Source organism: Daphnia magna, linkage group LG1 (assembly GCF_020631705.1).
Source record: "Daphnia magna isolate NIES linkage group LG1, ASM2063170v1.1, whole genome shotgun sequence".
Classification (NCBI taxonomy): domain Eukaryota; kingdom Metazoa; phylum Arthropoda; class Branchiopoda; order Diplostraca; family Daphniidae; genus Daphnia; species Daphnia magna.
In genome coordinates, this window is record NC_059182.1 from 16146074 (window position 1) to 16282513 (window position 136440).

At 40.4% G+C, this 136440-nt stretch overlaps 17 protein-coding genes and 3 long non-coding RNA genes across 47 annotated transcripts in view; 10 read left to right on the plus strand and 10 right to left on the minus strand.

The window, feature by feature from the left end:
- The first annotated feature begins 1611 nt into the window (after positions 1-1611).
- On the plus strand, positions 1612-15217 carry LOC116931715 (leucine zipper putative tumor suppressor 2 homolog). The gene is made up of 7 exons (XM_032939350.2): positions 1612-1963; positions 11341-11589; positions 11730-12435; positions 12605-12803; positions 12893-13628; positions 13700-14149; positions 14236-15217. Exons 2-7 carry the CDS (start codon positions 11506-11508, stop codon positions 14488-14490), a joined length of 2430 nt encoding a protein of 809 aa, XP_032795241.2. The 5' UTR covers positions 1612-1963; positions 11341-11505; the 3' UTR covers positions 14491-15217.
- A 2984-nt stretch (positions 15218-18201) lies between these two features.
- LOC116931726 (protein regulator of cytokinesis 1) lies at positions 18202-21607 on the plus strand. Of its 2 annotated transcripts, XM_032939362.2 has the most exons (12): positions 18202-18363; positions 18444-18585; positions 18651-19015; positions 19091-19238; positions 19305-19469; positions 19529-19768; positions 19831-19962; positions 20038-20196; positions 20263-20409; positions 20473-20598; positions 20703-20783; positions 20992-21134. In XM_032939362.2, the coding sequence occupies exons 1-11, from the start codon at positions 18350-18352 to the stop codon at positions 20754-20756; spliced, it is 1692 nt and encodes a 563-aa protein (XP_032795253.2). In that variant the 5' UTR covers positions 18202-18349; the 3' UTR covers positions 20757-20783; positions 20992-21134. The 2 variants fall into 2 exon arrangements, with proteins under 2 accessions (XP_032795253.2, XP_032795248.2); XM_032939357.2 differs by lacking the exon at positions 20703-20783 and having other exon boundaries at positions 20992-21607.
- LOC123469436 lies at positions 21528-23054 on the minus strand. Its single transcript, XR_006642707.1, has 2 exons — positions 21721-23054; positions 21528-21650 (listed from the first exon to the last, which is right to left on the minus strand). It is a non-coding gene; the product is annotated as an uncharacterized LOC123469436 (long non-coding RNA).
- Positions 23054-23500, minus strand: LOC116931736 (proline-rich nuclear receptor coactivator 2). Its single transcript, XM_032939376.2, has one exon. It carries the CDS (start codon positions 23498-23500, stop codon positions 23054-23056), a length of 447 nt encoding a protein of 148 aa, XP_032795267.2.
- Positions 23501-24709: 1209 nt separating this feature from the next.
- LOC116926822 (protein pygopus) lies at positions 24710-33758 on the plus strand. Its single transcript, XM_032933751.2, has 9 exons — positions 24710-25367; positions 26261-26396; positions 27818-27897; positions 28562-28824; positions 28942-29254; positions 31480-32831; positions 32921-33021; positions 33129-33334; positions 33450-33758. The coding sequence occupies exons 2-9, from the start codon at positions 26309-26311 to the stop codon at positions 33510-33512; spliced, it is 2466 nt and encodes an 821-aa protein (XP_032789642.2). The 5' UTR covers positions 24710-25367; positions 26261-26308; the 3' UTR covers positions 33513-33758.
- LOC116926901 lies at positions 28515-31046 on the minus strand. The gene is made up of 2 exons (XR_006650673.1): positions 29563-31046; positions 28515-29496 (listed from the first exon to the last, which is right to left on the minus strand). It is a non-coding gene; the product is annotated as an uncharacterized LOC116926901 (long non-coding RNA).
- A 602-nt stretch (positions 33759-34360) lies between the features above and the next one.
- On the minus strand, positions 34361-38581 carry LOC116926859 (condensin complex subunit 2). The gene is made up of 11 exons (XM_032933794.2): positions 38206-38581; positions 37952-38134; positions 37778-37870; positions 37531-37719; positions 37306-37464; positions 37119-37215; positions 36614-37057; positions 36346-36544; positions 36003-36273; positions 35855-35944; positions 34361-35781 (listed from the first exon to the last, which is right to left on the minus strand). The coding sequence occupies exons 1-11, from the start codon at positions 38413-38415 to the stop codon at positions 35563-35565; spliced, it is 2154 nt and encodes a 717-aa protein (XP_032789685.2). The 5' UTR covers positions 38416-38581; the 3' UTR covers positions 34361-35562.
- Positions 37798-44827, plus strand: LOC116926839 (X-ray repair cross-complementing protein 5). Of its 4 annotated transcripts, none has more exons than XM_045178235.1 (14): positions 37798-37839; positions 37963-38058; positions 39028-39184; positions 40696-40833; positions 40890-40986; positions 41056-41169; positions 41227-41667; positions 41726-41866; positions 41939-42101; positions 42172-42317; positions 42423-42560; positions 42619-43007; positions 43069-43603; positions 44347-44827. In XM_045178235.1, the coding sequence occupies exons 5-14, from the start codon at positions 40915-40917 to the stop codon at positions 44362-44364; spliced, it is 2157 nt and encodes a 718-aa protein (XP_045034170.1). In that variant the 5' UTR covers positions 37798-37839; positions 37963-38058; positions 39028-39184; positions 40696-40833; positions 40890-40914; the 3' UTR covers positions 44365-44827. The 4 variants fall into 4 exon arrangements, with proteins under 4 accessions (XP_045034170.1, XP_045034173.1, XP_045034164.1 ...); XM_045178238.1 differs by having other exon boundaries at positions 40696-40825; XM_045178229.1 differs by having other exon boundaries at positions 39028-39159; positions 40696-40986.
- A 142-nt stretch (positions 44828-44969) lies between these two features.
- On the plus strand, positions 44970-50006 carry LOC116926869 (angiotensin-converting enzyme). The gene is made up of 12 exons (XM_032933798.2): positions 44970-45148; positions 45227-45364; positions 46413-46571; positions 46642-46774; positions 46839-46982; positions 47194-47724; positions 47807-47857; positions 47925-48100; positions 48167-48333; positions 48422-48544; positions 48616-48776; positions 48846-50006. The coding sequence occupies exons 1-12, from the start codon at positions 45065-45067 to the stop codon at positions 48932-48934; spliced, it is 1956 nt and encodes a 651-aa protein (XP_032789689.1). The 5' UTR covers positions 44970-45064; the 3' UTR covers positions 48935-50006.
- Positions 49867-58252, plus strand: LOC116926781 (phosphatidate phosphatase LPIN3). Of its 5 annotated transcripts, XM_045178217.1 has the most exons (14): positions 49867-50006; positions 53290-53470; positions 53548-53827; positions 53895-54208; positions 54273-54494; positions 54562-54823; positions 54888-55086; positions 55398-56235; positions 56297-56445; positions 56509-56748; positions 56821-56935; positions 56999-57102; positions 57399-57509; positions 57827-58031. In XM_045178217.1, the coding sequence occupies exons 2-13, from the start codon at positions 53294-53296 to the stop codon at positions 57505-57507; spliced, it is 3009 nt and encodes a 1002-aa protein (XP_045034152.1). In that variant the 5' UTR covers positions 49867-50006; positions 53290-53293; the 3' UTR covers positions 57508-57509; positions 57827-58031. The 5 variants fall into 5 exon arrangements, with proteins under 5 accessions (XP_045034152.1, XP_045034125.1, XP_045034148.1 ...); XM_045178190.1 differs by lacking the exon at positions 57399-57509 and having other exon boundaries at positions 57827-58252; XM_045178213.1 differs by lacking the exon at positions 57399-57509 and having other exon boundaries at positions 55449-56235; positions 57827-58252.
- A 637-nt stretch (positions 58253-58889) lies between these two features.
- Positions 58890-60326, minus strand: LOC116926887. The gene is made up of 3 exons (XM_032933808.2): positions 60200-60326; positions 59933-60103; positions 58890-59819 (listed from the first exon to the last, which is right to left on the minus strand). The coding sequence occupies exons 2-3, from the start codon at positions 60081-60083 to the stop codon at positions 59086-59088; spliced, it is 885 nt and encodes a 294-aa protein (XP_032789699.2). The 5' UTR covers positions 60084-60103; positions 60200-60326; the 3' UTR covers positions 58890-59085.
- Positions 60327-62168: 1842 nt separating this feature from the next.
- On the minus strand, positions 62169-63644 carry LOC116926878. 2 transcript variants are annotated; one of them, XM_032933803.2, is made up of 3 exons: positions 63484-63644; positions 63192-63346; positions 62169-63101 (listed from the first exon to the last, which is right to left on the minus strand). In XM_032933803.2, the coding sequence occupies exons 2-3, from the start codon at positions 63343-63345 to the stop codon at positions 62299-62301; spliced, it is 957 nt and encodes a 318-aa protein (XP_032789694.2). In that variant the 5' UTR covers position 63346; positions 63484-63644; the 3' UTR covers positions 62169-62298. The 2 variants fall into 2 exon arrangements, with proteins under 2 accessions (XP_032789694.2, XP_045034189.1); XM_045178254.1 differs by having other exon boundaries at positions 63418-63578.
- A 1607-nt stretch (positions 63645-65251) lies between these two features.
- LOC116926829 lies at positions 65252-69524 on the minus strand. Its single transcript, XM_032933763.2, has 2 exons — positions 67934-69524; positions 65252-67797 (listed from the first exon to the last, which is right to left on the minus strand). The coding sequence occupies exons 1-2, from the start codon at positions 68070-68072 to the stop codon at positions 65741-65743; spliced, it is 2196 nt and encodes a 731-aa protein (XP_032789654.1). The 5' UTR covers positions 68073-69524; the 3' UTR covers positions 65252-65740.
- Positions 69525-74028: 4504 nt separating this feature from the next.
- LOC116926918 (origin recognition complex subunit 4) lies at positions 74029-76047 on the plus strand. 2 transcript variants are annotated; one of them, XM_032933847.2, is made up of 8 exons: positions 74029-74302; positions 74371-74496; positions 74564-74612; positions 74685-74836; positions 74923-75222; positions 75316-75450; positions 75537-75686; positions 75756-76047. In XM_032933847.2, exons 1-8 carry the CDS (start codon positions 74108-74110, stop codon positions 75918-75920), a joined length of 1272 nt encoding a protein of 423 aa, XP_032789738.2. In that variant the 5' UTR covers positions 74029-74107; the 3' UTR covers positions 75921-76047. The 2 variants fall into 2 exon arrangements, with proteins under 2 accessions (XP_032789738.2, XP_045034209.1); XM_045178274.1 differs by having other exon boundaries at positions 74107-74302; positions 74382-74496.
- On the minus strand, positions 76048-87922 carry LOC116926909. The gene is made up of 9 exons (XM_045178265.1): positions 86887-87922; positions 84226-84401; positions 84047-84109; positions 81696-81942; positions 80911-81058; positions 80142-80309; positions 77666-77896; positions 76992-77572; positions 76048-76849 (listed from the first exon to the last, which is right to left on the minus strand). The coding sequence occupies exons 1-9, from the start codon at positions 87023-87025 to the stop codon at positions 76161-76163; spliced, it is 2442 nt and encodes an 813-aa protein (XP_045034200.1). The 5' UTR covers positions 87026-87922; the 3' UTR covers positions 76048-76160.
- A 15165-nt stretch (positions 87923-103087) lies between these two features.
- LOC116931753 (phospholipase DDHD2) lies at positions 103088-109615 on the minus strand. 2 transcript variants are annotated; one of them, XM_032939408.2, is made up of 13 exons: positions 109433-109615; positions 106139-106372; positions 105843-106074; positions 105655-105769; positions 105421-105534; positions 105049-105330; positions 104777-104962; positions 104488-104718; positions 104199-104334; positions 103894-104088; positions 103666-103811; positions 103403-103587; positions 103088-103306 (listed from the first exon to the last, which is right to left on the minus strand). In XM_032939408.2, the coding sequence occupies exons 1-13, from the start codon at positions 109446-109448 to the stop codon at positions 103234-103236; spliced, it is 2145 nt and encodes a 714-aa protein (XP_032795299.2). In that variant the 5' UTR covers positions 109449-109615; the 3' UTR covers positions 103088-103233. The 2 variants fall into 2 exon arrangements, with proteins under 2 accessions (XP_032795299.2, XP_032795291.2); XM_032939400.2 differs by having other exon boundaries at positions 103403-103590.
- On the plus strand, positions 106750-109671 carry LOC116931772. Of its 3 annotated transcripts, none has more exons than XM_032939423.2 (7): positions 106750-107165; positions 107230-107308; positions 107381-107663; positions 107915-108071; positions 108159-108285; positions 108410-108580; positions 108650-109671. In XM_032939423.2, the coding sequence occupies exons 1-7, from the start codon at positions 107097-107099 to the stop codon at positions 108820-108822; spliced, it is 1059 nt and encodes a 352-aa protein (XP_032795314.1). In that variant the 5' UTR covers positions 106750-107096; the 3' UTR covers positions 108823-109671. The 3 variants fall into 3 exon arrangements, with proteins under 3 accessions (XP_032795314.1, XP_032795309.2, XP_032795320.1); XM_032939418.2 differs by having other exon boundaries at positions 106750-106945; positions 107023-107165; positions 107230-107663; positions 108653-109671; XM_032939429.2 differs by lacking the exon at positions 108650-109671 and having other exon boundaries at positions 106849-107165; positions 108410-108588.
- A 147-nt stretch (positions 109672-109818) lies between these two features.
- On the plus strand, positions 109819-120465 carry LOC116931745 (huntingtin). The gene is made up of 40 exons (XM_032939388.2): positions 109819-110162; positions 110234-110358; positions 110412-110707; positions 110772-110971; positions 111033-111213; positions 111281-111552; positions 111618-111834; positions 111900-112337; positions 112407-112729; positions 112790-112985; positions 113060-113457; positions 113520-113705; positions 113765-113946; positions 114018-114144; positions 114210-114370; positions 114440-114588; positions 114662-114795; positions 114887-115150; positions 115225-115406; positions 115475-115638; positions 115702-115943; positions 116011-116178; positions 116243-116466; positions 116525-116629; positions 116687-116879; positions 116953-117271; positions 117329-117449; positions 117535-117720; positions 117803-117926; positions 117987-118108; positions 118173-118410; positions 118483-118680; positions 118747-118934; positions 119010-119196; positions 119265-119412; positions 119478-119562; positions 119622-119784; positions 119843-120009; positions 120083-120170; positions 120257-120465. The coding sequence occupies exons 1-40, from the start codon at positions 109899-109901 to the stop codon at positions 120356-120358; spliced, it is 7827 nt and encodes a 2608-aa protein (XP_032795279.2). The 5' UTR covers positions 109819-109898; the 3' UTR covers positions 120359-120465.
- Positions 120466-124067: 3602 nt separating this feature from the next.
- Positions 124068-127025, minus strand: LOC116921907. 8 transcript variants are annotated; one of them, XR_006647096.1, is made up of 9 exons: positions 126370-127025; positions 125977-126069; positions 125561-125795; positions 125357-125435; positions 125063-125244; positions 124857-124977; positions 124610-124785; positions 124323-124537; positions 124068-124239 (listed from the first exon to the last, which is right to left on the minus strand). It is a non-coding gene; the product is annotated as an uncharacterized LOC116921907 (long non-coding RNA). The 8 variants fall into 8 exon arrangements; XR_004393753.2 differs by having other exon boundaries at positions 125063-125182; positions 126370-127021; XR_006647094.1 differs by having other exon boundaries at positions 124610-124788; positions 125710-125795; positions 126370-127019.
- Positions 127026-133136: 6111 nt separating this feature from the next.
- LOC116935961 overlaps positions 133137-136440 on the plus strand; it is a 10847-nt gene continuing 7543 nt past the window's right edge. For 2 of the 8 annotated variants that reach the window (XM_032943212.2, XM_032943218.2), the window contains exon 1: positions 133146-133418. The gene's annotated coding sequence lies outside the window, so the exon portion shown is untranslated. Of the gene's footprint in view, positions 133419-133739; positions 133937-135747; positions 136023-136440 lie in introns of those variants that run through there. The other 6 variants (XM_032943180.2, XM_045178329.1, XM_032943190.2 and 3 more) reach the window with 6 other exon arrangements.

The window sequence follows — 136440 nt, forward strand, 5'->3', positions numbered from 1 at the left end:
TTCGTTGTATTTTCTTGTTGTTGTGCGGAATTTCTGAGTGATGTTCTTCTTCCCCCCATCCGGGTAATTCCATTCAATTGTAGGTCAAATACGTAGCGTAATTTTTAGCGCAGCCTTAAGGCTACGTGCATGAATGGGATGAAATAACGCATACATACATATATATTTGTAGCATAGTCCGCTATAGTATATACAACAATACATAAACACGTTTTTAATTCCTCTGAATTGAGCGTATCAAAAATTATATAGACCGATACATGCGTATGCGATAAGTAGGCTAACTGTGTGACTATGCATCTATACACGCTCGTCTATTGTTTCGTGTGACGCTGCCAGTATATATTTTCTTATATTGTTGCTGCTTCACCTGGAGATGATGCATCTGCTACGCCCCTGGGCTATTCTCATCAGCAACTGGGGGTCTCCTTCATCAGGAAAAATATTTTTAGACAAAATATATATATATATAAAATATTGTAGGTGTGGCCGAGGCCAGCCAGGCCGGCAGGCACACGGTCATCAGCAGTTTGGAGAAGTCGAAAGATTTAAAAAAAAAAAAGGGCCTGTGTCCAACATTTAGATTTTCTCCATCCACAACTGACCGTCACAAAAAAGGGTCTAATGACCTCAGCTATCTCTCCTTATAGGTCTGTTGAAATCTAAAGGGATTCAAAAAATCGGATATCTATATACGTAATAACGAGAAGCTTAAAGGGCAAACTATAAAACAGCGCACTTCAAAAGCCAAAATAACGGAATAAGAAAAAAAGGGGAACATGTAGAATGACAACCGGAAACGGCATTCAGTGACAGCGGATGAAAAATGTTTTTAAATGGACAACATCAAACACACAAGAGAGACGGAGAGAGAGACAAGGAACGGAAGAAGAAAATTATAAGAAACAACATGCAAAGCAAAGGAAGACCGGACACGGTCATCGTCTATATTTCCTTCAGTTTTGTGTCTATACATTTGATTTTTATCTGCCCGTTTTGCCAATCATCGTGGCGATAGCGGAGTTGGCAATCAAGTTTTTACGAGTTCCTATGTATATTTTGTTTTCCGGCTAGAATGACGTACGTTTTTTTCTTAAAACTCAGGTGAGATTGTGTTACGTTATTATAGACATTGAAAAATTGTTCCAAGTCATCATCATCAGGCCTCCGGTTAAACGTTGAACTCCATTTTCTTTTTCTTTTTTTTCGAGAAAGCAAAAATGAAAAATGAAACGGAAGTCGGTCGTTCGTTTAAAATGAACACAAAATAAAACTTAAGAACGTACAATTTCCAAACAATTTCTTCGTTTCAAATATTTCAAAATTGAAGAGGAAAGCATCGACTCGCTGCAATCATCTACATCACATCTGCCTAATTTAAAGTTCATTTATTTCTACAAACACATCCGAAGGTGTCAAAAAAGAGAGGAGGTTCCGGCAGAAGCGAAACGGCAGCTGCAACGCCAACGTGTCCTCAACATTTGAGGCGTTGGAAACTGGAGAAAGAACGGGGGGGCTAAAAAAGAAGGGAAAAGAAAAACGAAAGAGAATGAAAAGAGGAGGGCTGTATAGTTGGAAGAAAGAGGAACACATCGCAAACGTGAACAACGGACCTTCAGTTGCCTCTCGGCTACGATCGACGACGGACGTGCAGTTGTTGAGCTGCGGCCTTTCATTCGAATTTAGCGCGTCATTTTCAAACGCCAAGTTTTATCGCATCATCGAACAAACTTCTTTTTTTTTTTCTTTTTTTTTTTTTTAAATTTTGCGGTCAAGTGAATAAAATAAAAGACAGAAGAGAACAACAACAAAAAAAAATTCTGCTATCGTGATCGTATACTTAACGGATTAACCATCATCTTTGGCGGACTCGGAGCAGCAGGTGGAACAAAACGAAAATTCTCATCGGATTTGTTCAGCTTGGACGTCTGTGGAATCATTAAGAACGTCATCCGGCTCGAAGGTATGTTGAAATTATGAGTCATACTTATTGCCCAATGCGATAGAAAACCGATTCACGATCTAACACGACACAACGACAAAGAAGTGGCCAATTAAACGAAACAATTCAAACATTTCTTGTTGGAGTTCGACGTCATTTTTTGGGGGGGGGAGGGTGATCTAAAGAGAACGTGACGCCTCAAAAAATTAAAAAAATTCTATGGACTCGTACGCACACACACATATACGGCCGAACAACAACAACAAATTCGAGTCGGCTCGAGGCGCTTCGAGTCGGTCGTGAATCGCCTCGTGTCTTTTTTGTTCTTTTCTCGTTCGCTTTTGTGCACATCCTGGAAATATCTTGGTCGACCTTTTTGTCTGGCCACCTTTGCGTCTTCTTATATAGCGTTTATGCTGTACGTACAGCGGCCGCAAAATAATGATAATAAGGAAGAGAACGAACAAAAAATACCCAAAAAGATTTGATTTCTTCCTCTTTTTTTAAAACTTCGACGCGCTATAGGCGAAAAAGCCAGAGGCAACCTTGACGTCGCGTCGTGCAGAAATGCCACGAAATATAAAAAATAATAAGAGAATGAAAGGAGAAAAAAGAAATGGCTACGCGTGGGCTAATGTCGTGATGCCGCGTTCAACATTTAAAAAAATGATACAAAATAAATCTGGCAAGATCATTTTTGTGATGATACGTTCACTTGATCGCACCGCAAGTTCTACTCTTAATGTACTCGAATGAATATTATATAAGCGAGCTGCCCATTATTTGCCTTGTTTTCCCTTCTTTTCTTTTTTCTTCTTTATTTTCTCTGTTGTTCATCATCAAAATGTATAAAATTAACAACGCAACCAAGACCTCCCGCCGCGTCACGCGCGCGCGCTCTTTTCAGGCTATTTTTACAATCCACCTTCTTCATTTCACCGTCCATTTCAAAAGCAAAAAAAAAAAAAAGAAACAAAGAAAAGAATATAATATTTTTTTTCTTTTTCTTTTTCTTCTGCCTTGATGAGAGCGTTAAGAGCCATACACTTCAAGCAATTACTCTCGTACACAGCCAAATACAATACACGTCGGGCGGATCTCTTGCCCACCGTCCCCGGGTTAAACGCCGTCGTGGCTCGTTCAACGAAAATACCGGGATCGTTAATTCCCCCCCTCCTTTTTTAAATATTTTATTTTATACATTTATCTCTTCCCTCCCGTTTCTTTTGTTTTTCTTTCCTCTTCCATTTTTTCCTTTATTTTTTTATAGAACGCGAGGATATTAAAGACGATGGCACATCAATATTTATCTGTGTGTATACACACACACACACACACAGACGTTGAATTTTTGTTTTTTTTCGTTCCACCTGTTGACGAGCGGCTTTTATTTTTTAAAATATTAAAAAAAATAAAAGTTACATTTTTATTTTGGCCTCGTTTTTATAGTTTTTACCTTAAGGGCTCGTCTTAATCAATCGATCAGAGAGAGTCAAGGTGGAGAGCGGCAGCATCTTTTCATGTCTTCCCCCTGTGACGAACTATACGTGATGTGTTGAGTTTCTTCTTCTTTTGTTTCTTTTTTTTTTTTTTTACATCGCGGGCGGTCACAGAATTTTGATTTTTCATTGAACAAAACAGTATAAAGAAGAAAACTTTTAGCATTGAATCTCCCATTCAAAAGGTGTCTATAAAACTGGCAACATCCCTCTTCTTATCGATGTGTTCTTAAAAGAAAAAAAAAGCCTCGTATAATGTGTGAAAAACGGACCCCCTCGTTCTTCGAATCAATCAATCTTTGCTTGTTTTTCTTCAAGGAAACCTTTTATTTTTTCTTCTTCTCCTCAAATAAGCAAATACCTGAAGAATGCGCATTTTTTTTCGGGGGGCGAAAGTTCAGGGCCTGTCCGTCACACGTACGTTCAAATAAGAAACTTTGTATGCACAGATTTCTGTTGTGCAGATGTGTGTATGTTTTTCTAGTTACACCAGACCCCCTGCTGATTATATAGTCTCTGTTCTATGCGAGGAAAACCGGGAAATGCGCAGCGCATTTCTCGTCAGAAAGGTCTATACCTTTATTTTGTTTTCCTCTAGTCGACTGCGTGCGACAACCCCGAAGAAGCCCAAGCACTTTGTTGTACAAACACACATTTGAAGAGGGACATGTGATAGAAGAAAGTCAGCAGAAACCCTTTGTATTTGTTCACTTGATTTCATTTTTTGTATTGGAAATGTATATGAAACCGATCGTCACACATTTGGTTGGACTCGATGAACATTGTGTGTCGACGAGAGGCGAAAAGAAAGAGACTTTGGGCTCCAGCACAACAAGGAATTCGAAAATGCGTGTCGTACTAAAAATAGAAACGTGCAATGGCGTGAAATGTTGAACGATCTTGAAACACGACATTTTTCTGTGCATTCATCGCGACTTGAGAAAGCTCTTTTTTGTCCTTCGTCTTCACGTGTCGCAGTCTAACGAAAAAGAATGTCGTTCTCTTTCTTTCTTTTTTTTTTTTTTGGTGCTGTTTAATGTCAACAAAAAATGGTGATTGTAAATGAAGCGGTCCAGCTGCTTCACGAACATATTCCATCATCGAAATCTGCCCTTTTTCTTTTGTGTGTCTTTTCTCATATTTTGCATCGAATAGAAAAAAACAAAACAAAAGAGGAGAACGTCCTTGGCATTTCCTGATGATATGCAAAATAATGAATGCAGATAGCGACTTAATCAATACTCGAATCACACATTTCTGTTGAAACTTCTGCGTGGGTGTTTTGCGTGACATTTGAAACTGTCAATCAACTGGGCTGTCCTAGCGGCCATCTGCAATTTTCAATTGAACGCAGCGCTCGGGCGTGAAATCGTTGCTTACAGCTCTCGCGTTCCCCTTTCACTGTATTATTTTTTTCCTTTTTTTTTCCTTTTTACTTCAATAGAATTATGAATATTAAATATAGAAGGTTAATATTATTGCGAGAATATATATACGATGGGTGGGGGAGTCTTTGTAACGTTCTTCAAGGTGACGTCATTCGGCGTAGCGTAGCGTAAACGTACCGTGAAATGAGGAAAAGTTCTTTCTTTTTTATTTCGTTGAATAGCTAAAAGAGTAGAGGAAAAAAGGAAAAAAAAATGAGTTTGTTATCGGCACTTTCACGACGTTTACCCTTGGCTGAATCTTTTTTCAATGAAAATTTTTGTGACGTCACGTCTGCACGTTAGACGTCCCAGTATTCAAGGTCAGTAATAACACCATCCATGGCGCCATGTTTGAAAAAACAAAAACAAACAACAATTATTTATTATGATTTCGAAAGAAGAAAAAGAGTCACGAAATATGTGAAAGAAAAGATTCTGGTTATTGCGCAAGAGCCTCATATAGGCACAGCACAGCGCAGAGTTCAGTAGCGCAAACCCGCCGCAAGGAGATTTCCCTTCAAAACCGATTGTTTTCTCGTGATTCTTCCAACCAAACAATCCCATAATAAGTAAGCCAGTTTGGCCCTAATGTAATAATGTTCAGATGTCGCTTCTCTTTCCCCAACTTTTCTGTATATAGGGTGAGATTCATCAGTCAGCTGCCGGTTTTTAATTTCAATATTATTTATCACCAAACGTCATTGTTTCTGTCCGCATTTCTTCTTCTTGCCATCAAAAAGTTTTATTTTATTCCAGCCAAAAAATGAACAAAACAAAACAAAAAAAGAAGGACAAACAAAATGTGCATCCGGGCGGTTCCTATGTCGTGGTTTCGTAGCGCGTTTATGTACCTGTCGGCCATGAATAATCTAGAAGAAACAAAAGAATAATCCGAATGAACCGGATAACCCCCTGGAAAACAAAAAAAAACAAAACAAAACCTGTTTTCCTTCTTGAAATGCACTCTCCACCCACCATATTTCTCCATCCTTGTCTCAATGGCGTGTGACGGAGTGTGAGGGTTAGATGGACAGGACCGACATGAAAATTTGTTTCGGACACACTCTCCCCTCCCCATTTATTTTTTTTGTTCCAAAGTCACTCAAAAGTTGAAGAGCAAAAGATATATAACCCGAATGTCCGGTTGAAATCAACGTTTTCAAAAATGACCGACTTCCGTTTTGGCTTGCGGACAAACTGCTGCGCAATTTTTGCGGCCGGTGTATGTGTGTATAGTTGATTATATATAGTATAGACTACACACACACAAAAACCTTGGAACCAATTTATTTTATTTGAATAGAGACACACAAAGGCGTACTTCCTTTCTCTTTCGGCCCCCCTCGATGGCTAAAAAAGAAAGAAAAAAAGGGAAATGAAATTGTAGGAAAAGAGACAAGGCCACTTTTGGGCATTTAATTGCTGGGTTTTCTTATATTGCATCCCGCCCATCAGCGTATTTATTTATTTTTCTAAAAACAACAAACCCAAACCCAAGCCAAGAAAAAATGTTCTGAATGGTTTTATTGTTTCCTCCCTTTCTTTTTCTTCGTTTCTTGTATGTTAAAAAGAATTTGCAAGGGAATTTTTAACAAGATTGCAATCAACCACAGCAAAAACATCGTTTTTTGGTGCAGAACTGGCGTAGTACATAGTTCATTGAACGAATTCAATTCACCTCAACTCTCTTGCACGACACAAACAGTGGGATCTGCTAACGGGTAAAAAGCCATCATGAATTCGTGATTATTAACTTGTGATAATCACTGAGAAGATTGGACTATACGTGTTAACTCTATATTTAAAAGAAAAATGGTGGGAAAACGTGTCGAACAATTCGAAAGAAATTTTTGTTTTTTTTTTGTTTTTTAGTTTTAAAAAAGAAACGCAGAAAAAATTAAAATGGTGATTAGAGCCGTGCAGTGTGTGTTGGGTTTCGTTCAACGCGTCACGAATATTCGTTTGGACACGCTTCGCCCGTTGCGTTCGTCGCCATCACATCATCACGATCAATCAATTAAACTTTTTTTTTTTTTTCTTTTCACGAAAAGTCCTTTCTTTCTTTTTCTTTTTAGAAATAGGGAGAATGAAATTCTATTCGGGATCGTGAGTAAGCGTGCCATTTATATCGTTCCTTGTTCTTCTTGAAAAAAGAAAAAAAATGCCACAAAGATTTTATTATTAGAAAAAGCTGTTGACCTTCTTTGACACAAGCGAAATGACTACGTCCTTTTTGTTATAAAGAAAAATTAAAAATAAACATTTAGGATTTTAAAAAATGATAAATAAAAAAAGGGACGTGGAAATATTTATTCGTTTTTGTTGGTTCAACGGTACATCTCAGGTGATGTACCATCGTGGCTGTTGGCCGTTTCCGTGTCACGAGGGCGAGCGGGACACTCGATGCGCATCATCATATTCATGAGAGAGATGCACGTTTTTATGGTGACCAATCGCCTCTATTTCGGTACGAATGTAAACCGGTACTCGCCATTAGACAGTAGTTAAATAAATACGACCATTTTGACTGTGAGAAAACAAAAGAAATTTTTAAAGTTAAGGTTCATATCCATCTCTCTCACACTCACCTGTTGGCCGTGTGCGACTTGAGCCGGCTCACTAACTCCGCCCTTCAACCGTGATCTTGTGTGTAAACATCGCGGTGCGCTCCTGCTGATAGTCCTATATGCACAGGCAAAGGCAACCCGGAAGAAAAATAAAATAATAAAATAGATTCAACACTCGGGGCATACACGTCCCAAAATGAGAAAACTCTTCAAATACAAGTTCATTATTCTTCTTTTCTCTCCTTTTTTTTTTTTGTATTAGAAATATTCGCTAGATTTATTCAACATCTTCTCGTATAAATAGACATCTTCTCCTATTTTGGGATTGACTTTCACAACCGAGCAGCGGTAGCTTTTAATGATGAAATCTCAACATTTTTGTTTTCCTTTTTCCCTTTTTTTTTATTTTGATTTCTTCTTCTCGCGCGCTTCTTTTTCAGCCTCCCGCTATACTATCACGCTGCGTGTTGGTTTTCACGAGTCTACCGAACGGAGCTACTTCAACCTCCTTTTGAAAATAAATGCAGCCCTGCCTTTCGCCTGCCATTTTCTTTTTCTTTAACAATTTCATTTCATTTGAAAAGGTTTTTTTTTTATTTATTTATTTTTATTAAATTCTATTCTCTCGGCTATATATATTCGATACGCGTCCGAATAGAGAGAATCACCTCCCCCCCTCATTTCACGTTCTGACGCATCACATTTTACCGGGGCTTTCGTGAGGCGGCATTCACCCGTGATGTTCTTCTGGTCATCGTTCGATCGGCCAAGCTTGAAAATGCACACGCATTTTCCCTGCGTTTTGGCCCGACCTATAAATAAAAGCCGCTCCTTCGTTTTCTCTTTGATTGTTAACAAATCAATGTATGGACGACGAGGGACGCCTCTGATCGTGTCCAACGACTTTGGATCGTTTTTAAAGAAAGAAAAAAAGGTCGTGGAGGACAAGACAAGAATAACTTTGGTGTCTGATGGTCAAAGCGTGCCGTTCACACACTTTGAAGTTTCTGTAACAAAAACGTTTGAAATTGCGCTGCGGTTCGCCGGGTGACCACAGTGTATGTAGAATGTTCCAGCGCATTTCGACATTTTTCCGTGGCTTGTAAAAAAATGTAGATTTTTACTCAACGATTTGAACAGTTTTGTGTGTTTTTAAGGAAAGGCAGCAGAGATGCTGGAACTATTTTGTGCAGTCGGTTCACGTCACGGGATGAATATACTCCACGTCATATAGAGGAAACCTTGTAGGGTGTATAACGCTGGGCATCACCAGAAAAAGAAACGTGACTTAACTTGCTGAAGAACTTTTCTTTTTTCTTCTTCTTCTTCTTCTTTTGTTTTTCTTTTTTGTGAAATTTTTGAATTTTTTCTTGGGACGGTTGTAACATGCGATATAATGCACGCTGTTTTCTTCTTCTTCTCCCTTTTGTTTCGTTGTTCCATGCCCGGCCTAATCGTCCCGGCAGTCCTCATTTGGGTTTGCAGTTATAATGTACATCCACTATATACCAACTCGCCTTAATTACTCGTAGAAAGACAAACGCGCAACGGCCAAAAAACGCACGATTTTTTCTTTCCCGTTGCGTCGGAGATATTCAAAAATGGAAAAGATTTCGAATAATAATTTTATTTTTTGTGCTCCCCCTATTTTTATTTTATTTTATTTTATTTTTTTCGAGGAAGCTCACGATTCTTCACTTTGCTTCTCTTTTGTTTTATTCCTTAGAGTTTCACCGACAAGAGTTTTCTTCTCCTTTCGGGGGCGCTTCAATCCGTGTCGTGTCAAACCCCAAAAAGAAAGAACACGCCAAAGTTCATCATCATTATATACATCGTCCATTAAAAATGTCGATGTGGGTCATTCTTTCCAGGCAGAGAAAATTCAAAAACAAGAAAATAGAAAGAAAAAGGCCCGAGCTGATGCAAATGAATAATTATACATTGACATGTGTTGGGTATACGATTTCGTGAGCCCAGATATATTCCACGTTCATCCGATAGCTGAATAGTATATAGCTACACATAGTAGCATCTTCTTTAACTTGATTTTTCCAAATTCAAACGATAAATTGAAGAAAGAGCAGCATTTATTCCGTTCTTTCTAGACATTCCATAAAGAGCCGATGTTTGAATTGACTGTGGCCCATGAAAACGTTGCCGTCGCCGCTTCGTCTGGAACTTTTTTACAGCAACAAAACAACAAAAAGAAAGACGGATGGTGGTGATGACTCATGTGGCTTGGCAGAGAGCCACACTATTTCGTCTATATGGTCATGTGTCTGCGTGTGTGTGCAAGTTGATGGGTTTCTTTCCTTTTCTTTTTCCAAATGCACCGGCATTTGCATCGACCGCTACATTTCCCCCGCTCGCCTCATCTGACTATTTTCGTTCAGCTCTGCTGTGTGTTTGCCTCAACTAACGAAACAAAACATACCCGCAGAGGACAAATAGAACAAAACACGAAATATTAAAAGAATTTAAATTTAAAACAAAAAAAAAAAATGGATAAAAACGGGAAAGAGACTGCGGTTATAGGTTACAATGATCGGCAGCGGTGGCGCACGCGCCCGAGTTCTTTTCTCCCTCATTTTGAAAAAAAAAAGAAGGAAAATATAGCGGCTTACATAAATTTCGTGCTATGAGATATATAGGCGTGTCTGTTATTATCCAACCCACCGGTGGTGGCCTGAAACGAACAAAAAAAAAACCCCCCAAAACCCAAAACCAACCCCCCCTCCAGATAGAAGTAACTGTATGGTATACATTTAGAACCATGCGAGATGATGAAACACCGCTGCCAGGTATTCTTGCAGCAGCCCCCCCACCAGGTGAAGCCAAGAGATCGTGTGACGCAGTGGCCCGCAAAAATAAAAAAAAACAAAAAAAACACCATCATCAGCTGTTGACCTTCTTTTGCTGCCTTTTTCTGTTACACATGCATATTATGTATACAACTTGAATTCATGATTCTTTTTCTTCTTCTTTGCTATCATCTCGACGCCAATTCGGGGAAGTCGACTTGTTATACGCTTTTATGCTAATCAGAGTTCGTCTTTTTTTATTATTTGATTTTTTGATTTTTTGAAGTGTTTATTCAAAGTTTTTCCAGGTTATTTCGTCCAGTCTTTTAGTTTTGGCCATAAGAGTACCGCAATGGTTATTAGAGGACTGCTGCTGTTATAGCCTTTATTCGTTTTTGCCTCTTTTGTTTTTTTTTTAAAGAAAATGTTTAATTTATTTTAGTTTTTTTTAGTTTTTCGTGTGCGCACGAAGAAAAATTAAACATTCTCTTTCGTTTGAACGGCCTTTAGTTGTTCAAGAAAGAAAAAAAAAACAGTTTCATCGCCTCGGCATATCCGCCCTTTTTAAATAAAATTTTTTCTTCAAAAAAAAACAAAAACGAAAAGCTATTAAAATGGCCAACCACTTTCTTTTGGCGTGTCTTGTTGAACACAAGCTCGCCATTTTCAAAAAATTTCCATCCGCTCGACAGACCGTTTTAACAAACAAAACAAACCAAATTTTGATTTGAAAAAAAAAACAAAAAACGAAAGGAAAAAATCACGTTTTGTTTTACAAGCGTGAGAACGTCTTTTCTTTTTTTCATCTTCCTCTATATGAGTTACACAGTTTTCGACTGTCCCTCTCATCGGGCATTATTCATAAATCAAAATCAAAACAAAACTGAGAAGAAGAAGAAGAAGAACTCTCATCTTTTGCTCAATCGTCGCTCTATCAAGTGCTTCTTCTTCCATTGTGACGTAACGTCATCACTTGAATTGCATATTTATACGTTTCTAATGCCCACTACAACTCTCGTATGCATAAATTATTTTTCAACAAAACGTTTGCGTCTGCACGCACTAATGACAGATTACACTCATTTTTGTACCGACTTTCTACAGGGCTTCCCGCATCTCTCTCCCCCCCGCACACTCGTTTTGTTGTTGGAAAAAACAATTGCACTCGGACAACCCCATTTCTTCTCTAGAAAATTCCTCTCGATTGCACACACACACAGCGATACAACACGTGGATTGACGTCGTCGATTCTGCTGTTGAACGCCGTCATGGAAACCGCCGCTAATGCTGGAGTTGGCGGTGCAGCTGTAGCTCCGCCTAGATTGGCGCCAGTCAGCGGCGTCCTCAGCCAGGTAAAAAAAAAACAAAAAAACAAAAAACAAAAAAACGAATTCAATATGTTGATTCAAGTGACTCTAGTGGTAAAATCCATCAACATCTTCTTGCATCCTGAAAAAGAAATAGTGTTAAATGCATTGGAAAAATATTTCAGGGTCAAGGTGTGATCAAACCGATCGCTTGTCGGCCAGTCGTCTCGTCGGCGAACACGACGCCCATCCTGGGCAACCGCTGTCTTAATAGCAGCAGCCAATCGGTTGGCCAGCAACAGCAAGCGATGACGTCATCGCCAGCCGGAGGTGCTGGCCTTAGTAATAACACGACGACGACAAACAATAACAACATCAACAACAACAACGGCGGTCGTCATTCTTGGGGTCTGTACAACAGCACGTCCGATTTGCGGTGCTCCGCCTTGTCGACCGGGCCAGCCCAGCAGCAGACGCCCACCTCCAGAGGGCAACCTCACTTGCAGCGTTTCTCTTGGAGTAAAGGACCGCACGTTGAACTGTCAGAAATGGGCACGCTGTGCGCCCGGCCGGCAGCAGCAGCAGCACAACAAACAGCAGCGCCACCTTCCGTCCAGCAACAGCGCAAGCTGGACACGTCCGTTAACGGACGCGCCTCCGATTTATCGCCCAGCATTCAACACCAAAATAAAGCGACAGCTGGCAGTATTACGAGCATCAACAGCATTAGCAGCACAGCAGCCGGCCAGCAGACACAGGCCGGTCGTGTGGCCGATCTGAGCCGTCGATTTGGTGGCTCCCTCTCCAGCGTCGCAGCTCCGCCCAATTCGCCCACGCAGATTCGTCAGCCGCCGGCGTACAGGCCACCGCCCTGTTCGTCACGCTCCTCCGGTAAGTTATTCCCCCCCCCCTCTTTTTTTTGGTTTTTTTTACCATACTAAATGATTGATAAAGTGTAGTTTTCCGTATTCAACGCACAATGTTTGATGACGTTCATTGATTTTTCAAAACTATTCTCCTCGCTGGACGTAATTGAAAAAAACCAAAATGGGGGGCGCAGTCAATAAAGGAAGCAGTGGCGTGTCAGGTGTGGCAAGTAACAATAGCGGAGGAGTCACCTACAGCAGTTCCGAATTGCATTTGGATCGAGTTTCATCGTTGCAGCCGTTCAATTGCGCGAGACCAGGTGTGCCCAATGGCACGTCCACGCCACAATGGGTCCTCGGCGGCTCTGAAATGAACCTCAGCAGTTTGGCCAGGTACAAAATATTCTCAATTTCACACCATTTCATTAGGTATATATTCACGAAATGATAATGAAAACCTATTTTTTTTTTGTGTGTTTCAGATCGACCTTGCCACGTCATTCACATCAACAACAACAAGACGTGGAGAATGGCGGACTGTTGGGCCTCAGCAAGAACAACAAAGGTGGACTTTTGCTCAGTGCCTACGACCCGCTTCATCATCACTCATCGGCCGGAATCCATCACCACGGCTCCATGATGAGCTGCAATGGCAGCCGGAGCAGCTGGGCCGGCTTGCCATCCGTTTCTAATAATAACAACAACAATAACAGTAGCAGTGGTAAAGGTTCGTCGCTAACGAACAGCACCATGAGCAGCAACGGGAGCAGCACGACGTTGCTGTCGACGTCGTTCGAGCGTCGCGGAGAAACGGATGGAGCCGTCACGCCTGTCGTCGAGCAAGGAAGAATTCGTTCCATCCTGGGATCGAATTGCGTCATCAGCAGCTACGGATTGCAAAGGATGCGGAAGCAATCGACGGGCTCCTCGCTGGACGAGGATTTCGATTGCTGCGACGGAGGCGATAACTCGCAAGCGGACGAAACTCCGTCGCCGTCCGATTCGGGCGTGGCCGAACTGGAAGTTTTACTCAAAGAGAAAGACTGTGAAATCGCGCTGCTCAGGGAGACGCTGGAACAGAACGAGGCTGTCATCTTCCAGGTGTACCAGGAAAAAGAAAAAAGTTGGGAGCGCGAGCTCAAGAAATTAAGGTCCGTCTACGAGGAACGCATGAGAGCTGCCCAACAGCAATCATCTCAAGCCGAACGTCAATTACAGGTAGGCCATTTTCTTTTCAAGCAATTGAATCATTTTTTTTTTTAATTTGATGCAATTGCGTTTGTGTATAGACTCAGACGCAGCAATGGCAATCGGATCGCAAACAGTTGAAACAGCAGGTGCAGCAACTGAAGAGCCAGTTGGAGCAAGTGCAGTCGAGGTTGGACGAGACGTCATGGACGCTTTGCCAGAAGAGCGGCGAGATGGCCTTGCTCAAATCTCAGCTGAAAGAATCGCAAAACGAGCAGAGTCAACGTTGCCAGGAAATGGCCAAAATGCGGGCCCAGTTGAAGGAGTCTCAAGAGCTGGCGCACAATACCAGACAAAGGCTGGAACAAGCCATGACTCACCAAAAGCCATTAGATAACAGACGTAGTATCACATCGCCAATCTTGTCCTCTCGCAAACTGATTGGCGAATCCGAACCGAATAGCACGTCCTCCACTTTGAGCATGGCCGAAGTCCAGCGACTCCAGCGGCGAATCATTGAGCAGCAACAGAGCATAGAAGCTGAACGACAGGTAAGTCGTAAATCATGATTTCAATGTCTGGCTATAAAAGTCATCTTCCTTTTTTCTTTTCATGTTTCTCTTTTGAAATCGTAAAGGTGTGGCACGAAGAGAAGGCCACAGTCTTGGTGTACCAACGCCATCTGCAACAACAATACGTCCAGGCTATGAAGAGGAACCAGCAGTTGGAAGACGCTCTCGGCCTGCTGGGCATCACGGGTGTTCCGTCCTCTATGGGCCAGCAGCACAAACATCCGCCCATGTCTTCTCCCAAATCCAATTGCAGCGATCCCATCACCATCGACCTGGACTCGTCCAGCAACAGCAGCAGCACTGGCGAAACGCATTGCTGAGCTAATTCCCCATTTTAAGTGCTTTAACCCCCAACCAATCAATATTAATCGAACATAGTAAATGAACACGTTATTTTCAAACAATAATTCCACCCACCATCCTCCAAAACCGAAAGCCAAGCTTAACTGTATAACCATTGATCGTTGAAGGTATACTGTATCATATAATACATAAGACATATCCTTATCCTTATACACAACTTTGTATTAACCATTTCGGGTCTATATGTATAATCAGTGGATAAACTAAAGTATTCAACAGCTCCTATTATATAGCACTCACTTTTTTCTTAAAAATAGAATTGTAAACGACCACTCACGCAAAGATGTTCTGTCGGATGCGTAATAAGTGAAGAGACGGTGATATTTAAAAATGTATACTTTGTACCCCCTCCCTACCCCTTTTGGCGGACGTCATTTTTACCGGAAGAACGGCCGATTATTATTCCGTTCTATTTCCTTTTTAAACTATTAGCCTGCATGTATGCCGACGAGTATACTGTTTCGATTCTACCTTTTACCGCTACCAAGTTTGTATTGCATTTTGTTTGACGACCCTATGTCATGTGTAAAATATATAGCGAACGTTAACCAGTTTATTTCCAAGAGAATAGATAGCAGATGAAAAACGTATATTTCAAAGGACATTGGAACAAACAAAAAAAAATGGACCTTGTATTTTGTGTTCCACCAGCTTTACGTGACAAATAAACGGATATGCGTGACACCCCCCTGTTTTTTTTGCAGAATGATGTGATATATCGCACCGCATTTAGATTCGCCCTTCTCAAAGTAAAATATTTGAATAGCCAATTTTGTCACGCGTTTTACCTTCCCCTCTTGAAAAGGAGGCGTGTGAAGACAATGACAGGTACCAAACAGAAAGTGTTGTGAAGAGGGACCTTTTCACCAGAGAACACGGGAAAGCTGAAGGCCATTACAGCCTGTGGGATTGGCTACTATACGTTTCGTTATCACCTTCTTATATTCTTCTCGAACTCCTGTTAATCCGATTGGGTTGCAGTAGGCGACAGGCTGTCATCACCGGAAACGAATCGAATCAATTTAATTTTGTAGACACACACAAAAATTGAATAGAAAAAAGCAGCTCTATTAGTTTTTGTCGCTATATATAATCCTCAGCTGAAAAGCTGAGCATTCTCAAGATTTGCGCATTAGAGAGCCCAGTCTTAATTGTGTATAGCGACTGCTGCCCATTCGTGGCTTGGGCCGGATGGACGGACATAGCTGGGCATTCGTGCCTCTCCAACGTATAAACAACAATCAGGAAGAAGATCAAGATTGAACGCATCTTGGGAATTTAGGACTTACAGGGACAACAGGGAATTTCAATAAATCACTGCTAGTTAGTTAGTGGTGATGTTGTGAGCCTCGGAGAACTGAACTTTTATTAAATCAAGGCTACCCTTTTGGGAGATGTAAAAGTTAACTACGCTATAGTTTATGCAAGGCCATGTATTGTTAACTCACTCCTCATCAACGGAAAGGTCAAATTCATGATTATAATTTTTTTCTTTTTGAATACGTAAATAGCATACCATTTAAAGTGAACCACGTGAAAACGAAAGTGGATAGCGTTCGTGGTTCGTAAAAGTGAAAAAATATTCCCGAAATCAAAAGCGGAGAAAACTCAGCCAGGTGTGGATAATTATCTTCTATGGAGTTTTCCATCCGACGACATTGCAATGTTGAATAGCCTGTTATAACCATTCATTACAACAACAACAAAATCCAGGTTTAATTAAACGATACTGTATAGCAATTTTTACAGGTAACCTACCCCCGGGCCACACTTTTCAGCGTTTTCACGACGGGCGCACCAGAAAGATGGTCCCCAAGTGCACGGCTCCTGCCCTACAGCATATTTCTCAGCCTCTAAGGTTATTACAAAAAAAAAAATCGATTGCATAATAAAACCCAATATTCCTTTTCTATACAGTAAAATGTGTTTACCAATGGAGGCGATAACGAGGACGAAGCAAAACAGGATCATCAACAGAGAGCGCATTTTTGTTTTCGTGACAGACGATTGTCAACTATGGACATTCACGAATGCCTTGTGTCCTATAAATACTGTTGTTGAAATATAGAACACATGCGTGCTGCACAGCCCTGGCACACCTGTTATTGCGATTGATATTCGACTGAGCGGGTGCCAGCACACGGAATTTTCTAGATTCCCTGGTTTATGTCATGACGCAGCACACAGAACATATGCCACATATTGGATATTAGATGATCATATAGCACAACTAAATATATGTTTATTATTTGAAGCAAAACAGCTTAATACAAATGAAAACTATGAATATATATTAGCTGCTCGTTCCCGCTGGTTAAGCAAACAATCCGTTTACGGACACAGAAGGGAACAATCGGCTGGTGGACGCTAAGAAGTGAGGGTTTTTTTTTTTTGCTCTGCCTGGGACGTTAAACAAATGCTGTGCTCATTTTTCTGAAGACAGGAAGTGCAACGAACAGTTCGGATGAAATCAGTAGTCTGTAAAACTTAATGACCAACATAAAGCACAGAAACAGAATGAAATAAACGACAAGGTGCGTGTAGCGCTTTTCCAGTTCAATATATAGGCAACATGTTTAGTTTCTCTAATGTTGGTGCAAAATTAATAATTGCCCACTATCCTTCAGCTAGGGACATAACAAATAAAGGCAACAGAAAGAATAATAAAACTCGTTTTCCTCTTCGGGGAAAGTATCGTCTTATTCGACACTCCAGTTGACGCTCTCGCAGTACTGGATGGCCTATTACACGTATCCCAGATGAAAGAAAGAAAGAAAAAATACATTAAATTCTAATATCTACCGGAAATCTGCTGTAAAGTTATTATTTTACCTCTACTCCACATTCTTCTGCGTTTTCAAAACTATGACACCAGAAAGACGGACCCCAAGTGCATGGATTCCCACCCACAGTGACGATGTCTTCGGCCTCTACTTGAATAGTTTAGGAAATACCAAATGAATAGTAAAATTATACGAAACAAGAAGTGAATAAGTTACCAATAGAGGCGAAAACGAAAACCAAACAGATGAATATTAAGAAGTAACGCATTTTGTACGACTGATGGATGTGAACTGTGACAGCAGGATGATGACTTGATGTACACTACCCGTTTTATGGCCGTTAGTGACGCACGCCTCTATGAATCATCGTTTGAAACACCTGCACTTTTTAGTTTTTTTATTGCCTAGGATGACATTCACATAAACGAAAGCCGGTACAGACTTTCGTGGCTTTTTTAAAACGAAAAATGGTCATGCGTCATGCATGCCATACGGCGCAATTTAGACTAGATTTTTTTGCATTGATAAGCACTCCACAGCCTTACTATATGCACATTTTGAAATTTCATCATATTCACCGTACAAGTGCCGTTAAAAAATCTTTAAAATTTAATTTTCACTTACGTGTATGTTGAAGTGGAGCAGTACGTCACACATTTGATTTTTAAAAATTTCCCACCAAACAATTATTTTCCGTTAGTAAAAAGGTCCCCTAAAAGTGTAGATTACATACGTTAATAACCTTTAGCTTGTTAAAAAGATATGAAGGAAAAGAGATAAAGAAAAGAGTTAGCGGGATCTTCAAACTTAAGTAACAAGCGGCAACGGTGCACGTTCAAATTCACACCAATAGCAAGCAGCAAAGCGTTGAGCCAACCGTAGCACCCGACTCTACACGTTTTCAAATAGGCAACGACATAACTGAGTTCCAAGTCGGTGTGTGAGCATCAACGGTTTTGCTAGTGTTGCAGCTAGTGTTTTATTAAAAAACTAGCAATTTTATTAGTTTTCGCGTTACAGGATTTTAATCAAGATGTCTGTTGACAAGTAAGTTTTGTTACCCCATTTTTCTATTGTTATGGGTTCATTTATTGTTCTAGAACTAAAACTTGTTGTTCATCCCTAAGAGCGTTCGAGGAGGAATTTTTAAGAGAAGGTACAGAAGTATTAAAGCATGTGATTCCAAAAATGGTGCAAATATGGAAGCAACTGGGCTTCCCTACAGCTAAAATACAGGAAAGGTTTAGGACAGCAGTTTCCCATAACAAGGTAAATTTGGTGGTTGTTTGATCCTAATCAAGGATTACATCTCAAAAGTTATTTGTTGATTCCAGGAACTTTGGGATTCCATGCTTGAAGAAGAGCAAAATAATAAGAAAAAAATTGTCAGCACCATTGACCGTCTGGGAAGGCAACATCATCAGCTCTGCAAGGAATTGGGCACACATTATAGAGAATTTGGTGATGAAATCCCTCTTTTAGAGATGGAGAAATTGCTCCAAGAAACCCTAGCTGGACTCAATAAAGAAAAAGAAGAAAGAATGAAGTCTGTAAGAGCTTTGTTTCACGAAGAAGATAAGCTATCTGCAAGGCTGAATGTGGGTCCTTGTTCATTGAATCGAGATCGCATCCCTACATCTGATCAATTTAACATGTTACAGGAGTTAGTTAGCAAACTTAAGATGGAAGTTGTTACTAGGTAAATAATAACTTTTGGGTGCTTAATACCTGTACTTTACAATGAACAAATTTCAATCTAAAAACATTGATTTAGGCAAGTGCAGTTTGTTACGTTGAGGGACTCCATCAAAAATTCTATGGCAGAGTTGGAGATGTCGGCCCGTTCCTCATTTGAAATGGATCTCCTCGTAAGCGATCCCCAAAGCATTTCCTTGTCAGATGCTGACATGAACAAAATAAAGGTGTGAAAAGAAATTGTTATGATGTGATTCACCCAATCTTAAATCTTCAAATTCTATTTATTCTAGGAAATACAGCAGGGATTGGTTTCACGAATTGAAAAAAATAAGCGGAAAACGGCTGATCTTTGGTCTGTCATTGAAACTTTATGGGAACGGTTGAACATTGAAACAGACGTTCGGGAAATTTTTCACATGCAAAATCGAGGTTCTGCACCTTCGACTATTACCTCGGTATGTTGTATGAACGAAATAGATTTTGCAAAATACTAAAGTAAAGGATTCCTTTTCAGCTTGAGCGGGAATTGACCCGCCTGGAAGAGTTAAAACGACAGAACATTGAACGTTTTATTCACGCTGTCAGACAAGATTTGATTAGCTGGTGGGATCGGTGCTATGTCTCCGACGCTGAACGCCGTAACTTTACACCTTTTTATGCTGAAATTTACACGGAAGATCTGCTAGAGCTCCACGAAGCTCAAGTGGAAAAATACAAGGAGCTTCACACAACAAATAAAGACATTTTCCAAAAGGTAACATCACCTTTTTCGTTGAACATGTTATTCTGCGTATACTCATAGTCGTAATGCTTAAGGTGCTCCATCGTGAAAACCTATGGAAGAGGATGGAGGATATTGAAGCCCGGGGAAGGGATCCGTCTAGGCTGTTTGGCAATAGGGGCTGTGCCCTCCTCCAAGAAGAGAAAGAGCGCACAAAGATAATGAAGGTAGTGGGAATATTTCTTAATTTACGTGGCGCTTTAAATTGATTTCTCGAAACCGATTTTCTTTTTAATTAATAGGAACTTCCTCGTGTTGAGGCGCAGCTAACGGAATTATTGAATAACTATGAGCGGACTCATGGTCATGTGTTGCAAATTAACGGCCAGGACTACCGCCAAGTAGTTGTCAACCAGTGGGTTCTGTATGAAGAGCAGAAAGAAAATGAGAAGCTCCAGCGGGTAATTTGTATAGAAATAAATTTTTGCAGAATCATTTGTATAGTCTTACCTTGTTTGTTCATGCAGCAAAGAGAGCGTGCCGATAAATTGGTAGAAGAGGCAAAAGGTGGGGCCAAACCGAACACCCCAATGAAGCGCCGTTTGGGAACTACCGCCATTCGAACCCAAATGGAATCGCCCAAAGCGAAACAAAGGAAGCTGTTGATGCCATCGGTGAGATTTTCGTAATTTACGTTATATTCCTAGCTGGTCTGACGAAATGTTTCTTTGGAAAAGACGGCTCCTCAGCAACGTCTGGGACCAGGTCGACGTATCCTGACAGAAGCAATGGTTAATCAGCTTCCACAGGGAACACCGAGTGATCATGACGCCTCGGTCATGTCGACTTACTCGGTATTTACTGTAAGTTACCAAGCATGCTACGACGTTGACCTTGTCCATAATAATTATATGACAAATAACTTCTTCTCGTACTGTCCAACGCTTCCATTGCGTCATAAATGCAGGAAAACATTGCTGCTCGTATACAGGGTGCCAGCTCGCCAAACCAAAACTATTGAAGATATATCTATTTTTTTTTAAATCAAGTAAAAAGCTTTTTTCCCAGAATCTCACGTAGTGTGTTCATGTTGAATCCGTTGCACACCTCTCCCGTTTGAGCACTTGTAGTTTAGTCCTGCTAGTCGGTCATATTTCTTCCCTGTTTTTGCCTTCGTTAGGCAGTAGTTAAGTAGTTGGGATGGTTTACATTTATTGTGTGTTAGCACGTTATTTATCTTTATATTTCGTTTGTAGGAGACTTTACAAAAAGCCAGGCAGGCGAAATGCGTAAATTCGACAGTGCTGATGGAGAGCACGCCATCTTCTAGTCGAGGGAATGCTACGCCCATGACTGCTCCGCACCGTCGTAGTACACGTTTGGCTGCGGGGGCAACTCCGACATTGACCCCCCAATCTGTACGAACCCATCATCCAATGTTTCGTCGTTCGAAATCCCATTCTATCATGCCTGCTCCTCTCTCCACCAAGCTAACCCCTGCCAGATCCACCCCCAAACTTGCAATTCACAAGCGCCCATTCCTTTTGTAAGGGTCACTTGTTTTCAGTTCGGTTCTTTCAGTTTCGATTCTTTCAGTTTCGATTTTTTGAACCACTATATTTTTTTTTATTTTCAAATGGCATGCTTTGCCGAGATGGAAAAAATTTGTTTTCAAAGCTGGAGTCTATCCCATGATGTGTTGTACATAAATTTGCCTTCTTTCGCTGTTCCTTAATGTTAATTGATCCAACTAAGCTTTGCGCTGTGGTGTGCAGTTTGATTCACATTGAAATTCGTTTTTCAGTTTATTATCAAATATTTCGTGTATTGATTATTAAACAAGGTTATGGAATAAAATATTCGTAGTTTGCAGTTTATGTCCTGATTTTTGATCCATAAAGGCTGACGGGCACTCCTATGAAATAAGAAAAAAAATGTATACTATACATGTTCATTTCATTAAACCTTTTTAAAGTTAAGCAAACTGTTGCATTGGCGATGATTAAAATCCAGTTCGGAATTTGCAAGCCACTTTACTCGAGACTATTGGGAGTAAAATCCTACAAAATGTTAATCGCCTGTGAAAAAGAAAAATTATAAAACTTCTTTAAAATCTAAGAAACTTGTGTAACGGTTTGCGATTCTTTTCTCTTTAGCGAATTGTGGGTCCTATAAAGGACCCGTAAAAAAAAGAGGGATGACAGAGATGCATAGTCACATGGAAAGAGCGAATGACAAAAACATAGACATAACTGGAGCAATTTCAAGAGTTGTTTTTTTTTTGTTGTTTCATGAGGAAATAGAAAAGACAAAGTTATATATAAAAATTAAGAAAAAAAAGAAAAAAAAAAGAAAAAAAAAAGAAAAGTATGCTTTTTGGAAACAAATGAAAAGACGGACGAACAAAAAAAAAATACAAAATGATCACAAATAAAGTAAATAACATTCGATTGCAGCGAAATGATGAGGCTTAAAGGGTGGAGGGGCGAGAGACACGATCAATTGTTTGGAGGAGGAACTTGGGTTTTATCACAATCCTCTTGTAAACAAAATAGCGACTGGCAAGCGACCCACACGACGGCCATTAACCACCAAACTGACTTTGAGACATAAAACAATTAAGAGAAAAAAAAATGGCATTCACACCGATGCTGAAAGATGGGGGTGATTCTTACTAGATGAATAATGAGCATTCACACTCTTCATTACTTCGGACACATTGCTTTGTTTTTGTTTAAAAATAGAGGCTCGGACGCCCTAAATCTTCTGGTTTTTCAAATACACATATATGGTAGGGATGGGGTGATAAACACGCTTTGTACTCTACCGTTATTTACATTCTTAAGAAATTTCGACAGAGCGAGTGAGGATCATCCAGTTGACCATTTTCTTTAGCTTAATTTTCTTTCCAGCTGACAAAATTTCCCTGATGCCAGCAGCTTTGCGTTCTTGTCTCCTGTTCAAAGGTTCGTCGTTTTCAAATCTATGGCAAAATTTTCTCTGGGCTAGACTATAGAAATGTGGTCTCCGCTGCAAATTTTTACAAAGGTGACCCTCAATCGTTCAAACAAGGTGAGGAGGACTGGTGGAGGGGATACAAACAATTTGATACTTGAAACTGTAAATTGTCAGCCTTTGTTCCAAAATCCAATTTAAATTCGAAGGTCTTTAGCGAATGCACTGTCCCGTTTGTTTTCTTTTTTGTTAAAGAGAGCATCCGGTGAGGAAGGGGTTGGGGGCGAGATGGAGGTGATGACGACGTGTGCTATGTGAGAGTAGGGTATATAGGAATTTGATGATTGTGCATTTTTTTTTTTTTTAGGCCTTAATGTTGAGAAGCATCTTCAACTGATTGGATATTTCTTGGAACTGCTCTTTGTGGTATGTTGAATTTGTAGTGGTCCAGTGAGATGGAGGTTTAGGAAGACTGGCCGCCGCTGGAGCCTCACTGAACTTGGCGCCCGCATAGAAAAGCCCATTAGTAGATGGTGATGCTCGATTGGGGCTTGATTTGGAAGAGGCATAAGAGTGAGAACGGGGGCTACCAGACTGGACACTTCTTGGTGAACCATAGCGTCTTCTAGCACCTGAATCAGGAATGGCAATGGGCTGAGCAGGAGGTGTTCTGCTGGCCCTGTTGGGTGTTGTAGCCGTATTGGATTGGCTTGAAATGGCCATGTCCTCTATGGGATTGCCCGTAGAACTCGAGCAAGCACGGCCTCCCCGTCTAACTCCACCGTTAAGGCTACTCTTGGCAGTAACCATGATTCTCATCACTTCTATCTTGATTTTATTCAGCAAACAGCAAACAAGTATTTTTCTCTCTTGGTTCCGAATCGACCTCAACTAAATAAATGTTCCAAATTTCTATTAACAACTAAAAATAAACAATAAACATTACAAGAACGCTTACCTAGTGATGAGATCACACAAAAACAAAACGAAAAAGGCGTAAATGGATGATACTGCGCAGTACACACAAGTGGCCGTAAACATACAGGCTTGACGCCACCAAACAAAGGAGCAAGATGGCGGCGGGGACGCAACGGCGACCTGCTTGGGTTTTTCCACTACGCGATGTATACGACGGATATTGAATAGTAGATGGAGTTGATGTGCTTGGGAGGAGAGAAAGGCAACGTTTTCTCTTACCGACGACACACAAACGAGAAAGAACTTTCTTCTCTCGTTGTCTTCTTCCTTCGAAACAAAACTGTTCTTCGAAAACAAGTTTGGTTCTAATTGCGCAATATTGCCCAATAAATGACTCGCTGAAAAATCTCTCTTGCCCCCTTCTTGACAAATCGAATAGCAGTTAACCGTATTTCAAAAACGAATTTTACACAGGGGTTAAAAAAGAGAGGAACGAATCACAAAAGATTTTTTTATAAATTTCCTTGTCTTTTACAAAGGCTCTGACTTCGCGTCTAACGACTTAAACACTTCCCGGCTAACTGACTGAAGGTTGGCCAGCGGGCGCTTGGCTTGCGTCGATGGCCTACATGACGAGAAAAAAATTCCCCAAGGCCCGGATGTGCAGTTTTCATAAGAACAAGGGTTAGAGCTAATTTTTCCCTTATGACAGAGCCACCTGGTGATCTTTGATATTTCGTAATAAATTCCTATTTTTCAAGGCGAACACATAAATTTTTATATTTCTAGGCTGCTAAATAGAATTAGAACATTGTTTCAAAATAAACTTAGCGACAATAGTTTGTGGATTGTTGATGTATTATTATCTTTCTTTGTGCATTAACTAATATTTCTAGATGGCGCTAGTCGACATCAAGCTTTTTCTCTTTGTCCCTCAATAGCCAATGAGAATAAGGCTGGCTAGGATCACGTGATGTCTGACACACCAAGGAGAAAACAAGGACAACGTTGATTTTCTTGTTATTCAAAAACGTACAAACAGCGAAGGAAGAAAGTATCATAGCTTATTCGTCGGTACTGTATTTCGGCAAAGTAAATTCCCCGGTGATCTGATTCAACTACTTCCAAAAAGAGAATGAAATGAATACATGCTAAAGCCTAAAAAATGGTAGCTGTGCACACAAGCCATTGAATGTCGAAATATTTTCTCTCGTCATAGAAACAGGAGTGTGGGCTGATATTTCGAAAGCCCCTGGAGTCTCTCCTTTCCGTTCCCAACGTTGCCAAATGCTGCACCAAGATGGCGGTTGAAATGAGCTCCAGGCACCCTCCTCTGCCAGTACAGATAGCACGGACTCAGGGTTTGGTTTCTCCCTGCGACGAGCGCGCCAGTTCAGTCTTGGTCAGCAAGCTGCCGAAGGTAGTCGAAAGTGAGTTTTCGCGCGCTTGTGTGTAGTGTGTATGTGCATCGTGGGGGCTACGTCACGCAGCTGGACCATATCCAACTTGAATATATCAAATGATTGCATATACATAGTTTTTCTTTGATTCATGAAACTCTTTGGACATGAATTGGTGGATTGCGGATCGAATTGTTGAAGAATCATGATAAGTCGTTAGATCGACCGGACCGAAAAGTGCAGACTGTGCGAACCACGTTGTTGCCGCCATCGCCGCCAGTGTGTCGCTCGTCGAGTTTGGATATATATCTTTGTTTGCGCTGAACTTCGGTTTATAGGATAACATATTACTAATTGAGGTAAAGATAAAAAGAAAAACATAAAATGTGATTGTTGAATTCAAAGTCTGATGTGAGAGCTACGTTTTTGCAGCATGAAAATCGATTTCAGATGGGGGATTCCGGTCCTACGCTCCTTGCTTTGGGGGAAAAGGTTCCTACTACACACAACTTGGAAAGGGGAGGGAGAGAGAGAGAGAGTCTAGGAGGTGATGGCGGAAGGGTAGTACTAGAAGTAGTCATCGCAGATTGGGAATGCTAATCAAAATAAAGTTGTCTACGTTTCTTTCAAGTGGAAGTAGTCCTTTTTGGGTTTACTAAAATGTTGTGTTGTAAGATATAGAAAAAAGAAAAACTGGAAAATGTGAAAAGGAGCACGCGGATGAAAGCGCCTTTTTCCACTCTCGCTTAGGCAACTTTCCCACTTGTATATCCAGCCATCCGCTTTTACTCCGCCCACCTCTCCCCTCCTTTTCTCTTTCTCTCTCTCTCTCTCTTCCTCTCTTTCTATTCCGTCTTTCTCTTCTCCTCATATTCCGTCTATCTTCTTCTCTCTCTCTTCCTTCGTTTCTAGGTTCCACCCTCAGGCTATCTGGCTTCCAGCAGTGCAGGTGCAGGGCCCTAGCAATTTGGCTCTAGCAGTTGTGTTGACCAGAAAACCCTCTTTCGCCTTACTACTCCCCCTCCACCAAGAAAATAATAAAAAAAAAAAGACCCGAGGGTGTAGGGTGAACAAGTGGTGGTTGATGGTAGAGAGAAGGTCTTTAAAAAGAAGAAAATTACAAGACAGAAACCCCCCAAAATAAATTTAATTTTATCTCATCCGGTCTGGTTCTCTCTTGCGTTTCAAAAATAATATAAATATTAATCTCATTTTTTTTCTCTCTTTCAACCGTTCCATTTTTTTTTTTTAGTTGAGGCCAATCTTCAAGAAAACAACTCTTAAAGCAATACAAGGTTGAATGGAGTCTTCCCACGTCGGAGGGTCGTCTGCGACCAACAATAACAGCAATGCCCGGTCGTCTCCTCTCGGGCTTCGAACTCTGACTGGTAATCATTGCTCTCTTGACATTTAAATTACATATCTTTTGTGTACGCATATTCCCTTTAGGAAGCAAAACATTGCACCGTGTTCCAGGAAGAGATTACAAACTCTTTGTTTTTAATTTTTTTGTTTTCAAATATTTTAATCCCGAAAAAGATCCAGTCGTGGTCAGAAGGTCTAAAAATAGGGTTCCAAGATGTCGCTGGTTGTTGTTATCCCTTACCCGGGGGGTACTCTTGTGCCAAAAAGGGTGTACCCCAGACAAACTCAGACATAGTATAAAATGTTCCACGATTGAATTCCTGGATATTGTGTTAAGCCTGAAAAAGGTTTTTTTTTTTTTTCTTCTTCCCTTCGTGTGATATTCATCCCCACTGTGTCAAGAAGAAAAATTGGGGGTCTGCTGGGAAAATTACTGTTCGAAGATTTTTTCTTTTTTAAAGAGGGGGTAGAACCCTGAAGGGAGACTTAACCCTCGCCGCGCTCCTCCCACTCTTTGTTAAAAATGCTTCTTTTGTGAACCCGGAAAAGCTCTGTACTTTTTTCAGCCCTAACAGTACAAAAAGAAACTGTCAAAAAATCAGTTGGTAACTTAAACTTGAAGATATTAAAATTTATCATTCCAATAAAGTTGGACTATTTGATTGCCGAAACGCTTACCGTTGACGGTGAAACATTTTTGAAACGTAATAGTCCGGCAGGATCGTGCATACGGTAGCTAACGATAAATCAATTGATTGGATTAGATATGCCCTAGCAGGAAGTCTAAGCTTTATGCATATTAAATACAGCTTGAACAGTTGGGTTCAGTTTCTAAAATAAAAATTCGAATCTAAATTTATAGAAGAAGAAGAAGAAAAAAAAAGGGCTGTTGTCCGATAGGTTGTGTGAACCCTGACCTCAAGCCTCGTATTTCATGTCACCTGCAACCCCCTGCATCCCCCGTTTCCCTCCTGCTGAAATAATTCTTTTCTGGTTTCACAAAAAAAGAAAGAAAAAAAAATATATATAAAATAAAATAAAGCAAAAGACTCTTTTCAGTTTCTCCCAACCCCATCTCCTACGGAGGAGTCCCTCCGCCAACCTCCTTTCTTTTTCGTTCTTTTTTTTTTTCTTTTTTTTTTTCTTTTTGTATATCGACCCGCTCTCTCTCTTTCTCTCTCTCTCTCCCGACAATACGAAGATTGGGTACAAAAGGGGAGCTGATGAATAGAAGTGGGTAGAGAAAGAGAACCCTCCTCATCCTCCTCCGGGGAAAATGCAGCAGCGAGCGCACTAGGTACTTACTTACTACCCGGGGGAGGGCAGACACACATCACTTAAATGCGCTATGTATTATGTATAAACGCAATCATCTTTAAATACGATATTCTTTATGTATTTAGAAAGAAAAATATCTTATTCTTTAATTTCTGTTTTTCGGCAGATTTGATTCCAGCAGCTGGTAGGCTGAGTCCCGTCCCATTCTATCGCGTTGCCAATTCAAGATCTCAGCAAGAAACCAAGGTAATAGAAAATTCAATAAAATAACAATTGGGAATAGTAGTAGTAGTCGTCGTTGTTGTTGTTGCTGTAATAATAATAATAAATTCGGCACAGATCAAATCGTCGAAAAAAACTTTTTATTGGATGCATGACGAGACATAAAGCTCTTTCCGATGAACGTTTGTGAAGTTATTGACGGAGGACCCCCTCCTGTTTGAGCTAACAAGCGTTGCCAATGTGCGTACAACTAAAAAAAAAAAGAAAAAGGAAGACGTAGGACCTATATAGCACTAAAATGTTACTAAAAAAGAAGACGGCGGTACTCTTAGAAATCCCCCCTCTTCTTTGACGGAAAAAATCCCGCCTCTGATATATACGAATTTTTATTAGTAGAGTGTGACTAAATTTTGAGAGGCCTCTCGATTTCGGATTTATTTGTTCCTCTTGTCGATCGAGAAAAAAGGGGTCCGCCCTTCAATTCGTTTTCTCTTTACAACCGGCATTGTAGTAGTACGTTTTTTTTTATGATGATAACAACAAAAACGGTAAAGATTCGACCCAATTTCTAGTCATCCCTTATTCAATTCCAAGCTGTCCATAGAAAATCTTATAATTTGAAACCTAAAAAAAAAAAAACATTAAACTAAATTTTGTATTTTTCTTTCAAAATAATGACACGTAATAGGCGAGTACGAGTCCCAGTAGAAAAAGAGCTCGACTGGCCTCGGGAGGTGGAGGGGCGGTCGTGATGGGTAGCGGCGGTGGAGGGGGTGAGTCTCGCACTACGCCGTCCCCGCCACTCTTATCGGCGCCTCAGCCCGTTGTTGCACCATCGCCCCATCCCAGGGAGCGTGAGAATCACAATCCGCACGTTGGAGGTCCTGGCGTTCCTGGAGATCGCGAACGACGGAGGCATTCATCTAGAAGTTCTGCCCGTTGCGTCCCCAGGTGAGTAGTGGTTTTTTAATCTTAGCATTGATTAAAATTTGTAACGTCCATTAAATTTAAAACCGTCAAATTTAAAACTCAATTTTAACTCGATGAAATGGATATCTGAAATTCTAGTCCGCATTTGAGACGGTGCCGGTACCGTGATGGCAACGGTGGAACTAGCGCTTCTAGCGGCGGTCAGAGACCAGGAGCTGGCCCGTCTCAACACCATCACCAACAGCAACAACCACAACAACTCTCGCCCGGCAACAGCGGCTCCAACAACGTATCGGGTGGCAGCAATAACAACGGAGGCAGCGGCGGTAACGGCCAGCAGCTCGCAGCCCAATCGGTGGCGGTGGCAGCAGCGGCAGCGGCGGCCGCAGCCGCCCTTCATTCGGCTTCCTCCCATCACAACAACCCGGGAATGGTGCTCGACTTGAGCCAGGTAAATGCTCTTTCAGGCTCATTCGTTATTGTACAACACATACAAATGTGTGTCTGCAGTGGATGTGTCTGTGTTATTGTTGTTGTTGCTAACCGGTCGATCCCCTTTTGCGCGACCTCTTCGCCATCTACCGACTCGTTATTGAACATCAATCCTTGGAGCTCACCAGGGAAAATCCAACTTTTTTTCTTTTTCTTTTTCTTTTTCCTTATCAGTTTGGCTATCTTCTTCGTCATTGTGGCCTAGAAAAGGAGTGGGGTACCTTTAAAGTTAAAATCATTTCAAGTTTAGAAAACAACTTTCCGTACAGGCGGAGCAGCGGTGAAAACGCGCCAGAAGAAAAGGCACGAATCTTTTTTTTTTTTTCAAGTTAGATTGTTATTCTGCACGAATCGAAAAAAAAAAGAAAAGAAATGGAGGGGTGGAGCTTCAAAATGAAAACAATAATAGTACGTATACTACGGCCCCAGAGAGGAGGAGGTGCAAGAATGCGGCTCTTGGCTCCGTTTCAAGGACGGGCCAACCAAACACGAAAGAGAGCCAAAAGATAGAAAGGGAGAAATGGAGAGAGAGGTTGGATAACGGAGCTGTGTGGAAATCAGCTGACGAGGGGCGAAGTTTAAAGGAAAATAGAAGTAAATAGAAGAAGCAAAGAAGAAAACAAAAATACAAGTAGAAAGAGAGAAAGAGAGAGAGAACTGGATGTGCTTGTCTGTGTACTGCGCAGCTCCGGAGTTGTTGTCGATAGTCCCTTCTATATTTCTCCCTCTTCACTCAACTGCGCCGTCGCCGTCTCGTCCGTCGATCTGAAAGCGGAGCGGCCATTCCTCCAGCCCCTTCCATTCCACATAGATTTCGTATGTGTGTGTGTGTGTGTGTGCGTCTGTATATATACACACACACACAGCATGGTGGAGAAACGGATCGATGACGCCATCGCTGCACGTTTGCACGCTACACAAACTCTAGGACCAATAATAATCATCAGGTCATCTGGTTTCCGCCAAGTCAAGGCCAAAATTCAACTCAAATACTTTCAAATTTTTCACTCTTTATTTGCTTTCGTAGATTTTTTTTAAACAAATACATTTTATCGGAGACAATCTCGATAAGATAAAAACGAAAGAATCTCCCCCTGATGGAATCGAGGGAGTAACGAAAGGAAATCTGGTTAATTTGATGAGACGGGGTGGGCAGGATGTCACTGACGTAGTCGCTGCCAAAAAGGAAGTAGCACAGTGCTGCGCAGTAAGATATGAGCAGCAACATAAAAAAAAAAAAAAGAAAGAAAAGAGGCTACGTCAGTGAGAGGCAGCCGCACGGTAATGGCTTCAACTGTGGGTGTAGTTTGTGTCCGTAAGGTTCCCCCTTGTATTCAGAACCTTGGCCCAGGAGCGAAGAAGGAGCCACAATCGTGTGTTGGTGGCCGACTAGTCCGTTCGTTTTTGTTGTGAACATCTTTTTCGTGCAGGGGCCGCGATGTTAAATATAATGAGGGGTGAATGTTGTTGCAGTCGTTGGTGACCTGTGGTTGGTGAAAACAACAAGAAGAGATTGCGTCCTGACGGCAAAAAGGAGGACACTACCACACCGATAGGCGCAATACTTCATTTGTATTCGCCCTATCTTAAAGCGGGAATTTAATCGGAATGTCCTCTCCTGTTTTTATTTTAGCAGGATTGAATTAAGGAATTTCGATTTTTTTTATCCCCCGTTGTGTATGTGGTGTGTTCTCTCTTCATTCTACTACTACTCTCCCTCTTCAAGGACGTCATAGGCAAACCCGCCCTTCTCTCAGCCCACACCTCCCCCCACTAGCCTCCCCATCCGCCGCCACCCGAAAAGTGTGTCGTCGATCGATTCCGTTTTCTCTGCTTCTCCGTGTATGTTGTGTGTGCGCGCTCCGCCAGTGCCCACCGCCGCCATCAGTAAGGTTCCTTTCTCCTCTCCACTCCATCCCGATGATTGTCTCCGTGCGCGACCTCTGTAACAATATCATCGTCATACATAACTGGCTATGCTGATCTGCGCCATGCCCTACCGTCACGGTGTCGATACAGGGGCTGTGAGTGTCCTCTCTCTCATTACGGTAGGCCATTTCGGCCCCCCTCCCCCAAACCTCCTTTATTTTATTTTATTATTTTAATCCAGCCGCAATTTTTATTGTTTTTTTTTTCCCTCACTGCTACAACATCTTGATAATGAACGAATAATTATTTTTACAGGTTCCTGTTTCGATTCCGGTCAACTTACCACCTCAGTTGAATTCATTGTATTCGGCGGCAGCAGCGGCCGCAGCGGCAGCGGCTGTGGCGGCCCACGGACCCGGTAACCACGGCAATCACGGTCCGCTGCCTCCTCATTGCACGAGCGCCAGTAGTGGAGGTGGTAGTAGCGGCAACGGTGGTGGTGGCGGCGGCGGAGGAGGAGGAGGCCCGCATCATCACATGTCCCAGAATCCCAATTGCCATCAGCAAGTCCATCATCAAGCTCTGTACGGTTGCACTGGCGGCCACCAGCACCACCTGCCGGCCTCTACGCAACTCCACCAGCTGGCCTCATGCTTGCCTCCTCCTCCGCCTCCGCCTGCTCCGCACCAGCATCATCAACACCACCCGCACCATCACCCCTACACACCGATTTACCATCACCACCATCACCATCCGCACCACCACCATCACCACCACCATCAGCTGGCTGGCCATCCTTTGGCCGGTCCGTCACAGGGCCATCAGCCTTTACAAGTTACCTCGCTCGGCGTAGGTATCGGTGTTGGCGTCGGGGTGGGAGTCGGCGTCGGTATGGTCCAACCAGCTCACAACCAACCGCCCTTTGCTCACGTTCCCCCGCCAACTTTGCTCCAGCAGCGGACAGCAGAATCGGACTATCGACGAGCTGCCGCAGCCGCCATCGCTGCAGCCGTCGGTCCATCCCCCTACCCTCAACCTGGATCCTATAATGCCATGCCTCACAATCCTGCAGCTTCCTCTTCAACTTCCTCTTCTTCAACCTCCTACGGCCATGTACGCCAACAGCAACAACAGCAGCACCAGCACCAGCACCAACAGCTTTCCCTCCATCATCAACAATCTCTATCGTCTTTGGCCTCCAGCGGAGGAGGACGATTGTCGCTCAACAATCAAGGGGGGTACACCATTACCGGCCATTCGAATCCAGCTGCCAATCAGAACCATCCGGGTCTTAATCAATTGCAAGGCCATCCGTTCTTTGTCCACGATAGTCTCCTCCATCATCATCACCATCACCACCACCATCAGCAGCAGCAACAGCAACAACAACGTTTACGAAGGAGTCGCCAAAACAACAACAACAACAATAACAATAATAATAACAATGGAATGATGGCTGCTGGAAGCAGTAATTCCGGCTCGGCTGCAGGTTCGTCCTCATTAGGAGCTTCGTCTTCATCCAGCGCATCCATCGCGGCAGTAGCTGCCAATGCCGCCACGGTGGCATCCATGTCGGCTGCCGCCGCAGCTGCAGCTGCTAGAAGAGTATGGCGATCAGGGCCGACAACCGTCCCACCTCCGTATCCTGGATTCCTCCTCTCGTTCTTGTAAGACTTTTGATTTTTTTAAGTTTGTGAATTGGACGTTTAATCTATCGGATATATATTTAAAAAACAAACAAAACAAATAAAAATAGGGCAATGCTGTCTAATCCGCCGTTGAATTATGGACCGGATTTGGGGGCAGCGTCTGCTGATCCTGTCGAAACCGAAAACTACGAAGCTCTTCTAAATCTGGGTAAGGATACACAGTTGTTTTCGATAATATTTCCGGTCATGTGTTGGATGTTGTTGAATGGCTTCAAAATAAATAACATTTTCTTGCGTGGCGTTTTCTTTTTACAGCCGAACGGTTGGGTGAAGCCAAACCCCGAGGGTTGGCCCGCACGCAGATCGATCAACTACCGTCGTATCGATTTTCCGGCGAGATCGAAGAAGGTGGCCAGAGCACTTGCGTCATTTGCATGTGCGAATTCGAAACTCGTCAGACGCTTCGCGTTTTGCCGTGCAGCCACGAATATCACGCCAAATGCATCGACAAATGGCTTAAGGTAAATTGCATTGATCCACACGTCCACAGCTCGTGTGTCCCAGTTATTGATCGATGTCTCTACCCCTACCATTTGTTATGTAAGTTTAATATTAATTTCTATTTGGATTTGACAGTCGAATCGTACCTGCCCCATTTGTCGTGGCGATGCATCGGAGTTCTTTCACAGCCTGGAATAGAACGTAAAAGCAGCGTGTCTTCGAATAGGATGCTTCTAATGTTTTTCCTTTTATCAGCCTGAACGCCATTCACCTCTACCTTCTGCTCTGTGTACCACACAATCTTCACCACACACACACACACACACTTGGCTTTAGTGTTTCTGAAAGCAAAGCAAAACTTCCATAGTTTCCTCTTTTTATTTTATCCTTTGAAAATTGATATTTTTCGTCTCTTGTAATCGCACGGAATACTTCCCATATATAGAAAAAAAAAAATCTAAAAAAAAAAAAAAGAAAAGAAAATGATGTGTTTGTGGCGTGTATCCCGTCATCGGTCCTTTTTAGTTTGGGAGCTTTCTATCCTAAAACATTTAAAAAAAAAAAAAAGAAAAATTTTCTGCCGGATGTTGTTGTCCCTTGTAGGCGAGCTTGTTGATCTCAACGTTTCTCTCAATGAATCTGCTGCTCCAAATCCACCATTGAAATCCCAACCCGCCATATTGTTAACACTATATAGTAGAAGAGAACTACCACTTTGCTCCTCGTACGTAGGCATTCCGTCACCTACCCCTCGGATCCGTCTGGCTCCAGCACGCGCTATTTCGTTTGTTTTTTTTTCCATCCGTTTTCTTACCTTAATTTTTTATTTATTAATTTTTTTTTTCTCGTCCTATTTGTCAACATTCTTGAGAATTACCGGTCGCTGTGATAGATATTTGCCATCTAGCGTCTGGGCTTGCAGTTTACCTGGGGATTAAAACAACCAATTAACTTCTAATGATTCAAATTTAATTCATTATTAAATACGCCATTTGTTTATGTGTTTAAGGATTATAGTTATGGTTAGAAGGAAAACCACCTATTTAATCCAATTTTTTTGGGGGGGAGGGATTTTTTTCTTCTTCTTTCCGTTGGTTCCAGCGAATCAAGTTATTTTAAATTCCGTACAATCCACCCCATGTTTCAAAATAGACAAAATCGGGTACACATATTGGTTCGCTTGCTATACATATACCTCCTACCCCGAGTCCCTCTTTACTATCACTCATTTTTTTTTTATTGCCATCGTTTCTCTTCTCCTCCACCACAAAAAAAAAACGTCGAGTGCAAATGTTGTCTATAATATTATTGTTACACAAATTAAAAAAAAAAAAAATAACCCTACCTACCACTGGCCTAATGAATCACGCGTTGAATTTATTTTCTTCTTCCTCGATGGATTCTCACCCACTCTGAGATGATGTAATTATTTCGAATTTTGCCGTGGTGTCTCATCCATCCTCTTCTCTCTACTTTTCTTCAAATAATCTTGTGTGTGTTGTAACTGTTTCGTTCCTCAACCGTTCAGCTAATAATCCCTCTTATCATGAGAGAGGGTCAGTGCAGTATCCTCTACAAAACACACACTGCTCTCTCTTCTCTTTCTTTTCGTACACTTGTCTATTAAACAAACAATTGTAAATCCTTCTTGCTCGCCACATTGTTTTCGGTTCTTTTCTTGTGTGTGTTACTGAATTGATCGTTTTCCTCCTCTTCATCCCATCTTTGTTTGTCAATTCTTTTTTGTCTAATGTTTCGCTCCTGTCCCTCTCGAGAGCTCGAGAGAAGTTTTTACATATTGGAATATGTTTTGTTTGTTTGTTTGTTTGTTTGTTCGTTTTTCTTTTTTTCTATTTTCTGGTAATTCTTATTATTCAAGTACCGTTTCATTACAAAAAAGTAAGTATACAGCGTGCGTGTTGTAGTGATGTCCAAAAAACAACAGTGTGTTGCCTTGGTGGAACCCGAACTATAATGGGTTGCAGTTTTCTAAGTTTGTCCGATTGTTCCATGTTCGTCTCATCTTAACCCAATACATGCCTCGTTGATCAAACCGCAAAAAAAAAGTTGTTTCATTCACCGGTTTAAATTTGTAAATAAAGACGCATTTTTCTTTACCAGGCAACATAAAACAAAGTATAATGAGCGCACCAGAAATATTGTGAAAAGAATTTTTAAAAAAGGGGGTTCTCTTGTTGCAAAGTGTACACGAGTAAAAGGGTTACGGCGTCATGAATCCAAATTGTGTTTAATTGGGATGAACGATGACAAAGTCATCCAAGTTCCCGTAGGTCTGCTCAAGGCGAAGAGTGTTTTCGTTCGCCAGATGAAGCAGGGCTGCAAAGGCCAAGGCTACACTCAAGTTGTCAGCCATTTTCTGAGGCAGTAAACTCGGGATTCGATGATACGTCTCAGAAAATGGTTTTGGGTTTCCTACTTCAGCTTGCTTCGTAGTATTTGCGTTTGGCTGAAAAGATCAAAGTCAATGTGATAAACTAATCCATCAAAACAAAAAAAAGCTATCACAAATGGAGCAATACCTGATTCAGCATATTCCACATTGTCGATTTTAAACGCCTCATGTCCATCTTTTTGGCAACTTTGGCGTAATTGATCTGAATTTTAGCAACCTATCGCAAATGAGAAGAATTAGCACTTGAGATGAGGATTTTTTTTTTAATGTCATACCATGTTGGGAGCAGCAATTAGATTATCACCAGAAAATTGACCAAAAGTCTTTGTCCCATCACTCTGGGTAACAAAATCCATCGTGTGATCGTCAAACGTCATGCCAGGATCATGATGGTCATCATTGTCTGAGTCAGCGTTAGCAACAGGACAGAAATTATTAGCGTCTCTTTTATTTGAGTAGTCGTATGGCGAAAGGACGTCCTCTAAGTCATGCGAAGGCCCAGTGTTCTTGCTCGCCCTCACCGATAACATGGGTCGTGTGAAGGATCTGGACTCGAAATAGTAACACGTTTTAATTCAACCATTTTGGCATGGATTGGCCATTTAAAAAAAAAATTACTGTGTGAATTCCTTCAGACCATAATGTAAGTCTTCTGGAAGGGTTATCTTCTCCGGTAGCCATTGCAACAATGTAGCACTGGTCAGCTTTGAAGTATTTCTAGCAGGATTGAAATCGTTGCCAAAATTTGGAATTTCTTCGAAATTTAGGACGAATGCGTCCTTTCGTCTTTTCTTTTTTACTTCTCGATTAGGGTCAACTAAAAAATAGCATAGATATTAGTCTTCATCCATCGGACTAAGTACCTTAAAAAATTAAGTTATCTTACCTTTCTGCCCCTGTTTGTTAAGTCGCCAATGAAGCGGCCCTGCCCATGCTGAGCGAACGGCAGTGCTAAAGTAGGAGTAATCTTGTCGATTTAACTGATCTTTCAGTTCAATGATTCCTAGTTCCTTGCCGTTGCGGGCAAGGATCGGTACGGGGTTCAATTGACCCCCGCCATTCCGATGACGATCCATACCTTCTTCTTCATCAATATCTTCCATTCCAATATGGATTTCATTTTCAGAATCATTACCACCGAACGTGTCCGGAACGGCATCCATATCAAAAGCGTGATCTTCACTGGCGGCAGGTAACGACGGAGCTTGATATTCTTCATGTTTCCGTTTTGTAGGACTTTGAAGAACACCCATGAGATCGTCGTTGGTTGGATCCCAACTAGTGAAACTAAATCCTTTCAGAGTAGGGCAAATTTCAGCCGAATCCAATCCTGTGAACGAATTTGACCATTTAAATTAGTCTGTCGCATGGAAAGTGAACATGAAATTTACCATGAACAGTAGGACAGATGATTTGTGTTTGTTCTACGGCATGAGATACGGAATTGCACAACGAATCAGAATCCATAATTAACTGACATCCATCGTCCTAGTAAAGGATACAATAAAAGATTTTGTTTAAATATTTTATTAGCACGCAATTATTTTTCCACGTTTGATGTGGCTCATCAATTTTTACCTTCAAGATCAATGAAGTAAGAAAATTTACGCCTCCGTTACGGCCTTCGTCGAATCTAGCGGAATTCTTTTTGAACAACGGATCGACATCATACTCAAGATCAAATTTTGACATGTTGATATGATCAACGTTCGTTTCAATAGTTTTCTTGTTCTTTTTCTGTTAAGGAAAACCCCATTATAAAGTAGCTCTCTCATAAATATTAACACTATTATTGATGATTACTTTAGTTTTTTTCTTTGCTTTAGTTGCATCATCCTGCTGGCCTTCTGCCATCTGTGCATTCCCTTCTTGTTCTTGACCTTCACTACCAGTTCTTCCTAATCCTCCTGCCATTTTTATTGTATCAATATGAACACAATCGACCCTGTAAGCATAGATTTTGGTACTGGCATCCAAAGTGCAGCTTGCAGCCTACAAGCATTCATCAATAATGGTTGGTTGTTAAACATCATCCTGAATAAAAACTAACCTGAAAGTTGTTCATCTCTGGATCCTTTTTCCTCAACATCTCAGACATGCAGTCAATGAGTTGTAAGTTAAAGGCATTTTTCATGTTAATTTTCTGTGAAAAGATTAATTGTGAATTTGAAACCAACTACAAAGTTGTGATGTTCTTAGGTCAAAATGAGTGACATGTTCTTACATTTTCTGCAGAAAGTTTAATACAGTTGGAATAATGTTCAACTAAGGCTGCATTAGTCATGCCGGTAGCAGGTCCCATAGATTTCCTTCGATCAGCAGGTGTAGCAGGTGAGGCCAAATTTTGTTGTTGGAGTTCAGCTGCCCTCTGTTTTTGCCTCTCTCGTAACTCTTTTTCATCATTATTCTGCAAGTTAAATGTGTGATGAACTATCTTCAAATAGTAGAAAAGCAATATGTTTTAGAACTAGTACACACCGCTGCAGTTTTTGATAGGTCAAATTGAAGTCCAGCAGCAATTTCTCCTTGTAATGGTTCTAGCACAACAACTGGAGACATATTGATTCCCATTGATCTTCGGACTTTTGGGCTGTTGAAAAGCGATATACTTTTTCGCGAATTAGAAACAGATTTCGATGCCATTCTTTCTGGCATTGGCGTCTTGTTGACAGCCATCGCAACAGCCATTAAATTTCTTTATCGTAGATGACAGTAAACTTAACTACAGGGCGTGTCGAAATTGAAAATAGTGGAAGGCCATCAACTATTAACACCTGAATCTTACACAGCAGTGGTGTAAACAAACAAGCCTATTACTCGATATGCTAGGATCTGTCCGTTTCGAAACCAAGCGGGAAATCAAAGATGGAGGAAAATAGTTTACAGCTTTTTTAAACGAGGGTGCGTTCATAGACAGCGTCAGCCGTAGAGAGCTATATGCGCTTATGCGCTGTTCACTTGTTTTCTGCACTCCGATTTTGTGTGTGGTGGTCTGTGTCTGTCGTGTCGTGTCCTGGTATGAGGATGTGAAGCGAGGGAAATTTCATATTGGGTTTCTGTCTGTGGAACAAAAAGTATTACGAATTAAATTCATGCCTTTTTTCGAAATGATGTAACATTTGCCTTAGTGTTAATACTTTTTTGTTTGAAATTAAATCAAAAGAACGCTGGTCTCTAATGCAATTTACGTCTGAAACCGTGTCGTAGTAGAAACACGTATCTATTGTAATAATTCGTATGTTGTTTGACGGATATTCCTGTTCATGAAAAACTATTAATGTTTGATATTTATATTTTCAGGTTACATAATGGCTGGGGTTTTCTACGAAACTATCTACGTTTTGGTGCCATTAGTCGGTGGGTATGCTATCAAGAAAAATGGACTCTGTCAACAAAATTGGCGCCAGTCAGCAAATTGGCGCCAAAATGTGGGTGAGCTGTAACTTTGCTTTATATGGTAAACAGCAACTTTTTTTTCCTATTCATAATCGCCTTTTATATTGACATAACGTAATCGTCATCATGTACTGTTCGTTTTGAGGGATGTTTTGCGATTCAGTTTGCATTAACACATGCACGACTTCAGTTTCATTATCGCCATTAACGTATGGTCATTCGATAGAGAAATCTTCAATTAAGAATTACGAGCCATGGTTTGAAAGGGATGCATCATTGTCAAAGTTAGTGTCCGTATCATTTAACGTAATTTAAATGCCTCATACGAACTGGCAATCATAGAATAGGCATATGGTATCATATTTTTATCCTTTATTATTTATCGTAAAAGAATGTTGTTGATCCACGACAAAAAGCCTATCGACTTATCGCTGGTAAATTGAGTTGGTATTTAAGAACTAATATTTCCCTTGAAGCCCTCCTCCAAGGGTCAATAATTGTAATATGTGGGTAAATGCAAAATTTAATATTGCCACTCTCAGGTTAAGTTTTGTTTGCTGCCAAAACCCTTGTTTCAGCCATTTGCTAAATAAGTCATGGTATCACATTCCTAGTAAGTGCTTGTGGATTAAAAGGAAAATACCCTTAGGAGAGGCCTCTATCAATAAAATGAAATTCTACTTTGGGAAGACTGGTTATGTCGAAATGAAGACTAGTCATAATTGTACCATAATGATATCTCGGATGGAAGGTAATAATCGCTTCTCACCTGGAACGTCATTTATTCGGAATTTGGCTTCATTGGCTGATCTTGGGGATGATTGGACGTTGTATTTTCCTTTACTAGCACTGGCGATTTAAAATTTACTCGAAACTTTACTAATATTACCAGGGGTGATCAATTCAGTATATTCCTCACACACATCAGAAACAGAATGCTTAAATTTTACAGATATGGAGAAATGACGACAGGGATCGCAAAAAGTATTCCGAGATTCCATAAACTTAAATTGTGAGCAAACAACCTCTCGTCTATTATAGCAAGTTTAATGTCTACGAAACATTGCGCAATTATTGTGTTGATTCTTGCAGAAAGGTTGAAGTGTTATTGCAGTCTATTGCTGGAACCACTTGTCCGATGCGTTTTGGATAGATAGCCTCGATAAGTGCAAAATTTATTGCATGTCGTACTGCTCACAACAGGCTAAAATTGTAGAAAAATGCAACAAGGAAATGTTACTTCTTACAACAAAGTTGCTGAGGCAAACGCCGTGTATGCAAGGTGTTGCCATGGTCATAATTTGGCGATTCTTTTAAAGCAAAGAAATCAATTTCAGAGCTTAAGTTTTTATCGCGCAATTAAACTATAATATGATAATCCTTTAGCAAGCATCTCATTGAATTCAAATCTCACTTGAATAAAAATTGCTCTGGAAAATGGAGTATCCTTAATGGATATTGGGTTTCGTCTCATCATTAATACTGTCGACTAAGTATTTGTATGTAGAACTGTAGTAGTCATCTGGTTTTTTGCATGTCGATGGAAAATAAGCATTTCAAATTCTTTTCTAGGTCGGAAATTTTGAACTAGATATTCCCGCCACTTCCACGACATCTGTAGTCAATTATTCGCTGTGCAGACGACGTTGTCCCTTGAAATGTTCAAACTTCATATCAACTTTGTTATTTGGTTGAGTTTGAGGTTATTACGTACGTAGTTGTAATAAATGAAAGAAATTGCTGAGTTTTTGCACATGTTCTGTTAGGTTTTAAACATCATATCTAGCAAACATGTCGTATGCAAAAAAGTACAGTTCGAATCAGTCTGATCATCGTCCTAGAACTAAATCTTTAAAACAAAAAGTAAGTTTTCTTTTTCCTTGTTCATTTATCGACGTGCATTCTGTTAAATTAACAAACATCTTTTTATAGAATGGGTATGTATTAATAGCTGACATTGGATTACCTTCTTCAAGACTACTGCCAAATAAAAGAACATATGCTGAACAGGTTAAAGATTGCCTTATTATATTCATCCAACAAAAGGTATTTTTTGAATGATGTCTTTTTTTTTGAAAAATAATTATCTTGTTCCCACCTTAGATTTTCATAAACAATGCTTCTGACGATATTGCCATTATTTTATGTGGATCAGACACCACAAAAAATAGCCTTGGTTATCAGAATATTCAAGTTCTTTGGGACATGGAAAAAGTCAGCTGGGGGGCAGCTAAATGTGTAAATGAAGTTGTCAGAACAAAAAATTTTGAAGGAGACTGGATGGATGCCTTAGGTGTCGCACTGGACTTGGTTCACAGGAAAGTGAAAGCTGGAAATATTTATGAATCCATTCAGATAATTTTTTTCACTACATTTGAATCACCTTTCAAAACATCTGAAAGAACCCAGAAAGCCTACATATCTGCTCTTTTAGCTGAAAAAACCAGTTTGTTTATTGTGGGATCAAATTTAGATCAGGAATCTCTAGAAGATGAGAAAAAGATGAACAAAGGAGAATTAGTTGCTTATCAACTCATGCAAGAGGTGACATTATTGAAGGAGTTGCTAATAGCAATCAATTTTTTCACAATGTTTCATACAGGCTAGTGGTGCATTTTACAGCTTTGGAGATTTTTCTGCTAGTATGCTGCATTGTACGGAGCAACCGAAACTCGGAGCACCATGGAATGTAACCCTAGATATTGGATCCAAAATTCAAATCCCAATTTCAGCTTACATAAAAGTAATCCCAATACGTGTGTTTTCTTTGTGTATGGGAAGCAACGGCGGAATCATTTCAATATTTTAATTTTAGGTAAAAAAAAGTGAAAGCCTGAAATGGAGTGAAGAAACCAGTACTGAAGAAGCTCTTGTCGATAGAGAAAGAACCTATCAGAAGGAACAGTCAAATGCAATGATAGACAGAGAGGACGTTATTTCTGCCTACAAATATGGCTCCAAGCTCATCCCGGTTTCAAGTACTTATCGTTGATTTACACGGCCATGGCACTTTTTGTAACTGTTTCCATTGGCTTTGTTACAAATTAGTTGAAGAGGAGAAGCATTGGAGCTATAAATCTGGAAACAGATGTTTGTCCGTTTTGGCCTTCGTTGATCCCATTCCACAACAGTTTGGCTCGGGAACTGGGACAAAGTTTATTTTTCCTCACCGGAAAGCCGGGGTCGTGGATCGCGTAAGATCATTTTAGAAATAATATTTTCTCTTTTAGTAGCCTTGCAATATTCCATTTGTTCGCATCTAAAAATCAAAAATTGCTATTTTTTTCTTTGGTTCTTAGAGTGCACAAATTGCCCTTTCAGCTTTGATTAACGCAATGGCAGAAGCTGGCAAAGTTGCCATAGTCAGGCATGTTTATAATAACAATACCCGTCTTGCAATCGGAGTGCTGGCGCCTCGAATAAAATTCAAATATGAGGTTTGATGCCGGTTTAGTCAATGTTTTAAAGTGTTTCATTGCTTAAACTTATCGATAGTGTTTAGTATTCCACGAATTACCTTTCGCTGAAGACTGGCGCCAATATGAATTTTCACCGATCATTACTCCGAAAAGCAAACCTAGCGCTGAACAGGTGGAAGCAATCGACGAGTTAATTGACAAATTAGATTTGAGCGGCGCTGAAGAATTTGACTCAACCAAAATGTCTGATCCCTACGAAGAATACATCCGCAACGTAATCGGCTTCAAAGTGTTGAACCCCGACGACCCGCTACCTGACATTCCACCCCACATCAAAATGAACCTGCAACCAGCGCCGTCGCTTATGGAAGGAGCCAAAGATGTTTTGAATCGTGTACAACAATTATTTCCATTGCAAGTGACAGACAATCTCAAAGCAAAGAATTTTGAAACGTCAAAACGATGGTATTTCCAATCTCAAATAACAAAAAAATACCTTTTGCGATAACAACGTGTGCTTTATCAGGGCCATTCCAGCCGCTGAGGAGGACGCCGAGATAGAGAAGGAGGCCAAGAAAACAAAACTTGATGAAACCGGTGAAGTCGATCTGGAGTCAATTTTCCGGACGAAAACTGTCATAGGAGTTGGTACAGCAAACCCGGTTAAAGATTTCTCTCATCTTCTTCAAATGGGAAAGAAACCAGTAGAAGAAGTCTATGAAGAGATGTCCAAAGTGATCGTTAAACTTCTAGAAGATGGTGGAGGCACCAATGCAGCCTTAATGGACAAAGCCAAGAGTTGCGTTCAAGCTTATCGGGAGCATGCCTTGTCACAGGGCCATGTGGTATATTTCAACCGCTGGATGGAGCAATTCAAGGAACATGTTGTCAGTAATTATTTCACCGACTTTTGGCAAAACTATGTGGCCAAATCCCGACTTGGATTAATCACAAAAGAAGAATCACCCTTGTCAGCTGTCGAGAAGCAAAAAGCCGAACAATTTCTCCGATTGTCTGAAAACGTGAACGAAATTGAGTCGGTGGACGAAGACGAAGAATTGGTAAATACTTCCTTTTGTTACTTTCTTTATTTCAGCCATGAACTTGACAAAAGTTTGCAACGGCTTCGTACCTACTGCGATTAAGCTATAACACATGCTGTTTTGAACCATATCGTTAAAGTGAGTGAGACTGTTTTGTCACAGACAGCATGTGAAATCACCTGCTGCGCTGGAGAACAAATCTGCCCTACATACTCAGCTTATTTGAGTCCTATTCCTCATATTACGGTGATTTCATGGATCCTTGTTAAGAATTATTGTCAGGACGTTTGCTCTTTTTTTTCCTCTGAAATTTTCAATATTCCGCCTGTTGGTCAATCTTAATACCAAAAAAAAAAAAAAATGTAGGTTTTAGCTCACACGCCGGTTTTTGGTAAACGACAGGGGCATTTGGTGGTGGGGGATAGGTATGCTACCGCCAGTTTCACATCGTTACAGGGAAAGGTGAACAACCTTAATATTTTCGTTTCGTTTGAAAATGAATTAAAGCTCAGCTGACGGTGTCTGTGGTTTCCAGTTGAATTTCTTCGATTTTAATATTAGCTTTTGGTGGCGATTTAGCAATAGTGATAATAGCGATGTACATCATTGGAACCATTTCGTTTTGTAGGTTTATTTCGAACTCTTACACGCTTTCGTACACAGAAGATATGGTATCAATATTTTGATTAAAATTACGTTTTAGGCTTGTTATTAAATTCCATTATTCACCTAATTAACATGTTTGGTTCTTTTTGTTTCAGCTTAATTTGATTGAATGAAGTCCAGGTGGCCAGCAGTTGGATGATGGGAGCAATGTACGATATGGCAAGTAATTGTCTAAGCTACTCTTGCCCTGAAACCTTTTCCCGTCTGTAAAACTGTGTTCTCTTCTTTCTTTTTGTAATCCCTGTATTATTCCAATGTCCCCTGGTCCCCGTTTTACGCACGACTTGCTATGCTGCGGACGGGGCGTTTCACCTTGTCGATTATTGCACGATTGAACTTGTTGAATTCATGTTTTAGTCAACGTTGATTGAAAAGTTCAATCCGTCGAATCAATTTATATTTTTGATCATAGGAGGTAAGTATATCCCAGAATCCCGTTTTCACTTCTATTGAAACCTGATAATAACGTACTCGGTGAAAAGAGTCTTGTGTTGATGCAGCCGCGTGTAGAATGTTTCGAGTCGGTGAATGTATGTCGCAAAAGATGGGCGAAAATAAATTGGATGGTCTGGCTGAGTTGTAATAACCGTCGTGGACAAGAATCAACACAGCAGCAGGCCGCTGCGCTTGCTGTTGAAAGACATGGGTGTAGCGGCTATGGCTGGCAGAGCGAATAACCCATAGCTAACGGGCCGCATAGCAGTGGATGGTTGTTGGCAGCTGGCAGTCCAGCACTTTTTGGATGAAGAGCAAAGTTAGCCCGTCTATTTCAACAGTCATTCTTCTGGTTCCGTGTAAGAAGCACCTTCCACCATGCGGTTCTTCATGCTTGCAATGGCGCTGTGTTACGCCTCTGCACGTAATATCACTTCGAATCCCAACACCAGATACATACAGGTAAAATTTTATTCGATTAGAATTTTTTTCTTTTTCTAATCATTAATTTGAAATTCCATATTTTCTCCATTTGCATAGGGAAATAATACTGATGAAAAAGAAGCTATTAGTTTCCTATTGGCGTACGACCGAGAAGCTAGTGCTATGTGTAATAACGTTATGAACACGCAGTGGGATTTCAACACCAACATTACCGAGGCTACGAAACAGCGGATGGTGAGTACACATTTTAAACACGACTTTTTCCAAGAGACGTGATAGTGCATTTAAGTTTAGTGACATGAGGTGTAAATTCCAATGGAATGAAGCTTCCGTCCAGGTTTCGCATCAAAAATTTATAGTTTTTTTTGGCGTGAATCGTCTGTTTGAAAAGCCCCTGAGCTCTAAAGAAATCTAGCAAGTAAAACATGGTCATTGTAGTGTGTGAAAGTACAGTTTGGACTATCTGGCGGGTCCGACATGTAATAATCTGTAAGACGACGGCAGATGGTCAACTGAGAGTTCTGCCTTACGGTTTTCTTTTCCCCCTTCTGTTCGTCTTTTAGCTCGCGGATGTGTTAGACAAAAATAACCAATGAAAAAAAAATATATATATAATGCTGAATGAGGAAGTGTTAGTCATAATCTGCCGCAAGTGGTTTACTTCCTGATCGGCAATTTAATTGCACCCAATCTAATCCCAGTCGCAAGTTTCCCTAGCATTCACCTGTTTTATACTCTTATACAGAAAGTTAAATCAATGAAATTTATCTGCCTCTGGGTGTTAACGCCCTCCTTAAAACCTGTTTAGCGATGCGATAACAACAAATTGCCGCGTTTTCTGCCGTATAAAATCGTTTGTTGCTACTCGCGGTATGTTGCCTATTTAACTACTTAACTATTTAATCACTTGAGCAAATTTTTTTTCTTAAATGTGAGAAGACCAAAGGCCGAATGCTTTCTTCTGTTTTTTAGAATGCCCCAAAGATGACGATTAACATAGTAGGTCGACGTGCTGTATCGACCCCAGCTCCAGAATAAGAAACGATACGGATGCTTTTGTCTTTTTTTTTTTTTTTCAACAACAGCTGTTGCTTTAACAATCATTTCCCAAGTTTCATTTTCGCCATGTAATCTAGCAGCTATTTTCTTTCTTCTTGTTTGCCTCGTGGAACGAGGGTCATCGACCCTCAAGTAGAGCCATCATGTTACAGTTTTTGGCACTCGGCGATTAGTCGATCTAACGGAAACAATGAAACTATCGATTTAAAATTACGTATTCTAGTTGGAAACGCAGTTGGAATACGCAAAATTCCAAAAGGATGTTTGGGCGACTGCTACGACATTCAAATGGAAAACATTCCGCGACCCGACCATCCGTCGCCAATTCAAGGTGCTCTCTGTTCTTGGAAGAGCCGCCCTTCCCGAAGAAAAACTGAAAGAGGTAAAAGAAAAAAGTATACTACCCCAGTATGTAGTTTCTTTGAATAATGTATGACTTTATTTGCTTCCAGATTCAACAGCTTTTGGCAGACATGCGGGATATTTACAGCCGGAATCGAGTTTGCCCTTACGTTAAACCACCCAAGAATACATCGCTCCCAATCCGCCCGGAATCCATTAAATGCAACCTTGCGCTAGATCCGGGTACTTTGTATTTTATAGCATTTAGTCAGTTAACTGAAAGCTCATTCGGAATGGTGGTCTTCAGATTTGACGCGTATAATGGCCAAATCAAAAGATACCAATGAATTAACTTACATGTGGCAACAATGGCATGAAGAAACTGGACGCCCACTCCGTTCCAAATTCATACGCTACGTCGAATTATCCAACGAAGCAGCTCGTCTCAACGGTAAGTAACGCAACAAAAACCACCTAGTTACTCCAGTTATTCTAGAAAAAGATCCAAATGTCGTATTCTGCTATGGTCGTCTATGGAAGAGTTCCCATTAACCAATTCCACTTATGTACTGTATCTTTCAAAGAAATAGGTTGAAATGTTAATGATGTTCTGGGAAATATTTTCCTCGGTAAAGAGCTTAATGACAAATGGCAATTTCCAGGTTTTAAAGACACTGGGGATCAATGGAGAGCTTCGTATGACATTGAAGACTTTAACTCTGAGCTCGAGGAATTATGGATGGGATTGCGGCCACTTTATCAGCAGCTGCATGCCTACGTCCGCCGAAGGTTACATTTTCAATACGGAAAAGCTGTACCTCTGGATGGACCGATCCCTGCACATCTATTGGGCAATATGTGGGCTCAATCATGGAGTAATCTATACGAGGCAACGGTTCCATTCCCAAACAAAAATAGCATGGACGTTACCCTGAGTCTGAAGCGTCAAGGCTATGATCCGGTGCGGATGTTCCAACTGGCTGATCAGTTCTTTGTCTCGCTGGGCATGAAATCCGTTCCAGACTCGTTCTGGACGGATTCTATGCTGGAGAAACCGCTAGATCGCGAAGTAGTCTGCCATGCGTCCGCTTGGGACTTTTGTAACGGGCGTGACTTCCGCATAAAACAATGCACAGAAATCACAATGGAAGATTTGACTACTGCCCATCATGAGCTCGGACACATCCAATATTGTAAGTGTCGTAAATATATGCAGATTGAAAACATGCCGGATCTTCATGGACATATTACTTATTTCATCCCTGTTCTTTTCAGACATGCAATACGTGAATCAACCGTTAGCCTTCAGGGAGGGAGCCAACCCAGGTAATCGGTGTTCATATGATCATGATTTTTGTAGAAGTTTACAACCCTTATTTCCGTGTAACATTAGGTTTCCACGAGGCAATCGGAGATGTCATCGCGTTGTCAGTCTCGACACCCAAACATATGCAACAAATAGGCTTGCTGGATAGTGCAACGGACGATCCAGAAGTCGATATCAACTATCTTTATTCGATGGCTCTGGACAAAATCGCCTTTCTGCCTTTTGGCTTTTTGTTGGATCAGGTAAGGTTAATTAAGCGCACTTGAGAATCTACGTTGTTTTCAATTAATTTCTCTTTGATGGTATAGTGGCGCTGGAAGGTGTTTAGCGGTGAAATTCCATTCGATCAAATGAATAAGGCGTGGTGGGATTTGCGGCTTCGTTATCAAGGCGTTGCTCCTCCGGTGAATCGTAGTGAGCACGATTTTGATGCGGGTGCTAAATATCACGTTCCAGCTAATACTCCTTATATCAGGTTAGTTCCTTCTACGTATGATAGAATCAGATTACTCTAAATTGATTGTAATGTGAAGTATATGAACATACCTGACTTCTTGTTGCAGATATTTCGTCAGTTTCGTGCTCCAGTTTCAGTTGCATAAGGTGCTATGCGAAGCATCCGGACATGTGGGTCCATTGCACAAATGCGATATTTATCAGTCACGAGAGGCCGGGAAATTGTTGGCGTAATGCATTCTTATTTGTTGAGCGTGGCAGCCGAGCGTGGTAGTAACCACTTTGTTTTTCCTGAATGCAGGGAATTGCTAAAGCTGGGTTCATCTAAACCATGGCCTGATGCTATCCGAATTCTTACTCGCGGTCGAACCAGCAGGATGGATCCAGGGGCAATCTTGGAATATTTTGAACCGTTGATTGAATGGCTGAAAAAACAGAATGTCGAGGAAAAGGCTGGGTGGAGTAAGTTATTGCGATTTCCAATTAGAGCTTTATTATTGATTTTTGATTCTACTTCCTTTATCATCGCAGGAGGCATGAATAGCGGAATCTTAATCAAAACCACCTGGATTGCTGTGCTACTACCGTCCATTACTTTGGTATTCGCAAGATTGTGGTAGTGGGTTGGTTTTCCTTCGTGGGTCTTTCAACGGTTGTGGTCATTAACTTTTCGTGCTAACCCAAAATTCTTCACCACATTCGAACCAAGTTTTTCTGATATTTTACGGTTCCCAGTGCGAACTGTTCCTGTACAGAATTCATTTATAATTTCTGAAATTAATTTAAATTCCTCACATTGAAATATTCCTGTTTATTGTTATGATCCCATCGTCCAGCGTATGAGCTACACCTAATATACCAGACCATTAGCTCGCTTGTGATTGCTTGGTTGTGTGGGATTTTGGGGGAAAGGAGCGAAAACAATTCTCAGCCCTGAGTGCACCTGGTAACCGTTAGATGGCGTTTGTTACTTAATAGGAAAAAGATATGGGGGAGGAGAACAACAAAGGACTATTTGCTTGTTTTCCCTCTAACTGTTCCAAAGCTTTCCTTTTGTGTTGTCGTTTTCCCAGTAAAACTAACCTATTTTTCAGGTAGCAGTTATAGTCGTAACGGTAGTAAGTAAGTAAACTTCAAGTAGACCACGAGAGGGAAAACGTCTAGGCTTTTGTTACGAATACATTTATCATTATCTTTGCTACAGAGGAGCCTCCCCTTACCAAGATTTCATTAAACAATATGGATTTCAACTTTTCAAGACCGTTAACAAGTGTTGCCAGCGACAATATTAACCGTTTGGTATTATAAACAATCTAAAAAAAAATGATACGCGTGCGATAAACTGCGGTAGGCATAGAAAGGGAGGATTGGAAAGCGACTACTTCGTGGGAACTTGAAAGTCGACTTGCTAGTTCTCAGCTGATGAAGCCGAACTAGCTCAATTGCACTTCATTCGTCGACGCGTTGTGACAGAAGCCTGACGGGGGGAAAAGTCTCTTGCAGGCATTAAAATAGATATATAGCACGTGATCGTCCAAGCAGTCGCATAATTAGTCCAATTGAAAGTTATCAGTACACGTGAAGCAGTGCCCGTTCGATGGCCAAGATTTTGTCAAGCAACACTGTGGCAAGTCATCGTTTCCCACTTGACTAGTTTTTCAACAAATATCGACCGCCGGGTTGCATCTAAGGGTGAGTCATCCATGTTTTTCTACTTTAATCGAAAGAAGTGATAAGCATACGATTATGCTGAGGTGTTGAAACGTCTTCATTTTTCACCTGTGACATCATTTTGATTGAGATATCGGTTAAATGTCACTTTCTCCCTATTGATAAAGTAGAAGAGGTTAAGGTTCGATATCTTGCCATCGAAATGCCATGTTGAAAAAATGATTGGCGTGACCAGTAACATTGAATTTGTTTTGACTAAAACCGTTGGTATTTAGCCATTTTGATGGGGAAACGGGTTGAAGGTCTTAGTTCAAGGAAGGTTACTTACGATGACCTTACGACATGTTGCTATTAACCTTTGCTTGACTTTGATAATGTGGCGATAGATAAAATTTTCACGCCAAGAATAAATTGAATCGATGCCAATTTTTTGCACCCGTTATTCGCCAAATAGTACAAAAGAGAACATGCGTGATTCATTTGCTATTTATATAATTAAGACCCTGGGTTCTTTGTCGTGAAACAACGAAAAAGGAGTAGGGGATAAAGGCTTTTGATGCAAGTAGAGAAAGAGAGTGGATTTTATTGCCCCTCCTATTTGAAACATCCCCGTGAGGAGAGTGGGAGGCGGGAAGGGATGCAAAAAAGAAAGTTTGCCAGCAGTCGTTGACCTCTTTGGCGTTTATTATTGCACGTTCCGAGATCGCTCTGCGTGAAAGTGTGTCGTTTTTTTTAGGTGACCTTGTGCAAAAACTTTTTGCGATTGACATGCAGAAGTCACGTGTTTAGCCAAAGTGCCACGTTCTCTTTTTGAATTTTGTTTGGTTTTAAGTGCCTGATTTGACATTCCATTTCAACAACTTGTGGTCAGACTTTATCTCGGCGTGAGCATAAACAAACGCCGGTTCGAACAGTCAGGAGTTGTTTTTTCGTTCAAGCTTTGGAAATAATATGTAACGCACTAGATAGCACATGGCAACGTAACGTGAAACGAGAAAAACATGCTATCTATCTATCAATCCAAACAGCTGGGATGAAATGAAAACATTTCTTTACAGATCCCGGCCGGTCGACACCCTCTTATTTTCCAGCCTCTTCCTCATTGGTCATTCTGTTGTGTTAAAAAAAAATCGAATTCTAATATTAATGCATTCCTAAACGAAAGGGAGGTCGTTTTGGAGAGAAAGCTTGACTTGGCCGCCGTCTAGTCCATTTAAGGACATACTAGCATGACTTTTCTGTTTATTCCTGTTGGTTGACATTGAAAGGTTTTTTAAAAATTTCACTGCGATAGACCGATGATTTTTATTCGAAAGGATGTGTGTACTACACTTAACTCTTCGTTTTTAGCTCTTAAAAATTTCGCACCGTCATGATGATTCAGACTTGCTAAAAGTTTAGAAAGTTTGTATAGGCAGAGCAAAATGTCGTCTGTGTTTTTAACAAATGCGCATTTGTCCAAGTTGGTATATCCCTCACAAATATCTGCGATGGCCGTCAGAGTACTCATGAAAAAAAATATATAAATAAATCGGAATCAGCGGCGATAAAACAGGATTGACTTCAAGGACTCTGGCAAACTGTTGTTGTTGTTGTTGTCGTAAAATGTTCAATGGACAGTCGGAGAAGGGGGCCAACCTCGTTCACGTTATAGGTGCGACGTAATACTTTCAAGGACAGAATAGCACAAATCTCATTTTACTCTTGAGAAATTCAAGTTTAATTTTCTGGCCTGTATAGCAAATGTTAAGTGGGTCGTAGAGGGGAATTTAAACGTGGAAAGGAGAATTCCTTCTTTTAAACAACGTGAAGGTGCTTTGTGTCTGGTGGTGTCTGTCGGCCAATCAGAGACCTGGAATGGATATCGTACGATTCATAGAACCATGTCTACAAGCCAGAGTGCATGGGAGACGACTTACGCTCAAGGCCCTACCGCTAGCTGGCAAGCACGTTGGAAGCCACACCATACAAAACAGTTGACAACAAGCATATCCCACTCGGAGGGAGCAAAATAACAAGTTCATGAAAATGCCTGTTGATGACCCCGGCTCAACATTTCCGCACATGTGCTGATCGCATTAGCACGTGAGTTCTATACGTGGCTCTAATAGCATAGAGAAATGTTCTTCTCCCTCAGTTGCCAAGGGTCATGCCATGAGAATGAGATTTTCAAACGATATTTTCTTTTTCGTTCGACCCACTTTCAAAAGAAATTCGCAGACGGCAACCGCCATGACGGAAATAGAATTCCCGGATGCGTACCCTTGGTATGCCTTTAAAACAATATTGCGTCTCGGGTTATATCATGCTGGTTTAGCCTTAAGATTTTGTTGGATGGGCGAATTGCCAAATTCAGCAAAGCCGTAGTAGTATTCGCATGAAAAATGTGGCGGGAAGTGTAAATCGAAGGTTGTCTGGAAAACAGCTTACTACGCATCGGAGGCCCAACAAGATATGCAGGTCCAACGCGTGACATCATCCATTGCGGGGTGGGGAGAGCGTTTAAGTCACGCCCCTTTAGTGGGGGGCTTGTTGGTCTTGGGTCTGCGGTATGACTTAATTTTCCATTAGTTGACTTGCAACACTCATTCTACCTATTCCTCGAGATTCGCGCGATTCCGATGTCAATTTTCAGTATCGCTTGCTTGCTTTGACGTAGTCTGAAATTTGGTACGAATATATTAACTGGTTTTTATCCTGTTAGCCCTATGTCGAAAACAGAAAGTTGCTGGAACGCTTATTGTAGCCTTAGTGGGAAAACTTGGTTTGTTGTTTCAACCTAGTTTTCTTATTGTGCGTAAGGGATGCGGATTAATTGTGTTAATCATTTTTTGTAGAAAATTTTGTGTCATTGTTCGTCTAAAAGTGGCATTCGGTGATTTTAGAAATGTCAATTGAATCCAATTGTAGAGATTCCTTGTAGCTATATTTCTGCCGAGACTGATCCCGCGGGAAGTAAATCCCTTAAATCTATGTAGCGTGCGTTCTGTATCAGCTCTACAGTGCGACATGTGACTGAAAGAAAATTGTTTCGATAATTTAGATCGTTACCATTTAAACTACTATCATACAGCAATTTAAACGTGAAACATCGTTAAGTATACCTGCCTTGAATTCTGGCCCTAATTAACCTGCTGTGTAATATTGGCAACGTTGTAGCTCAAGCAGACTACATTCATAGAATAAATGTTTTTCAGTTCAAGACAAAGTAGACGAAATGTAGATGTAAGGAGTAAAAAAAAAATATAATGATTGATGACTAATCCATTTATAGAGTATGCTAACGTAATATTCTTATTTTTAGAAAAATGGAATACTTATGGAGCATCACACGTAACGTTCGTGAGCTGTATAACGGCATTAATGGTGCTACTCTCACGGGCGCCATCGACATAGTCATTGTTCAACAGGAAGATGGTACTTTCCTATCATCACCTTTCCACGTCCGTTTTGGAAAACTTGGTGTACTCCGTAGCCGAGAAAAGGTAATTGATTGATTGTTGCCAAAAGTATTGACTTTCATCAAAATAATTCTTTTCGTGTAATGTTTCCATAAAAACAGGTGGTTGATATTGAAATTAATGGAAATCCTGTTGATATTCATATGAAATTGGGAGAGTCTGGTGAGGCCTTTTTTGTCAGTGAATCACCCATGGTCAGCTTAGATGGACAGGCCTTACCTCCTCATATGGCTACATCACCTATCCCACCATCATTAATAGAAGAAAACAAACTGAGAGGAAACAATCTTCCAGAAATAGTCCATGAACACACAGATGATACATTGATGGGAAAAAGAGATGAAGGAATGCTTGCCAAAACATCTGATGATATTATTTTAGGCAAGATTTTTTTAAACGCGTTCCTTATTTTGAATAATGGTTGTAACCACCGACATTTCTGCAACAGGAGAAGACAGTTCTCAAGGAAAGTTTGAAACTGTCGGAGTCGAAGCTGTGGAAAGGGCATTCAAGCCAATCGACCCTGACCAGGATACGGAAGCAGACAGTTTAATGCAGGACGAATTCGTAGAGATGACAGAAGAGGAGCGGAAGCGTTGGAAAAAGAAGAATCGCAGACGACGCTCGCAGTTACGAAAGAGAATGCAACGCGAGGCCACAAAAACGTCATCTGAATCCGGAACAGAACCCTATCCTTGTGAAATGGAGCCAGAACTGGAAATCCCACTTGCTGTTAGTTCTTCCTTGAAAGATAGGACACAGGTAAATTTCATGTAAATTTTTCCTTGATAACATGTTTCGACCAATGTGTCCTCCTTTAAACTAGGTGAAGCCAGGCCATCGAAAATCGCATAGTTTATCGGGAATCCAGTTCAAGGGTGATCTGGCGCCTCCCGTCGAAAATCCAGTTGACGACTGGGTTCGTGGCGGAACCATTTCCAGGTCGATTAGTCATGGATTTCACTTTTTTAGTGACACTGAAATGGAAATCAGGAGCCCCGATGGATCCCGTCCCCCTACACCCCTCCACTCCGACACGGAGTACGAGGTGAGTAATTTTTTCAAGTTAAAATCTTGGTGCAGATGTTAACGAAACGTAAAATTTATTCAAATAGGTCGGACATATGCGGCCTAAAGCCTCGGAATTGGACGATCCATCTAGAAATTGCCCTCAACAGTCATGGCGCTGGGGTGAATTGCCAAGCCCACCTGTTCATAATCGACCCTCACCACCTAAACCTGTTTCCAAGTCTCCACCTCATGATGTTTCTCCATCGAATCGAGACGGTGAAACTGGTGCGGTGGCCATGATCAATAATGAAGGGACTTCCGATGGCACAGATAACAAAGCCCGTCAGTCTCAGAGTACGGCAGAAGGTAGGGGAATGTAAAAATCGATTGCTTGTCTAAAACTCATGCCTATTCGTTCTTCTATAAATAGCGGAAGCCCAACGATCGATGTTGAGTCACATGTTCAGCTTCATGCGACAAACCAAGAAGATGCGACACCAAGGCATCGCAGCAGGAGGAGGAATTTACTTAGATGACTTGAACGTGGACGCTCTTGATCCGGAGTTGGCTGCTCTTTACATTACGCAGAATTCCTTCCGTCACGGACTCGCTGATTCAACAGTCTCTAGGTACTAAATGGGATAGGAAAACTATGCGACCTTCAGCCACTTGGATGTGTTTGTTTCTATGTGCATTCTCTGATTAGCGACCGACCTAGATTCCTTAACTTGTTTTCGCCAAACAACACACGAGGCACTAAATAGGGCAGTTGAAGGTTGACACCTTGAACTTTCTCCATTTCGATTGTTCTTGCTTGCACTTTTTTCTTGAATCCCTTGATATAACTATCCCAGATTTTCGAAAAAATGTTGAGGTGACCTAATGTGTTTGTGATCGGTTTGCTAATCTGCGCATATCTTGGGCTATATTTTCTATTCAGCGAGTATCAGAGCCGGATTTTCACTGACCCACATCATTCTTACGTTCGCAGATTGCGCGATGAAGATACTGAGTCGGGCAAAGGGGCATCGCTACCCCAATCACCGCACAGTTTGTCAACAGGTGCAGCTATACGCGGTTCCACCGGCCCAAGATCCGTAGACAGCGATTTTGAAGATTCCCGTCCAGACTATCGCTCTCTCCCTGACGTCGCCCTGTCGTTATGCGGTCATTTTGGCGACCAGATAGATCCCCCTGATGAACTGTTCCTTCAATCTCTAGTCACGTATGATGATTTTATCGAGAATCCTCGGTTGATTGAGAACCCTGACCTCCTTGTCAGAATTGGCAACAAATACTACACATGGCAAGCCGCATGCCCCATCGTCATGAGCTGGGTTCTTTACCAGCGGTTCCTACCTCAGTCGTCGGTTGATGCCATTGTTCACGAGTACATGCCTAAACGCAAAGAAAAGAAAACTGAACCTGAGGCCCCAGTCCGGAAATCTTCATGGTTTCCTTGGAGAAGAAGAACCGAGAAAAAGGAAGGTGATGAAACAGGGGTTAATACCGCCAGCACTGTGGCCCATTCAGACCCAGCGTCGTCCAGTTCCGGCAGCGCCCCAAAAACCACTGAATCGGTCAATAACAAACCAAAGAGCACCAATCTATCTGACCGCCAGCCACTGGCAGATTTGGCTACTGGAACCTCGTCTGACAATGAAAGCAACGATTCCAATCAGCCTGACAGTGGCAAGAAACTTCCAATGGAAAGACGACCTTATTACGAAAACACGGACATCTATTGTAAAACGTTGCGTCTTACGACTGAACAGATTGTAAGTTGAGCTTGGGTTGTTTGATAATGGCCTGTAATGAATTAATGCGTGTATATTGCAGAGACATCTAAACCTGCGGGAAGGGCCTAACGAGGCCGTGTTTAGCGTGACAACTGCCTATCAAGGCACGACTAGATGTAAATGCCATATCTATCTCTGGCGCTACGACGACAAAGTAGTCATCTCAGATATCGATGGAACTATCACCAAGTATACATAGATTTCTCTTTAATGTTGTTTTCTTTGCTTAACTAGTAAATGTATTGTCTTTAGGTCGGATGTGCTTGGCCATATTCTTCCGATTGTCGGTCAAGATTGGGCCCAAAGTGGCGTAGCTCAGCTGTTCACCAAGATTAAGAACAATGGCTACCGCATTTTGTATCTTTCAGCCCGCGCTATTGGCCAGGCGCACGTGACGCGCGAATACTTGCGATCGGTCAGACAAGGAGACCTTTCACTACCTGATGGACCTCTTTTACTCAATCCTACTAGTCTCTTGAGCGCCTTCCATCGGTAAGTATTTAAATGAAATTTCACAAAGTTGTTCTTTTTTATTTTTACATTTGTTTTGATTGACGTCGACAGTGAAGTCATTGAGAAGAAACCTGAAGAGTTCAAGATTTCCTGCTTGCGTGATATTCAAATGTTATTTCCGTCGCATTCTAATCCATTCTACGCTGGATACGGAAATCGAGTCAATGTATGTATTACGTTGTCTTCAAAGGTTTTTTCCCCCCTCTATGTAACTCGAATATGTTTGCAGGATGTGTGGGCGTACCGGGCCGTTGGCATTCCTACCTCAAGGATCTTCACAATTAATCCTCGTGGCGAGCTGAAACTGGAGCTGACTCAATCCTTCCAATCCTCGTAAGTTAATTTCATGTCATTAAATTCGCATGCTTCTGCCATTTTCATTTAGCTGCACAGTCCTTGTCATCGTAACTTCCAGTTTTTCTTCAAGTCATCTCCTGCTATGATGTGGACGCTTTTAATGTTACTATTTTCCATCGCTGAATGGTTCGTTTATTGTCAGGGGTTACATCAAAGTCATTGTTAGGATCAAGACGTGGTGTTTTTAAAAAATCTTCTATTATTCGTTTTTTTATTATTATTTTTTATTTTATATAAAAAATTCCACTTGTTTTCCTCTTTGACTTTGTTAGTTACTCTTCTCAATGCCAATTGGTGGATGAGCTATTCCCAGTTTCTAGCAAGCCGATAAAGCGGACTACACCGATCGCCATTCCTTCGCATTGGCTCAGACACTGTTGATTGTAAATAATTGAATTTTCCAGTTTCGTGTTTCACGCTTTATCAGCTGAGCCGATTACGTGCCTACTCCTAGCACAATTTGCATAATTTCCTGAGTTACCTCATAGCATGCAAAACCCTGTTTCAATTTATCGCACCTGCGTAGATCTCGATAGAATTAGTACCTCTGTCACTCACCAAGAGATAACACCAATTAGCTTTCTAACGAAATTTGGCGCTTGGGCTTTAGAATTGCAAAAAGCTTTCGCACAGTAGCCGCACAAATAATATTATCGTTTTATTGAAGTAACCGAACTATTCATTTTCAAATTTATTTCAGGTACTCGAAGCAGAGTTTCATCGTTGATCTAGTGTTCCCTCCATTTCTTCATGGTGCTCGTGAAGTTCTAGAAGGCTCCGAATTCAGCGAGTTCACCTACTGGCGCCAACCTGTTCCAGATACGCCCGACGAAACTGAAGCCGCCAAGTTTATCACAGCTTACTCTGATTCGAACAAACAGCGTCGTTTGGGGTTGACGAAAATTGAACACTAGCATTTTCTATCACCCCTCTCCCCCTCGTGTAATTTATGTATAAGTCCGTTTTGGTCCATGGTTATACCTACTTCCCTTCGTCTCGAGTCGTCCGTCTCCCGTTTTCTTTCCCCCTTTTTCAGCAAAAGTTTCGTTAATTGAATTGGGATTATGATTTTGAATGGTCGTTTTGATGGAGTTGGCGTCGAAATAAACGCAGCTGTGCTGTTCAATAGCTCGTGTCGACAGTGTGATACTACTACAAGAGTTGATATTCTGTTTGGATTTGTTGAAGACAACTTTTTCTGCTTAGACGTATTGAATGCTTATTGTATAACACTGGGCACACTATTTGTGTCAAACGTTATTCAATGGAATGCTCAGCAAAAAAGTTGTTTTATCTGTTTGAATCGTCCATTTCCCAATCCGGTTCCTTAACGTGCCCCCATTCGGACCAAATATAAGTGGATGACCTGTGTAAAAATAAAAATCAAACAAACAAAAAAAAAACATTAGCGCAAGTGCTTAGTCACTGGGAGGGGAGGTAGAGAATTGCTGAGCGAACCGTTGGATTCTTTCCTTTTTTCTTTATGTTAAATAGATAGCGGTACAAGACATAATGCAAAAATAATTGCTGCAGATCCCTCCGTCTCGGTAAAAAAAACGTCATAACGTGGAACATTCAACATAACATTCTTTGTAATCGCGTCTTGAGCATTGTGTTTCTGAAACTAAAAAGCCATAAACTGGGGTACGACCGTACGAATTTTAATGAGAAACAAAGCGTATTCTCTCATCACCTGTGCTGCGTTTTCGTTGCAAGGTTACATAAAAATTTACATACGTTAGCAATGATATCAACAAACAAGATTGAATGCAAAATAATTTATCACTGTATTGCGTAAATTATTGAATCGTGAGAGACAATTGTGAGATGCTTTGCTAGCTAGAACGTGAAGCATATCGTCAAACATCACGTTAAGTTACGTTATCCGCACTGACTTGATAACTGTGTAACGCGGCGATTTAAATACCTAAAATCCAACTAATCTTACGATATTTTCATTCAGTCGGGGATGACATTCTCGTTAAATGTTTGATTCGGTGGAACGTTAGAGTCAGCTCTTCCGCCGTCGTTATGCTCGTACCTAAAAGAAACCGCCTCTTCCGATGTGAAAGGCTCCACCGAGTTTTCCTCTTCGACCTCTTCCTCATATTCATTGTTGTTTTTGTCTTCCGTGCCATCGAAAGACGAAGAAATTTCCATTTTTCTCTTTGAAGCAGTTCGCTTTCCATCAACGCCGCTTCTTGCAATATCTTGACGGCGGATCAAATCGGCTAGGTTATCCTTCAATGAAGTCAGTTGCGTGTTGGCTTCCTGTAAAGCAGCTAATGTTTCCTCAATAGCGTTATTCGTTTCTTCCTGTGCTTCTTGAGCTTCAACATTGTCTTTTCTTTCAGCAATTCGATTTTCCCATGCACGGAAAATCATTGCCATTGCATCGTAAATTACCCAAAAGTTGGCTATCAGAAAATAATATTGATTTAATGAGCTGCCCCCGGTTGAGGCGAAAAGCGAATTAAACGATTTCATAAATCGATCAACTCCGTCTATATTAGTCCTGGCGTTTAACACATTGGCAACGGCTGTCATTACGTCGATGAGGCTTTTGAAACCGAGGCCAACGAATGATTCGATGATCCGCATCTCTTCTTGCGTTAGTTTGCGCTCTTGCAATCTTCGATCTAACATGTTTTCGTGATTCTCAATTCCTTTGTGCGTTGTACCCGTGACGAAATCTAAATACAAAATCAGGTAGGTTTAAAAATGTAAACAATTCTATTACTAAGCAATGGTAATTGATGCTTTGTCTTTACGACAGCAGACGTAGGAGAAAACGATTAATTTCTACCTTCGAGCACAGTTGAAGGCAGTTTTGAATGCCTGGAGCTCCTCCGTGTTGAATCAGAAGCAGCATGAGCTGGGTAGATGAAAGAAATCCAAGAGGTTAAAACGAGTACCGTTATAAAATAAAGTGGAGCACGAAACGTTGTCACGGTCATCGCGATGAGGTTGCGACTTGCTAATAAAAAAAAAAGTATGAAATTATTGACCAATCAACCAGCCAAGAGCCAACGCAACAACAAACACTGCCAATGGCGGTATTATTAATTCTTACAAGTTCGCCCTTGTTGCACGTGGCGTTGTTTCTCGGCACAAATGAGCAATGAAACTGAACATCCACGAAGCCTTTTCTGCGTTCTTATACCATCAAAGCATTTGGTTAGTTTTTTTTTTTTTCTTTTTCTTTTTTTTTGTCGCTTGCAGCTATGTACCCAACCTGACTGGGTTCGAATGCACCGCGTGTGTAAGGGACGGTTCGAATAAATTATTCATGAATTAAATGAAACGCCAAAAAAACTCGAAACTCTAGTTCAACAACTTTGTGAAGAAACCAGGAAGCAGTCGTCTGACGGTTAACCGGTTGGATGTTTTTTAAAATTTGGCCAAGCCTTATGGCCAATGATTGAGATGTAGTAAATTTAAATATGGTAGACTAAATATGCAGTTGTATCTTCCGTAGTTTACAATAGCATAATACATGGTTGTAACAATAGAACAACAGGTTATTAAAATTCACAACACTTTCCCGAAATTCGACACACATTGTACAGGGTGTTAGGATTTCGACAGATTTTATTTCATGGCCAAGTTCAATGGGTCAACAACAGGTAGTAGGTACAACAGTGTTTCTGTGGTCGCCAAAGGATTTTGATTATCGTACTATGTACACTAAAAAAGGTATTTTCCTCCTGAAAAGCTGTTATTTTTGAGTTTCTTGGCCCACTTTTCTTGAGGTCGGTACAGAAATAGATGGATAATTGTTTTTAGAAAGGACAAGAAACTAAACCGGAAACGAATTCAAGCCACACCGATGCTCGAAATCGGCTGATTAACATTCGACGTTTACATTGTTCCATTCATATATAGTCTAGTACATACCATGTATACACGAATCAAATACAATTTCAAATTTAGCAATTCTTCCAAACTCGAAACACCTTCCCTTTTTGATTGTTTTTATAATTCTATATCTATGAAAACGATGGTTCATGAATAGTGCTGTTGACGCATCATTTGCAGCTCAGTTACTCGATCTGACATGCTGGACCAGGAAGTGGGAGTTGTTTAAATATTAAAAAATGGTCGGTAAAAAAAACATTTGTGGATAAGATGGGATTGGAAACCTGAAGCGTGGGAAATCTCCACTGACTAGAAGCAGGAGTTTGTTTGCTTGCTGAATTCTCATTTGATTATTTTGTTTTCGATAGAACGTAAATAAGAAGGAGACGGAAAGTCGCACCGAATGATTGAGAGAATGAACATCGCAAGATTAGGAAATGCATCTTTAAAACTTCCCTCTCGTAATAAAAAATATTTTCATTTAAGGAAATGCAAACCAGCTTATAACGGCATATGGACGATTATTTAGGCTTCATTTTACACGCATTGAAAGATAACGACGAATTCACAAGTTGTGTTTAGCGTGAAAGTATACTGCAAACGTTATAAGCATTCTTAAGGTAATTGGCATTCAAAATGGAGTAGGCTACGTGATAACCTGGAGTTCACGCTCCATCAAAAGCTATTTTCGACGCGGCAATGGAAAATATTACAGGAGAAAAGACGACTACGTACCAGTAAGGCCAAGGCCAAACGGATACATTTTCCCATTTTTGTGTGGAATGGAAAAATGAGTTTTTAACCGTACAAGAGAGAAAGGACATCGTAACTAACATTCTTTATGCGAGACTACGCCCAAAGTCAGTAAGCCGCACTGATTCACGATTTCATGGCCGTCTTTCTTGAACGCACGACGTGTTCACCGGCTATGGCTTTAACGAGGCAATCAAAGTGAATAACAAGCAACGTATAAGATTATAGCCTTGCTTGTTGCTTAAAATTATATTTTTTTCTCTTCTGTCCTTATATTATTGATTGGGGGGTTGTACTCCAGTGGATATAGTCTACGTACGATGTTTAAATTTTGTTGAATTTTACAGTTTTTTTTGTTCTATCAAACTTCAATAATAGTTTCAGGAAACACCATGACTAAACAAATTCACTTGGCATCGGAAGTAACTCTCAACGTTTCGTTATTTATATTTAATAAAATCTTCACAATATATACATACTAGAACGAAAAACATCACAATTATCCGAGACTCATAAATACATGCATTTGTTTATTGTATTTGATTAGGAATTAAGTGCCTTTTAATCTTCCGTGTCCAAAGATGGATCAATGTCGTTAACTTCATCTTCAACATATTGGTTAGCAAATGCATGATCGCTGACCGTCACATCACGAGATGGAATTTCTTGCCCTAAAGAATTCATTTCCTCTGGTACGTCTAGTTCATCTTCCTCCTCGTCATGTATTTCATTGCTGTTTTGGTCCGCTATATGGAGTGAAGAAGACGGTTCATTCTGTGTCTCTTGGGCATCGTCATTTCGTGTGGCTGCTCCTATTCTTGCTATGCCCCGACGCCGGATCAAATTTTCTAAAGTGTTTTTGAAATCTTCGAGCTGTGCGTTTGCAGCTGTGAGGGACAACAACGTCTCCTCCACAACTTCGCTAGCTTCTTCTTCCGCTATTTCAGCTTGGATTTCTGCTCTCCTTACGACAACTCGATTTTCTATACCACGTACGAATTGCGAGATAGCATCGAAGTTAACCCAAAAATTGGCGAATAAAGTATAATAAGCGTTCACAGCATTCGATCCTCTCGAGAGGAATAGTTTGTTGAACATTGATATGGCATTGTCGATTTCGTCAATATCTGACCTTGCGTTAAGGAAATTTTCAACACCGATCATCAAATTAGTTGCTTTGTCCGCGCCAAAACCAAAAAGAGAAAAGACAGCTCTTGGGCTGATAATGTTTTTTAAATGAGATAGTTTGCCGCTAACTAAAGAATGATTCGCCTTTTTGGGCGCAGGTGTGGTACTCTCGTTTAAGTTGTTGACTACTGGTTCTTCCGTAATGTTTCTCGTGGGCACGGGATCCGTTTCTAAACCTATTTGAGCAAACAAAACAATTAACGCATACATTTTTATGCCAAAATCTAACGGAAAACTTTGCTTTCTTGTTGAAATTTTGTTCGTACCTTTAGGAACACTGGATAACATGACCAGCTGTCGGGGGCTTGTTGATGGGGCTAGATAGGGGGCAGCATAAATGGGATCGATGAAGGAGACCCAAGACGATAACACGAGTCCCGTTATAAAGTAAACTGGAACACGAAACGTTGTCACGGTCATTCTAATGAATAGAACAAACTTATTAGGTCTAGCAAAAAAATTGTATAGTTATTTGTATATGTTGTAAATTACTTAAGTAAATCTAATAACGTCAAGACTGAAGGTGAATAAAGGCGGTCACCAATAAATATCTCTTACGTGTTTGCCTTTATAGTGCCGTGGTGTTGCTTCCTGCCACAAACGCACTGTAATACTGAACAGGGCGGAAAGCTTACCCATCGTTCTTATACGATTGCTGCATCCGATGACTTTGCGTCGCTCGCAGCTATATGCACCAGACAGGCCTGGATTGGCTAGCTCTGTTTCTCAAGAATTATGCGTGAGAATCACGCTTACGAAAAAAAAAACCCGCTTGACGACTTGTGAAGGAATCAGGAAGCTCCCAACGCCTGTCGGGTCGGAAGATCGGGGCGTTGTTTTCTTTCTACATCGGTCGATTGTCATCTCCATCCACCATTTCGAATAATCTATTTTTTATGTTAATGTCTTTTCTTTTGAGGAAAAACAGTATAACCTATAATGATTGGATATAGTTTGGTATTAGTTATAAGGATAACTCAGAAAGCAACAACTAGTTCTACAAATAATCGTTTTTTTTTTTTTTCCGTTGCTGTTAGCTATTGCCCAGAACTGTGATGAGGCCAGTGGAACTCTTCGCTATGCGCAACGTTCCAAATATTATATCGTTTCCGGAGATATCACAGGCCCACCCGTTGATCGGCACTCGTCGGGATTGTTTTTATACGACCCTTTTTACAGAACTGCAGTTGAATTTAAAGTAGCTCTTGTTGATTTTCATCACGAAATTTTCATTCCAAAATTGGAGCATGATAGAGCAAACAGCTTTTTTTCCGTTTCTGAACGAACTATTCCGCAGTAGCAAAGGGCGGACTCGGCATACCTATATGTTTGCATCATACGCTCCTCCCTGTAGCCTTACAATCGACGACCACCGGTTATGTTGATTGCTATTTTTATTCTTAGCCCTCTTTTTGGGAAGGGCCACGATTCGTCTTACATTATTCTATTCCCTTATCTTCCTCTTATCGTACCATTCCGTACGTGGCACGAACTTGATTTTGAGTCACGGACTTTTTGCGTGTTTGCGTTCATACTCAGAAGTCGTATCTACTGTCGCTGGAAATCTTACGTGTTCAAGGTCGAGTAGGCCATAATAATTGGTGATTTAGTTAAAGGAACGTACCAACCACTACAACGCTTGAAGGGACAGGCGAGAAAAGAGAACTCTATATAGTTACTCGGTCATGATGAACAACATAATTGATCTACAGACTAGATGCCTCTTCATTCGTCTCGATGAAATTCAGAATTATTTCTCCTGTTGGTTCCGTTTATACCTAAAGGCACAAGAAAAAAAACGAAAGGCAGCAGATTGCTTGCCGTGTATCGAGTTCTAGTTGGTTGGCTGTATTAAACCTGTCTTGTCGAGTTTTTAACCAGAAGGGTCCGCACTAGCCAAGCCAATGAAGTAATACTAAAATCCCACGAAAATAGGAAAATCCCAGTCTTTTTATACAGTTAGAGTTTTCTAATCTTCTATATAGTCCGTTTCACGAAACAAATAACTTTTCGATTACGTCAGACAGAAAAGGATTTTTTTTTTTTTCAATGCAGACTGTTCTGATTTCAAACAAGTTTAAGCCATTCTATCATCAGCAACACCGCTAGTTCCTGCAATTTTTCTAGACCACTTTTCGTGACAGGCAGAACATAAAAGTGACCCAGATAGGTCGTTCACTTCGTGTAAATAACAGGTTTCGATTGACGAATGCATTGAAGGTCACCACAGCGAATACATATGTTTAATACAATGTTTTCTATAACTGGGTCGCTGGATCAATGCACTCAGACTGAAAATCGCTTCATGGTGGATAACTCTAAATGATTCCTTCTTTTTTTTATCATTTTGTTCTCGAAACATGATTTTGCTACAAATTTTCCCATGAACGGACATAAATAAAATAGAACCAGCCAAAAAGTAAGTTAGACATACTACAAAAAATATATAAATAAAGAAATTTCCAATTTCATATTAAATATGATCAAAGAAAATGATCACAACAAACAGATAATTCAAACAAAAACTACTATAAGTACACATTTTAAAATATTAAAATACACAACCAAGAAATTTCTATAGGGCACAAGTTTCAGTTTGGCGATTGAAACGATCAAGCACTATATGCAATAGGACTGCAAACATTATCAAACAGAATCACAATCAACTTCAATTTAGGAATCATCAAAGATAGGGAGACTTTTTGGAGCTACCGTGAGAAAGAGTCATCATCTTTTTCCCTTACTATAATGTATGTCCTTTTCATGCAATACTCAATGGGTATTAGCCTATACTAATCCCCTATCGTGAAATTCTTTAATTATTAGCCGACTGGAAAATGGCACTTGTTTTCCCATACCCCTGACTGACATTTGTATGATCACCAGTTCGACTACGGTAGTTGCTTGTGATGTAAATATGGCGATTAGCCGCGTGAGAAGATTGACGATTGCTGGAACCCCCTGGAGTCCCATTAGTACTGTAGTCCATAGGTTGACGACTTGCGGAATCGGAGTATTGATGGTCCATCCAGTGTACGGTGTCGGGACTGCTAATACCTCTGCCTACTGGATTGTAAAGTTGATTGACCGTAAAAAACGAATGAGGATTATGCTGACGACTGCTGAACTGGTTGTTGCTGTAATTAACTGGATAATAAAAATTTCTATTTGTTTCGACTGACGGTTGGGGACTCTCGGTAATGGGTATCCAACTGCCACTTGCAAAGTGGCTATGGGGCTTTGTAGCAACGGGTGAAAAGGTAACGCTTTCGGGAGTCATTGTGCTGAGATGGTTTTTATAGCTTTCTTGATTGCTGAGACTTGTCTGATGTGGTGATGGACTTGCGTGAACACGATGGTTATTGCCTACGTGGCTTGGATGACTGTGATGATTTTTCTTCTCGTGCTGCACGCCATGATCGCCAACACCCTTATCAGTTTTTGCATTCACGCTTTCAACTCTAGCAGCAGCACCGTTTTGCAAAGCACTGACGAGTTCTGCAACTTCAGCGAGGTTCGCATTCGTGTCGTCCAATTCCGCTTGCAAATCCCCGAGCGGGTCGGGTTGAGCTTCTGCTTGTTGCTGCTGGATTTGATCTCTAATACGGGCTTCGTTAAAGCGAAATACGTTCGCAACAGCATCAACAATGGTCCAAAAACTTGCCAATAAAGTATAAAACGTATTGAAAGCACTCAAACCATCCGAATCGAAAAGATCGTTAAACGCCCTCGTAAACCTGTTTAGTTGAACGTTGTTGGTATTTGAATTTAAGACGTTGTTGGCTTTGGCCATGAAGTAGATAAACTTATCCACGCCGAAGTTGAATCGCAAATTGGAGCGTTTGCTTCTAGTAGCGCTGCGTTCTACTTCCTTCTCAGTGCGATCCAATGCAATATTCATGGAACATTTGCTGGTCGCTTCAAATGCTGACTCACTGATTGGCGATTTCTGTTTGGATTTTCTTTTACGTGATTTTCTGTTCACGGCCAATGGCTTGGTTCGCCGACCACGCGTAACGGGATTCGAATAATCAATCGCATCGGCTAGTGAACTGCGATCTTTTTGGTTGTCGTCAGAATTACTCCTATACCCAGCTGGATAATAAAGGCGGCGATTTTTTTCGACGGCTACGCGTTGCGCTTTTGCTTGTCGACTGTTTTCACGTTGTTTCACTGGATACATTTTCTCTTCTTTTTCATATTCTTCGTGATCTTCAGGATTGCCTGTGCCATTACCTTCATCACCATTATCTTGTTTGTCTTGCGGCGCATCATGAATCAACCTTCGTTTAACCGTTCGCACCAACACCTGAGGTTGAAGATCGTCACCTTGTTGTTGATCGGCAGGGCCGTCTTCAAATTCGCCCATACGTGCCAACTGTTGAAAGAGATCAGACACTACGGCAATGTTGTTGTTGGCATCGTCTAATGATTGTTGTAAATCTTCCAAAGGACTTGGTGGCTGTGGCTGGTTTTCATCTATCGTATTCAATATACGGGTTTCGTACGCACGAAAAATGTTTGCCACCGCATCAACGACAGTCCAGACATTGACCCACATATTCCAAAAATTAGCGACGGCAGTCACGCCATCTGAATTGTAGAGACGGCTGAACGATTTCGTAAATTTGTCAAGTTTTGGGTATTTGGTATTCGAGTTCACGAGATTGTTGGAAGCTGTCATGAAAGTGATGAATTTGTCCATGGTAAATTCTGGGGACACTAAAGATTTCATGCTTCTTCTCCTAGACTGTGGCAGTGGGTCGATAATTCCACGATGCTGCTTTCTATCGGCACTGTTCGTAGTGTTGGTTTCGCTAGTCGAATTTTTTAGAAGAATTCCTTTACCGTCATCGCTTTCCGGTAAAAGTCCTGGAACAATAGATTCTTACTTGGATAATTTGTCATTTGAAAAGAAAACCCACAACGTGACACTCCGACCTTTTATTAGTCTTCTGTGGAAGGTAACAAGACGACATTTAAGACAGCATTGTTTCATGCAACTCACCTTTGATGGCCTTTATGCCAAAGTCCTTGGATTGCAGACTGGATGTTGAAGACGTGAAACTCGCGCAAGTGAAGGTTATCCGAGACACGCAAGTTAGTGCCGACAAGACACAAACTTTTAAGAGAAGCGATGTGGCCATCGAACGACTCAGTTTTCGTGGTGACCGAGAAAGCGTATATCTTTCAATCAATGCCTAAAGGCTCAAAACAAGTGAGCTTGAAGGGATGGCCAGGTGAATGGAACGAGACAACCACAGAAAACACCTATTTATAAATCACCGAGTCCTACATGAAACTGACCATCGTCAACGGCCTGGTTCACTGTTCTTGAGCGACTGTTGCGCTATTGAGCACTAGTGTCGTGAAATAAAGTATCAGAAAGACTGGCGAGGTACGCCCTTTACCACTTGTGCATGCACAAAACCTGTTCGGCAAGATTTCGTCGACACGAAAATCCTGCAAAACGACATGCAATGGGAGGTGGTAAACGAAGTGCTGTGTAGCTGCAGTCGGTGTTCTAGATACAGGTGAATACGAATTCGTCCCAACCCCGCCCATCGGTTTTCATTGGACCTTTTTTTTGTTTTGTTTGCCTCTGCAGAGGGACAATGAAAAACTGGAGGCCTTTCTTTTTCTTTTCTAGAGTTCACCTGATGAAAGAAAACAAAAACAAAATTCGAGCGAACAAGAGATGAAAAACCGGAATGCTAGTGGCTGGTTGAGGTCATACTTTTTTATCCCCCTTGCCTCGAAGTGATTCTTTCCACTTCATTCTTCTGCCCTTTTCGATGTTTTTTTTTGGGGGGGGAAAAAAAACTTTAGACGCATGAGCAGCCAGGAAATACCAAACACTTCATTTGCATTGTGGAAAAAAAGACTTTTTTGTGTGTCTCAAATACATATAAAGTAGCTCATAGCAAGGCAAAATGTATAAGTAACGTAGTCTAGTGATGTGTCATCCTGCAGAAGAGATTTTTTAAATAATAAATTTCCGAACGATTTATCTTGCTGCAAAAAATATCTTTCCCAATCATTTTCAAAGCGGAAAACGACAGAACGCACATCCGATGGAAGTGACCCATCGAAAATAATCGTTAAACTTTTGACCAGATAACTGCGTTCAACACAGACCACACGCCGTACCCTTGCACGTTTTTTTAAATGTAAAAATCTTGCCAAAAATAGTTAATTACCCATGGAAAATCGTGCTTTTGTAAAGTCTTAAAAAAAAGCGCCGTCAAACTCAAAAACACTTTTTTTTTTTCATATTAAGTTAATTAAAGTTGTGATAAAAAAAGAGAGAAGAGAACAGTCATTATTCTGTGGGAGCAGAGTACACGAGATTTCAAAATATTCAACTTGTTCAAATCATATCTTAAAAAACAAAATTACCTTCTGCAAGTATGAAAATGACTGGCATCTTGGCTTGTGTACGAGCTACAGCAAGTAAAAAACATCGAAACAACAAAAAAGCTTCTTTTTTTGTTTTATAGAAATGGGAGGAGATCCTCACGATTCCAGAATGCCGACACGATTCTAATTCCCTGAAGTAAAACCAGTTCCAGAGAGTTTAACGGGAATTGTAAGCCAATCAGAGAACTGGTCGTGCAAACTATAACAGGAAAAAAATAAAAATAAATAAAAATAGAGTTCTACCGGAAGCGCAGGCTATACAACCGAAATCAGGGGAAATTGATAGCCTTCATATACCCTAGTGCCACCTATTTTTGCGTCCACACGACTGATGTGGATTTCGTAAGACTATAACAAAGGGAAAACTAACAAATCTCGAAGGGAAAAACAAAGGTTTCTTAAAAGTTTTCTTCGATTGACTTCGTCGGGATCATGAAATTTATCATAATTACATAGGAAATTTGCATTAGATTTTCCTTCATCGACGATAGGGTCTCCAGTGTTATACCATCAGTATATAATCTATTGTATTTTGAAAATATTTCTCTCTTAAAGTTTCGAAAGTATTGTCAGTTTATCGGCGTTGTGGCATATACGAAGGAATGTTTGCATAAATATGTTAAGTTAAGTTTATTTTCCTCAAAATGACGATGCAACAAAGAAGAACTCCTTTCATCTGTCACTGCTATTTCATTCAACTGATCGAATCTTGTATGCTCACCGGTCAAATCCATTGTTACATGTGAAGAGGTTTCTTTTGACAAGAACATGGACGAAAAGGAATGCGCATTGATGCTTATCCGACATAAATTGAAAAATGAAAACGGCCTAATATGGACACAAGAATAGGGATGCCACACCTTCGACAAACATAATTGTCCCAAAAAGTCTTGCTTTCCTTTTGTAAAAGCATTGCAGATCAATGTCAACATGTTTTACCACTATTATAGGTTTTTATACGATCAGAACTTTGAGACGGAATATTCTTCACAGATCAGTCCAAACAAGAACATTTACCTTTGCCAAATTTGGCTCGTGACTAAATGTTTGAAAAATGCACTGCTTTTCGACATATGGTTTCGGTTAAACTTGTCATAAAATTACCTTTATTAACTATCCGTATATATGTGGTTGAGCATAAAGATCGTTACAGACCTATTGTTACGTTATAGTTGGTGCATCAGGGACGAGGCTCTATTGTAGAGTATGAATTTCCGTGTCAATGCCAATAAATGAGGATCACGGCACGACAATCTGGATTTGGTGATCGTATCGTATTTTGATTATCTTTTCCCGTAGACAATATTTCCATATGCAATTCTTCAACTTCTAGAAAATCATGCTCACTTTCACTTCACTCAGAGGTATGAAAATTGCCAAAGTTATTTATCTATATTTTCAACCTATCAGGAAGAGTACCACACCATCCTATGTTTCATAATTACTTCAAAAAATTCGATAATATTTCTTTGAAATTTAAACGAGAATCAACTCAACTCCTTCTCCAGTGGCTGGGGTTTCAAAAGGTTTGATTCGTGACCGCTAGGTGGCGCTATTGCTGCTTATTTTCAGCAAAGAAAAAAAATTGCCCTACCCGAGTTGCTTGAAAATTTAGGGGATCATTTGGCGTTCCGTAATATGGTAAGTGTAATCAGTTACACTCAACTACGGAACGCCGTTTGACCCACTTTTTTTTTGTCAACTCTTTTTCGATGGTTGTCCGTTTATTTTGCAAATAAATAGATAACTTGCATCAACATGGTCTCCACGTACGTACGGAGAGGCCCGTACCAGAAAACGGCACCATTTCCAGGGTTTTCATTGGCTCAGTGGGATGGTCACGTGACCATCCTTTCAAGCCACGCAGTGGTGGGTAGGCCCCTAGCCCCTACCCCCGAACCCCCTACCCCCTACCCCCGTTTACATACAAAAAACTTGCAAAAACATGAAATTTTTCTAAAAAAAACCCGCAAAACCTGCCAAAGAAAATTTAAGAACCAAAAATCCTAACTCATTGCTTGTTTTCTTTCTGCAATTTCGAGTTTAGTTGTTAATCAGCAAGAACGTGCGATTTTAGTTGATAGATGGCATCCGATAATTTCGGTTCAGTTGTCAATGAGCAAGAACTTGGGATTTTTGGTTGATAGATGGCATCTTGGCCCGCCCTTTTCCCCCTTCTTTCACAATTAAAATTCAAATATCTCCTTGAATTATACGTTTCATAAAGAAACAAATTATGTAGTTACAATCGCCTTTTAAAATTGCATTTAATGGATATATTTGTTATTTTTTTCGTGAAAAGAGCCCACCCGACAAGCTTTAACACGGCGAGATAGGGGAAGATTCCCGTCCCATAGTTATAGCATGGTATAGGAGTTATATGGTACGCGTACTCGAGAGGGCGAAAGTGGGACAAAAATTGGAATCGTCTATTTTGGCAACTCTGGCCGGGTGTGTAACTAGAGGGCCTACTTTAACGTAGGCTCTTATGGGACTACCCCTTTTGAACTAGGGGCCCTCACTCCGCTCAGGAAGTTCCCGATAGGGTACGGCCTGGTCGCCAATTCGCCATAATATCTCGGAAACCGTTTGCTCTTCCGGCAAAACAGACTCCGTATACATGTCCTATGAGGCGTGCGCTGATCATCAACGCCTTCATCCCGCCTTCCCACTTTTTTGCCAATTTCAAATTTGGCTTAAAATACATGATTTAGATTCAGAATTGAATGAAAATCACGGAAAGCAGGTTTATTTTTCTATTGGTCTTATAGTTTTTCATTTACATGTTAAAAACCATAAATGAAGTTGGTGCGCTAACAGAACTGTTTTCGCTAATTTTTTAAACGGCTAGTCTAAATAGAAAACCAATGACTAAATTGAAATCAGCGTTTAATTTCAATTATGCCGTCTGATTTTTGAAGAATTTCAAGAGATGTCGTTTTTGGCCCATTTTGACAAAAGTGGGAAGGCTATACCCTTCCCACTTTTTCATTTTTGGCCAAATTTTAAATTTGGCTTAAAATACATGATTTAGATTCAGAACTGAATGAAAATCACGGAAATCAGGTTTATTTTTCTATTGGTCTTATAGTTTTTCATTTACATGTTAAAAACCATAAATGAAGTTAATGCGCTAACAGAACTGTTTTTGTTAATTTTTTTAATGGCTAGTCTAAAGAGAAAACCAATGACTAAATCGAAATCAGCGTTCAATTTCGATTATGCCGTCTGATTTTTGGAGAATTTCAAGAGATGTGATTTTTGGCCGATTTTGAAAAAAGTGAAAAGGCTACCCTTCCCACTTTTTCATTTTTGGCCAAATTTCAAATTTGGCTTAAAATACATGATTTAGATTCAGAATTGAATGAAAATCACGGAAATCAGGTTTATTTTTCTATTGGTCTTATAGTTTTTCATTTACATGTTAAAAACCATAAATGAAGTTAATGCGCTAACAGAACTGTTTTCGTTAATTTTTTAAACGGCTAGTCTAAAGAGAAAAAAAATTACTAAATCGAAATCAGCGTTCAATTTCGATTATGCCGTCTGATTTTTGGAGAATTTCATGAGATGTCGTTTTTGGCCGATTTAGACAAAAGTGGGAAGGCGGGATGAAGGCGTTGATGATCAGCGCATGCCTCATAGGACATGTATACGGAGTCTGTTTTGCCGGAAGAGCAAACGGTTTCCGAGATATTATGGCGAATTGGCGACCAGGCCGTACCCTATCGGGAACTTCCTGAACGGAGTGAGGGCCCCTAGTAGACGACCATGATCGAAACAATGGAGCTCACACGGCCTGTGAAAAAACCTGTCCGTTGCCGGGCGACGCACAAAGCCTCGCCTTGAAAAATAACTTCGCGGCCTTATTTTTCTCTTTCTTCATGACCGACGCGCCATCTCTCTGAAAAAAATTCTCCAGAAATGTCGAGTCGCTATTAGATTGCTCCGCATTCCTTTATTGTTGAGCCGATAATTGACAGGACCCCTTCGTTAATCTCCGCGTTATATCCTCTACAACACGACGTCAAGTTTTGCGACGCAGCATCTAAAATAAGAAAACGTATAAAGGATACGTACGAGACCCTGAAATCGACTCGAGTTGGCTGACTAAACTGCTCCACACTCCTTCGTCGTTCAGCCGATAAAAACGGGGACTCGACCGGGAGCTGCTGCGTTATTTCCTCTACAAATGGAGACCAATCTCAGCGGCACAGCATCTAAAAAAAAAAAAACGAACGAAAGATTAGTGCGGACACCCGTGAAATCGCCGCGCCATCAGCGCCATCTCTGGGGTAAAGTCTCAGAAAAAGTGTCGGTCGATCAACCGGTCGTTGTAGAAGGGTAGGGGTGCCTGTATCAGGGGGTTGGGAAATGCGAGTTTTGATAGAATCCCTATCGGGAAATTACCTTTGGGAAACAAACAAATAAAAAAGAAAGAAGCTCCATTCGGATTTTAAATTATAATAAGTATCTTAATCAGAGTCATAGAACCCTGATGCAGGGTTCACGGGGAAGGGCTATTCAAAATCATGGTATAAAGTAGAAAAATCAATATGAATTCCATATACCCGAAAATGCGTGTGTGTGAAGCACGTAATCAGTAGGGAAACGGGGAACGACTAATTGCCTTGTTAACCGGTACGGCCTGACCCCTACCGGCATGCAGAAGCATCGCTTCGGACGATTCCTCTCGGGCTTATGGAGCCGATCGCCGTCTTTACTTCGTAGTCTATGATTTAACTTTAAAAGAAACCTAAAAATGACATCTTGTACTGACATTTGTCGTTCCATTTTACTAGAACGAATGGTTTTCAACACTCATTCTAGTATCGCCATCCCAGAAGATTTTCTTGAACATAAAAATTACGTATTTAACTTACTCAAAAGCACAGTGGTAAATGGAGAAAACAATTCTGCTTTGCTTATTGGACCCAGAGGAAGTGGGAAAACAATGGTAAGCAGTGTTACACAACAAACAAAAACATGAAAGAGCAAAAAATTCTTAAAGTTGAGAATATAAAGTTGATTAACAGTGTAATAGCTGACCTGGAAGCTATTTGCAATTTTGAAAAGGATTATGTTGTCATTAAATTGCATGGCTTCTTCCAAACCGATGATCGTATAGCCATTCAAGAGATAACTAGACAAGTAAAATATTATTTTTATGTAAACTAGAACCAACTCTTAACATTTTGTGCTTGAAAAACCTGTTTAGCTCTTTCTGGAGGAGGAAACAGCCAACAGAACATTTGGCTCATTTTCAGGTGAATTCCAACGTACCATACCTAACTCTTAGTTAAATAACTCATGGTTTTGTTGTGAATTGCAATTTTTAGAAAATCTAAATTTTCTTTTGGATTCACTGAAAGTGGCAGATAGAAAAACAACAAAATCTATTATTTTCATCATCGATGAATTTGATCAGTTCTGCCAGCATAAAAATCAAACTTTGTTGTACAATCTGTTTGATGTATGCCAATCTGCTCAGGTACAGTAGTGCATTGACCTACTTTTATTCTTCTTTCTCTTCAAATTTGAATGCTTTACAACATTGGTTGCCTTGGCAAATCTTAGGCTCCAATGGCCGTCATCGGATTAACATGTCGAATGGATGCTATCTCGTTGTTCGAAAAGAGAGTGAGGTCTCGGTTCTCACATCGACAAATTTATTTGCTTGTAAAGCCTGACTTCCAAAAATACAGCGAAACGTTTGTCAGCCTACTTCGACTTCAACAGAGTCGAGAACTAAAAGCCATTTACGTGCGAAGCTGGAATAAGTCTGTCGAAGATCTTGCACAAGATCCTCTCGTCCAAGGATCGCTTAAAAAACTATTCAACTTGAATCCGAAACTGCGCCTTCTACAGAATATTTTGGTATGTTATGTCACAGATAGCACATGTATTGAACCTTAACGAGAGAGAGGAAAAAAACCTATGACCCCCTGTTGTTCTTCGAACACTTTAAAGCTAGTCGCTTTATCACGTCTGGGTGAAAGTCATCCTTTCCTGTCGTCCAAGGACATCGTAACCGCCATTGAGTCTCAAACTACTGATTGCAAAACGTTGCAACTGCAGGGCTTGTCTGTCCTCGAGCTACAGTTGGTAAGTCATAAAAGAGAAATTTCGCCTAAGTAATGACAGTTCATTTAGTTAACTTGTTATTCATGCCGATTCCTTGACTCGCGCAGCTATTGTGCATGAAATACCTAGATAAAATATATTTTGGCGAGCCTTGTAATTACGAGATGGCCTTCTACGAGTATACCAAGCAAATGAAAAACAGTTCGATGCAAAAATTTGACCGACAAATCGCGATGAAAGCCATGGAACACCTGGAGGTAACTCACGAATGACGCTGAATTTTTTAAAACGGTATTTAATGAGGAGCACATTTGTTTCTTTTGAAGACGTTAGAGTTCATCCGACCGGTTGAAGGGATTTCATCTTCCAAGGTTCAAAAAGAATTTGTTGTCTACCATATTCTCATCACGTCCGAGCAATTAACAGCTGCTATCGCCAAGTATCCCAACCTGCCCACAGAAGTGAAACAGTTGGCAGACACGTGCCTTTAAGAAAACATTTCCACGTCATATCCATCTACAATAATAAGCTGCTCCCAACTCTTTCCCAGGTGTATCTGTCTGAAACTTTCGAATCACCACGTCTGGGTGAAAATTAATAAAAACAAAAAAACAAGAATTAAGCAGACATACAGTTACAGTATATTAATATACAATGGCACTGCTCCATACAAACACACAGCACGGTAAATAGTGAAATATTATTAGAGATTAGGTAACTTGTGGTGACATTTACACATTGACGGCTCTCATAACGGAATCGTTGTCCTCCGATTCCGAGTCCATCTGAGTAGACTCTACATCCATATCCGTTGCCGCAATCGATCCGTGGAACTGGCTAGTTAGAATGGCCACCTCCTCGTCGGGTGACAGGGTACGCGGCTTCTTCTCGTCAAAATCCAAGTTGGTGACGTTTTCGTAAACTTCTCCGTCAACGAAACGAGTGTCTCCGACGTTGCTGCAGCCGGAGGATGGCACAACGGCCGCTCGCCGGTAAGGAACGAATGAACAGGTGTCCATGGCCATCTCAGGCTGACCTGGTGGTACCCAGTGAGACTGCTGACTGGTCGTGTTGGAGCAGTTGATAAACTTGGGCACGACGATGGGCGAAAACATTTTCTCTTTGCTCACAGTGTCTGCACTGTGTCTCGACCGCGGCTGACCTCCAGCGTGAACGCCCGGTGGAGGCCGTTGGTTCTGCCCGTCCCAGCTGGATCTTTGACAAGGCTTGCCACCGCTACGAATACTTGTGACTTTGGCAACGGGGCGCTGGATTTTGTCGTACCGGTGACCGTGAATTTCTTCGTACATGGCAGACGAATTGCTGCTGTCGTGGTTGACTGATACGGCGTACGAGGACGTATCAGCGAAGTAGAGTTCCGATTCAGGCACCAGTTTGCCGCCGCTCAAATCTCTTCTACCTGAAAACCGGTATTCAACAAACGCCCCGGAGGAACGAACGCCAAGAATAAAGAAAAGGAAAATGAAAATGAAAAATTGCTAGACAAATAACAGAGCAATAGTAATAATGCACAAATGCACAAAACGTTTGCTAACGCATACCAGATGGCGATCCTGTTTGTTGTGCCGCTGGAATATTTCTAGTCAATAGCGAACCGCCCTGCCCGTTAGGAATGACGGGAGTGATACCAGCCGTTTGTGGACTCCATGGCATCCGGCGCGGATCTATATTCATTCGGCTGACTGGCGACGGGTGAACGCCCGAGACCATATTCTTATTCGGCTGCTGGCGGGCTGGTAGATTGCTAGAGAAGCCGGAGGCTCGCTGATCGCTCGCTTTTCGTAACGAACTGTCTTTACTTGTTCCACCAGCGGCGCTGCTGCTCGCCGTCGAAGACGAACCCAGTCCGACGTGCTGCTCTTTAGTCGACACTGGGCTTCGATGAGCTGGCGAAAGGCTTCCGATCGGCGTCGATGCAGATATAGAGCCAAGTTCACTTGTACTTCCTCTCGAATACGGTGGCGGAGGGCCCCATCCAGCCACTCTTTCCTGCCCAGTCCCTGGGCTAGTTGCCGTCGTCAATGCGAGGGGCGAACGATAATTGCTGCTGTTGCTACTCAATGGAAACCCGTAATGATCATCTGGTCCTATGATGACGGGTCCAGGGTCATTCGGTGCCCTCCTGTCATGGAAAAATAGTCGTAAAAGAAAAGAAAAAAAAATGTTAATTTACACCAATCAATAAAAAAAAGTACCGTTGGACAAACAATGTTACCTTGTTCGCACGGTGCTGCTGACATCGCTGCTATCCGAAACAGATGGGCGCCACGGAAGCCAGTTCCATCCCGGGTTGCCGGCTGGCCTTCGATGAGCTGGACAACTTCCATTAGTTGAGTTGACGCCATGCGCCTGTCCACTGCAGTTGACCTGTCCGCTGGCGCCGCCCGTTCCGTTGGCACACGGTCCGGGGGAGTACAAGTTGCCGCCGTGAAGACCCCAGTAACGACTATAATGATTAGAGATTTAGTTATGGACGTTACGCTATGGACCATCATTATCTTGGACACGTATAGTTAGAAATGCGAAGAGAAATGCTGAACAAGGAACGAAAATTGATGGAAGTAGCAATTCATCAACGACACCCTTTTTTTTTCTATTGTTTTTTTTTTTCTTCAACCGCAAGAAAAAAAATTGCTGTTGTTGCCATTTCTCAGCAATTCGTCATTTTCATGGTGGGCATCAACAACATAACAACTGTATTTTATTTTATTTTTTTTTTTTTTTTTTTTCATAAAAGATTTTCGGCTTAAAAACGAAATAGTCGACAGAACTGATTGCCACAATTTGAAAACGATGTGGTTGATTCCCTCTTTCCCTATGGCGATTGATATTTTTTTCCTTTTGCCGTGAGAGAAACCCAAGTCCGATTAAAAGAGAGAAAAAAAGAAAAAGAAAACGTAATAAAAGCAAAGTAATAAACTAAGTGCTAATAAAAGAGCTCGTTTTAGCCGGCGGAGATACACGAACGGAAACTGCCAATAAAAAAATAAAAAAAAAACAAGAAAAACAAATCGCGTATTTTTTTTTTTTGTTTAAACACAAAACAAAAATGTTTTATGAGATTTTTACTCGACTTGTCATCGTTGTCCGGACAGCTACGCAAAGGTGTACCGTATGACGTCATCTCACAGCACAAAACACACACACACACACACCACGCATTACGCGTGTCTTCGTGCGTGATTATTGCGTATCGCTAGGTGCGTGTGCACGCAAACGACGCCAGCAAAGAGTGGGCAAAACCAAAAACGAAAACGTCCGGAGGGTAACTGACTTTGGTGCGATGCCCCCTATAGATTGGCTCTCTGGTATGCCCATCTTTGAAGCCTTCATAACGGACGCCGCTGTTGCGAAGGTGGAAGACACAACACAAAATAAAAGACCAGCAGCAACTCATCACGGAACGGCGGTCTACTGCATTCATCACCGTCGCTGCGATAGCGATCATTCCTCAACCGAACGGAAGAATAAAAGGAAGAACAAAAACCCAAACAAAAGAAGAAAAAAAACAGCACAGGCCGTATAAACAAAGAGGGAACCATCAGCTGCGGACGCACCCCGTTACGAGTTCAGAAACATTCTTTCTCGGAATTGCTACGAATATTTGTATACACGATGCGCGCGTAGCCTCTCGATCTTCTTCTGTCTTGTGGCTGCTGCCGTATAGTGTTGGATTCCATCGTTCTCTTTCGTTGTTGCTCTCGTCGTGCAGCCTCTTCTGATCGACTCACGCATTCTCAGCAACAACAAGCAACACCATTCATAAGTTGCGCGAGCTTCTTCTTGAACCTGTCGTTTCCCATTTCCGCATTGGCTACGTTTCCTTTTCTCTTATACTGTTTTCAATGAAAAGCCTAGTAAATCTGAAAGGAGAGAAACTATGCCGGCCTCTAACCAGCGGCCTATGAAAATGTAATTTTAGAACTTGGAAAATGCTTCGGGAGGTTGAAGAATAAAAGAAAAAAAAAAAACAACAAGACTCAGCCAAAAAACAAAAACAATCAACACCAGGCAGACGAGAGACCCTCATTTTCAAATTATTATTTTTGTTTTCTTTCTCTCTTCTTTTGTTGTTGCTGTTGGGTTTATTACCATGTGGGTCACACGTTCACCAGGGAGATGATCTTCTCCAGTCACGCCGGGAGTCTGAGATAACTTGCGAACGAACTTCAACTCTGGCGGCAATAGATGCGATGCAGAGATGTAATGAGCACACAGACACCCAGACACGATGAGGTAGGATACAGCAAAAGCGCAGCATCCTGCTAGCCTCAATTCACGACGCGTCTGAACTCCATCTAACCTTTTCTTTCTTATTCTAACTCGCCTCGGCGTCTTTCCTATACGATTCGTCATCTCTGTTTATTGTAAGCTTAATCGAGTCGATTGTCTCCTTCGGACAAAAAAAAAAATGGCTGTTCAATGGCCTTCCCGAAATATTCAAAATCATTCACGACGGTAATAACACAAAGCAATGAGATAAAAAAAAAAAAAAGATAACCTATACGGATGAATTAAGGTGCGGATCCGCATCCATCTTCTACAAAGGAAACGAATCCCATGCGTTCCAAAAAGGAAAGATGATCCGTCAAAAACAATGGGTGAAAACAAAAAAAAAACGGGTGAAACGAACCAAGACTTGAGTAGGTGGTGGATGAAAGAGCAAGTTGAGAGGGTTATTGACGAATTACCTGTCATCCAAGACGTCCCAGGCTGGCCAGGCCAGCATCGGGTTATTGGAGGCTGGAGCGAAACGACAGTCCTGACAACAGCCGCAGCAGGGTGGAGGATGATGGCGCCGGAATAGGGCGCGGCTTCGCAGTTCCAGCTGTTCCCAATACATTTTCTTCCGTTCGTGCCTGTCGGCAATGAGGAAAACCAAAAAACAAAAAACAAAAAAAAATAGAAAGAATAAGTCGACAAGGATTAAGGCCAAATCGGATGCATCCATCATTTAAACCCTAGTCGATACGTCAAATTCACCACCCTACATTTCATGCGAGGTGTTTAAATAATTCAAACATTTCCCTTGTACACGGGCTGATTCTGGTCGACTTGGAAACTCGAAATTCTTCCTACCAGCATACACGTTGTAATCTTTAAAATAATCAAATTCTAATCACCACTCAACGTTTTCTCTAGTCATTTTCTCGAAATGTTTTTCTCCCGAACCAGCCGGATGGGGTGGGGTCCCTTTTATTTTGTGTTCTTAATCTCAACTATTCCTATTTCAAAACTTGATTTGAATAAAATGTCAACATGTTTGAATTATTCGGGAATTTGCTCACTCCCCCCCCATCGTCATATCTCATTAAAAACAAAAAACAAAAAACAAAAAACAAAAAACCTTTTTGTTCAAAAGTTGACCAGCAACACTGACGGAAGTCGGATAGGTACACGTATAGAGAGGACAGGGAACAATGAGATTCTCATTCTTTTGTGATGATATCAAAAACTTACCCGAGGAGTTGGTAGACCAGCATTCCGGAGAATAAAGAGACCAAGATGCCGATGACCGAAAGTCCAAAGAGGGCCCGCAGGCAGGCGTACAGGGCACCGTGAACGACTTCGCAGTCTGGCGTGTCGGCAAAGATATACTTGGCGCTACCTAGTAGTGTCGTTTTCATTAATTTCTTTATTTTTTTTTTTTTTTTTAATAAATTTCATCTTTTTATTTGCTGAATATCTCATGAAAAAAAAAATCTATTTTTTTCTCTTATTCGTTGTCATTTACATTTGCATGGAAAATTAGTTCACGTCCGTTTCACTTTCATTTCATGTTTTGTTAGACGTCTAATCGTAGCGACGTGAAAGAAAGAGAATTTTTTTTTTTTTTTACATTTCCATGAAAAGAATAAATGAAACGGACATTTTGAAAAAGTCTACGTGATTCAACTACTGTGACTGGTTATTCTTTTGTTTCATCAAAAGACAACCTTGAAGGCACAGATCCGCAACGAAAACCGTCGGATGAGCGAGCGATCGATTGTGCACCGCTGGCTTCATACAACCCGTCGTCAACAGTTAAAAAATTTTTTTTTAATGGGTTTGAGCAAGTAGGAAAGAATTTGAAAAAAAAAAAATCGTCTTTCATTCTCCCCCCCCCCCTTTTTTTTTCTTTCTTAAAAGCCCATTCATCTACGTCATCTGTCTGTGTGATTTCAGGGATTTTTGTAAAGCAAATTTTTTTTCTCGACTTGAAGAAAAAGAAAAAAAGGATAGAATTTAATGCATTTACAATTTACCTTGATCGTGGGTCGGATCGATGATGGGAACAATTCCGGCCGTTTGTTGCTGGCCGTTGACATTGGTAACTCCTCCTCCTCTTATAGCTGCGGACGAACCTGTGAAACAGGTACACGAGCGGCCGCGGGCATTGTAAACGCACTCACGCAGCGTCTGCAGCCGATTCATATGCACCACTGTCGTCGTCACGGTGATGACTACGCACACAACGGCGCACACTAAGCAGCACGCCCCGCATAATTTCACCTATACGAACCGTGTCCGACCGCACACGCAACAAACACAAAAGCAGGAAGAAAAAAATAAACAATTAAGTTAAAAACAAAATAGAAAAACAAGGCCAAAAGAATTTTAGGAATTGAATTCGCGAATTATTGTAATCATTTCAAATACTTGGTTGTCCCCTCAAGTGTTTTGTTTGTTTTGTTTTTTTTCGAAAAATTCTTCTCTTTCTGATTTAGAAACGAAGGTGAAACCTTGCCATTGACATGCTTGTCGCGATTGCCAACGTTTCCATTCAAATAAAAAAAAACGCATAGTTATCTTTTCATGGCCTTTTTTTTATTATTATTCGCCATTTCCCCTCAAACTTGTCTCCGTTATTGAAACCACCCACGACTTTAAAAAATAATAATAATAATAATTCTTTTTCAAGATTTTTCTCCATGAGCAGCTCTTAAGAAAGAAACAAATAATAAGCCACTACGCTCGTGTAGTAAACACGAAATTGTTGTTCCAGGAAAGCAACGAGTGCGGGTCCCCTCCCGAAAAAGAAAAGCGCTGAATAAGGATTAACTTTTTGAAATATTCTTTACGAGCTTGCGGATAGAGGAAGAAACAATTGAGGGCGACCTCACAGATCGATGATGATGGGAACGGAATGAACTGTCAAAGAACAAAACGTGCGGGGATAGCCTAGCAATTGGCTTTAATGATGATTGAGAATAAATACGAGAAAAAGATTGAGCGTGCTAACAGCACGAAAGAAGAAGTTGGGTCGCTACGAGTTTTGAAGACTCTTATAAGAACCGGATACATTTCGCGTGTGAGACAAAAGGTCGTCTACACACAGAGACGTACACCACACCTGTTTAGAAATACTGGATTTTTTAAAATAAAAAAATATAAAAAGATAAAAAGAAAATCCAGGAGCTAAAAAGGCACTCGAAGTGGCGTGTGAACTGAGAGTTTGAAAATTCACATATTTTGTCAACACACACAAATTCCCTGGTGTAGAGGTCGTGTGAAACAAATACGATGAAGGCAAAAAGCCACGATTAATAAGTTTTTTTTTTTGTTTTTTTTTACACTTTTTTTTCGTGACTTTGTAAAACTTGATTGTCTTTTTCCTTTTCGTAGAATCTGTTTTAGGGTGCGGTTCCCGCGACTGGCGAAACAAAAATCGCGCCATGTTTTGATTACCAATATGTACACCACTCACGTATATTTTTTCGCTATCATCACGTAGCCTACTATATACTGGCTGTAGATAATTCGGAACCCCTTCTTCAAAACTGCCCAACCGAGCAGTCTGTAAAAGAAGTTATTAAGTAGTACCGTGAAATTTTCCAAAAAAAAGGGGGGGGGGGAATCAAAGGCAACAACTCACGACATGTTACCTTGAACGTGTTTTTACTCGTTTATTTTTATTCCTTTTTCAAAAAAAGGAAAAAAAAAGGAAAAAAAAAATCAAAGAGGAAGACGCAAAAGATTTAAAAAAAAATAAATAAATAATTTTATGGTTAACCTCGAGCCCGACGAGTTCACTCCCGGTGAGGGAATGAATATAGTTGGTAAACTTGGTCACGCATAAATTGCCGATATAATCAGCCGGACGTATTTTATTCAGACGTCGAGTGTCCGCGTATTTTTGCCGCGTCTTACGTTTCGATTTTTCCTTCCTAGTTTGCTTGTTAAATACTGTATACATCCCATTTTCTATGATGCCCTTCATTTGCCCCGAAGCTGATGGTCTTGTCCTGTTTAATAGAAAGGACGGCTGCCTACCCCAATCAAGATCAAAAATTCATTTGCGTTCATTTCTTCCCCCCCACTCCCACCCATTAGTTCAAGTCTCTTGAAACTTTTTTATCGGTTCGCACGATAGGGAATGCGAGAGTGTAACTTGCCATAAACTTTTTGCTTCGATAAAAACCTACCAAAAAGGAAAAGTTCCACTTTTCCTTTTTCTTGACAAGAGAGGAAAAGAGCGAGTCCCGAGGAGTTCTAGGAGACTGGATAATGAGATCACATTCAGGATTCAACTTGAGGAAGCAACCAAATAAGGCGAACAAATACAGGAAGAATACAAAATTCCAAAGAAAAAGGAAAAGATCTACATTTTTCTTACCAGATATCCGAAACGGTTTCTTCTCCAACCGAAGCAAAGCATCAAAAGTCCCGTAACGATCAACTGTAAATGTCCCCAAAAACAAATCGAACGATTTATATATTAAATCAATAGAAATCTATACATTTTTTTGAATGGCTTCATTTGACAACAACAACGACAACAAAAATGTGTTTTACCGAGACGGAAGCGACGTAGGAAGGCACCGTTTCAAAGTAGTGCAATGACGAAGTGTAGGAGCGTAGGACGACGTAGAGAACAGCGAACAAGCTGCCCAGGATGATGGCCAAACCACCGCAAGCCGCACACAGCATCACGTATTTCTTGCTGCACGGGTTGCAATTGTTATTTGAAGCTGCGACCATCGGGAATAGACACACACACACAAAAGAATAGAGAATTAATGAGGCACATGTGTGTATAAATAAAACAAGTATGGTGATGAATGCAGACCATATACAGTCACGAGAGCCGAGAGGAGGGAGGACCAAAGGTTTTTTTTCTTTCCTTTACTACATTGCCATATTGAGCTGGTGGACGAATATAAACGCCACAAGAGCTCGTTTAGGTTCAATAGGTGAGAGTCGAGGAAAGGTATAGACAAATTAGCATATACAGCGACATGTACGCTGAATTTATACGCATCGATTATGTTTATAAACGCCGTGCACAAAGTTGTTTAGGAAAATCAGTTCCCCATCTTCTTTTTTTTCCCCACCGTTGCCGGTTTTCTACAATGTTCCTTTTCTTAAGTTAAGTGGGTATATTTTTGTCGCCCATTTGACCGTGCCGAGGCACTCTCCACCAGCCACACGCTGCGGCCAGATTTGTCAGTGTCACCGGGGAGATGTCATGACCGCCATTCCATGACTGCGCTCAATGACGACCCCTTAGTGGAGAGAGGAGCAAAGTCACTAAACCAAACACGAATCAGGGAGCCGAAAATTCGCTGCTCTCCCAACGGTGCAATTTTCCACGCACAAAAATAACGAGCAGCAAGTGGTGTAAAGCTTTCAGCGGACCCCCAATCTGCAGTGTCATGTTGACGTGGAACACGTCGTAAACGACGAGTATACCAGTGCAAATGCAAGTCGCTCCATCAACAGCTCATTCCATTTATTCTTTTTAACATTATTTTGTTTTTCTTTAATTCGTTGAAAAAGGGCGCCAAAAAAAATAGGGGGGTTATTAGTTTGACCAGTCGTGTGGAAAATGCAACTTAGAAAAAAAAGAGATGGATCCCGCGAGCGCCATTGCGAGACGAAACTCTGGAACTCTCATCGTTGGCTGGTATGGCGTCATTGGCCGTTGGAGCGTGATTTTTTGTTCATCAGGATATAATAATAAGGCGCCGTGAAAAAGAAAAACGAAGCAACGGTCGGGACGATTGAACGAGAAACGACGGTGACGAATGACCAAGTCATCACCGACGAGCTGCGTGACGGACGCCCCCCTACCTCATCGTGTACACGCACCCCACGGAAAGAAAAAGCCCCAAGTAAATAAGCTGAAAAATACTGGCTAAAGCTGGAACTGTTTTCCCATTGACTTCAACAACAACAAAATGGATTCCAATTTTTCTGTTGTTGCCCTTGAGCAGGTTTTCCCTTTTCGATTTTATTTTTTTCTTCTTCAAAAGTACATTTTAAAAAGAAAAAATGTTTCTCCTTTAAGAAATAAAAAAACTATTATCTCTTTCTTCCCTTTTTTCAAGTCAGACTGTGTCGGTCTCGCTCTCGTCCGAAAATCCCTTTTTTTTCTTTCTCTATATTTTTCTACGTCGCTCGCCCCACGTCGTTCACTCTCCAACACGGAACCAAATGGCGTGAGAAAAGATATATGTCTACTTCGTTCGTTCGTTTTTTTTTTTGCTGCTTAAAGGGCGTGAGGACGTGGAACTTTGCCAGCTGCCGCTAGACGACCAAGTCTTTCATCGTTTGTTTTTTTTTTCTTTCTTATCTTGGAACTCTGAAGGGAAACACATTTCCTTCGAAATCAAAAATGACAAAGAAGATGAGACTGGTCAGGTTGGTTCCGTTGGTGGCGGACGCAAGGCCCCCCCCCCCCCTTGCGTTGAAACTGTTGAAACATTGATGAAGAAAAGAGAACAACAGGAAAAATCATACACAAGCGTCGAAATAAGTAAACATGTTGACCTCATTTACCTTTGCATTCGTCAGGGCGTCTTCAATTATTCACGCTCATCAGACGTCACACGGAGAAACCCAACCCGACTGGCAGCTCCCCGCCACTTGCCAACCAAAAGGCCCAGAGGAATCAACATTTTTTTTTTTTTTTTCTTTGAAAAACTCGGCAGAAAATAATAATAAACAAAATAGAAGTCGTCGTGCGATTATGCGAACGCGTAACATTTTCTCTTTTGCGTTCTGTGTTCGCGCAAGCGGCGCTCCCTATATTACTCCTACACCGCCCCCCCCCCATTTTGATACAAACACACGAACGATGCAACTTTTTTTTTTTTTTTTTAAATATATGACGTGTTGTAAAGAAACAAAAATGTTCTTTCCCGACTTCTCCCCGGAAAAAAACAAAACAAACAACAACAATACGTTCGTGTCTAGGACATAAGCGAAAGACTTTAATGACATTCTTAACTGCTAACGCCGTTGATGAGGGGATTTTTCCTCTTTATGTCGTATTATTAGATGGGGAATGAAAGAAAAAGGAAAAACGCAAAAAGAGCACCGCAATTTGTTTGGAAGAGTAAAAATCGTTTGAAAGTTTTCGCTTTTCATTAGCCGGAGGGCAATTGTTTTGTTTTTTTTTCTACAAAAAAATTAGGATAAAAAAAAAAAGGAAGACGTAATTCATAAATTTACCTGCATCTTGATTTTCAACGACTCTGGCGTTGCTAGGCATATTCTCGACCAGAGGTCGTGGAGGTAGAGCAGGTGGTTCGGTCGGTGCCGGACCGAGGGCCGTCTCGTTGTTCCGCCGGATTTCTCGTGCATTCCCCATGACTTTGGAGTTTTAGTTTTTCTTTAAATTTGAATTTATAATTTCAATTTGTTTACACTCAAACACACGGCCTATCGTTTCTTTTGAATTCTATCACTGGTTGTTGTCCGACTTACTGGAACAGCTGCCGAGGTAAAACACACACGACACTCTTTCGTAAATCGACTTAACAAAAGAAATAAATAGGACGATGATTCCGCTCGTGATCGGCCAATTGCCAAGTGCTGGACGGTGAAGTTGAACAATAAAATTAGACCAGTTGTCTAGTTGTTAACGGGCAGCGAAAAATAATAGAGAACTTATAAATGTCACATCACTGTCACATCCTGTTTGGCCAGTTTCGGTTGCTTAGCAATTCTTCTTAGTCGGGCTGCACCTGGAGTTTTCACTTGTTTCCATGTCCTGATTTTCTTTTTAACAAACAAATATATTTTACCGATTGTGATTACGTTCTTGTTCTCTTTGTGTCTGATCGGCGAAAACCATTCAGACCGACGTACTCGAGCCGATTGTTTCCATTTTCACACTATTTCTTCGTACTCGTCGCCAATGATTCTCTTTCCACTGGGATAATAAATTCGAGTTTGTGTGAATGTCTTTTCTTTTTAGTCACTTGTTCTATTCTCTCGAAAGAATGAAAGAAAGAAAAAACACGTTTTTGCATACGTGAACTGTTTAAAATGGCGCGTGTTTTTTTAATGTTTTGGTTTTCTTCCAACGAGACGAAGTGACAAACAATTTGCAAACTCTTCTTCTTTTTTCTTGAACGTCTCGTTTGCACTAGACAAGGAACTGCCACGAGAGAGAAATAACAAAAACAAAACGAAACCCCAGAGAGAGAGAGAGAAATGTTCGTTCTTTCTCGGGCAAGTCTCGACAGAAGAGTGAGAGCGAATCAGAAATGAGGGGGGGGGACGACGAACAAGTGGTGGAGAGACACGGCAAGAGTGAGCAACGCTGTAAAAGTAGAAAGAAAGAAAAAAAAAAGAAAAAGAAAGAAGGCAAGAACCTAAAGAAATGTCTTGGGAATGAAAATAGAGTTGAAGTCAAGGCAAAAATGAGAAACTCTACACTATGCGTCAAGCGAAGGAATTCACTGGTATATCCAATAATGTCATACTCTTGTTGTCTGTCTCTCTCTCGAAAAAAAATACAATTTCCTTTATTCTGTTGTTGTTGTAGTTCGGCTTCAAGCGTGGAATTTTTTTTTTTCATATAAGAACGAAAAGGGTGGGGGGAGTTTAAATATATAAAATAACTTAGTTTTTTCTTTTTCTTTCTTTCTTTGAAAGAAAACTAGGATATATTCAGTAGACGATGGCCAAGCAAGAAAAGGGGAGATTGATGCCCACGGTGAAATTGGATGGATCTTTACAAAAGTATATATATATATGTGTACAATATATACACAAAAAATAGAGGCCTTGCTACACTCTACTAGATCTCTATAGTCAAAGTGTCGGGTGGGGAGGGGGTTAAATCAAAAGAAAAGAAGAAAGAAGTTATTATTCCGAGTGGCCGAGTGATGTGTACCTATATAGCGATTGTATATATAGGATTTCCCCCCATTGGTCAGCAAAAAATTTTCCTTTTGTCCAGCACGATTTATATTTCATTTTTAAAAAGGATTATTTGATGAAAAGGAAAAGGAAAAGTTTAGTTTGTTTCTTTGGAGAGTTCATGCGAAACGCAGAACGCCTGTAATAAACACAAAATCGTGAGAAAAAGCGATTGTCTTTTCGTGAAACCGATGATTTATTTTCTTGTTCAGCAAAACGTGCATGCGCATTAGCGTATTTGCTCAGTCAACCCCCCCTCTCGTTTGCTGATCGTATATCGTTGAAAATCTCGTCAATCTACGGACTTCGAGTCCCGCCCGGTCTATCCAGTAGGTGCACATTATGTACTTATTATGTATAAGGGTATACATGCGAATATACATATATGGCTATTGAACGTGACACACGGGCACACCCATACGTAAACATCAAAAGTAAAAACAAACCGAGAAAAGACACACAAACCAAAAAAAAATATAGATGTGCACATAACCACCGTGATATAACTATATAGTCTAATACCAATGCAGGCAACAACAACAACAAAAGTGGATGGCAGGTTAAAAAGGCCCCTGTTTGGCACGAGAAAGTCAATGACCATAATTGGAATTATCAATTGAATATGCAGAATGCATAATGCTCTCGATCCATCGTATTTCTTTTTTTCCTTAATCCTTGCTGTACTCTTGTGGCCATGTTTTCCTTTTTTCATATGTATATGTCTGTTTGCAAAGGTGAAGATCAAGTGTAATCGTTTTTTAGCGTTTCGTTTCGAAGGAGTGATATACAATGAAATGGATCGAATATACATAGAAGAATGCAATGACGGACAGGTCAACTTGACATGTGTGGATGAGAGAGACTGTTGTTTGTTGGGTGCTGGCCACACAGTCAAGAGAGTTAGAGAAGGAACAGAATTTCAGAGAAAAGATGGTCAAAAAAGAAAATTCATTCCGCGTTCTGGTGCTATCCGAAGCTGGGCCCTGGCTTCTCTTTTAGGTATTTGTGAAGAAGAGAAAGAAGAGAAATGAATAGAAAGAAGAAGGATATAGGAAACAAGACGATAGCTTGAATGAAAAGCACAGAGTTGGAAATATAGTCCCGAGTCTATACACATATATAACAAAACACAAGAGCAACACACACAAATGTTTAGAGGGGAGGGGACCGGAGGGATGAGAGAAAATATATAAGCGGCTGGAATGGTAAAAAGAACATGGCTGCCTTGCAAAGAAGAAGAAGAAGAAAAAAAAAAAACAGACTTTCCAACGTGAAGAAAACTCGTTTTTGGTCGTCTCTATATAGTGTCTCCTTATATACCTCCACTCTTGCTGGGCCCTTTGGCTCTCCAGTGTACCTCATCCTGTTGGCTCTCGCGCTGCCTTTAGCTCGCGCTCTCTTCTATACAAAATAATAAAAAAAATATTAATATAATATATATTTTTTTCAAAAAGGCTAGGCGATACGTATACCAGAGGGCAAAAGAGACGACAAGAGAACGAAGCCGAGAGGGGAAAAAGAGAGAGACTTGCCTGTGCTGTGTAGTGGTCTGATCTCTAGCGGGAGATTAGATGGCAAAGAGGTGATTAAATAAAAGAAGAGAACGCAGGCAAAAAAATAAAATAAAATAACAGGCGAAGAATAGAGACGAGGTGCCAGAGGGAGGCGGAGGGAAGGTCAATGCGTGCTTCTTTCTATACCACATTTACTAGCAGTAACAACCGACGTCCGTCCTCCCCTCTCTTTTGAAAAAAAAAAAAAAAAAAGTTCCACAACATAAGGAGCTGTTCCAAAAAAGACTCCCCCTTTGCCGGAGACTCTCCTGAGTCGCTCGTTTGCCACCTTCACACTTCTTCGTATTTTCTTTCTTTCTTTTCTTTTTACCCCAAAAGAAAAAAAGGGGGCGACTCCAACCCCCCAGCGGTAGCATCGTTCGACCTCTATTTCTATCCTGAGAAGAAAGAAAAATGTTTTGTACATATAGAAGGTGCACATCATATAAAGAAGAACGGGGGCCTCTTTACCTATAACTATAGTATAAATATACTAATCTTTTATGATCCTTTAGGCTTCTTGCATGTCCTCTACACCACCTCCATCACATGTTGATTTTGCCTCCGAACCAAGTATAAATGTATAGTAGTACAAAGAAGGAGGAAAGAATTAAAGGTTCCAGTCGAGTGGAAAAGGAACGCTGTATATATAAATGAAACTAACTGTACAAGTGCCCAGATGGGTCTTATTGTTGACGTATACTCCAGGAATCCATTTTGAAATCGCTGGGGTCTATATTTATATAAGGTTTTTATGATTGAATTTGATAGAAACTGACGCAACCCCACCGATGTGTACGTTCGGAAATAAGGAGAGCTCTTTCAAACAATATTGTCCCCCGTTTCCCAAGAATTGATGATCACGGAACAACGACGTTGAAACACGTAGATATACATCAGCCCTAAATCAATATTTGTGAATGATTCTTCTTATTTCGTGATCGAAAAGACATTTGAAATGAAGCAAAAGACTTAAAAAACAAACCCAAAAAACAGGAGAAAGTTTAACTTGTTTCTTCTTATGCTGTGTAATGTCTACGTGAACACATAAAGAACGTCTATTCTATATTAGAGGTTTCTTAAGAAGAGCCACAACTTTTTCTCTTTGTGCGTTGTATTACATCACGCATCATCTCAAAAAGAAAATAAACGTGCCGATATTCGTCGTGTATATTTTAAAAATACCGGGTCTATTATATTCTTCTATCAATCGGTCTATGCTGCGTTTTGGCTGGGACAGCACAAAAAACAAACAAAACAACAACAATGCAAAAATCTACATGGAATTTGTTCTCTTCGATCCTTCTCGTTTCTTTTTTTTTTTTTCTTTCTGCATCTGACACACTAAATACACACTGTCTGATCATGAGATGTAACTAAACACACACTCACTTTCTTAGATCCCGAAAAAGAAAGAGCGTCGAATGTCGTGTTTTATTGGGATTTGCATGGCGGAGTCGTGGCGTGACCGTTCGCCTTTCAACTTTTTCAATCGCGTCATCACGGCCGATTGACTCCTCCGGCGTTCAGCGTTTAGAAGAAACTTTCTATTAAATACAAGTCAGCAGAAGAAGAATGGAAATAAGAGGATACAATACGCGACTATTGGGCCCGATATAAATATATGATACCCCCCTGACTCGACTCCAAATTCGCAATATATATGTGTTTCTAAACAGAAATAGTTGAAGAGTAAACGAAATTTAGCATTATTATTTTATTACATTGGCTGCTGTGTATTCGGGGAGGGCAGCAGTCAGGTCAAGAATGTAATATCCGACTCTCTTTCTATCTCTCTCTTCACTTCTTGCCATTATTGGCATTCGATGCCGTTTGCTGGCGCTGCCTCTTTTGATCGAAAACATTTGCATATCTTACAGATGAAAATAGGCAAATTTCTTTTTTCCTTCTTCCATTATTTGATGTCTCCTTTTTTATTGTGCAGAAAAAAAAAATACTTCAGTGAAATCTTGGAATTGAACTTATACGTATATCAAAGCGCCAACCTATATAGTCGACTGTTCTTCCTTTTGATTTGATTTCTACTCAATCAAACGTCTTATTTTTAAATTTCTCTTCTCGTCGATGTATGGAAACTTCAGAGTGCACAGAGACCGAATGGGAAGCCAACAAACGATCGATAGGGAACCCGATAGTTGAGTGGCAGCACCGCGCCCTGTCTTCACATCGTCAGCACTTGTGATGTACATCTCCAACAAACTTTCAACCGATTTATCTGCGCTTTTTCTTTAAAAAAAGAAAAAGAATAACAAGATGTATCCTGCGTCCTTTTTGTCCCATTTCTTTTCCATTTTTTTTTTCATGCAATGCTGAAAAGACAAGAGGTTCTCTTAAAAAACTGTCCCAAAGCTCCACTCGTCCACTTGCTCTCGACGCGTATTTCCCCCTCTCATTCAATTCTAATTATGACAAGAATAAAATTGTCCGACTTTCACATCGTATTTCTTTACTCTTGTAACACAGAAAGCAAATCCATGATGGCTGTCGATTGATGAAGATGATGGCAACTTTTGCGCATAATCCGAGACAAGAAGGACTTATAGGCTAGAGGCTGAAAAAAGAATTCAAGCGATTTTAATCAGCGAGTCTTAATTAATGGGCGAGGCATTGAGGTGTAGCCTCCCAACACTTTTTTTGGGAAGGCGGCGGCAGTCAGCCGTGCGCTTTGGTGATGCGTAATTATAAAATATCTCTCGCTCTCTCTCTCTCTCTCTCGTACCATCTCACATTCTTATAGATCTATCCTTTATTCTCTTCATCTTTTCAGAAAGGGGAACCCGGGATGCCCTTATTTTCATTTTTTATTTTTAAATAGAAATGAAGAACCCCCAACTCTCCTTGCTTTTTCTTTTTGTCTCTCTTGTCTTTAATTCATATTGTTGCCGAGGGAGCGCCATTCTCCTTTTGCGAAGATTTTGTATAAAACCGCGATTCGAATCAACCCATGATGAATGATCCTTAGTGGATTATTCTTTTTTTAAAGAAAAAAAAATCAAGACGTCATTCTGTAGTTAATGAAGACTTCACCGTCTTTTATAGTCGGGGCTATAAAAGAAACTCGACACTATAGGAGGGGTGAAAAAAAAAAATCTCTCTCCGCAACGGGATACTCTTTGTTTCACATTATTCCATTTTTCATCTAAAAACTTTGTAGGAAAAAAAAAGAAATGTTCTTGAATCTTAAGAAAACGGGGAAATGGAGAGAATTTCTACCCCCCAAAAAAAAGCTGAGGGGGGTATATCGACTGTCATCAAACGCCTTGGAGAATTTGAGAAAAAAAATTCGACACCGTAACGCCATCACGTCAACCAGCGAAAACAGAGGCCCGAGAGGATGAAACAATCATCTCCGAGAAATGGCGGACCCACCACCACGACGAGCTTCAAGTTTCCGTTGTATTATTTCCTCTTAAAAGATTAAATACACACCGTGGCTTAGTGTGCCTCAATCGCCTTCATCGCCTTTGACTATACACAGCGCATCGCAGTAAGTTACTGGACTTTCTAACGGACGGGGGGGAAATGTTTCGAAGATCGGGTTTCATCAATTCCCAGTCGTTTTAACTCGATACGATGTTCTTCTTCAGCAGCTTTCTACCAGAAGAAGAAGAAAAAAACAAAAGGTTATATAACAATATCAACATCTTTTCAAAAGCTTTCAAGATCTAACGGAGCTGTTGTTTGCCGGCCCGTGTGGTCTATACTCGATAGAGACCATCATTAAAAGCCCAGCTCTCGTTTTATATATACATATTTTTATTTTGTTTTATTGGCAAACAAGACAACCGGCTTTTGAGATCAGACTCGTCCAAGTTAAAAGAGAGAAAGGAAAGATAAAAGAACAAGTCTCTTTTTGAAGCTATCACAAAAACACGGAGAGAAAGGAACAAGGATTTATACACGCTTTGATCACGAGCCTCACAGATATACATAATGTACTATATATCCTTATATGTGTTACACATCGTATTCTTACTTTTATCATCTCCTTGGGCCAGCCATCCTGATCCCTATTTATCTTTTATTTTGTTTTCAGTCCAATAAAATCTAGCGTGCAAAGGGAGGCCTGGATGAGCCATCATTATTCGGCAGAGATGTACAGTACCTACACGTCATCAACTATTGTCAAATGTTTTTAGTTTCTAATGTCGAGTCCTTATCGAGCATTTAAACGATGATGATATGCCAACTGCATTTCACGCTGCCCTCAGTTAAGCGCAAGCAGCTGAATGGCCATGCGATGATGCTGATTTATAATAAACGAAAACAACAACGACTTGGTTATGATGCAAGCTAATGCATACCTAATATGACGCAGTTATGTCTAATGTTCCCATAATTTACATCTTAGGGTGGGTTTACGCGCGAAGACGATAACGTCAGAAACTTGTTACGTGACAGAAAAACTCTATATCGCCTACGTACTCTCTAACCTCCCCATTGGAATATTCACGAATCGATGGTTAAAAGCAACGACGAGATACGTCTGACTTGTAATTTTACACACACACAGACAGAAAAAGCAAAGAGCAAAAAATATACGACAGGATTCTCGATGGCTGATGATGATGATGATGCTTTGCCGCGTTGCAATTTCAAGGTTCACCAGCTTACCGAATGATTAGCCAGACGAGTTATTACCACATTCGAGTTATATACCGCGGGCCGCAGTCACGAATATTTGCCAGCGCCACCACTCTCCACACGATCACTCGATTTTCTCCCGCCCCTATATCCTTTTTGTTTTGTTTTGTTTTACATATTTCTTTATTTCAAAAAATTGCATCAGTTCAATTCTGTTTCTTGTACAGTTTAAAATGCATATCCTCTCTCTCTATATATATATATACTTACTGCGCGTGTCAAAACGATTGATATCTCGCTTCCACGAATGTATATAGATATACGTACGCCATTTCAAATCATTGACGCAGCACTCGGCTTCGTGACTATATACAACCCTTTGATTTTTTTGTCGAGTTCCCTTTCCTTGTCTATTCATTCTTATTTGTTTTGTTGTTTCTTTTCCCATCTGACTTTTCGGCATTTTCGTTTTGGGTTCGTTCAAAAGGTGCGCGCAGGGATATATATATTCACTGCCGAAAATGGGGGAAGAATGCTGAGTGCTATATAGCCGGGTGCAAAGGCTACGACCTCTAATACTATCGGCTTATAGTCGATTGAAATGCCGCTGCTGGTTGCGTATACACTGTTATTTGTATTTTCTCGTTTGAAAGCAGAAAGAAAAAGAAGGAGGAATAAAAAGTTGTTCTTTCAGCCGTATAGATGTATTGCCTCGCCGACGTATAGTGCGGTGTTTGAACTGGCGGGGGGAAGCGTTTCGTCGTGTGTAAATGTTGATGTAAGGAGGCATGGGAAAAGTCCACAATAACTGCCACATACACACACGCGCAGCCAACAGTGAGAAGGGGAAAACAAAATACATGGATACACAGGGGGACTTAATAATTGAAATTCAAAGGCTTGGCAGCCGCTTGTTTTTGTTTCTTTTGTTTTCTGTCGTGTTCGAACGTCTCGAAAGCTTCGAGCTTCTATGCAAACGACTCTATACACAATGTACGGGGGACTTATTATAATTTTTTTATTTGTCACTGGGTCCGCACAGGGTCTGCATTTCAACTCGCGTCCTTTGCAGCCGAATAAAACGCGGCTTTATTCAAATGGTATTCGGAGATTGAGAGAATTTGTCCCCACGGCTTCAATCATAAATCGGTTAAATTGCACGCATCGTTCAATCTTGTCATTGCTCGTCCGAGGGTTTCAAAAAAAGAAGCGAATGAAGGAAAGAAAAAAAAAAAAAACTGAAAATGATAATTGAAGGAACGGCAAGAAGGAGAAACGAAAAAAAAAAAAAATATGAAAATTCTCTCGTGTACGTAAGGCGTAACGGTCTAACGGGACGCCCGACTGAAAATTACACACTGGCAATGGTTGCTATTATGCTGCCCTTTTCTTTCCGGGTCATTCGTATGAATACGTAAGTAGGAAAAAAGAAAAAAAAAAAAAACTTTCGATCACCTGATGAGAGAGTTACGAAGGCGAGGCATCGATATTAGCATAATTTGAGACTTTAATATAATTTTTGTTGTTGTCGTCTTCCGCGTATCCCTCTTCTGTTTTCTTTTAGATCCAAGTTTTTTTTGTTTTTTTTTTGGTACATGATGCAATTGTCAAACGATCCATCTTCATTTCAAATTCTTCAACGATGCACTAAGTAGGTAACGCCAATCCAATCAAGTTTCTGTCCGTCACAAAACACACTGTAAACTATTGTATATATTTCTATACAATGTAAGTGTAAACGAAGAGGAAGAAAATTGTTCATTTTCGCTCGTTCAGCAGCTCCGCAACAGAGGACACCACCTCTAATAGCTGATTTGCATAACGTTAAACACTTTTTTGTTTTTGTTTTTTTGTTTTTTTGGTTCGGGTTTTGGTCGATTGGATAATATTTCCTTTTTAAGTGTACGGCTTGAGGACGTCGGTTTGGGATGTTATCGCATACAAGACACAATGTCTAAGAGGACAGAAGAAAACAAGACGGCATTCCTTAGATTCTTATTACGAGATAAAATGCTTCTCTCGCCTCTTTTTTTTAATTCAAGGTGATTTGTATATTTTCCAGTTTATTTTCTTTTTTCTTTTTTCTTTCTCATTAAAAAAAAAAGAAGAATGAGAAATAAAAAATCACTGACTCGAGTCAACTAGCGGAGAGTTAAATCGAAGACTTGTATTCGCTTCAGTGGTGCATTTGATGGCCGTGATTACTGTGGGTACAAAAGAATGGAAAAGATTTATTCTTTAGCGCATCGAAAAATGTATAGCAGATGGTTTTTCAAAATTATTATAGACGATGTCGTCCGCGTCCTGCCAGCGGGGAGCCAACAATTTCCGATTATGAACTGCCACCGCAAAATGTGATTTGGCTTCTGCTGGCATACAGTCAAACTGTATGAAGTAAGAAAAAGAAAATCTGAAAGCACTCTGCTGCAAAACCGCATATCATCATCATCTTGTTCTTGTGTATGGTAACAACATAATGCATATAGCCTACCTCTACAGAGTCTACACGCACAGCATTCAAAACTTATGATGAGAAAATGCTATTTTACTTTGTATGTCTTCATATTTATTTACTTTGAAAAAGAAAACTCGTCGTCGGCTTATTGCGCGTACATGTATATAGTCTCCGCTTGGAGTATGTAGGTGGCCATAGCGCGGGGAGCGCCATGACACATAGTCGGATTTTTGTTTTTGTTTTTGTTTTTCCCGCTGCATAGTCTTTCTTGGTTTATTAGTTGTTACGCTCGACAGGATTCCCGAATCAGTTGGAAACATGACAGCCAGAGATGATATGACAGTCCGTATACGTTTGCGCACACAGCCAGAGGAAAGCACCGAGGCACGGGGCCTTTAGTTATTCAGAAAGTTAAATAAGGAGAATTTGTTTAGTTTCTTTCTCGTGGCTATTCTATACCCCTCCCACAAAAGAATTATGAAAAAAAAAAAAAAAACTTTGTAAAAACTTTAGAATAATATATACAAACGATCTTCATGATGGCCGCGTCGGGCCGCGTTCCCTGTACGGCAAATCTTCCATGGAAAGGACGTATATAATAGATTTTTTTATTAGTCCCTATTATTCTATGTATAGATCTGCATTCAACCGAACATAGATCAAACAATGACTGTTGTATGTTACATCCATTTTTTCCTTCTATACCTCCATGTTTTTATTGTGTGTTTCTTTACCCCATTTGTTTCCTCAGAGATGCAAATAGCGCTTTACGTAAAAAAAACAAAAAAAACACCAAAACAAAATGGGCGTGCCTTTGATAAAGCACACAGCAGTGTCTATTCACGTTTGTTTATAGATTTTGCATAGAGAATTTGGCGGGGTGTATACAGCATGTCGGGACACATGTTTTGTTTTTAGCACAACGAACGCGCCACAGAGCAGGTGATGAGATGAAACAAGTCGATACATGGCGATCCACTGTGGAAGAAGAAACCCGTTGCAAAGCCATTTGCATATGCTTGTTCTACTTATAAAGGACAATTATTTGGAAGAGAAGAAAAACGATGGGAAACATCTACGCACGCCTAACCTATAACGCGGTACAGCCCTGATGTAGTCATCTATCCGCAATTGCGCAGCTACGTCTTTGTTGGATAGGCGTAACCTTTTCCCGAGCTCTGATAACGTTCACCGATAATGTAAATATCGTGACGGACGTCGGGCGCATTGACCCATGTCGTGTTGGCATGTCTTTCATCGTTTGGTGAGGAAGAAAAAAGATACAGACGAGACATGAAAAGGGAAAGCGACGATGAAAACAAAGACGTCAACACCCATCTCAGCATAAAAATTGTGACCATAGTGATGAGTATCAAACACGGCAAAAAGGAAGAAGGCTGTCGAGTCTTGCATCAAACAATTTTTTTCTTCTTTGATGATGCAGCAAAAGTCCGGGAAAATGTTTCAAGAAAGAATAAGACCTGCCCTACATGTGATCCTAAGATTAGACGAACCATTTCACACACACTCGCACACAAAATGACCAGATTGCGAGACAAGAACAACCTAAAGACAGGGGGGGGGGGGAAACGACAAAAAAGGGCAAGAAAACTAGCTCATGATGTGTGATGACTGTTGGATTCCTGGTTGGACTCCACTTAAGGTCAAATTTATTTATTTTTTGTTGAAGCCATTTATTTGGATTCTTTCGTGCTGTTGAAACGACGAACGCTCGAGGTCATTGGCGGGTTCTTCTCTAATAACGCATGACACGTTGACACCATTCGAATTGTATATACATAAACGTCAAAGAAGTGCCGATATATGGTCACGCACCATATGGTTTCCTCCGAAAGCCTCTGCTGGGCATATGCTGTTGAAACGTTTATGTCTTTGGACGCCAGCCGTGTTTTTTATCATTTAGATTACGCGCTGCTTGATGTGGATTCCACACAAACCCCAAAAGAGAAAGAAATATAGGTATGAAACAGTGGGTCAAATCCCGGTGCGTTAAAGGCAGTTAGCATCGTGTGCTGCCGCCTATACATAAACAAAGTCAAACCTGCATTTTAAAAGGACGAAACTAGAATTGCTTTTACAGGCGAAGAAATAACGGCTTTATTGATAACAGGAAAAAGTCAAACTATAATAACATTCAACACTTGAAGATATTCGAAGAACAAGTTTTAATTAAAAAATTAAAGTGGTTCGATTTTGGTGTCAATTTCGTTCGTGTTACAGACCGTACAACAGGAAATTCAACGCTTTGTTTTGGTCTTTCACTGATTTAGCATGTCTGTAATACCATACAGCCTAATTAGCGAATAGTCTGAATTCTATGGCAACTGGAATCCTTTGCGGTGGATCAGCATGAAGCCAAAATTCCAAAATGTATAACCAACTTGAGAAGCCATTCGGTTCTTGCGGTATTTCCACACTGGAGCGTTCGAGTTATGAGTGAAACGCGACTCGCTCAAACAGCCGCTTTCTCATTAAGATTCAGAAGCTTATGCGTTTCAACTCTCTCGAATAAATTATTATATATACTCTATATTTTTTTTTAAAGGAGTACAATACAGGAAAATCTTTTGCACTCCTATTTTGGTTTTGCCAAAAAAGAAAAAAAAAAACTGAATTGGATTGCCGGTAAAGGCTTAAAACGATTGAAATCTCAATGTTTCATGTACTCTGGAATAGGACAAAGAGGTTAATGTTACTCAGGCAAATATGCATTCAAATAGGGAAGCAATCTGGGACAAAGTAAAAACAAAACAAGCAACATATAGTAGTAGTTGGCTAAAAATTCATGTTATTCATCTCCGTTGTTTTCCTGGCGTTGCCTGGCCCTATACAGATCTATTAATATCCAATCGGATGACGTGCACGAAAGACGGGAAGTCGCTACGGGAATCTTTGAACGATTTTCACATTTTTTATTTTGCCTTTTCGCTCTGTGAAGTGAAGCCGGCGGGGGTATAGGTACAGAATCGTGGCCTTAAAGTTCATAGTCGATTATAAGGCGCACAATAATTTACACGGACATGAGAGCCGGGGAAATGGGATCAAGACAGCTACGCACCGCGAACGACCATTAAAAACTGTAACAAGGGGTGTAACTGGGCCAATGAGAAAACAGCCATAAAAGACATTGTTATTATGCGCTCTCGGCTATGCAAAGCGTTTCTTGTAGCAACTAATCGGCCCAGTGAAAAGACACCAAGTGCATGTCGTTATATAACCGGTAGCACCGACATGTCGAAACAATGCTATATAGCGTTAGTATAACGTAAATTATACTATATCAGAATGTTACATTAAAGACATAAGCAACTGAATCGAGCTGGTATGTGTAGCAATCAACTGCTTCAACACAAGCTGGAATACTACATAGGCAGTTTTTTATTTATTCAAATTAGGTTGTGAATTTCAACCTATATTGTACCCGATCTTCCATCATCAGCTTCCAGCCAAGAGAAATGGGATTCTGAGCGCAACAGAATTCCAAATGATGAGAAACTTCTACGAATCCATTCGTATATATATACGATTGTGGAACATGAGGGGGGGAAGTGCTGCTGAGTCAGCATTTATCCTGTTGGAGGAAATGTTTTTTTTTTTTGGGTTCGAACTCAAGCACCTTCATTCATTTTAACACAATGCATCTATTTCCCACGTTTAGATGCACCGTAACAAGACATATACCTTTTACACGTGAGATGAATACACACGTTCATCATCTCTGAAGCCTGCAAAGATAGAGACGAAAGAATGCTATACCTATATACCTGTATCACGGTGCTGTAATATGCATGAGCGGGAAACCCTCGCTCTACAGCGGTTGCATTACACCTGGTATGTTTATACGATATACATATGGAAAAAAAAAGGGGACTAAGCAGATGATTATATGGCGGTCACGATCGCTTACTGCGTGCATCCGAATGGCTGTAACATTTTTTTTTTTTTTCAAATGGAATATCATACATTCTTGTGATCAACTGTTGTAAAACGTTTTTTGTGTTATTTGGGTGCCATCGTTTGCATGTAAGCAAAGATTCGAACTGTGCCGTGAATGGAGAATAGCATCGGTTACATCTATACAAATATGGAATGCATCTATAGACGGGAAACCCGTGCACTATTTTAACTATAAATATAAATCGAAATCTTATTCCCGTTTTTAGTTGTTCAGCGACCGATTTTTTTTTTGTAAAGAAAGAAAAAAAAAAGGGCTAAAAGACAAGAGGTCACCGGAGGTCACGATAAAGGAAACAACCTTAAGCCATACAACGGTTAATGAGCACTGTGTCTAGTGTTTAAGAAAATTCTCTTTTAATGAGTGTAAGATGATTTTGTGTGTATTAAGTCGGAGATCGCAGCAGGATGTAAGGGAAACGTTGTAACCTGCGAAGATAACCAATGAAACGTTATGAGGTTATTTAACTCATGTGGATGTACGGTATGGTGATCTTTTGGCTGTCGTAAATTCTAAAGACAATTGCCGGTAGAACGCTAAACAGCAGCTAGCAAAATGTTGGAGTGTTATAAGCTTCCGATTATACACACACAAGTTCTATGTGTGTGTGTGTACATCCATCCGGGCGCTTCATTAGCGCAACGACCCCTTTAATACAAGAATCCATTCGACTTCCTCTATAACGTTGGCTTGATTAGACTTTATAAAAGGTCCACTCCGGCATAATGCCTTTGAATGGGTACATACGACTAATACGTACGTATATAAGTAACACAAAAACCGAAAGGAAACTGGTGTTGTTTGTAATCAGGAGCTATCATCATGCACAGCGTGAACTCCATTCGTCTCGCCCTCTTACTGCTGAACTTTATGGTGAAAAAGAACTTGTGAGTGGACCGGTGATTTCGAACAGCCGCAGCAAGACACTTGACGTCTGTTATCCAGATTTTGACTTTGAATGTACAGTACCTTATTAGCCGCGCTAATCATTATGCGCGCCAGATGGAATGCCAGGTGAGCAACCGATCGTGGCAGTATGTTTGCCTCCATTCTGTTTGCGGTGCTTTGCATCCTCAAAGAAAACTCACCTGGCACATGAGCGAAACCGCTTCCATTTTGTTCTAGTTGCGTATAAACCAGGCGATAGCCACTTATGGTGTTAAACAACCTACGATGTCATCGCCTTCTTTTTTTTTATTAGGGAAAATATTTGGGTCAAGCCAAATGTTGTTAACCCGCAATCAAGTATGTCTTCAACGACCCCTTTACCCCGATCATAGTAGCCAATACTTAACCTTATTATTCATGAAAGACGGGAAGGAGGACGTGGGATACGTTGTCTCTTGTAGCTTTCCCTCTACTGCACGAACTCATTTGAATTCATGAATCGCAAAAATGATGGGGATATGCTGGACATTGAAATAACGAGTTGATTGTGAATGTTTGAAGTGAAAATTTCAAGAGGAGGGAAGACCCCCTTACAAAGTCCTTCCCTTTAAAGGCTGATTGGTCGATCAGAAAACATTGTGTGTCGTTTGTTCAGCAACGTCGCCCTTGGAAACAATATCAAAGAAAACAGCCAAAATCAAAATGTCCGGTACGGTGTCGTCATCGAAGCTTGCCGAGGTCATCTTATCCGACAGCTCGTAAAGAAATAAGCAAAGCTTTGACCACAGGAAGAGGATGTCTAACATCAAAACAAAGAAGCAGCGTATACACACGAACAAACAGATAACTGAAGACTGTCAACAAGATAAAAAAAAAAAAACAGCTATGCTTTTCTTCGAACGTTGGTGAAAGAAATTATGGGTGAGTGCAAGTTTCAACGCTCAAGGTGAATAAATGACGTCATTTGTCAACGGCAGGCTTTCCAACAAATAAAAAAAAGAAATATCGAACTAAAAAAAAAACCAATTCAATCCCCGAATAATTGTATACGCACGACCAGTCATGCACGATGAGTATTAAATGTAGGCAAAAACAAACGAAAAGCAAATAACTTTAGACGTAACTGTCATTAAAGAATACAAGAGGAAAATTTTTCCAAAACTAGAACGTAACTATTTATCAGGATGGATGTCCATGCCAGCATAAGTCTCTCTCAACATCATTAGCATAGTATCTTCAGATTCCCTGTTATTTGACGTGGAAAAAAGAAAAAGAAAAAAGAATCCATTAGAAATGATGAGCTCGGATCGATATTTTGAAAATGATGCTGTCACACTGTACCAATAGACAACGTGAGAAGTTAAAGCAAAAAGATATTCGTTAAAGCTTTCGAGTGGCGCCTCTTGCAGAACGTAATCGATCCGAGATCCACCGTTGAGTTTGCCGATGCAACGGATGACTGATTCTACCGCGGCAGGCTTTTCCGCGGCTGCGCTTTCATCAGAATTCGAAGTGTCCAAGTCATTCTGCTGCACGAATCGATCCATTATTTTTTTCTACTTTAAAACAATGTTTCAATACATTTTTTAGGCTAGTCATTTTACCGTGCACTGCGATTCCTCTTCGTAGCCTGGTGGCATTGACGACCTAAACGTTGTTAAATTCTGCACCGTGCTCCAGGTAGAACGAAATGATTCAAAGAATCTTTCTTTGATGTCTGCACTGAACCTCGCCATAGTCTCGCGCAATTCTGTCATATCGAAAAGTTACATGAACTGTCAGCTGTTTAGAAAATGGAAAAAAAAAAAATAAATAAATTGGCTGCGATATACCTATGTGCATGCGTTTCCGGCCTTTGTGGTGCGGTATGATGACAGGTGGCACGTTTACCATATTGACGTCGATGAGGGTTTCTATACGGTAAGCTATGGGGTCGTAAGGATGGAAGATGTTGTAAAATTTCGGGCAAGTAGGTAGAACGAAATCTTCGCCCAGACAATCGATGCCGCGAACCGTCACGAACATGGCTGTGCATTTAAAAGAACAAAAAATGTTTCCAAATTATTGGTCAATTAGAAAGGCGGTGGCTAATCGATAGACGATGGGATTTATAAAAATAATATAGTTAGACATTCACCAGTAGGAGAACCGAGGGCATAGAAAGCAGCTGGATGAAAATCAAGTAGTGGATAGGATATGCTAGGTTGTCCTGTACCCGCCAGACCGATTGTATAACTTACTGTCGAATCGTGCGCAGGGATATTTCCGTCTTCCTGTTTTATGAATTCAGCAGCAAAAACAATCAAGAAATTCAAGTCAATAACAACTGTGACAACGAATTGAGCAACATAGAAATGCGCTGCGCTAAAGCCATAGTGTCAAATGGCACTCGGAAGTGTCGAAACTAGCGTAAACATCCACTGCACCTGCTTCAATTTAGCACGTCGTATTTCCAAGTCACGTAAGTAGGTCAGTAGACGCTTGCGTGGTCCCATCGGTAAGCCAAGGCTGGCCAAATCCTCTTCCGAGAGCAGAAGCAAATCGCTGAAAGTGAATTGTTCCCGTTGAAATTTCACTAGATGTTCTCCGAGCTGAAGAACTTGGCAGACTTCTTCAACCGTCGGGTCATTCAAATCGGAAACGTAGCTGACCGCTTCCTGCAAGTACATCACAATGAACGAATTGATCATCGATAACAAGTCACTCAATTCGTACCTCATCGAGTATGTCGTCCCCAGGTTCTTGATTGGATACGAGAGGTTGGTGGGCTAACAAGTCGAAAAGGATCAACGAACCCAAACTGTGCCCGCCAAGGGAAACTTGGCCTTCGAATGTCGGATTACGTTGCAAGAATATCTTGTAAAGGCGGTTAAGCTCATGAGCCACAGTTGAAATGATGGTCTAAGTCATAAACATATGGCGAGCGAGCGAACGAAGACGTTAGCATTTGATTAGTGGAACGCAACCGACAGTACCGTAAGACTTACTTCACAGTAAACGGGTGACGTATAGAAAAGAACATCTAAGATGGTATCGTTAGCAAAATGACGGAGTTTGGGGATAGAAGGAAGGGTAATCGGGCGAAGACGCTTATCGATTCCGGTATCGTCTCCGTGAAGAGGGGCATGCCAAGAGACGGGCAGGAATTCCACTCGCCCAATCCGTTGCTCGGCAACGGCCGTTGGGAAGTGGGTGTCCAACATTTGAAACGACAGAATGCGGAAATCGTCCACTACTTCGACAACGCTGCGGAAACGTAAATCACAGACCTGTATACATTTTTTTTTTAGTGTGGAACATGTCAAACATTTAGAATGTCTTTTCAAAATTGTGTCTAACGGAAGTAGTTGGTACATTACCGATCCTATGCCATGGACTAGAAAAATCAAATGGTCAATGACCGTCTTCTCTCCGTCGCTTATATCAAAGCCATCAATTCCTCGTTTGACAATTAGCGGTCGTATTTGTCCCTCCTGTGAACAAAAACAATATTTAAAAAAAAAATAACAAAAAAAAAACATACAAGATAATCAGTAACTCGATAACGGAGAGGGGGGAAACAAAACTCAAACAAACAGGAACAAAGCCATTACTGTAACTTGTGTCCAGTCGTCGACCGGGCCATAATTTGAAAAATCGAGTAAAACATTCGGATTTTGAAACATAATTTTATTTCCTAGCGGGAATTCCAGAACACGACGCCACAAACTATAGCGGGGTAAAAAGAAACATGAAATTAGTTGGCAGTTGATTCCATGATAAACTAATATTTTTTAAATACCTATTCGTTAAACTATTATGATATTCTTCCTCCAACTTCTCCGCCATATCTTCGTCGTATGGCGTATAGCGCGTTTCCAGGGAGCCTTTGAAGAACCAAGAACAGCGGCGAACGCTTAACGGTGTCTCTTCCCAATAAATTGCTGTACGAAGGCGTCGACTGACGTCAACATCATATCGACCACCATCCGTTTTGACGATGGCCTCTTCGGTTGCTATTTTCCCTTCGCTGACTGAATAGAAAATGGATTGCAGATGAATTGCACGTCCATTACGGAACGTTGTGCATCAAATTACGCAATTGGAAGGTCTCATCTAGAGCCACTGAATCGAGCATGCTGAATGGTTTCCATATGCGTTTAGTTTTGTCGATTTCTTTGAGAAAGAACCAATGCCAAACCACAGGCTGATAGGAATGATTTAGCGGACCATCGATAACATCTAAAACTTCTGGTTGGGCAGGAGAAGGACAGTCTTCAGCAATGCCGGCCGTTGGTGAGGTTGGCGTTAACTCGATTACATCTAAATCATCTAAATAAAGGATTATATGATTAACTTCTTCATTAGGTCACGATGCAAGTACGAGTGGAAATAAACTGGCTCTCATAAAGCACCGGAAAAAGAACTAACATAACAAATTAAAAAAACTAACAAAAAATAGCAAAATTCGTAATGTGATATGAAAAGGTAATAGTCGGAAGAAAGGGAAAGGATGGAGATGGAGCAGTTGCCGGTGGGAATATTTCACATACCCCTACAACTAGAGCATTGCACTAGCGTTCACATCCGGTGGACGTGCTGCAAGCTCTGCCGCCCGGGTCGCTCTTGTATCGTTTACGGAACCACCCGTGGTTCCGTTCCCTATTGACTTAACGATATAGGAATGGGGGGGTGCAGTGATTGCTTTCCAAATGCGTCCGATTGCGACAGCAAGTTTATGGTAATTCCTTCACATTTGAGTCACATTGTTTTCCTTGGACGCTGCCACATTGGAAGGCCGACCAATCAGTCGTATGTTTAGTTGTGTCGGAGTAAATGTCCACGAAAGGAACGACGCCCTTCTCCCGACAATAACGTCCTGTAGTGATAAGGCCACGGAGTGAGGTAAGAGTCCTACACCTGCTTTTATTCTCTCTCGCACGCGTGTATATATTCAATAGCAGCTTGGGATCGGGGCTCAGAAAACACTTGGACGTGGCAGTTGAATCATACAAGTTGACGGTGACATAAGCGACCAGTCATTTACCCTAGAAAAATGAGGCTGTTGATCGGTTTTGCCTTAGTTTCCCTCGCAGTTGGATCGACATTTTTCCCAACAGAAAAAGTAAGCTTAAATACTAAGTCACGTATCGCTTGATTTTCTTCACAGAGTTTTGGTTGTTGTTAAGGACGAAGTGGATTTGGTGTCTACCGATCAAAACGATAAAGTGTCAGGTCGCATCGCTGTCCCGCCACCAAACAATCTCCGTAAGCTCTACTCAGACCTGTCCACTTGTTTCATCCGCAAAATAATCACGTCTTTATTGGCTCCAACTTCAGCTCCAATTCGAAACGGCGGCATCGTCAATGCAGCCCCGATCCTCAACCCTGTTGCTGCCCCAATTGTTAACACAGGCCCCGTCGGCGCACTTGTGAGCGGCGGAGCTTCACAGGTGTTCTTTTCACCCGTCCGCATCAACATAGACCAGTCGTCACAACTCTACGTGCCACCTGGAACAGACGGCCGCATTACAGTACTGCTCAAGAACGACGGCGTAGGAGACTTTTTTCTTCTCAGCGGAGGCGACGACAAAAATTTCTTTATCCAGTTCGACTATTCTCAGTATGTCACTCTATTTCAAACAGAATCGTATGAAATATTTCACACCTTATAGCTGACGGAGTATTGACAAAGAGGGCGATACTTCCGTTCACTCTTACTTCCTTCCTCTTTTCATCCATCGCGATACATTGTCTGCACCAATCATCCGTTTAATTGTCCTATTTGACCCCGATTCGAAGCATTATTTTTTTTTTTCATATAGAATTTCATTTCTATATTTCCTTTTTTTGTGCTTCTTTTTTTTGCACCAGGATACAATTGGGTCCAGGTCAAACGTTAGCTGTTCCTGGTAGAATTCGAGTGCCCCAATATGCCAACAATGTTGTTTCTACACTTACAATCATTGTTCAGAGAAGGACAGACAACGCTATATCTCGGAGACAAGTTTACATCCGCACGAAATCAGAGGTATTTAGTTTTAGGTTGTTGTTTTTTGTTTGTTTTTTTATGAACATGGAGGCATGACAAATTAATTCTCGTCCAACTCTGTTTAAGCCAGGAGAAAAGTGGGCCCCATGGTGTACAATAAGAACGGTGACTCGGTGTGACAGCTATCTGGACGAGTCAATTTGCTCCAGCCGATACTGGAACATGAGAGCAGAAATCCAGGACACAGAAGCAGGTACTTTAAAATCAATTAGCTCTCTTACATTGATTTAAGTTTCCTGCTTTCTATTAATCTACTCGAAAAAACCCAAAATCTATTTAAATCTTATTGCACCCATTAATTTTTGAATTGTTTTTAGGCCTCTTGTCCGTAAGCATCAAACCCGACGGACGGTTTCTCGGGGAAGATTTCATAATTGGTACTAACGAATCGATTGCCGTGGAACAAAGCGTCTCTTGCTGTACGACAGGAGTCGACATTACGGCAGTTGACGTTCGCGGGAACACGGCCACCTGTAGAGCCGATCAATGTAACTAAAGGACAATTTTTGCCCCACAAATTTAAATGCTCAATCCATTTAATCTGCTCCCATTCTAAGCAGATTCTATTTATCTGAGTTCGGGAGATGTTGCTGCCATCACTCTTGGGGTTTTGCTACTGATTCTTCTACTAGTCATCATCATTCTCGCCATTTGCAGGTGCTGTCGACGAAGGAAGGAAAGATCAATCAAAACAGCTCCCATTCCCAGGAGTAAGAAAGATCAAGCGTGACTAGCACGGTTCAGTCCTAAAAGATCAAAGCCCAAGGATGTTTCCATTACTGTTACGACAGTTGGTGACAACTAGTAAATTTAATTTTACAAAGGGCGGAAATCGGAAAGTACCATCCACATTACACACTTGAATGTAGGGACTGAACCAATTATGGGTGGAGGCTAACTTCATGTTAAAAATGTTATTTTAGGATAGAAAGACGCACGACTGTTGGTGAGGAACAGTCTAAAGGGAAAAAGAAAACAATGTTCAATTTCAACCAATGCATTCTTTCATTTTAAAAAAACAACTCTAAAATATATTATTTCTTTTGGGAACAAGTAGACACTTGGCCACATAGTAGCATAACTTAGAAAATTGTCTTGTTCATGTTTCTTTCTGAATTTGGTTATCAGTATAAATCAACACAATTATTTTAAGAATACTGTCTCTTGTGTTTAGACATTTAAAAATTTTCTAAGTAGTTATTATTGTTTCTGTGAGGATGCATTTATCCCTCATTGCTGAGTATAGCTTAGTCACCTTAGAAAATGTTCTTTAACGGTCGCCTTTCATGGCCTTACGGTGAGCTATCAAAGTGCTAATGAATGTTTGTGAAATGACTTACTTGTGCTTTCCATCATTTTTCTTGGGTAATAGTCGTACTTTTTATTCACTTACAAAAAAATGTGTGAGTCACTTTTGACTCATGAAAGATCAAGAATAACTTTTATCCTGCTCAGCTGCTCTGCTGTACTAAAAAGTTTTTCTTCTGCTCTATATTTTGTTTATGATTTTTGTCCACAAACGATGCCAGACTGAATAAAATTATTTCTCCATTTGTACAAAAAAGAAAGAAAGTTTGAATCATTGGTTCATTGCCCTTTGCACATGCATACTTCATTTTGAATAATAATAATTCTAGCCATTAAGCAGTTTTTTTATAAAAACATGTATTTAAACAGAAACCGAGAAAAAACACTTTTGCAACATCAACAATTGAAACGTGTTTTCAGGCGATTGACAGCTGATCGTAAGCCTCAGAAGACCGCGCAGTAAATTGATTCCTGCTGTGATTGTTTTTGTCTTTCGTGATGGCATCCTTAGAAAAACTTATCCGAACTCTTGATCAATTACAGATTACGGAAATTTCAAATTTAGATACCTCTATTAAGAAAAAAGAAATAAAAACACACATACTAAATATAGTTGAATTCAATTGTAGCCCTAATGTACAAAACCACAAAGATTTTGTCTCATACATTGCCTCTAGTATAGATTCACTCATAAGGCTATGTGATTCCAAGGATTCTGACATTAGATTAGCAAGTGACGAAGGACTGTATAAAGTTATCAAGGTTTGATATGACATACTTGTATGAATTCCCCCTTCAGTAAGAATTCAGAATAAATTAAATTTTTTTTCCAGGCCCTACTTCCATTGCACAGTAACAGGATACTAGTAGAACTATGCAAGCAGATAAAGAAAAGTGAATCTCCTCGAATATTGAAGTTGTCTATGAATAGATTTGCAGAACTTTGCCATCTGGCTCGGTATTGTTCTACATTATTTGCAAAACATTTATGGTAATAAGAATATTTTTTAGACCACAGAAGAGACGTGCATACCTGGCCAATCTATTTAATGCAATTTCAGTGGTGGCTAGTCGAAAAGAAGAGATGCTCCATGAAAGCTTATCATACTTTATTTGCAAAGTTTTCCCTGTGATGGGAATATTTGCATTTGAAAATGAAACGAAGATTCTATTAAAAGGATTCCTATCAAATTTATCTTCTAAATCTTCTATCTTAAGAAGATGTGCAGCCAATGCAATCACTGTAATTATATCTACAAACAGAAAGTCTGATGTTTTACTGGCATTAGTAGTGGAATATTTAACTGGTATGCCACTATTGGGACTTGATGTGCATACATGTTACTTATAATTTGCATCTTTTTGTTTTAGATCAAATCCTTCTGTCTGAGGATATTTCAATGACAGATACTTCTGTGATTACAGGGACATTATTAACTCTAAAATTGCTACTTCCTCTTTTTCCATCCCCATCTGTTCCTGTCAAAGAAAACAATAACCATCACCTGGGTAGTCAATCGTCTAAAAGTGTTGCTACCATGAATGCAGTGGCAGTAGAACGCATCGTTCAAGTATCATTCATCCAGTTCACTTAAATTTACTCAACGCTAATAGGTTACTTTTTCCGCGCAGATCTTTGAACTTGGAGTTCACTATTCGTTTTCTTCGGATCACAACGTCGTTAACGCAGCGTTAGAACTTCTTCAGCAATTGCTAAAAATGCGGACCCTTTTACTAGCCATTCCTGCCCTAAAAAGTGCAAATGGGTTACAAGGGACTCGCATATCGTTACGAGGATTGTCAAAAGAAAATAGTTAGCCATTCATTGTACTTGAAATGCGTTTTGAAATGTGTTAACCTCTTTGCTCTAACGCATTTAGGTCAATGGAATTTAACTGCGCTACCTGTTGCCGAAGAATCACTTTTGCTAGAAGCAGAGGTTCATTTGGTAGAATTCGAAAAAACAAACTTAGATTCGACTGAAATCGAAGTTGAGATTGCAGAAGATTCCATTATTACGGTTGGAAGGGATGAGCAAGATGAGCTTTTGAAAGGTACGGCTCTTACGGAAAACGACATGTTGCCAGCAGAGAAAGATTTAGAAGAAACTGATGTTGAGCAAGAAAGCTGTGATGTCGTCGATGCTCCACAGGTCAGTTACTCGGCTTATTTTTTTTTTCAAATCAAACAAAACTAATTCCATTGATTTATTTCTAGGTGATTGACATAGGTTCCTTGTATGACAAAACAGGATGCTCTCCTCTCCTCTACTGCGCTCGCCATTTGTCTTATAGTTTCTTGCTCTCGGAAAGAAAAGGTCAAATGAAGTCGGATAGATCAGTTCGCGTTTCAGTAAAAAGTCTAGCCCTTAATTGCCTAGCGCATATTGGATCTCTGGAACCTCTTATTTGGAATTCTTATTTGTCCGATTCAGGTGCTGGGCAAGATTTAAGAAGGTTAATATCACTTTTAGACTCTTATGGTTTTTGTCGTCCATAGAAAGAAGCACGGATGGCAGAATAGCTATAATAGATGTCTTGCAGTATTGTACGCACGAAGATCCACAGCTAAGAGGACAAGTATCTCTATTAGCTTGCATGGTGCTAAGCAGTGTGATTAGTGGATTTAATTTGACTGGGATTGAGTCAAAAACATTAGTGCGCATTATTGATGAAACTTTAAAAGATAGAGAAGCGGCCGCTTCTCGCCTTGCCCTTCAGGGTCTACAACATTTCTTGCCGATGGCGTTGGAGGGGTCGTTTTGCATAGAAACTACTCCATTGCTACGTTCTTTGTTAAAGCTGGCAGAAAATCCTTATTGGTTAGTACGAGTAGATCTACTAGAAGTGTTTACTTCATTTTCTTGGGCGGCCTTGGAATTTGGGATCAAGAATAAGACCAGCTTCAGTCTGCCTATGTTCCAAGAAGCATTCCTTCGTAAGACATTTTTTTTTTTTACATTTCGAAATATTATTTTCATTACATTTGATTATTTTTGTTTAACAGGGAAGGTTGCATTTACGATGATAGGTGACGAAGATCAGCGTGTCCGAAGTGCAGTCGCGAATTGTATTAAGTGTTCGGTTGAATCATGGACCACAACAAGAAGCCCGCCAAGTGTCGTTCGCCTCAAGTCTTTGGCGTCTGCGTGTAATTTTTCACATCAAAAACTATCCTCGAAGACATTTGCCGGTGTACCTTTGTCTATCAACGGATTGGCAGAAGCTTATTGTGACGGTCCTGTGAACGGAAACGTTGTGGAAAACTTAGCTTGTTTTATTGATGAACTATACAAGTTGCTGGTTTCTTCCAACTCAAAATTTGTCAAGGTAATTCGGTTATTAGTACTTACTTTTAAAATAGAAAATTAATTTCCCGCTTGGTTTTAGATGGGTTGTTTGCAAGCTCTAGCTGAATTAAGCCGCTCGTATCCTCCTGCCACGTATATGGAAATCTACGGTTGTAGTCCAAAAGGAACATGCAGTCTCCTGAAAGTTTGCATAGCCCTCATGACGAATTCCACGCTGATGTTGGATCTGGCGAACCACCAAAGCCTAATCACACTTTCAACTCAACTATTCGCAGGTTATTTTCCTTTTACTTTACAATTACGTATTACATGATTCATTCTTCTTTGTTCATAAAATTGTTATCATTAGGCTGTGTCAAGGTGGATTTAAATGCTCCTGAATCAGAAATTGAAGATAAAGAATGGCATTTTCTAACTGGCCCATTGGCCACTATAGCTTCACATCTACTCAGTCACATTAGCCGTATCTTGAATGCGTTTTGTTGCGTCCTCGAGGATGTCAATCCTTTGTCTGTTTCCATAAAAGCACCTTTAGTGACACTTCCAAATCCATCCGCACTAAGTCCTATACGTCGCAAACTTCGGAATTCTGAAGGCCCAATCTTGGACAAGGAAGATAAATCGGATGAATTTGCTCGTAAGAGCAAACCACATATACTTAACCCAAGTAATATTGGGTTTTTCGCATCTCAATCTCTCTATGTCAAGCTTTACGAATTACTTAAGAGTACCAACGCCACGTGCAAGGTATATTATTTGCTCTTATGGTGTACGGTTGGTTTAAATTGCAGATTGAATTTAAATTTCAGCTTAATTTCGACACGGTCACCTCCGAACGACTATCTAGTTTTATCCAGTCCACTTTGAAGGCGCTGGCTGCTCTTGTTGAAGTATACAATTTTCAAGACATTGGGAAACACAGCGAAGAAGTCCTAAACTACTTACGCATTATAATTACTGCTGAACCAGTTTACTGTTTGCAAGCCGTTCAACAGGTTAGAATTTTTACCTTGACATTTTACCAATATTTAACTTTTTCGATGGTTATTTTCAGCTATTGAAAGCGCTCTTCGGGACGAATTTAGCAGCTGTCTGGTATGATGAAGCAAGTCGATTTAAAAGAGGATGTATTTCTCCCAATTTTTCAGTAACGATGAAAAAAGACAAAAGTATGTCGCTAAGCTACGGATTCGATGATTATCTATATCGTGATACTGTCCGCCAAATGACTTTCAAGTGAGTTTTCCAAATATGGTAAAATTTTATGTTTATTTTCTTTTATTTCTATCTTGCTTATTCGTTTGTAGCTTAACTGGTGAGAGACCAAGTCTGATAACCAAATTTCGAACGTCTGTGAACAAAATAGGTCCTGATAAAACTGCCTTAACTTCATATATTCGCTTGTTTGAGCCCATGGTCATTAAGGCACTGAAAGTATATTTCCGACACTCATGTTCTTAAAGGTTGATCGCCATCACTTTATTTTGTCTTAATTATAGTTGTATACAGTTACGAGCTGCCCGCATGTCCAAAAGCAAGTTTTGGATCTTCTTTGTGAATTGATCCATTTGTGCGTCAATTATTGTCTCCTGGATGCCGACCAGGTTTTTCTGAATTTTGTCATCCAACAGTTCGAGTTCCTCGAAGAAGGTTTCATTCCGTAAGTACACCATCTTAGAATTTTTTAGCTTAATCTAATCTTACCGTTGACCTCTTAATGTCTAAACAGGCAAGTTGAAACTCTATTACCCTCCATGTTCCGATTTCTGTCACTGCTATCGTACGACAGATTTCATTCAAAAACTATTATTTCTGTCCCGCGCATAATGCAGCTTGCAGGTGGACTAATGGCTACCGGGAAGGATGCTGAACTTCACGGTAAATTTATCTCTTACCTTATTCGAATAACGAAATTTCCAAAAAAATGAAGGTCATGTTTTTCAATCCTTAGTGCTTCCTACATTGCGACCGATGGTTGAAGACTTATTTCTCTCAAGAGAAAGAATGAGCGATAACTTCAAAGAACTTGAAACTCAGAAAGAAGTCCTTATAAATATTTTACTCCGGCTTCTTCAATATCACAAGGTCTTTTCACTAGTCAAAATCTTCGTTATAATCAATTGTACACTTCGACGCATCTCCTAAGTAACGCCACATATATGAAATTATTTTGTAGGTTTATCCTTTGATAACCGCTATCCTGCTTCAAGTACAGTTCGAAAATGCGAGCAAATGGAAATCTCTTTCGAAGCAAATATGCGACGCACTCATCCCTCACCTTAATAAGCATTCACTATTCTTAGATTCGGACGAAGCGCTCCAGATGCTTTATAAACTAATTTCTCATATGGATCCACCTGTTGTTCACGAGTCATTGCTAGGACTCTTACAAACATTTACTCCTAAGCAGTCAGAGGATTTGAATTCTTCTGCAACTTCGGTTAACAAAACAAAGATTTTTTTTTCCCTTAAGTATTATGCCTTATATTCAAACTTTTTTTTTTTTTTTTAAAGAATTATCATCGGGTATTGGCCTGTCGCCTTACGGTTTTTAAAACATTGATTTCCGTTTTTGACGAAGCCTTCCTGTTAGACTGTTTGAATGAGTTTAACCTTAGTTACCTGGTCAATCAGAGGAGTGATCCATTGAACGTGACGCCTACAGAAAATTCACCTCCGGATCACATCCTGTCAAGGTAGTATGCTAAATTTTTTTGATTTTCAACAGATTTACGTTTGCCGTTATCCTTTTGTTCGTTCCTAGTTTACTGGTCGACACTCTTAAGTTGGCATTTAGTCATTGGAAGAGTAAAAGTTTTGCAGATAGCTGTGGATCAACCTCCATATCATGGAAAATCGATGGTTTCTCCTTCTCTGTTCATCTAGTATTGGACTTGATAGCACTGTGCCGCCAGTTAGTGAACGCCGGTTAGTCGTTTTGAGAACTCTATTCTAAGGATCCTGAAAATAACTTTTAATGTTGGTGTTTAGAAGATTTTCCAGTGCTCCGTACGGCCATTCGTGCAGAATTGGCCCGTGATGAGTGTAAATACCCTTTATTTGAAGTGGCAAGGGAATTAATTCCCAACAATCCGATAGTTTTTGCGCGGGTGTGTGCTTTGCTCGCGCCAGAAATTCATTGCTTTGAAGCCGATGACATGCAGCAGTTTTTTACTGGGCTTAATGGAAGCATTGCGGAAGCAGGATATTTCTTAGTGCTACCAGGAATAATGGTAAGCGGAGGATTCCGTTAAGCAATAAATTATTTTAACACTTGAAAATGAAAACCATGTCTTTCAGCCGAAACAAGAAGAAAAACTCAAAGCATTCGTTAGTGTACATGCTGACCTTATCTTGAGTTACAGCAGTGAAACACCTGTGAAGAAGTTTTTCGAAAATCTAGTTGTTGATGAAAACTTGATCAAGCCGCTTGTGAAATGCGTCTTGGCAAAGAGCGGACTCTCGCTGGTAAAAAAAGATTGATTGGAGAGAATTATGCATTCTTATCGATCTATTCTTGCACAATTATCAGGTGGCAGCTGCCGTGTCCCTCTTCAACATAATAGAGGCTCTCCAAATTGCGAATGTCGAAGAAATACTTTTAGAAGTTATATCTAGCTTCCAGTCATTATCCAATGGCGTCGTGCATAAAAAGTTGGAAAGGCTTTTACTTAAAATGAATTTTAGCTCTGCCGAATCCCAACTTCAATGTTTGGAAAAAGCTCAAGAAATCATTCTTCAGTCCAAAAATGAAAGGTACGTTGTCCAATGATTTGCAGAAAATTATTTATTTTGATATTAATTAAATCTCAAGATGGTACTCCGAGCTCATGACAAAGCACAGAGCGTCGCTTGCTTACAAACCAGAAATGTTACGCAAAATAGATAAAGCCTTTCTGCTAGAGTTCGCTTTGAGCAGGTTGTCTCACAATAAGTATTATTGTTCTATCTACTGAATTAACTTACGTTTACCTAGAAATCTGAAACCGATTATGTGGCAAGAAATCGTCACCCAGATACACCTAGACGATCTTCCAGGATGGTTTAGCAATTATTCTTTCCTCTCCTTCGCTCTTGGAACTGGCCGAAAATCGAAGCCCGATATTTTTGTTCGCGCCAAAACATATTTTTTAAATATGATTGATACTACAGTTTTCGATAATATCAAGGTATACATATTGTTTTAGAGAATTGATTTCGTCATTACTACTTCACCGTGCATGTTCCATATCTCCTTTGCAGATCTTGCCAATCGCGCGTATACTAAGCGGAATGTGCAAAACGATCCAACCGTCGGAGCTCAAGGATATTTTTACTCCATTGGAAATCAGCATATTGGCCAGAGTGTCACTTACCTTCATGGCTGCGATGGATTCGCTTCAACGTTCATTGGTTCTACTACCAGCTTCATCGGCGATTGTTTCCATTTTTTGTCTTGAGCTTCCGAGTGTATGGACAAATAAAGAAACTCTTCCGGCTGTTTACAAAGCAATAGATGCGTTGGAATCTCTATGTATTCGGCTAAGGAACAACACAACGTTTGAACACCCCAGTGTCACAGGTATTCTGTTGAAAATTAGGAGAATTGTTTTTGTTATTGCAAACGTGTCAAATTTAGGTTTGGAGCACATGAATTGCCCCGACCCAAACTTTGTTTCAAGTGCGCAACAGTTGAGCCGAATAGTTACCTTTTTGGAACAAGAAACTCACATTCCAGAAGTATTGCACAAAGATTTTCTGTAAGTTCGAATTAAGAATTCAGCATTACAATTCTTGGAGTTTCTGCTGATTATCGTAACCGGATTTGCTTATGAAAATGTATAGGTTGATCGCGATTGCGTTTTGCAGAATGCCGCTGTTTTATTCCTATACTTGCATTCCACCCTCGGTTTGGAACAAAGGTTGGAATCCCGTGCTAGCATTTGATGTCGAGCGTATCACATTCGATCTGCCGATTGTCCCCTCATATTTTCTGCACGATGAAGTTGTCTTGAAGGAATTCATTTTTCGGTATGATGTAAACCTGGCTTGTTAAATTTTTATTACGTTTTTCGTATTTTTACGGTTCTTGCGTCTGTTTATTGCATAATAGAATAGAACGGATTTGCTGGATAACAAAAAAGAAATTTGAAGAAATCTGGATGACTTTCCTCGGAATTTTGAATTTGCAAAACGAAGATAACGTACGTCCAGAAGAGCAAGCCAGCGTTATCCAGGTATTGTGTAAGATCTGTGAGTGTATTCTGGGTTATCTTAACACTTATATTCACTTAAAGGCTACATGTGAAGCTGTACATGCTCTTACCATGGTGCTCCAAAAAAATTTACCATACAGGACGTCACATACAGCGCCGAGGGCCAATAACCTTGATAAAATTCCCGACTTCATGCATACCGAGTTAGTCAAATTGTACGGAATATCGAAAATATTTCTAATCAATCTCGGTGTTTATGCTTTGCAGAAGAGGCAAAAAACTGAAAGAACTCTGCAATTTGTTGGGGGATGATTGCGACGTCCCATCTTCATGCAATTCAATCTATTATTTCAATCGCCTCTCCTTCAGACATATTCAACGCAGCATTGATCAAGGTTCACCATCTAAAAAGAAAGCAGTTAGTCCTGAGGAGATTACGGATATAGATATCCAATCTTGCGTTCGCTTCTTGGTGGATCTCTATTCTCAGTGGCTTCAGAGTTCGGTAATTTAAACTCTCGTTAAAAAAACATTGTATCGTTTCTAAAAACAGGTTATTTGTTGGCTTTATTTGAAGACCACACCGTATCCGCTACTCGTAGACATATTTCGATCTTTGCTGCACATATCAGATTTCTTTGTCGATGCTCAACAGTTTGAGTGGTTGCTGGACAACTCGTTTGCGCTGTACAAGCAACTCCTACCCGATGATCCAACTAGCTTAGAGTCCGCCTTGACAGGATGCATCTTGAAGTCTGCTTCATTCACGACTCTGGTACAAAATCAAGTGTTCATGGAATAATGTATAATCATTTCTAATGCAAGACATAACCTTTATCAGAATTCAGAATATTGGGACTTGATTAGAAAGCATTGCGAAGCTTCACTGTATTCCCAACATATTTCCACACGTGCTAGTGGATTAGATGGCCTGTTGTATCTACTGCAAAAATTAGCCAGAAATCCAGATCTTGCTCGTACAGGTTCTTTGGTTAATCTGGCTATGGACTATGTCGGAAAATGGCTCAAGTATAAATAAGGCGTATATGTTTGTATTTAAATTTTTCCTCTATCTAAGTCCTATTGCCGGAATATTATTTAAAGTGCTGAAAATAGCGGTCCTACTTGGTATCAGTCCGTCGTCTGGTCAATGGCATTCTATTGCGGTGAACATTTTGCAGTATTACCCTATCAGCATAATGCTGTTGTTGACTTTGTTGTTCAATGCGCTATTGGCTGGCTTGCGCAAAATCAGCAACAGCCAACAGAGATACAAAAAGAAATTTTACAGGTATTTTGACTACCTACAATTTATTCCGGTGTTTTTTGTTGGTTTCACAATAAATTTTCTCGTTTTAGGGTTTAGAGCGGCTGAGCGTTCTCGGATTATTGACCCCGACTTGGCGGTTTACTGTTAAGAGAGAGATACTGGCCATTATTCGAAATGTTGATCGAGATCAAATTTTAAAAGGGGCTCTACGAACTTTGTTATCGTTAGTCTACTCAGGTACAACGTCTGATGTGATTCCACTATTAGTTTTAATGGAAACCACTTTCATTTTTGTTTCTAAGATTTTGGTAGCCAACTTTATCAACCGGGGGCGGATCCTGAAACGATGCTTGCCGCCATGGAATGGGTAGGCGCTCTTTTCCAACGGTAAGACTAATTAAGGTACTTGGTTATTGATTCGGTTTACTAATTTTTCTGTGTTCTAGTATGAAACGTGGAACAGATAGAGAAGCGGAGATTCTTGGACAAATAATGCCAGTCATAACTTGTGATATTTTTCCACCAGCAGACATCTTGAATCGAATTTTAAGTGAATTCATAACGGCAAGACCCACAGTTGCTTGCTGTTTGACTCCAACCATATTTAAGGTAAACGTCAAAATTGAAGACTTTCATTGTCATGTTAAATACAAAAATTTGCATTTAGGTTTTCGGAACAGCACGTTCACAAGGTCAGCAAAGTTTGGTCGTGGAATGGATACTGTTAAGCCTGAGCAATTTCACTCGTAGCCTTAGCGATGAATCCGCTAATTCTGTCTGGAATGTACTGTGTTTTTTCACTGCGGCTTCCAGTAACCCATGGTTGCAGTCGGTGTAAGTTGTTTTACCAGTATTATAATTCGTGTTTAAAGAAACAGTCGACCATGTGCCGTTTGCAATTTGAAAGGTTTCCCCTCGTAAACCAACCGGTAAATCCCAAGAATCCCATGGAAGTAGAAATATTCGTGGCGTCTGCGCTGGACTTTAGAAATCAGGTAATGACAGTCAACGGTGCTAAACGGTACAGTAATAAGCTAAATGGTACGATTATGTTGCGTATTTTTGTTATATTCTTTTGTAGCTCGATGACCAACAGCGATCCACGTTGGTTTCCATTTTCTTTTCTGCAAGAGATAATAGTTCGTTTTTTGCAGCAGTTGATGTCGCCCTAAAAGGTTTATGAATCTTTCTAGGATGAGTGACAGTATATAATTAAAAAACGCAAATCATATGTTGAAGAATGAATGAATCATTGAATGAGCTAAAATAATATATGTTATAAAGTTCTTAGCTTATGTTCCATTGGACGTTGTTCTGCGGCTGTTGTTTCTACCGTAAAATTTAATTGTTATTGATAAAATTTAATAGGAATTAATTATTTTCTTAAACAACAGCTGCTTGCAATGCCGTGAGTGGCCTAAGAGTCCCGGAAGGGATTCAGTGGACCTCGGTTTATTACGTTTGTTATTTAAGGTGTTGTTGCTTGTTAACCGATGTTGTAGTGTAGCTGAGATTATGGCACACGGCAACATTGAATTTTCATATCTTTTTCTTCAAAATAAGTAAATTGAAGCTATTGAAGCCCGAGTTCAAGATTACTGAAAGTTTTTAGCGTCACTAGATGGCAGTTAGAATCTTTGTAGTTGAACTGCTTGGTCCCCCTCTGGCGCGCCAGTATGGTCTGGCCTTAGTATGTTCTGTCGCGCCAATCTTTTTCTACCTAACTCCGAGCCATGCTAAAGAATAAAGAATAAAGTGAAAAGAGAAATTGCCGTCATCCTCATTACTGCAATAATAAAAGAGACCTTTGTAAATATTTCTGTATTGCTTTTCTTTTTTTTTAACAATATAATTTTATTAATTTTGTTTCGCTATTTTATACTAGTAAATATTCGAATGGTTTTCTTTCCTTTTATAGTTAATAGTAGATGGTATCGAAAGGCCATGAAGTCATAAAAAGAAAAAATTTGCTGTTTTTGAATGTAACAGAAAAGTGTCGCTTTGTCGTCTGCTCCTATTCTTATATGTAATTGCTAATCGGCGTTCGATCCTCGTGTCTCAGGTCCAGCGACTTAGTGAGTAGCGTATCGTACCTCACGTATCGTACCTCACATTTACTCTTCAAGTGCCTGGCGCTGCAGCATTGCTGGCGCGCAAGCAATGCTGAGTGAGTTTAAAGAAACTATAAGGCCAATTGAAAAATAAATTTGATTTCCGTGATTAGCATTCAATTATGAATTAAAATCATGTATTTTAAGCGAAAGTTGAAATTTGGCCAAAAATGGAGAAGTGGGAAGGGTATAGCCTTCCCAATTTTGTCAAAATCTGCGAAAAACGACTTCTCGTAGAATTCTACAAAAATCACACGGCATAATCCAAATTATTGATTTCGATTAAGTTGTTGTTTTTCTCGTCAAACCATCCGTTAAAAAAAAGTGATGCCCTTTTTAAACTTTGTTTTGGGGTTTTTCTGATTCCAAGTGTTTGCTACTCTGGTTCCGTTTCATCCAAAAATCGATTAATTGAGTGGGAAACTAATATTTTATTCGGAATTAGCTTCTCATTTTGGTTGAAATAGGTTAAGTTTTATTGAATTCCAAGTCAAAATTCTAAACCGATTTTTTATACAATAAGTCAGGCTTAAAATGTCGGGCTTAATTAATCAATTAAAACTATATATCTTATCAATAGATGGCTACACTGCTTAGTGACTAGTGAGTCGTCTGCAGTAGAAATTCATGGTTCAACAGATGTAGCCTAGTTGTTAGGGATGTGAGACGTGTTCAGCGGGGGGATAATAAATGTTCAGTGTGTTCCTTTTTAAACATTCTTTTGGCTACTGGTTAATACACCAAAATTTGCCATTTTTCGTACCAACCTGAGGGAAAATTTTTGTTAATTTGCTGATTTGCATGTTATTCCTTTCAGATTTTATTTGCTGTCAGACAATGTTTTCATATCTTTAGGTGCAGTGGACTTTCTTTAGAGGACTCTAGTATCGTAAATATTTTCCTGCTTCTTGGAACAAAGAACATAGGATGTCTTGATGCCAACTAAGAGTCATTGGAAAGGTTGTAAAAAGATGTTTTAGGTATTAGACAAATCTGTAATAATGTTAATAAAGTGACTTTTTTGGTATTCTTAAATCAGCAGGAAAAACCTAAAGTTGGAGGATGATACATTTGTTTCTTGTTACTAGTTCTGTAAAACAAATGGTAAACTGGTAAACTGAAACAACACATAACCTATTACTTTAGATTTATTCCACAATCTTTAGCTTTCCAGGCAAACACCCATCCACAGAGCCTGCGTGATAGATGATATTCACTGCGGGCATGACTGTGTTGTAAATTGGTATCATTTTTACAAAGCCAAACAGATATAACAAAAATAACATTTTTTAAATATATAGAATTACACTGCTTCTTTGCTTCATTGGACAGCAGGTTTAGATCACGTGTGTAACTGTGAGAGAGATCATGTCTCTGTCAACAAAAATGGCTCTCTCCATTTGCGACATCAGCCCCGCTCCCCCAGTGTGTCTTCTGATGCAGAGCTCTTGAAATGAAGTTGAAAGGTTTGAACCATCTCAGGCCAAAAGCTCAAGTTTTAGCTCTGTCAAATTTTTTCTGCCTGTAAACCCATGATTACAACAAATTGAAATGCAATTTATTGTCTTATTTGCAGAGGAATTAGAAAAGTGATCGCTTTTTGGTTAGAGTTTCTTCACCGTCTGATGCATCAATCGTAATTATGTTCACTTCCTCGACGTCATTGCTCGCGTAATTTAAAAACTTTTTACTTCGAAAAAAGTTGTACTAATCTTCAATTTTCAAGGAGATCTGGAGAACCATTAGCTGAAAACAATGAATACTATTAGTTGAATGAATAGATGAATAGTATCACTGAAAATCATGACATTAATTTTCACTGTACACAATTTCTATTACTTCTAAGTTTCCACATGTTGCAACTACATTATATAGAAATACAGTCAATATTTTTATGTAACTCATGGCTCTATGGTTGAGCACTGGTGTGGTATGCCGAAAGTCTAGGTTCGATTCTCGATAGAGTTAGATTGCTATATGATTACAAATTAGTTGATGAATCTTGTACACGCAGCGGTAAGCACTTTCAATTAGTGTTTAATCCTGAAATATCACAAGATGAATGCGAAGTAAGACAGAAAATAAAATGGCGGTAAAACATTCATATGCTTTTTATGTACAACTTTTTCTAGGTACAGCAATGTGCAAGAGCAGTAGAATTTATGATAATATCAGTTGTAGCCTAGTGGTAGAGCATTGACTGTATAAGCTAAAGGTAGTGGGTTCGATCCCCAAGCAGTACATGATAAATGATAAATAATTGAAAAATTTATTAGATAGTCTAATAAAACACAATGTATGTTCTTACGAATGGAGTAAATGGAACTAGAATTAAAATCTGCAATGGAACTCAATTGGAAGTAGATGCATGAAATAAAGCAAACACAAAATAGATATTTTTTTATATTTTTATTGTTTAAGTCATAGTGAGTAGTTTAAGTCAGTGTCTCCGCTTGCCATCAACCAAGACAAGCTGAGACACTGCCTCAATTGAATTTGAACCCCCGGGGAGATTACCCGGGGCGTGGCTAAGAGAAGCCGGAAGAGGATAGAAGGTTTCGGACAAGTTTTTACGTGAGCGATTAACCGTTAATTCGGATTTGTGGGTAGCCTCTTCGCCCTCCAATGATATCATAGAACTTGAGGACCCCCACGTCCCCTTTCCGGACAGCGCACTCACAACCTTTGCTGCTGATCACAGTAGGGGCTTGACCCCCTACGGGCTTATCACAAGTCAAGGGGAAACGGGGCCACAGAAAAGAAGGGAGCCCAGATATGCACTTCAATTTATAAAATTTTTTATATTTTATCTTCGAGATGAACCAACGACTAAAGGTAACGTGCAAGTAGCGTCCTTTGAAATTTCCACGTGCCCTTCCAGCTGATATGGTTTTAACATCTCGTTCAAGTATGTACCTCTTTTGATACAGCATGATTATTAACCTATGTTGGCCTAAAGGAAACGAAAACATTAATCAATATATAAACGATTGCCTATAAATATATATTCCATAAAATCGTGCAATCCTTCCTTACCTTTTTTCTGGAGAACTGATAGTATTCATTGTATTCAGCTAATGGTTCTCCAGATCTCCTTGGATTTTATCATTCATCTTGCATGGAAATCGTCCAGTCGGCATTTGGTGATTACTTTCCTATTTAATACATTCTGTTGATGGATGCATCATTCCAACTGATGGATCGGACGGCGAAGATACTCTAACCAAAATGCGACGAATTTTCTAATGCATCTGCAAACAAAACAATAAATTGCACTTCAATTAGTTTTAATCATGGGTTCACAAGAGAAAAAACCGATAGACCTAGAACTTCAGCTTTGTCCTGAGATGGTTCAAAATGTTCAACTTGATTCCAAGATTTTTGCATCAGAATGGGGACTGGGATGTGGGGACAGATGGGGAGGTCTGATGTCGCAAACGGAGAGAGTCATTTTCGTTGAGACACATGATCTCTTTCACAATAGACACGTGATCTAAATCTGCTGTCCAATGAAGCAAAGAGGCAACATAATTCTATATAAAAAATTTTAAAATTTCATTTTTGTTATACCTGTTTGGCTTTGTAAAGTGATACTAATTTACAACGCAGTCGTGCCCACTGTGAATATCATCTATCACCCATGGCTTTGTGGATGGGTGTCTGCCTGGGAAGCTGAAGATTTGGAATCAATCTGCACTTGTGAAAATAATTGATCTAAAGTAATAGGTCACGTGTTGTTTCATTTTACCAATTTACCATCAGGATAGGCTGACTACCTGAAACTGTGTTGCCCACGTGTGATTAAGTACCCAGGATTCCACTCGGTTGGTCATCGGCTCGTAATTTTTGGCTCGTCAGTTGAGCAAGCGATTCAGGAATCATCTTCGTCCAACCTTCTACCTCCGACAATATATAGAATTTGAAAACTTAGTTACACAACAAAAAGCCTGTAGATTATCTGCGGAAAAAATTTCTGGTAATGTACAGCCAAGTTAAATTTTCATAACAATCAAACGGTAACTTTTATCATCATTTATTTATATTGCCAGAGTAGTGACACGCAATTTTACCTCGTGTCAGCAGTTCAACGACAAAGTCTTCTCTGGCAACTCTTCCTATACACCTCACTTCCTGGACCGAACTGTCAACCTAAAACAGAATAACAAATAACATACGGCGTAATCATTTGAATCATAATCGCTCGTAAAGATCCGTAAAATATCAAGTTTACAGGCAGAACTGATCACGGTGGAAACAGCACCAAGTTCACTTACACCAAATACAATCATATATTTTGGGAACAGAGAGGGACAGTCTAGTCATATGCAAGTAGTCAGGTCTTCTTAGAGGTAGACTGTTCATGGTTAATGCAGTACGAATTGCCATCATCATAAAAAGGAAGACAAGTGGACTTCAAGCATACCATGCAACTTCATTTGTGAAACAAATCTATCCTCTTTCTGGCATCAGATGGAGCACTCCAGACATTCGACAGACCCACAGCTACATCTGCAAAGTAATATAAACTAGTAGAATTCTCCCCCTTCTGTCCCAGAAAAATTAACACAAATAAAATTTCAGTACCAGGAATCCTTTGCTTAAATTTAATCAAAGCCGAGATTAGGTAGACTCATAAGCAAACATTCTCACCATTACAGAAGAAAAGATATCAAAATCAATTCCAACTTACTAAGGCTCATGTTTCAAGGAAGATCTGGAATCAGTACACTGGCATCAAATCCACTTTCCAATAGATGCCACATAGCCATTTTCATGGGGAAACCTAAATTTCAAAGAAATAAAGATCCAAATTCTGCATAAGTTCACGAATACTACTAAGTATATTCTTTCACATTTTACTAATACTGATCAGCCAAAATTTTCAGCCAAGGAGCATGTTTCACAAGAATCAAACGATAACTCCTGTTGTCACATCATAAAATCTAGTTTTTTTTTTGCTACGCTAAGTTAGCAGACTTCCAACTATCTCCAGCTACAGTACTACATGGCGCTTTTAACGAAGAATATCATTCTGGCTTTTCGACTACATATACAACTAAATTTATGCAATAGATCAACATACTTTCTGGTTTCAGTTAATTCGCCAATTAAGATTCCAACTGAACTGCTCCATGTCCATGCTAGCAGCTAAATTTCAAATCGAAGTGACTGAACAACGGCAATATTTCCCCTTTTGATCTAGACGACTATGCTCGAAAGTCGAAACAATAGAGAACACACCTGCACACGCCACACGGCCTGTTGAAAAACCTCTGTTGCTAGGCGACGCACGAAGCCCCGTCTTAAACAAGAACTTCGCGGCTGATTTCCTGTATCTTCGTGACCGACGCGCCATCTCTCCGAAAAAAAAAATCGGCTGAAACTTGAGTCGCTCTTAGATTGCTGGGCACTCCTTTATCGTTGAGCCGATAATCGACAAGATCTCTTCGTTAATCTAGGCGTTATCTCCTCTACAAGACAACATCAATTTTGCGACACAGCATCTAAAATAAGAAAACGCCTAAAACATTCATACGAGACCACGAAATCACTCGAGTTGGCCGACTAAACTGCTACGCACTCCTTTGTCGTTCAGCCGAAAAAATGGGGACTCTACTGCGGACTGCTCCGTTATTTCCTCTACAAAATGAGATCAATTTTAGCGGCATTGCGTCGAAAACTAAAAAACGAACGAGAGATTAGTGCCGACACTCCGAAATCGCCGCACCATCATCGCCATCTATGGGGTAAAATCTCAGAAAAGTGTCGGTCGGTCCACTGTTCGTTGTAGAAGGGTAGGGGTAAATGTTGGGACATAAGAGTTTTGATAGAATATCTATCGGGAAAATGTAACAAATGCTTTTAAAATACAGTAATCATTCAACCAGTTCTGATTATATATAATGTTAGAAATATCTCTTTTTGATACCGAAAAAAAAGTTATCACGGCGTTTCGTTATCAGGCCCATTGTTCTGGACGTTTTGTCAACAATTTGAAACAATAAGCTTTACATTTGTGACAGCTAGTTATTGAAAGTCCGACGCTAGCTTGATTCGCCTAGAAAACTGCGCCTTTGGGAACCCAGTTTTAGCTGTTTACGTTTCCATTGCTCATAAATTGTCAAGTCACGGGATTGTGGGATGGGCTGCCAAACGGCGAGGACAAAGACTAATCAACCAGATTTGTTTCTGCGCCAAGAATGTCTAGGCTGGGACCACGGGTTTAATGTGACCATTTAAACTAATGGTTAAAAGAAATTGGACGCCTTCCTCACTCGGCAGTTTCTCGTGATGTTTTGATTTTCCTTTCATATTTCTTTAGCTTTTTGTGGCCTCAACAATAGAAGAAAATACGCTGGCGAATGAGAAAGAAAATCGTCAATTTGTGACACTCGATAACTTTAATTTGGTTGTGTTTGTTTTGTCAACATGGAACAAAATAAATTTTCGTTTGTCGGATTTCTTCCAAAGGAATGCATGCCCAAGCTGGATGGGTTTGGTGCCGGTCTAATGTCGCGAAAATATTCGCTATGAAATGGTCTCTTTCGTATGATCATTCAAGCGGCGCTTGTGTGCAAACAGAGAATGCTATAGACGTGTTCCATAGCGAATGTGAGGCTTCTGAAAGTTCTTGCAAACGGCGAGAGCAAGGAGAAAAAACTAAAAGAAAATGGGGAAGAGGATGGCATCACGCAAATGAGGATGCTGTGAACTAGGAGCTGGGTTTGTAAGAAAAATGCATAATGTCATGGAATTGGTTTGAATTTTGTGTTGTCTTTGTTAGAAGTTGGGCTTCTGCTTGAAAGTTTCCTTCCCGCCACACATAGTCTACTCTAGAACGACGTCATGCGGCCTACAATAACGATCAGATGCAAATTTGCGAAAGTATGAGGCCAAAAATAAGGTGCGGCACGACTGGCAATTGTAGAAAAAACGCAGGTAGCTATTTTAGCATCCGATACTATCGATCTAGCCGTCGCCCTTCCTTATGCTACATAAACGAAGGAGTGTCTTCAGGGACTTAAACCATTTATATTTATGTATAAAGGTGTGGCTTTTTAATGGCGCTGATTCTATTACTATATGGTTCATAGTCCTACAGCTTAGAATTAAAGTTAACTTGCACGCAGACTTTATTATAACAATAATTTAATACTAAAATCAGCATTCTACAATATAGTTTAGTATTATGTCGGATTTTGTAAATACTATAATACTAAACAAGAGCCAACAAAGATCATTGTCATTTTGTTATGTTCAGTTAATACAAAATCTATACTTAATCACATCCACCTGAGACAAAGCGCTTGGCTACACAATAAAGGAAAGTGACGTACTGTATGATTCGATCTTTATTCCAACAAAGTAACGCTCGTAAATTATTGCGCAACTGGGTTGTCGACGCGGTATCGAGGTGACATGCGATTTCAGAATAGTTGCACGTCACGCCAAATTTCTCACCTGAAACCAATTCTTTGTCTACGTCTAGTAGAAAATCGATGGTGCAGCCAACAAATAGCCTAGTCAAATACCATACAGAACGAGAAGGAGAACTTTGTAAGCAAAGGCCCCGACTAGCCCCTTTTTTCAGATCAGAAACTATTGTATTATTATTAAATTTTGTTTCACTTGAATTCAGAGAATATTGTTGAATAGGTATGACAGGTATTTTTATATTTTATCGTTTATTTAACCTCTCCACTCGTTATTATAATTACAACATGAAATGATGACGATGCACAGTCCAGACATATTGTCTTCTGCAGATGATGGTAATGATAAATGCACCAGTCGGATGTAGAGATCGTTAACAAAGAGTAAGACAGCGACGACAGAAACATCTGGGACCTCACATCCCAAACCGTATAGATGAGCGTAGACAAACTAAACGAAGTGATGCAATCCTCGAGAGTGTTCATTGTGTCTGCCGACTAGATAAACATCAGTGTCAAGCCAAACGTAGCGGTAGAAACCCTTGATGATCCTCGTTGCCTTTAATGATATCTATGTCGACAAAGGTGCCTCTACATAGATATACCTTGATAGGAGACCTGTTAGTCATTACACCGACATACCCCCCAGCTCCGTTCAATACACAGTACGTCGTTGAATTAAAAAATTTTGCGACAGCTATGCGCAGGTAATTTGGCCTTTTTCGTTGTATTTACTTTTATTAACGAGTAGAGTACTACTATGGGTGAAAATTAATTTTTAGTATAAAGAAGGTTGCAGGTACACAACTGCTGTTAGTTATATGGTGCATAAACCTATTGTTAATAATTCCATCTCCATGTGAAACCCGCTGTTAATTGTGCTGTCAACAGCGCATCTCTTGTTTTCAACCGTCTTAAAAGAAAGATAATAAATTTTTGCGTTGTATATCGTTTTACCCTGTGGCTGTGTCTAATGTAGGACCGGTGACGAGTTTCAAACTGGTTGGATGTCAAGCAGATGCAAGGAACGCTACGCAGGCGATACTAGATCTATGCAGATACTCCTATGACACTGCGTATATTCTTTCAATAGTACTGAGTAATTGGCAGTGGTAAGCCTATTAGTTTTCTTGCAGATTATTATTTAGAGTGGGCTATATTTAATTTGGTGTCGTGAACCACCCTGTCAGTGCTCGCATGTATTTCAACCAGCAACAACCCAAAACATGTTTTGTTTATCATAAAGAGTCATACAGTAGAAACCTTTGGAGGCTGCGAAAAAAAAAAACACAAGGGATAAAGAAGAACTGAGGAGATAAAGACTTTCAACATTTTGCGGAAATGGTTGAAAAGCTTTTCGGATTACGAAGAGATCTAGCTACAAAGCCGCGATGGACTTGGTATACTTTGGACGTCCATCGCATTTTCAAATGGCACATGCTGTATTGTATATGCTGAAATTTAAACTGGATTTTCTGTTTACACTGTTAAACTTTCAAGGATTTGCCCGACAGACTTTGCACCCTGAATCATGAAGGATTCCTTCCAAGAAAGTGTACGCTGCTGTGAATGCTAACAGTAGTCTACCACATACAAAACTGACAGTGGCGACAGGAAAGCTTATGTAATTCTGTTGCTGAACAACTTATAGTTTGCGTTCTAGTGGTCACATGACTACATAAATATGACATTTCGCTATTTTTATTTTATAGTATTGACAGCGGCTAAAACCTCGGCAGGGAGATGGAATATAATCCTTTGACCGTGCGCTTGGTGACAGCCAGTTCAAGAGCCACATCACGAAGGCAACGGAAGTGCATGAAGTCTAAGCGAGAAGACAAAGTAATTACTTGTGGTTTCCTATTAGGGTACCCCCTCTTTTGAGATTCCATTTATGCGCAAAGCATTTCATGAATTCCGTTCCTTATACGCAGGATATTAATGTTGGACGACTCTCTTGCTTTCCAAAAGTACATCACTTGTTGTACATGTCTTGATTAGTTAATTATAGTAAATTATTGCAGCGCCATTCTTTTTCACTGGATGAACTGCCATGTCAACAAACTCACTGATTTCCTTGAATGATTCGCTTCCAGACGATAAGATGTTTCGACGTTAATTATATTTTTCTCTCGTTATTTATATACAACGTCAACATTCATACAAGGAGCTTACTTGTGAATTTTCCGAGACAGCAATATCTTAATTAAATATTACAATATCGCGGTTTATTGCAGACAAACGTCCTAACCATGTCGCCTCTAATTTTTTTTTTTAAAACAATTTGCCTATAGAAAATAATATCAGTTACTCTAGATAAACTCCAACCCTGATAAATTCATTTTCAAGTGTGAAATCCCTGCACCTATTGTCTATCAAAACACGTAAGGATTGCGATATATAAAGCATTGATCTAAATCCTTCGAGAACAGCAGAAAGTGATTTCATGGAACTGTAGATCAAAAGACTTGACGAGGTGATCGATACACGCGTGTCCCGGATAGAGAGGCAGCCGTTCTCATCAGTGAATTAGACGTGCAACAACGAACCGTTTGATTACAAGGTCTAGTAAATAGATAAGTAGAACCAGGTGGTGGGAAGATAGCAAAATAAAAAAGGGGGCAAATGATGCCTTATATACTTGCTGCGAAACCAAACCAAAAAATATACGGGGAAGGCGGATCGATATCTAGGCATAGGTGTGGTTAATATTCTTCCTCCCTTTATACATATACTCATTCTTGTTTTCATAGTTGGCCATATAGCCGAAAGCTCCCGTATAACGATGCTTCAGACCCTTTGACGGAAATCCGACTGTCCTGTGGATGGTTTTCAAATTGCAGACAAAACCTCCATCGGGAGATGTAAAGGCTTAAGACGATGCAATCAAGTCTGGCCAAATCGAAGTGATTTCAACCATTGATGGTATATAGTCTACGCTGATAATATTGACAGTATCGACGCAACTTTCTTTCTTTGTTTCAAATAAACCGATTGACTTTTCCACCGTTTGTCAAAAGTAAGAGAGGCAGACAGCCAGAACGAATATGTCCCGAGAATCAGCCGACTCGCTTGTGTTTAGCTTTTCTTACGGTTGTCCAACATCCGAAAATGTCTGTCGTCCAATTTATATCAAACAGGTTTAGGTTTCTGTCATCGCAGGGGATGTTAAGCCTCTTTTTACAATAATCCCGTAAAACCACAGTATACAGAAAATCGTGGAGAAAAGGGTGTGTGCAACTAAAAATGACTTCTTTTTCTTGATGAAACAATCATTCATGTAAGTTAGTTGGCACCAGCAGTTCCAATGTGTCCCCTTGGCACACGCTGGTCAGTCGCATCCAAACGGGACCCCATTCCCCCATGGTGAGAATGAAGACGAATCGCTGTTGCTGTAACGATTGCATGAGATGACCTTTATCACGCACGCTGCTACTATAGATCACGTCGCCGTCGAGCACTAGTTTTATTCGAGCACTCGCACATTATTCACGTGTGCAGTTACAATGAAATTTTATTTTATTTTTAAGAATTAAATGATTATCTATACATTTATTCCTCTTTAAGTGTAGAATACTTTCATATAGAGTCCGTGACAATGTTTCCCGAATGCTAGTCTTTGTATAATTTGATAGACTGTGACCGTCTTTTTGTTTGTATCTGAAACGGATAACAAAGTGATCAACAATACAGCAGGCCGTCTGCTCTCCGCTAATCAGATTAATCTGTTTCGACCGTAAAGTGGAAGTTCTCCTTGGCAGCTTCATTGCCACTGAACACCTATTTGGCTTCAAGTCGCTATAGCCCTCTGCTGATCCGTTCCCATGACGACGCCAATGGTCGCCATGTATCTCCAACAACAGAACGCAATTGATCAATTTGACTTTCTCCTATATAGTCCTGTTGGGTATATAGCATGCCTAGTTACCCTGTCTGTATATCCAACAACGCTTCAACGCTATATACAAGTATATTTACAGGGAACTGACGTTGCTGTAGTTTCCTATCGTCCACAACTGAATCGTATAAAGCTTTTAGTAAACTGCCAGCATATGCACAACGAGCGTGCGTAGTGTGTTACAGTTCCAAGTCAAATGATCATTCCACGAAGTGATGTGCATCTAGCAGAGGAAGTATGGTATTACAGTTGGTCAAAGGAATTCAGCCAATTGAATGGGCGGGAACAAAACTAATGCCCTTGAACGCCGAGGCCCCAACCTTCACGAATAGCTGCAATAATCCATCAACGAAATGGTACGAACTATATTTCATCCAAAACATCATAGGTATAAAGAGTGTGTCAACATACGAAGCGAAAGAGTTCGCTTCCCTCTCCGCGTTTTGGTATGCACAAGAACCTGTGTACTGTGGGGCTGTTGGTTGGGTGGGGCAGGCGATTCGAAGGGTTCGGGAGGCGACTAAGAGTTGCCGTGCCTTCAGTCGAACGATCGACGCTCGCTAGTACGGTTGCTGCTACATTTCGTTCTTGCCGTTGAAGTAGGAAGGACCAAGTTCGGCGCTTATTATTCGTGTGACTTTGAACTACAGCGTGTGTCGTCTACAAGTGCTCCCAAAAATTAATCGTGATCCAAGAAGGTGATAGAGCTGCAGTCGATCAAACAGTTATTTTGGTGGGCCAATCATGTCATTGATCCTCGTATTTTTGTGAAGGCAAAAGAAAGGGAAAATCCATCGCGAGGTAAATTTATGTCTAGACAGCGAAATTCCATGGATGTGAATTGTCCGTCTTTAGGATGTAATGCGCGTTTTGAATGAGTCATGAACTCGTTTAGAAGGATGGCAGCAGGGACAATAGCGTGGTGCATATGGAATGGGTCTGTTGGCACTCCACGTCTACATGTTTGTCCTTTGTTTCCGGAATTTGTTCTGCGGTCTCATGCGCGTCACTCCTCCCGCGTCTCTATTTATACACGAACCGTTTTCTGAATTCCAAGTTTTCACTCTGAATAAACAGAAAAAACGGGGAACCACAAGGGGGAAGGGGGGAAGAGGAGCTTAAACCATTTGTATAGCAAAAAGCGGAAGAAACGGACGCTTTTTGTGTGTGTATACGTTTGTAAACCTCGGGATTCTGCTTTTACTGCGTTTTGGTCGAATATTATGTGAGCATCGGTCTATAAGTTTTCCGCAAAGGAAAGCGTCAGCACTTGAGGGAAAGAATAAAGAATTTCCGATTCTTTTTCTTTTGCTCTTTACGTAAGTAGTAGTTACTTAGAGTGAACGTCATCGAGTTTTTTTTTTTAGAAACCCCCCCTCCACCACAAAAAAAAATATATACAGCGCCCAACTCTGGATTCGTTGCTGAAAGGAAGGAGGAATGGGTGAGAGGTCGTGACAAGGGAAACATACTTCAACTGTCGGTGCCCTCCTTGGTGGAACGAATGGCGGGTACAACACTACTAGTCGATTGTGCGATTCCCTTGCCAGCAATCTCGTTCTGGAACATTCACTTCGTGTGTTTTCCTCGCCCTGTTCAGACGTTGTTCTATAGGAGGAGAACAAAATCAAACAAGCAACAGGGGAGAGGAAAAAAAATGTTTTAAAATCCTTTTAAAGGTCCCCTTTTGGTTTCCCCCTGTGACAAGGAAGTCCTTCTATAGTGAGGCGGACTACTCGTTTCGTCATTTTCCCGCCGTTCCGCAAGGTAGACCAGTGCTGACCGGAGTAAAAAAAAAAAAGTGGGTCGTTGTGTCAAACGATCCAATGAAAGGGATAATGAAAAAAATTGAAAAAAGACGATCCCTGGGAGTATAGGGGAAAAGTTCATAAGAGAAGGTGGGTCGTAGAGAGTTCCGAAGTGGCTCATCGACGTAGCCCTTTGGGATAGAAAGGAGCACGTTTTCTCGAAATTGCTTACCAACCTCTACGGCGTCTTTCTCCCTTCTTATCTCCGTTGATGTGTAAACCGTATCTTTTTGTTACTCATCTGTTCACCTCTGCTGGGTTCCAGTCGCGTTGCCCGTTTCCATATTCCTCTTTTGCTCGCTTTGAAGTGCAGTCATATCTCGCGTTGTGTCCAATCCAGGGGGTTTCAAAGGAACTCGTGAAACGACAGAAACAGAAGAGAAAACAGAAACTTCTCAAAGAGAAATGAATTCTTTATCCCCCTGGAAAACGTCACAAACAGAGAGATGATAATGATGGAGGGACCCTGCTGTTTTATTTTTCCTTCACCTTGTACCGTTTGACTATAGGAAAAGCTATTTTTAAAAAGAACTATTCGTTTACAAAGCACAACATTGGAAAACAGATTTTCATTTCCCAGAGATGGGCTGTGAAATTAAAAACAAAAGCAGAAATTCTAGGATTGCCTTTTACTGCGATGCACTGGACCATGTCGAAATTGATGATTCTCTTTTGATGAATCATCATGAATGTATCGACCGCCTACGATGATCAAGAGAAGCTGAACAAAGTGTTCCCCACTGGGCGGAACCCAGATGGGGACAACGCACAACATCTCGCCGTAAGGTTTTAAAGAAGAAGCAAAGCATAAAAGAAAGAAGAAGAGACTCGACGTGGCTACAGGCATACGTAACTCAGGGGAACCAAACGACTAGAACAGGCTCAGAAGAACCTTTTGCATAATTTTAGGAATCGAATCCCAAGTGCTGTGTATAGGAGATATAGCTTGTACAGACATGCCTGCTTCATCCAAGCGACCACCACCCCATCCTAACATATAGGCTTTATATACGTATACGTGTATACAGTGAAAATACTAAAAGAAAAAGATATACAAACAAATTTTAGCCGAAAACAAATTCCGATTCAAGAGGAACACTTTGTGTATGGGCAGTCATGCTCGTATAGAGCTATAGTCAGAATATAGAAACGCAGATGGGGGTTCGGGGGGAGTTCCGGGCCGATCGATGCACACACATATATGAAAAGTCTTCTTTTTATTTTCAAGGAAATATCGCTCTTATAGTTTCTTCATCACTTTCTCGCCATCTTGCTTTGTTCTTGATTTCTTTCTTTCCATCTCTTTTTTTTTTATTTTGAAGGGAGGGAGCCCTTCGTTATTCGCTTGGTTTAACTTCCTCGACATCTTACTTCCATTTCCGACTCAACGGCTGCCATTACCATTTAGGTCCACGCCATCCAGCCAGCGTTATACTTTTCTCTCACTTTTCTTCTCAATCCCAACTGCTTTTGCTGTGCCTTTGAACGCTACTGCTGAATTCAACGGCAGGCACGCCCCTCTATACCCCCCGCAAAATAAGGCTGGACATATTCCTCGATGGAGTGTTGATCCTTTCTTCTTTTGGAAACAATTTCGGTTAGTTTTTTTAAGTTTTGATGAATGTAAAAGCCGGAACGAAATATCTGGTACGTTAATAATTGAGTGTCTTAATCAAATTTGAAGTGTAGAGTTGACCTACTTGACTCGTTTCTTTGTGGAGTACGTCATTGTTTGACTGGAATTCTCTCGGTTGAGCGAAACGGAAGTCAACCACTGACGCAATCGATAGACGATCTCATTAGTCATGCAAGATACTCAACTCAGTAATTCGTCCCTCTCTATATGCACATTATGCTGCCTGACTCCGTATCAGATATAGAGCGCTGATCTTCCGGAGATTTCAACGGTCTGCCATTTCGTGATCCATTACAGTCACTGCGCAAATAGCAGAATAGCAATAGCGACGGATACATTAATGTTTGATTCTGATGGCATTATGCCGTGCCGGATGGCC

What these genes read in the sequence shown, in the direction of transcription:
- LOC116926829 (XM_032933763.2), bottom strand. Translation starts at nt 68,072, where the DNA reads ATGGCCACATCGCTTCTCTTAAAAGTTTGTGTCTTGTCGGCACTAACT. An exon ending in TGGCATAAAGGCCATCAAAG is followed by an intron (nt 67,798 to 67,933) that starts GTGAGTTGCATG and finishes CTATTGTTCCAG; the next exon opens with GACTTTTACCGGAAAGCGAT.
- LOC116926822 (XM_032933751.2), top strand. Translation starts at nt 26,309, where the DNA reads ATGGAGTCTTCCCACGTCGGAGGGTCGTCTGCGACCAACAATAACAGC. An exon ending in TGGTGCTCGACTTGAGCCAG is followed by an intron (nt 29,255 to 31,479) that starts GTAAATGCTCTT and finishes TTATTTTTACAG; the next exon opens with GTTCCTGTTTCGATTCCGGT. An exon ending in GGATTCCTCCTCTCGTTCTT is followed by an intron (nt 32,832 to 32,920) that starts GTAAGACTTTTG and finishes AAATAAAAATAG; the next exon opens with GGCAATGCTGTCTAATCCGC.
- LOC116931715 (XM_032939350.2), top strand. Translation starts at nt 11,506, where the DNA reads ATGGAAACCGCCGCTAATGCTGGAGTTGGCGGTGCAGCTGTAGCTCCG. An exon ending in AACCTCAGCAGTTTGGCCAG is followed by an intron (nt 12,804 to 12,892) that starts GTACAAAATATT and finishes TGTGTGTTTCAG; the next exon opens with ATCGACCTTGCCACGTCATT. An exon ending in AAGCCGAACGTCAATTACAG is followed by an intron (nt 13,629 to 13,699) that starts GTAGGCCATTTT and finishes GTTTGTGTATAG; the next exon opens with ACTCAGACGCAGCAATGGCA.
- LOC116926781 (XM_045178190.1), top strand. Translation starts at nt 53,294, where the DNA reads ATGGAATACTTATGGAGCATCACACGTAACGTTCGTGAGCTGTATAAC. An exon ending in CCTTGAAAGATAGGACACAG is followed by an intron (nt 54,209 to 54,272) that starts GTAAATTTCATG and finishes CCTTTAAACTAG; the next exon opens with GTGAAGCCAGGCCATCGAAA. An exon ending in ACTCCGACACGGAGTACGAG is followed by an intron (nt 54,495 to 54,561) that starts GTGAGTAATTTT and finishes TTATTCAAATAG; the next exon opens with GTCGGACATATGCGGCCTAA.
- LOC116931772 (XM_032939418.2), top strand. Translation starts at nt 107,097, where the DNA reads ATGAGGCTGTTGATCGGTTTTGCCTTAGTTTCCCTCGCAGTTGGATCG. An exon ending in CATTTTTCCCAACAGAAAAA is followed by an intron (nt 107,166 to 107,229) that starts GTAAGCTTAAAT and finishes GTTGTTGTTAAG; the next exon opens with GACGAAGTGGATTTGGTGTC. An exon ending in CACCTGTAGAGCCGATCAAT is followed by an intron (nt 108,581 to 108,652) that starts GTAACTAAAGGA and finishes CATTCTAAGCAG; the next exon opens with ATTCTATTTATCTGAGTTCG.
- LOC116926869 (XM_032933798.2), top strand. Translation starts at nt 45,065, where the DNA reads ATGCGGTTCTTCATGCTTGCAATGGCGCTGTGTTACGCCTCTGCACGT. An exon ending in CCAACACCAGATACATACAG is followed by an intron (nt 45,149 to 45,226) that starts GTAAAATTTTAT and finishes CCATTTGCATAG; the next exon opens with GGAAATAATACTGATGAAAA. An exon ending in CCGAAGAAAAACTGAAAGAG is followed by an intron (nt 46,572 to 46,641) that starts GTAAAAGAAAAA and finishes ATTTGCTTCCAG; the next exon opens with ATTCAACAGCTTTTGGCAGA.
- LOC116931745 (XM_032939388.2), top strand. Translation starts at nt 109,899, where the DNA reads ATGGCATCCTTAGAAAAACTTATCCGAACTCTTGATCAATTACAGATT. An exon ending in GTTATCGTTAGTCTACTCAG is followed by an intron (nt 119,413 to 119,477) that starts GTACAACGTCTG and finishes TTTGTTTCTAAG; the next exon opens with ATTTTGGTAGCCAACTTTAT. An exon ending in TGACTCCAACCATATTTAAG is followed by an intron (nt 119,785 to 119,842) that starts GTAAACGTCAAA and finishes ATTTGCATTTAG; the next exon opens with GTTTTCGGAACAGCACGTTC.
- LOC116931753 (XM_032939400.2), bottom strand. An exon ending in TAGTCCATGGCATAGGATCG is followed by an intron (nt 105,331 to 105,420) that starts GTAATGTACCAA and finishes AAATGTATACAG; the next exon opens with GTCTGTGATTTACGTTTCCG. An exon ending in GACGTGCTAAATTGAAGCAG is followed by an intron (nt 104,335 to 104,487) that starts GTGCAGTGGATG and finishes TTCATAAAACAG; the next exon opens with GAAGACGGAAATATCCCTGC.
- LOC116926887 (XM_032933808.2), bottom strand. Translation starts at nt 60,083, where the DNA reads ATGACCGTGACAACGTTTCGTGCTCCACTTTATTTTATAACGGTACTC. An exon ending in GCCTTCAACTGTGCTCGAAG is followed by an intron (nt 59,820 to 59,932) that starts GTAGAAATTAAT and finishes TTTTGTATTTAG; the next exon opens with ATTTCGTCACGGGTACAACG.
- LOC116926859 (XM_032933794.2), bottom strand. Translation starts at nt 38,415, where the DNA reads ATGGCTGTTGCGATGGCTGTCAACAAGACGCCAATGCCAGAAAGAATG. An exon ending in TAACAAACAGGGGCAGAAAG is followed by an intron (nt 36,545 to 36,613) that starts GTAAGATAACTT and finishes GCTATTTTTTAG; the next exon opens with TTGACCCTAATCGAGAAGTA. An exon ending in TGTGGAATATGCTGAATCAG is followed by an intron (nt 35,782 to 35,854) that starts GTATTGCTCCAT and finishes TGATCTTTTCAG; the next exon opens with CCAAACGCAAATACTACGAA.
- LOC116926918 (XM_032933847.2), top strand. Translation starts at nt 74,108, where the DNA reads ATGACATCTTGTACTGACATTTGTCGTTCCATTTTACTAGAACGAATG. An exon ending in GAGGAAGTGGGAAAACAATG is followed by an intron (nt 74,303 to 74,370) that starts GTAAGCAGTGTT and finishes GAGAATATAAAG; the next exon opens with TTGATTAACAGTGTAATAGC. An exon ending in TTCAAGAGATAACTAGACAA is followed by an intron (nt 74,497 to 74,563) that starts GTAAAATATTAT and finishes AAACCTGTTTAG; the next exon opens with CTCTTTCTGGAGGAGGAAAC.
- LOC116931726 (XM_032939357.2), top strand. An exon ending in CTGACATGAACAAAATAAAG is followed by an intron (nt 19,239 to 19,304) that starts GTGTGAAAAGAA and finishes TATTTATTCTAG; the next exon opens with GAAATACAGCAGGGATTGGT. An exon ending in CACCTTCGACTATTACCTCG is followed by an intron (nt 19,470 to 19,528) that starts GTATGTTGTATG and finishes ATTCCTTTTCAG; the next exon opens with CTTGAGCGGGAATTGACCCG.
- LOC116926839 (XM_045178235.1), top strand. Translation starts at nt 40,915, where the DNA reads ATGTCGTATGCAAAAAAGTACAGTTCGAATCAGTCTGATCATCGTCCT. An exon ending in CTAAATCTTTAAAACAAAAA is followed by an intron (nt 40,987 to 41,055) that starts GTAAGTTTTCTT and finishes ATCTTTTTATAG; the next exon opens with AATGGGTATGTATTAATAGC. An exon ending in TTTGAAACGTCAAAACGATG is followed by an intron (nt 43,008 to 43,068) that starts GTATTTCCAATC and finishes GTGCTTTATCAG; the next exon opens with GGCCATTCCAGCCGCTGAGG.
- LOC116926909 (XM_045178265.1), bottom strand. Translation starts at nt 87,025, where the DNA reads ATGGGGAATGCACGAGAAATCCGGCGGAACAACGAGACGGCCCTCGGT. An exon ending in CTGGTCTACCAACTCCTCGG is followed by an intron (nt 80,310 to 80,910) that starts GTAAGTTTTTGA and finishes CATTGCCGACAG; the next exon opens with GCACGAACGGAAGAAAATGT. An exon ending in ACAAACAGGATCGCCATCTG is followed by an intron (nt 76,850 to 76,991) that starts GTATGCGTTAGC and finishes ACCGGTTTTCAG; the next exon opens with GTAGAAGAGATTTGAGCGGC.
- LOC116926878 (XM_032933803.2), bottom strand. Translation starts at nt 63,345, where the DNA reads ATGACCGTGACAACGTTTCGTGTTCCAGTTTACTTTATAACGGGACTC. An exon ending in GTTATCCAGTGTTCCTAAAG is followed by an intron (nt 63,102 to 63,191) that starts GTACGAACAAAA and finishes TTGCTCAAATAG; the next exon opens with GTTTAGAAACGGATCCCGTG.
- LOC116931736 (XM_032939376.2), bottom strand. Translation starts at nt 23,500, where the DNA reads ATGGTTACTGCCAAGAGTAGCCTTAACGGTGGAGTTAGACGGGGAGGC.